The sequence below is a fragment of the Pinus tabuliformis genome, chromosome 2_1 (genome assembly GCF_031772625.1).
Source record: "Pinus tabuliformis cultivar Carrire ecotype Pingquan chromosome 2_1, CPIR1, whole genome shotgun sequence".
Classification (NCBI taxonomy): Eukaryota; Viridiplantae; Streptophyta; class Pinopsida; order Pinales; family Pinaceae; genus Pinus; species Pinus tabuliformis.
The window spans coordinates 987489300-987633478 of record NC_142299.1 but is presented as its reverse complement, the minus strand read 5'-3'; the positions used below and the strand labels follow the sequence as shown (position 1 = coordinate 987633478).

At 37.4% G+C, this 144179-nt stretch overlaps 1 protein-coding gene and 1 pseudogene across 2 annotated transcripts; one reads left to right on the top strand and one right to left on the bottom strand.

The window, feature by feature from the left end:
* Positions 1-49112: 49112 nt before the first annotated feature.
* On the top strand, positions 49113-93299 carry LOC149203940 (uncharacterized; annotated as a pseudogene). The gene is made up of 4 exons (XR_016253986.1): positions 49113-50757; positions 51760-51971; positions 92229-92375; positions 92560-93299. The product of XR_016253986.1 is annotated as an uncharacterized LOC149203940 (transcript).
* A 48293-nt stretch (positions 93300-141592) lies between these two features.
* On the bottom strand, positions 141593-142540 carry LOC149203939 (uncharacterized). Its single transcript, XM_089402031.1, has one exon. The coding sequence runs from the start codon at positions 142538-142540 to the stop codon at positions 141593-141595; it is 948 nt and encodes a 315-aa protein (XP_089258157.1).
* Between the last annotated feature and the right edge of the window lie 1639 nt (positions 142541-144179).

Here is a 144179-nt window from a genome sequence, read left to right as displayed (position 1 = left end):
CTTGGACTAGATGATCTGGAAACACTGAGTAAAGTTTTAGGGGCGAAATTATGGTGGCGTTGGGTAAAAGAACGAGAGGCACAATGGGCTATAATATGGAAAGAAAAATATGCTAGCAATTGGCAAGATATTGATCTAATTAGAATGTCTGGCATCATTAAGGGCTCACATATCTGGAACAAGGCCTGGGGAAATAGAGGTTTAGTACAAAAAGACAGCTTCTGGGAAATCAGAGATGGTGATCTTGCTTTGTTTTGGGAGGACAAATGGAAACAAGAACCTACACTGTTAAGAGAGAACCTTTTGGACCTCAAGAAAGATACAGATACCAAAAGATTAATTAAGGTAAGAGATTTCTGGGATCAAACCAACAGTGAAGGAAAATGGAGAACCTGGAAAAAGTTGGACTACAGGGAAGATAGCCCACTGAAAGCCAAAGTTGAGGCACTTCTGACAATGTTGGAACAAAGGAAAATTTTAGTGATAAGGGGGCAAGACCTACTCAGATGGGGAAACAGTTCTGCTGGCACCTTCAATCTCAAGGAGGCAAAACACATACTCCTTGAGCTGGATTCCAATGAACAGGATAGGGTTTGGCAAAACATATGGAGACATCAAGGCTGGATGAAGATTAAACTCTTCATGTGGTTGGTGCATCATAGGAAAATTTTGACTTGGGATAACATTCAGAAGAGGGGTGTTTTGGGCCCTTCCAGATGCCAACTTTGTGAAGCCCAAGAGGAAACAATGGAGCACCTTCTCAATAATTGTATTTTCACCTCTTGGTTGTGGGATACTTTTGCCATTATCTTCCAGCAGACAGACAGGGACAAAGGAAGCATTATCAATACCCTAATCAATTGGAGACGCAACTTCTCTGATGTGGAACTTCTAAGCTCTACCTGGGCTTTAACGCCAGGTTTCATAATATGGACGATCTGGAAAGAAAGGAACAATAGAATCTTTAAGAATGTAAAAAATTCCTCCCAACGCCTTCTCGAACAAATCTTAAGACAACTTAAGGAGATGGTAAGCACCATTGTGCGAAATGTTCCTAAGAATCCACCTTCTGAAGCTGAATCGCAGATACTTCTTAAGTTAGGTATGTAGGGGCTTATTCCACAAGGACTGGACAGGAAGGTTTTGAGGATGGATTCTAAACAGGATCATTGGCATCCTCCCCCTCAGGGTTTTCTGAAATTCAACATTGATGGGGCTTCCAAAGATAACCCGAGTATAGCTGGTTGTGGCGGGGTGCTAAGGGATGAAAATGGCAGTCTCCTTTTCATTTTTCATTTCCATTTGGGAAGAGCCACTAACAATATGGCGGAACTAATGGCTCTTGAGCAATGTTTAGAGTTTATGAAGCAGGATAATCTCTAGAATGTTATAGTCGAAGCTGAATCTGAGTTAATCATAAACTCGGTCAAAAGAATAAGCTATGGCACGGAGCCAGAAAAAGTCTCTAAACACTGGAGATTGCTCCAGGTCTTTCAGAGAATCCAGCTTCATCTCCCAGGATTATGCATGGTGAGTTTTAACCATGTGAGAAGAGCAGCTAACAAATTGGCAAACATTTTGGAAAATCAAGGAGTACTCAGTGCTAAAAGTAGGGTTGCGCTGAGGTGGCCTGAGATGCCTCTGTCTAGATTGAAGACATAATGTCACGACTAGGCGAGCGAGGACATAATGGTGTTTTGATACGAAGACACGAGGGCGGTGTCTAGTTGAATTGGCTTCTTTATGCAGTATTTTCTCCGAAATAAGAGCATTCTGGGGATGCGAGTTACTGTCAGCCTCCCCAACCCTCGACAGTACATTCACAGAAGAGACAGATGGGAGTGGCTATGTAGTTGCAGTTCCGTGGATGGTAGGCTGACTAGATGGGTTCCCATTATTCACGGGTCTTTTCAACCGCGGAGAAGGGTTGTTGAGAGGGACTGGATTTCTAGCTTTCCCAGCAGCCATATTCCCCCCGTTTTCTGATCAGCGGCTTCAATTCAGCTCGGGAGGTGGTTTGGCGTCCATCGCATGCCCTTAACGCAGGAAGTGGTTTTGTGGAGTTGGGAGTGATTCCATTCACCACGCAACACGTGGCATGGTACGGGGTTGGAATACCACCCTCATCGTGCGCTATTCTTCAATGAGTTAGGCCCGTGTGATATGATCCTCGGCCGTCGGATCATGCAGGACAGATCTACAGTTAGGAGCAAGCGGGCTTGTTTGTGGGTCCAGGTTGGCTTTCATGTGAGTATCCAGCGGGCTACTTGGTAGTGCGATATTATCCTCCGCTGTAGGATCTGGCAGGGAGGATCAACGGTCAAGGATAGTTGAGCGGTTCTGGAAAAATATATATATATATATATATATATATATATAAATCTGGGCAGGTTACGGGGCTGGATGGAAATCGGTGGTGTTCGCGTGCTCCATATGCTCGAGAGTTATCCACCCCTTTCGGACCCGAAATCCATTTAGGGGTTTCCCTATTTCATCATTGGGTCCGTCTCCAAATTTTATGGGGTGATTTGCTTACTTTCTATGGACTTAGCAGTCTTGTGGACTGTGTAGGTTATGTGTTTAGCTCGAGGCCATAGGCTATAAGTGATTGATTGTTCTATGGCCCTCAGTTCCTTTGGGAATGATATACATTATGTAAGTTGTTTTAAGATTAAATGAAATAGAAGGTCCAACTCTTGCTTTAGCAAAAAAAAAATAATGTTGCCATGAATGCCAAAGGGGGAGAATGTTGGTAATGTTGGCATTTTTGTCAACTGACTATGGTGATGATATTGTGCAAAGGCTGATCTATGTTGAATGTTAGATGGCTTGAACTGCAAAAGGTTGAAAGTGATGTGAAGTGCAAAGTCTATGGAAAGCAACGTGAAGGTTGAATATGATCAAAAGGAATGTAAAATATTGAGACACAAGTTAAAAATATATATGTTTTCATTGAACAAAATGTATGATACAAGATAGTAAAAATATGATCTCTCTCTTGTAATCATTGATGATTGTGTTGTTTTATTTTAGCTCTATTTTATATACAAAATTTACAAATTGTTTTCAGAACCGAAAATGAAGAGACAAGATTGTGAACAGTTTTTAGAAGGCCAAGAGACAATGCCTCATTTCACATTCCTGCAAAGAATACAAACAACCAATAATGATTTTTTATAAAATATACAATGTGGTATGTGAAAATGACTTTTTGGAGGTGAAGCAATCTACATAAGAAAGTTGATGAGCAGCAGCAAAAGAGGCATAGAGTTGAAAAGAAGAAGTTGTAAAGACTTACAGTAGACTTGACAACAAAATTTTATATCAAGTAACTAGCATTTGTGACTTGATGTTGTGAATGAGAGATTTTTGTCCCTCTCTATGTTGTAGCACAATAAAGAACAGGTTGTAGCCTACTGAGGTAGGAGCCTCCTATCGGTTGTAGCCTGTAGAAAATTTGTGGGAGTTGGGTCTTCCTTTGAGGTAGGAGCCTCTTGTAGGTTGGAGCCTACAAAAATCTGATCTAATAAGGAATAGTAGCTTGCCTTCACATCACTTGCAGCCTAAAATTTGTGGTTTTCTCCCTTCAGGGTTTCCACTTATATCTGGTGTCTTCATGTGTTGGTTTTTGAATACTATGTGAATGATCGTGAATGCTTGATAAAAATATATGTATATTTCTCTTTCTGACACCTGCAAAAGGAATTCAATAATAATCAAGCACATACATAAACCATTTTCTACATAAGAGGAAAATTAAGTTGAGAAAAAAAAAGTAAAAATATTAAATTATTGATTCACCCCCCCCCCAAGTGATTTCCAATCATAAATATCAATTGGTATCAGAGTCAATTCCTTCAGTAGGAGTCTAACAACTGGAAGGAGGTCCTAAGTCAATAAAATGGCTAGTCAAGAAGGATGCTCAACAAAGAAAGCCCCTCTATTTACCGGTACAAACTATGCCTTTTGGAAAGTAAAAATGAAGACATATTTAATGTCTCTATGAGTATAAGTTTGGGCTATTGTGATGGTAGGGTATGAAGAACCAAAGGAAACAACTAGTGACAAAGATGCCAAACTGAATTTTATAGATAATGCAAAAGTTATGAACACACTTCTAAGTGGTATTAGAGCGTAGGCCACGAGTTCGATACACACTCGACTCGCGTTGGGGAGAGATTGTTGGACATTGGATAAACCAACACTCCCCATGTGTTTCGTGACATGGACTAACCGCCTCACATGGATCCTTATCTTTGGTGATGCGATCATTGACTAACACCTATGGGTTTTGGTCTAACGACAATCATGATTCCCAACAGTAACTCAACCCACATCCTCAAGGGAACCCAAGATATTACAGGGCTCTAGATATCTCCCATCTCAACCCACAACCTTCAGGGAATCCAACTTATTTCAGGGCTCTAGAGAATTTGTCCCAACCCACATCCATAGGAAACCTGAGAACCAATCAGAAAACCAAAAATGGGGAACCCACTACACCACGGTTATCCAGGAAATGAAAACGCAAGGCCGAAACCATTGTCAATACAGGAAAATCTCCATGCCGATGACAACATATAACCAAGGATCCACGTGCATATACCATGCATCAAAAAACCAGCAAGGAGATCACACATGCAACATGTTACCTGGAAAGTAAGCCTGTTGTAGTTGTTGATGCAACTGTCTCCTTGTGCTCCCTTTCTTTCCTTTGATTTCTTTCTCCAATCCAAGGATGCTCCAAGTCTGCAATAGTGTAAGACAGTCAAATGTTGAACTGACCAAAGTTATAATGACCAAAAGCTATCAATTGTTTCTCTGATGCCTTTTTATTATTGATGTCTCTTTTTTCTTCATTTTTTCTCTAATTTCCCTTGCATGCAAATTTGTGTCTCTTCGCCTTCCTTTTCTCCTATTTTCCTTTATCTTCATAACTAAATGCCAATTATTGCCTCTTTTCCTTTACCAATTTCCATGGCCATTATTAAACCACAAGTGATTCCCACTATAATGTTTACCCAACATTCAGCTTGGAATACGTGTCCCATGACCTTGGTCTTATCCTTATTTACATGGAAAATCAACCAAGGGTTGTTACAGTCAATTTGTTTATGCTTATACAACTAACAACTTTGTGTGTATCCATCATATAAGAAGATCCAATTACAACAAGAGATAAAGAGATGGGTAACAACAGGGTATCTCATAACATGGACCAAGTCCATCATGAGTAAGAAAGGTAAATTTACCTTGATAGAACATAATTCATCGGGAGGTTGAAAGTTGAGTTGAAGAGTTGTAAGGAAAAAAATAAAAGGCTCATTAGAAGATGAGAAGAGTAGGAAAGGTTGAATGCAATGTTGCTAGAAAAATTGTCGTACATGCAAGGATTACTGCAATATGCATTAACCTCTCAAGATATAGAAGAATTTCACGTTGACAAGGCTTGAAAGAAACCTCAACAGGTTGTTGAGGAAAGAAATTTAGTTTCCTGTTGGAATGGTGAAGGGGAACATCTAAGAAGAAACTATCCATACTAATAACAAAAGGAGAAAATTCCATTCCAACTCTAGGCACATGAACCAACAACCAACAATACTGAAGGAAGTGACTCGAACAGGAAGAGAGATGAGGTAGCATTACTTTAAGCTCTTTGAAATGTTGAAAGGTCCCTTCTTGAACTATTTAAAGCGGTGTTGAAATCTTGAGGTTGTTATAGACCTCGGGAAAGAATCTAACTAAAATTTTGTGAATATGTTGGAGATGGACACTCTGAACTCCATAACTCAAAGGATTGTGTTGTTGGGAACTATGGATGATGTAAAAAGGAATGTTTTCCATGTCTTTATTATTATAGTTGACCACAATTTTTCTTGTTTCTTTTGGTTGTTGACTTTGAGCATGGCCACGTTGCTTTGTGTTGTTGTCATGTGTTGTTATTGTGTTCTTTCTTTGTTTTTCATTTCTTTATTCTCGCCTTTTTGTGGTTTAGTCTTGGTCGATTGTTAGGTATGGGAAAGGAAAGAAAATAAATTCATGGAAAAGAGATAAATAAAACCCTAAGTGCAAGAACCTAATTAAGCCTTGTACATCAAAATAATGACAATGGAAGGAAGAAGAAGGTGATAGAACAACTAGGTGGACTTGGTTTCATCCACATGAACAAAATAGATAATGTTATGACAACTATGAAAATAGCATACGAAGCAAGTTTTCCTAACCTTAATATTGTATGGCTCATGAATGTGTTAACGATGAAATTAATGTATATGATGCCACTCCATTTAACAAGTCGCTTGATTGAGAATCATCTCAATGGAGGGATGATTAATTAATGTTTTTAAAAAATCTGATGACCATGTGAATGATATGTTTTGGATAACATGATGAGGTTATCCATTAAGATCCCCTATTATGTAAGGGATCCATCAAGCAAGTATCCATAAAGAAACTCTTGTTGTTAATTATCATTATGTTGATGTACTTATGACACTTATGTGCTCATGTACATATTATGTTTATGACAAGGAAATGTTGAACATTGTATCAACGAGTCTACTAGCAACTAACTAGATTAATTGGTCAAATCATGAGGCACATATGCCATTGAGTGTTGGATTGGGGTTGATAAATCACTCAGTGCACACAGTTTAGCTATTAACACCACTAAAGTGCTAGCTAGCCACTTATATACATGCAAAACAATAACACATTCCTTATGGAGGTGTGGTGATATTCGAAGTGTGATGATAATGGAGGTGTGATGATATTGGGGGTGTGATGGTGATGTAGATGTAGTGGTAAATATATTAATGTTGACAAAAGGCTACCTAGATAGTAGTGCTCACACTTGTTGGGAGGCAAGTGGACCTATATAAAAATACTTGTTGGAGCAGTATAACCGCCATTGTGTGCTTGCCTCGACTAACAACCACTCAGTGAGATGGATTTGAAGATAGAGTTGGTTGAAGACTACGTGGAGCATACACAACATTGAGTGCTTGCTTCAGTTGATAAACCACTTAGTGCAAAAGCAAAGAGGAAGCCACAAAGATAAGTATTGATTAGCAATTTAAAGAAATTTCTATTTAAGTTGTGATTTAATATGTTTTAAAGTTTTTATGATTGATCTCATAGCATCATGCACTGTTGATGTAGGTGAACTATTGAATTATCCAAATTAAATATATGAGGTTGACTACAAGCAAATAGTATTAGTGTGATAATATCATAGTACACAACAATAACATAATGGAGCTGAAGATCTCACAAACTAAGCCATTGAAATAATCCCAGAATATATGATATGCATTGATTTCCATATGAGATGTCATGACTAATATGATTGTGTTAATAAAGAAAGGTAGAGAGATGCCTTGGCTAGAAATATTCTTCCTGTACAAGGAAACCTTCCTAAGGGATGAATCATCTAAGGGACGGGGAATCTGAGAAGAGGATTCATGAACTTGGAAGGTGTGGGACTGGAAGGAAGAGAAAACTGAAGCAAATTGATTTCAAACAAAAAAAGGTTATGTGCATAGTCAATGGGATCAAGCATACATTGGGTGTGCCCTCGGAAGTAATGAGTTGAATTTGTTTCCTGAAGGAACCTTTAGCATAGTGAACAACACGGTTTGACATGACATTTTAGGACACGGGGAGTGTTGTTGAGATAAAGATTTGTTAATACAAAGCCCGGTATTGTTAACATCCTCTATTTTCCAGAACACCAAGGATGGTGTTCCTTTAAGGGGGTAGGGTTTGTAACATCCCCTTTTGTTACCCCTACTTATTATGATATGATTATTATTGTAATACCAACATGGAAGGACCATGACTAGCTAGACCTTTGATTAAACATATAATAATAATTATCAATTAATTAACACAACTGAAGGTTGGACAACATTACAGATCCTTTGCCTGAGGGGAAACTTGCTTCTCACATATCTTTATGTAAAGCTAATTTAATGCCTAAAGCATGCCCACTAGCTTGTCTTGCTTGAATAGTCATGACCCGTACCATTCGATAAAACACTGAGATTGTTCAAATACTCAGGGATGAGTTATCTAACAGGTCATTATACAATGTGATTGGGCTTGAACTAAAGCAGGCATAGCTCATCATTGAACATTATAAAGTTAAGGAATGGAGTGGTGCCATCACCTAAAGATGGAGAATGTGGTACAACAGATGAAACTACCTCTTGATAGGTGAAGGGATGTGATCAGTTGGATGACACAAAAAGGGGAAATTGGTGTCCATTCAAGGGGTCGATTAGGGAGCACAAGAGGAAAATGGAAAGAAGAGAAAAGTCAAGGCTTTGGTAGCCATAGGAGAAGAGAACAAGAAGGTGTGCTAAATGCTAAAAGGTTGGGAGTGGTCAACCTAGGTTGGGTCGTATTGACCTGTTCTCATTGCATTTCCATTGAATTGATAACGTGTTATTTGTGATATGGTGAATCACTCATATGATTGTGCTTCATAACTAGTGAGATATTTATCTGAACTTGTGTGGAATATGTGAATTTCAGTGAGTGAATGGACCATTGAGTACTAGTTGTTGAACTAACAGATCACTGGAACAATGGAATCCATCTCTCGAAATTATGCTCAACCATTGGTGTGAACCCATTTCCCTGTGTAAGCATCTCCCTCACCCAATATCTGGCTCAAGGGTGGTCAGTTGCAAGAAAGGGTGCACTGTATTTGGCCTACGGTTTGGTGGAGAGTGGAAGTCCCTCCCTTAGAACATAATTATATAAGTATTCTTAATTAATTGTAGGTTGTTTGGTATATCCTTGATTGTTGACCTACAATCACTAAGGATTAATTGTAATATGTTGAGCATCAATTATCCTTATATATTATAAATTTGGGTAGCTCAATATTGTGACCAGGTTTATGGGTGATCTCTTTAGTAATTCAATTTGTGTGTTATGTATGTGGAATGGATCTAGCCATAAATGTTGTTGAGATCCCTATATGAATATGAGTTGTTTTGGTGAATTTGCATGAATGTTTCATAGGTTTCATCTAACCTATTAAACATTGTTAATGAGGGAATGTGGTATTCTTGTTGTCTATAATGACATGCTTAAATGAATGCTCTCATGGTTTAGAAGGCTAGTGGATACCTGTATTTATTGATTTGTTCATGTATGGTAGAGTTATTTGTAGGAGTATCCATGGTTGCTTAATGTACTCAAATAACTACTATAATGTGTAAATTTCCATTTTTTGGCCTGGTAATGGACATTTGACTGATCAGGACTACTAATTGTCTTCACTGCATGGTATATCAGTCAACTTGATAGAGTGGGTCAGGATTCATATGTTGATGTTATGTTTGAGATTTATTGAGTCGTGTCCAGTACGGCTTGGGCCTATTCAATGCATATTAGTAAGTATGAGTTTGGATTCATCTAAGAATTATGGTCATTTATATGCCTAAAATGTTGGTGTGGGAATGAAGGCTTTTTTCCTAAACGACTTGGCATGTCATTGAAACTCTTAAACCTTCTGAGTCTAAGTATCATAAAGATTCGGGCTTATATATGAGCGTGGGATGGGAATAGTTTCATTACCCGACGTGAAATTTCACATCATGCCATGCCCATATCGGTGTAAGAAAGGGAGGCATGGGGCACAACACGAAATCTTTCTCGTTATCAAACAAGAAAAAGTACATCTCAAGGTACCGGCAAAAAGTATGTCCGGGGAAAAAATAATATCCCCCTTACTTAATGTGAATATTCACATCACACCATGCCTTTCTACCCTTAGCAGGTAGCATGTGATGGCCAAGTGTTGTTGACAAAAGGCGTGTGACAAAGTCTTCCCTCTGTTACTTATCATGGGATTTGTTGTTGCACCCGCACTTTATTGGCTTAATTCCTAACTGTGGTGCAAAGGCAGAATGGCAATATCTTCATCCTGGAGAATGGAGAAATGAATTTGACAACTAATGGGGAAATTGTGTTGCAGACCTCAATTCAATTAAAACGTAAAAATATCATTTTTACACATATGGGTTTGGCCTTGTGGGAACCCCTGGAGATGGTTAAGGTGGCAGGTGCCATGTAGTTGGGGCAAGGCGACATGGATGCCATGGGGTAGGTGACATGGAAGAATGTTAACATGGTGCTTACGAGGTGTGACACATGGCAGATGGAATCGACCCTGTTGGATGGCCAATGGGTACATTTTTAGGTGACATGTGGCAACGTCAAAGGATGCCACATGGTACCATGACGTAATCATGATGTCAGTAAGATGCAGTAGGAGCATGTGATCCATAGGTATCATGTAGTGCCTATTGATCCAATGTTTATAATTGTGTATTGGGTTTGAACACGTGCATGCATTAATTCCCTAACTATCAACCAATATGACCTGATACTTCTGAAGTAATGGGGGCAAGGGTTTTATTTTACATCATGCGCAATACTAATCAAATTTTAAGTTGTCAAGGGTTACATGATGCATCCAATAGATCGTATCATTTTCATCAAATGGATCATATTCAAGTGGTTGTGACATGCAATGGTGGGTTGTGGTGCCGCCTAGTTTGGGTGTGCTACATGGTGCTAATGAGGCGGCACACGTGATTGGTAGCTACATCACGACGGAGCTCAAGACCATGGAGATGTTTGTGGTGCATTTCTATCGCAAGCGTGGGGTAGATAAAATTCATTGGATGGTGATCACTCCTATTAAATGACATGGCTAAAGTGTGGCATGCCACGAAGGTTTGCATCGAGTATCATTCTAAATAAGTGCCATTATGACATGGAGGGTGCCACAGTGGGCTTCATATGAGGAAGTAGTGTCATGTGCATTCCACATGGAAAGTCCTTGCTGATGTTACAAGGTTATAGGGCCTAAACTTCAAATGGGCATAACTTATAATCTAGGGGTTGAATCCAGATAAAGTTTATATTATCAGAAATCTCTCGACAAGTTGAACACGATGGTGTTATCTAAAGTGAGATTTGTGCACTTTGGGTGGAAGAAATTTTGTAACCCTGTCTTCATAATGAGACCATGAAGGTTGGGTAAATTTTGATGTAACACTTTCCACTGCTCAAGAATAACCCAAGGCAGTGGGAGGGGTGATACAACCTTCCCTATCATCAGTTTGTTCTCAATTTATTCACCATAAGTAGTGTTTTATCTTGCTAGTGTGGGAGGACCCATTAATGATTTCTTATTAGCAAGTCTTTTCTATCGGTTATAGTACATTGCTTTACAATATATACTTGTAGTTAGTAGCACCATGGGACTCATTTTTATCATTCATAAGTCACCTTGTTCTTAGAAAATGACATATAATATATAGCTATTGAATGAGTGGATTCCCTTGTGTCTTATTACAATACCTTTATTCACATAATGGGATTCATCTTATACATTGATTTTCGTTTTCATCATCATGGGGAATTCCTTGCATATATCAATAGATTTCATTATTGGTTTTTGCTAGAAGGCCCTTTTCATGCACTACTTTTATATCATGTATGTGCATGGCATAATCGATTGTGTTTCCATTCCATTTTTTTCCAAGATATTCAAATCATATTATGTTCCTAGTACCTACTAATATTGGTTGATGGAGGATGCCTTGATGCCCTCCTTCTAGTGGACATTTTCCTATTGATATTATTTCATTTTCTTTGGGAATGAGATTTAGAGACCTTTATAGTACCTCGAGGCTTGCAGTCATCAATGGAAAGTTCCCTCACTTTTGATAGTGAAAATACATCAACCTCTCCTAATTGATAAATTGTATAAGTGATAGACATAAACTCGTTCACACTTGTTATAATGTATTATCATACCTTGACACCAACTTTCTTTATTGGTGGCCATCCTCATGTTTGTTAATGGTATACTTCAATGATCAATAATCTAATGGTCTCTTTCATGTACGACATTGTGTCATTTATTCACGTCGTGTAGATTCATATATTTGGTAGATTTGGATCAAACACTCTGGGTCATGGTAGCATCTCGTTGTTATGTTGTTGACCAAGTTTCACATATTATACCACCTACCTATGTGGCATTGGTACCATTTTGGAGAACCAAATTGTACTTTCACCTAGTTCTATTTTGTTGTCTTGATATATACTAAGATGTAGATCCATTGTGTATTTGCTTGTGGCTATTGTGGATATTTGACATAGATCTACCATGCAATTTTCATGGCCATGGTTTTGTGGTCTTTATATACTTCATCGACCCATGGTGTAATTGATTTGGTGGTTATGCTTTCCTTTCCACCCAAGCATGGGTATGCTCGCCTTGGAGAAGAGAGTAATCCAATACTTTGCTCCTATTTACAATATCTTCTAATCCAAAATTTGTCATACTTCACCTAGTTCCACTTATCTATTTCATGTACAACGTTATAATGTATTGCAACAATAAACTTCCCTTCATGCCTCTTACCTTGTGGTCAACATGTGAAATCTCATCATTAGCCGTTGATTGAATGGTTTCACTTATGTTCAATGGAAAGACTTGTATTAACATGGTGGGATTCATGTTGTACCCTGGTTTTTATTTTCATCATTGTGGGGAATTCCTCACCTATATTAATAGCTTTCATTATTGGTTATTGCCAAAGGATATTTTTAATGTGCTACTTTCATTTAGCGCATGCAAGAGATGTACTAAAAAATGTGTCCATTCCAGTTTTATCAAAAACCTTCAAATCATATAATGTTCATGATACTTACTTATGTTTGTTGATGGGGGGTATATTGATTCCCTCCTTCCAATGGGTTTCTTTGAATCAACATTAATTCATTTACTATGGGAACTAGATTTAGAGGCATTTACCGTACCTTGGGGCTTGAAGTCATCAATGGCAAGTTCCCTCACTATTGATAGTGGAAATACATACATATCCCCTGATCGATATATTTTATAAGTGGTAGACATAAACTCATCTATTAACACTTGTTATAATTTATTATGTACCTTGACACTGATTTTCATTATTTATGGGTGGTCTAGCATTTGTTAATGTTCTACTTCAATGACCAATAATCAAATGGTTTCTTCCATGTTCAACATCATATCATTTATTCACATGGTGTAGATTCATACATTTGGTGGATTTGGATTGAAGACCTTGGGTCATGGAAGCATCTCATTATCATGTTACGAACTAAGTTACACCTAGTATACCACCTACTATGTGACATTGGTACGATTTTAGAGAACTAGTTTATATTTTCACCTAGTTCTAGTTGTTCACCTAATGTATATAGATATGTATATCCATTATGTATTTGGTTATAACTATTATCTATATTTGACATGGATCCACCATGCATTGATCATGGCCATGATTCTGGATTCTTTACATATTTCACGAATCTGGTGGCCGTACTAGCTTTTCCACCAAACAATGTGTATGCCCACATTAGGGAAGAGATTAATCTAATACTTTGGTCTTGTTTTTAATGCTCCTTTGATCCCAAGTTTGTCAAAATTCAACCAGTTCTACTTATCTTTTTTTTTGAGGTGTTATAATGTATTTCAACTATCAACTTCCATTTGGACATTTTACATTAGAGAGCATCTAATATAGCATTATTCGGTCTTCAATGAACAGTAATGACTCCTTTGGCCAAGATACATCTAATACAATGTCCTTGTTACACTCAAATAAGCTTTAAAGAGACTTTTATTTGTTATATATACTTTCTTTCAAGGAAACATGCATATCACATGTGCTTTTCCTTCATGCAAGGTATGTATACATTCTAAAAGTAAAAAAAATAAAATGATTTGATTGTACACTTTTGAGTGTGAATTGCACGCTTCTTACACCTATACAACCCTAATTTCCATTGCCAACAAACTTAACCAACTTCTAAGAGTATAAGTAAGGTTCATATGTTGGAGAAGGGGCAACAATAATTCTAATATCCTTATGAGCATTGTATTGAGAATCTAGCTTTCGATTTTTATAGTTATTCCCTTATGTAGAAACCCTTGTTTTTTAAGTTAATTCTCTTACTTGGAATTGGGACTTAAACCCTTAGTGATTTTCCCATATTTATATAGTGAGGAGTTTTGGTTGAATTTGAAGCTTGTGAGTGATCCAAGGAAGGAGGAACCTATACTCTAGTAGTGAAGGTCCCAGTAGAAAATAAGGTATTGTCCTGGAATTGTTATTTCCTAATAAATATAGAAGATGTCTCTTCCCCACCCCCTCCCCCTGACCCACCCAAAGAAATTATGTTCTTATGTGTTTGATTTATTGATCACACGATTTGAAGGAGAAATTAATTACCTAATATTATTTAAGATCGATTAGTTACAAGTTTTCTTGTTTTATTGGCATTTATACTTTATGACACAAATGGTTTGAGGAAGGGTGTTCGATGTTTGTATGCAAATATCTGGAGCAGTTTGGAGCATCCCAAACTTTATCTAGACAAGTATAAGATTTAGCCAAGAGACCAATTAGTAAGTCAAATTTATTCTTCCTTGTTTATTTCTTGTATCTTTAACATAATAACTAAATTTGGAAACTTGAACATTTTTTGGTCATTAATCCCAATAGAGGTTCATAGCTTTTCAAAGTCATAACATGGTCATTTGAACTAAACATTAAATTTATGATATATCATTATAAATCTATTTTAGTTCCACATAAATTTATGGTATCATCCATGGATTCTTATCTTAGTGAGTAACATTTATAATGCTCGAAAGTTAGGTAGATTAGCACCATGGGAAACCTATAAAAAATCATTACATCCATAACCCCATAATATGAAAGCAAAAAGAAGTTAGACAAATATTGACTTAAAATCTTCTCAAAGGAGTACTCATTATGGATTCTAAGGTTAATAAGTGAGTTTTATAAATGTGTGAAGTATTGCTTCCTACCCTTGCTCAATAATATTGCATAACTTGTGAGGGTTATAACTTGGAAATATGAATCAAATCTTTGAAATCCTAGTATCATCATAAATATTTCTCTATTATGGTACCATCTTATTATCAACCTATAATGATATATATTTTTTTAATTTAGGAATGTTTAAGCATTCTAGTGCGAACAAAATGGTTTAACATTCTTGAAAAGTCAAATGGAAATAAAGGATAGAGTATGCAGGGTACAAGGAATATATAATCTATCTAAGTGGGGGCTACAAGGAACATATAATCTATCTAAGTGGGGTCATGAATAGAGTATGCAAGCTATAAGGAAGAAGCAATCCATTTAAGTGGGTTCATTTCATGACCAAAGATGATAAAATATTGAAAACTTGATAAACTATAAGCCTCACTTGCTAATTTGATTGCCATGGAGATGCCAAAGAAACCTAGACAATAAACTTTATTATAATGCCTTTAAAAGAAGTAAATAGCTAGTATGTAAGAGGAAATTCACTCCCTGTAAGAAAGAACACAAACACTAGTCCAATAAAAGTCTTTATACAATGTAACAAAGTGGTTTTGAAAAAACTTAGTTTACCAATTTATGACAACCTTGTTGAGTCTATATGTGCACTTTTGGCTTAAGAAACATCTACGCATCTAGTGAAGATACACATATAAATAGTCATACAAGAAAAATGCCTCTAAATAAATATTAATTAAATCAATAAATGATAATAAATCTAATGAAAATAAAGACCACTTTTATTTATACTAATATCCACGCAAACTTAATCTCAAGCCATTAATATATCCTTATTACAGTAATATATATATATATTATATAACTATAATATTATTATCCCTACTCCCTACTGTAGGCAAGGGATATTGCATTGAGTTTTTGGCCAAACTCATATTAGTTTGGGTTTGACAAAAAAAAATTGCAAAATTTCTATAGTTGAACATCACAAATTGGAATTTACTATTTTTAAAAAATAATTTAATTTATTTTTCTTTAATTTGACTGGTTGTTAAATTGAACATGTTATTGTTAATTGCCTCGTTTAATGAACCTTTGAATAATATGATGTACTTATACTCAATTCAAAAAATCTTATTCTATTACATCTTTTTTATGAGAGATTTTTCGGCGTAAATCACATGAAATTTCATTTGTCGACGCGTTTCGAACCCACCAGTGTGGTTCATCGTTAGGACAAGTTGAAGAATCAGATCCAGTATGCATGTTAAATACTTAGAGCAGAACATCCAACAGCTATAATCTTTGACCAGGCAACGGCTATATTGACTAACGACTAACTTTGACTGGGAAACGGCTAGTTAGACACGACCCGGGTATAACTATATTAAATTAAAAATAAAAATAAGTCAATTAAAGGGATGTATGAATTTACATAAAAGTTTTAATAATTTTATAATTAATTTAATTTTTGTTACAAATATATAAATATTAAATTAAATTAAATGGTTATTAAATTAACAGTTAGTTATACAAATAGACGAAACTTATGTTCAATCATAAATTTTCACACTGGATCCAATATCAACACTTATACTCAATCATCACTGTAATACAATCATCAATATCTGACGGAATCAACCAATCATTGATACCCAAACAACTGATACATAATTAAAACTTAACCAATTAACTAAAACAGTGAAATCACTATAACCAGTATACATAACATAACTCACAAGGCTGCATCAAAACACAGAATCAATTTCAACCCTAATCATTCATTTTCCAAAATGTATACGCTACTTTGCTTAAGGAAACCCACGTGCATACTCGATTTTCTAGAGAGAAACCCGTGTACAGATCTTAATATACTAAAAACTAAAAACTTGACTACAACAATTTTTTATTTGTAGAAGTGAACCTGTGTGTATACACACTTTTCCTGAGACCAACCATCGTATAGATCTGCAAATTTTGACCTAAAATTGTGCAGCTCTTCAGAACTTCAAAGAGACCCATATCATAATATTCATAGATAAAAACATGCATCAATACTGAGATCTAGTTGTAGAATTCCTGCAGAAACTCTGATAGATCTAGAATTCTAGTTAAATTAAACACAAGTAATTTGCTGATATTCAAGAGAGGAGAGAAAGAATTTGCTCCATTTAAGTAAATGACTATTAAATTAACAGTTAATTTAATAATCATTAATTTAATTTAATATTTATATATTTGTATATATATTTATAATAAAAAATAAATTAATTATTCAATTATTAAAACTTTTATGTAAATTCATACGTCCCTATAATTGACTTATTTTTATTTTTAATTTAATATAGTTATACCCCGGGTCTTGTCTAACTAGCCGTTTCCCAGTCAAAGTTAGCTGTTAGTTAATATCGTTGTTGTCTGGTAAAATATTATAGCCGTTGGATGTTCTGATCTGAGTATTTAACATGCATATTGGATCTCATTCTTCAACTTGTCCTGACGATGAACCACACTGGTGGGTTCGAGACGCGTCGACAAATAAAATTTCGTATAATTTACATCGAAAAATCTCTCATAAAATTGATATAAATCACAGAAGCCTCAATTCAACAATCTATTACATCTTATAATAACTATTGGTCCTTAAAAAAATTCTCCATGCTTCACCACGAGCCTCACAATGCGCCGTCTTTCATCCTTTGTACCCTATTCAATGTACTGATTTCAAGTCGATCTAAATAAAATTAAATAAAGCGAAGTACATCAAATTGCCAAGATTACTCAGTGAATCAATGGCTCGAGGGAATGGGTGTCAGAGGGTAACTTTTTTCTCTTGAATTATGTTTGTCACAACGCCAACGAAAAGAGGGATAAACTTGCATTGGTAATGTTGGAGAACAATAAACTCAGATTAAAAATCATGGGAGGGTATTTCTCTACTTGCTTCAAGCATCTCACAGATCCATTGCTACTAGAGGAAATTGGTATTGGGGTTTTTATTTTATAATATGACTTCACAATTTTCATCTAGTTTTCCACGATTCTTTTTCTTAGAAATTTCGGAACAAAACACGTACTCTTTCATTTGTAGATGCTCTTCTTAGATACTCGCCATGTTTTGTCACGTCATTCATCATTTTTAATAGTCTATAATATCACTTCACAATTTTCATCTAGTTTTCCACGATTCTTTTTCTTAGAAATTTCGGAACAAAACACGTACTCTTTCATTTCTCATATGCTCTTCTTAGATACTTGTCATGTTTTGTCACGTCATTCATCATTTTTAATTGTCTACACTATACAATCCATCATAAATATTTTGCATACTTTTCTTTTAATGTCCCTCGATTAGAATCAAATTATGTTTGCTTCAACCACACATTTTTGCACATTAGATATAGCTTGTAGGGCTTTTTCCGGTAGGTCGGTTGGTTTGTCTTTAACATCCATGTATCCATTCATGGCTTTCATTCATGGTTTTGTTGGGTATTAAATTTAATTTATCATTTTAAAGGTTTGTCAAGTAATTTTATGATTTTAAGTAATGTATTATTTTATGTGAGATCTAAGACTTTTGTGATCTATAATGTAAATAAATGTTTTTGGATTAATCACATCATTAAGATTTAGTTAGTGTTTCAAACCAACTAATGTGATTCATCCTCAAGACATGGTGAAAAAATCAATCGATCTCCAAGAATAAATAGCATAGATGCATCATTGCCCAGAGTTAATCGTTGAAAACTAGCTGTAAATAAATACTTTATTAAGATAAATAAAATAAAATTCTAAAATTGGTTGTTATGAATTATTTATTAAAATATTATATATTTAATTATAAAGTAGTTGTTAAGAATATATATATATATATATATATATGAAGAGAGAGATTGATTCTTAAATTAATTAAAATAGTATTATATGAGTTAGGAGTTGGTTATAAAATATTATTTATTTATAAAAGAAATAGTTAGGAGTTACTTTATTTTAATTATATTAAATAAATTAATATATAATCTTGCAAAATTTTATAATAATAAAGTTATAGGGTTAAGAATTGGTTCCAAAAATATTATTTATTTATTATAATTATACATGTTGATTCCTAATTCCTAATATAGTAAGAATAATTCATAAATTAATTAAAATATGTTGTAAGCGTTGAGGGCTACAAATTATTATATAGAAGGTAGTGATGAGGAGTTGATATATTTTAATTATATTAAATTAATTAAATATAATACTGCACAAATTAAATAATAATAAAGTTATAAGATTAAGAATTGGTTCCAAAATCTTATATATTTATAAAATAGTTAGGAGTTTATTTATTTATTTTAATTATAATAAATAAATGAATTTATAATATTGCAAAAATTAAATAATAATAAAGATATAGGGTTAAGAAAATGTTACAAAATATTATTTAATTTATAAAGTAGTTGTTAGGAGATTAATTATTTTAAATTATGTTAAACAAATTAAATTATAGTAGAATTTTAAATAGAAATAAAGTTATAGGGGGGCCATAAATGGTAAAAAAATAGAAGGTAAATAATATTACAAATAAATAATATTTAGAAATAAAACTTAATATATTAAAATATTATAAATAAATAAAGAAAGAAAAAAGAAAAAAAAGTGAAAGAGACAGGGGGTGGAATGACAAAGAGAGAGCAAGAATCCAACTCTTACTCAATTTCCAACCATCATCCCTATTAAGATTTCTAGCATGCCTCTCAATCTCAATAGCCTCTCTAAGCTTCCTATGGTGGAAGTGATCAACTCTAGTAATGACTCTGGAGTCCTCAATACAAACATGGTGTTTAGATTTCTCTGCATGTTCAGCAAGAGCCTATGAGCGGGAGTGATTGTGCCTAATGTCTGCTGCGGGTTCATGGATTCTTTGGTTAATGGACCGACCCGTTTCTCCAATATAGGGAATACCACAGGAACAAGGAACACGGTAAACACCTTTCATGTCCTTAGGGTTGACAGTGTCTTTAACAGATCCGAAATAATTTTTAATGGTACTAAGAGGCTTGAACGAAGAGGAAGTATTATTCTTTCTAAGGATATGGGCAATCATGTTCGTGGTCCCTTGGATAAACGGGAGATGAACCTTGGAGATAGGATCAACACGAGTAGTTTTAACTCTTAACCCTTTACAAGCTCTTTGAAAGGCCTTGAGGCCTTGAGTTCTATTATGCCCATTATTTTTAAAAACTTCAAGAAGATGAGATTTCTCCTGATCTAGGTGGTTTTCATCAGAGATTCTCAGAGCACGGGTAGCTAGAGTGTTGAGAACACCAAATTTCTGAGTAGGAAAATGATGAGAACTAGCATGAAGATATGGTTCCGTGTGAGTTTTTTCGCAAAAAAAACTTGGTGAAAAAGAGAACCATCATCCATTCTAGAAAGGAGAATGTCAAGGAAGGGAAGGCACCCATCCACCTCAACTTCCATCGTGAACTTAATGGAGTCTGATTGTGAATTAAGGTGGCTGAGAAACAGATCCAACTTCTCACGACCATGGGACCATATGACGTAAGTATCATCAACAAACCTCTTCCACTTTTTAGGGCAAAATTGAGCTGAGGCTAAGGCCTTGGTCTCAAAATCTTCCATAAATAAGTTAGAAACTATAGGGGAAAGAGGGGAACCCATCGCAACACCGCAAGTTTTCTCATAGAACTCACCTTGGAAACTGAAGAAATTCAAGGTGAGGCAGAGGCCAACTAATTTGGCAGTGTCCTGGTCGGTGATCTGATTTATGACACCAATGGCCTCTTGAATGGGGATTTTGGTGTATAAGGAAACAACGTCAAAACTAACTAACAAATCCCCAGGGTCCAACCTGATATCCTTCCATTCTTTAACAAAGGAAGCCAAGTCCTTAACATAGGAATCAGTGCAACCCACAAGAGGTTTAAGCTTTTGAGCCAAGAACTTAGAAAGAAGATAAGTAGGCCCACCTATTGTGTTAACAATAGGTCTTAAGGGGGGGCCATATTTATGAATCTTTGGAAGGCCATAAATTCTAGGGGTGAGGGGATTTCTCTCGATGAGCTTTCAGGAAAGAGGATTAAGAGACATATTCAATTTAATGGCGATTGCTACTTCCTTAGAAACAAACTTAATGGGATTCTTTTTAAGCTTGATGTAACTCCCACTATTAGAAAGATGGTCAATCATTTTGCTAACATCGTCTGACTTATCCAGAATGACGACAACCCCACCTTTGTCAGCTCTAAGGATGACAATGTCAGGGTTATCCCTTAGGGACTTGAGGGCAAGAAACTCCACTTTGCTAAGGTTTCTTTTGGGAGGCTTAGCCTTCCTAAGAACAATAGCACAATCTTGCCTAATAGCTTCCTTGACATTATCCAAAAGGTCCCTAATACCATACTCGATGTTACAAATAATGTCATCAATGGGAATCTTCTTAGGGGCAAGGGAAAAATTAAGCCCTTTATTAAGGAGACTAAAAACAGAAGAATAAAAATTTTTGCTAGAGAGGTTAATAACATTCTTAAAACTAAGAAGGGAATTATTATTATTATTAGAGAAGATAAGGAAATCAATATTATTATTAATAATAATATAATTATTATTTTATTTATTCATATTAACAATATTAATCATATTACTATTATTAATCAAACCAATTTTATTTAGATTAAAATTACTCAAATCTGAATTAATAGAGGAAGCAAATCTAATTAAATTATGATTAATTAATTTGTGTGTTTTTATTGAAAGCTTGGTGGGACCCCATTCTATTAGTGAGTCTTTTGATTTGAAAGGAAGCAAATCTAGTTAAATTATGATTAATTAATTTGTGTGTTTTTATTGAAAACTTGGTGGGACCCCATTCTATTAGCGAGTCTTTTGATTTGAAATATAATTTGATAATAATTATATATGCTTTAACATTATAATAAATTTAATATAAATTATTTAATATTCATATTTAAAAAAACAAATATAAAATATAATTATTAATTAACAAGTAAATATATATATAACATTATGGAAAGTAAAATAAATATTAAATATCATTATCATTATATTCATATAATTTTAGTAAAAATATCAATTTATTTAATCAATATAATTACCCATTAAATTTAACGTCGTTTTTATAAACAAAATTTAATAATGAAAAAAATCAAAATTCTAGAGATATATCATTATGTATATCAAATATGTGGATAACCTTTTGTAGTCAGTCAAGGAAAGTCTACATTAAATTATAATCACAAAAAGTTTAGAGTTTATGAAAAAAAACCACATACAAATAGAGTTTTTATTATCTTTGTTGAGTGAGAGATAATGTAATCATGAAATATCTTGCTATTTAATAATTTGTATTAATATAAAATTGTTTGTCATTATTGGTTTTCACTGTAATTTAACTATATTTAAATTAATTGAAATTAGCTACTCTATAGCTCTTGTTTATTTAATGTGCGAATTGATCTATACCTTTCAAATTTCAATAATTAAATTAAATGACAAAATTATGATGCTGTGTTAAAAGATCCTGAATATACAAATAAAATAACTTTTCATATATATAAAATTTTATTAATAGTAATAATGTTATACTTAGCTACATGATAACAGGTACATGATAATAAAAACACGAGGAAAACAAATGGAAAACCAATTTAATCAAAGTAAAATCGTATTAAACACCTCTTGAATGTCGTGAACACAAAAGAACAAAAAGTAAATATAAATGTCGTGAATGTCCTGAACGAGGCGATTCAATATAAATATATGTGAGTTTAGTTGATGTGAAGTGGTTTACAAGATCATACAAGACAAAAGAAATGATAAAAAATAATTGTAAAAAATTAAAAATAGACCATAATAAAAATATTCTTTATCTACAACTTTAATGAAGATGAAAAACAACTTTTTGAAAAATGTTAGAATAAGAGAAAGTGAATTGATAAGTAATTGAAGGTTGTGAGGGCCCATTATTGAAATTTTGAAGGTTCTCAGGGTCCATCACTGAGATTTCTATAAAGTTGAAGCTTGTGAGGGTCCAACCTTGAGAGATATAATCTTCTTATAATAATAAAAAATGTGAAGAAAAGACATGAAAAGTTTAGAGGATGCAAGTGGGTCCTTGGATAAGTCCTAAAAGCAAATCAAAGTAGCACTCAATTTTATAAATATAATGGACATAGTGGAAATGATATATAAGCAAATGTATCATGAACCTTGGTATATGAAAGTGATTGAATTTTCTTTTGATACAAGGTATGTTTTTCATTTAAATTTGTATTAATATGATCCATTTATCTATTCTGATTCTGAATATAGAACATGTTTTTCAATGAGATAATAGTAATAAAGGAACAAGAGTAAGATGATTTGTGAGGTAGTTTTAAGAAAATGCATAAGTAGATATGAAATAAATATCCAGAATTAAGATTTACAAAGTGTGTAAAAAAGATAAACCTATTTAGTTTGATATAATTAAATTCATATTAATTTGAAATAAATTAATATTAGATTATTTTAATATATTAATTGGAAATAAATTAAATTAATAAATTAATATTAAATTATTTTAATGTTGTAAGAATCAATTCAAACAGTAATTAGTTTAAGATAGAAGACATGAAAATAAATTTAAAAAGTTGATCATGGTGTGTTTTTTTAAATATTCTAATTTTTATATCATAATTTATAATAAATTTTATTGATGTTTCATAATTGTTTAAGTTTAAGGAAGGGCTATTACAATGTTTCACGACATTTAATTAGATAAATTTTGGTTGATTGAGGATTCGATGGTTAAATGTTATTTTGTGGCTCCCATTTGATTGTGTTCCATCTGAATTCTTATATCTAAACCTCATTGTTTCTAAACATGAGAATTACAGTATAGAGTGGAACTGTGTGAAAAATATGAGTAAAGCATGGCATGGTGATTGAATTTTAATGTATATGATTCACAAAGGAATGGATGCTTTGGTAAGTATACTAATAAAGTCAATTGGGTATAGCTTAGGATGTTGAGGGAGGAGTATTATTCTCCCCACCTAAGTTCAATGCCCAAAAGTGTTATGTTTAGCTATTAATGAGTATTTTTTTAGTAAAATGTTTAGCTTCTACAAAATCTACTTTACCCTGGTTAACATCCTCATAACGAGAAAAAGAGCTTAGTGGGTTTCCTTGGGAAATTCATCGCATAAAAAAGGATAGAGTCAATTGGGTGTTGCTTTAGCGAATGTGAAGAAAATTCGTTACCCTCCCCACTAAACTTCAAATCCCACTTTATGATGTTTGCTATTAGTAATTTAATTATTGATGAGTCTGAGATGATCTATTTGTTATAACCCTATTTGTTGCTCCACCATAATGAGAGAAACCCAAGTTCAACTTACCTCAATTGTTGGCTATAATGCATCCCCTTTCACCTTTGCTTTTACTTATGTGGGAGTTATTCCATGTTAAAAGGGTGAAATTACATAATTGAGTAATTTCTCATAATTATTTTGTCAAAATTTCATAATTATGAAATGATAATTATTTTATAATTAAGAAAAAGGGTTATAGAGTTTGTCATTTCCAGGGAGATCAACATGACCAACTTGTGTATGAGTTGGCTAGGGGTCCATTATTTTAGAAGTTTCCTAACTTGTTAAGCCCCTAGGTGTCTAGATACATTCTCCCGAAGGATAGAATGAACCTATATAATCTCACCCTATCGACAGGAAAGGGACTAGATCTAGTATCTGCATCTCATGGGAAGCTATCCTTTTTAAGAGGAGGAGACTAGGTTGCAAGGTGAAGAGGAGGTTCATCTCATGCTTGAGGTAAACTTTCTATATATGTGCCATGTTATTATAATGCAATATTGATTCCCCTTCTCTTATGTTGTCGATATTCATAGTATCATGTTGTTCATGTTGTTTTAATGTTAGTTTATCAATGCTATTCATGCTAACTTTATCTTGCAAGAAGGATTTTGGATGTTTGTATGTTGGTTTCATATGTGCAGGAGCTTGGAGACAAAGAGGTGAGGCATCCCCCAAGTTGGTTGCATCAATTAATTGTTGGATCTGCATTTGACAAGTGTGACCTTTCATCCTCCTCTTGCATTTATACTAGGGTTTGCATGATATAGAGATTGGCTTGGAATCTCATTGTGCACTTATCACACACATATTGCACATGTTTGTCTAGTAATCCCTGGGCAAGGATCACAGAGCAACAACTCCTTATGGTGGGTAATTCTAACTACAACACTCTTGATTGGTTGTTGACCTAGCATTGTGCCTTGAAGAATTTAGGGCTTGCCCTAGGTACCAACCTCAAAATGAAATGAAGTGCTTAGAAGGTTTCCCATATGATGTATTACACATGGGGAGAGAGGGAGAGAGAGAGAGAGAGAGAGAGAGAGTGTCCTCGCCAAGGCATAAATTTCCATAATCAACAATAAACTATATTGTAGTGTAAATAATATACTTATATTTAACCTTATTGTCTATCTTTGTATGATAATGGAGCAAAGCTTTAAATTCAAGTGCATAGAGCAACCAACATGAAAATGATGTCCCTAGGGGTTAAAATAGAATTATGAAGGAACTAACTCTAATAATCTGTTGTAGCGGCTACAACCACCCTCCAAAATTTTGGGCCTGCACCAATTTCGGAGCCTCCCTTGAGAGTTTCACTTGATGATAGCACACACTCGGGTTCACTCTGTGAGCTCATGTGAGTATTTGCATCCGCCTTGCTTGCTCTTTTCATTCAAGTTCATGTATGCTGGTGTCTAAGTCAAGCTTGCGACCATGTTCTGGTTATGCTTAAAGTCTTCGCTTCATGTGTGCTTGTTGTGTTGACTATGAAAGCATCTGTCGCACTCACACAGAGAGTCACATTCACTGTCGCGCAAGCGTTTTTTCGATCAATGAACCGTCAATCACGAGCGTTGCACTTATCACCTACACCGTCGATCAGTCATGTTGAACATGTGTGTTTAGATGGTTTGGGTCATTTCGAAGTCGAGTCATGTGAGTGTGTGTTTGTATGATCACCTATGCATTTTTCGATCGCTCACACACTTAGTCATTTTTGTTGAAGTTCTGAGGACCAAAATCCCCTCTGACAATCGGACCATCTCCGCACTTTCGACTCGATCGATTGTCAACCAGAACTGCGCAGAAGCACCAAGCTAGTCTTTTCAAGTTGTGATGCCTACAAGCAATCAAATCAACTTCCATGCTGACCACCCAACAGTCCGACCCGACAGTCACCCCAGGACTGACTCCCTTTAAAAAATTGCATGAGGCCATTGACCTCACTCGCTCAATTGATTGAGGAAATTGCACAAACAATTCAAACAAATACCAAGTGCATGTCCTTGTCTCCTTCAAAAAAATTGCGTAGTTTTCCCAACCAATCATCTGGACAGTCGACCGACTGCTCATCCAAGAAATTGCGCAGTTTTCATGAGCAGACCTTTTGCCATCCAACAGTCTGCTCAACTCAGAAATTGCGCAGATATGATCAGCAGGCCGACTTCCCAACTTCAGTGCAATTTCCCCGCTAACAGCTCCTAACAGAAGACTGCTAGTTCCCTCCAGGAATTGCGCAGTTTTTGCTGCGAGTGACTGAGCAGCCAATTGCTAATTCCCTCTTAGAATTGCGCAGTTTTGGCTGCCAGCGACCCCAACTGCCAGTTTCCTTTGGGAATTGCAGTTTTGGCTGCCAGTCTCCTGGGCAGTTCCTCCCAAAAACTGTGCAATTTCTACATGTTGACCCTTCATTTAGCCCGGGCTGTTCATTTGGAAAATTGCGCAAATATAGTTGTCCATCCCCGCAACCCGTTCATCCTCAAAAATGCGCAGAGCATGCCTACCTTGCCTTCCAGCAACCTGGACTATCCCTCCCAAAACTTGCACAATTTTGCCTCCCAGGTGAGCCAGACCTTGCAGACAGACACTATCTCCCAAGTGAGCCAGACCTTGCAGACAGACACTATCGACTCAGATTGCCCGTCTCCATCACTCAGTGGCTCTTGCGCAATTTTCATCAGCAGTGCCTGGAGCCATCACCCCGCTTCACAACCTTGGCGCCTCTCCCGGTCACTTGCATCCGAAATGATCATGTGTCATGGTAGACTAAGAGGTTTTGGATTTGATGTTATCTCGTCATGAGTGACTACAGGTACAAGTACACCAACAAACATGGCAAGACGACGAATGGAGCACATGTAGAAGGATAGGTTCACCAGCGGATGAACGAACGATGCACGCGAAACGGACGAATGCGGCGAACGTGCACCTTCATGAACAGATGATCCTGTCAAGCCTCCAACATGCAATCAAGGAACAACATGCAAAAGCTTCATCAAGCGAACCAAGAGCCATCGAAGATTCTGCACACTTCGCCATGTGGAGGTGAAGATATGATACACCATGAAGACATCCATCACCCAACAACATTGTAACTCGACATGCACTCCAACAGCAACACGAATGTACCAGCACTATCATGTCGAGTCATGTCATGAGTCATGTTGCCCACATCTCCACTATGGGCTATGTTGTCAATCAATGTAATGTAACGTGGAAGTCCAAGAGACCCACTTGTTGTACAAAGAGTCATGTAAATTTGAAAAGTCATGGAAGTCAAACAGTGATGAGGGTAGTCGAACAACCACAAGGGTCAGTTTCACCCTTGGCTATAAATACCCCCTCATTTATACATGCAAAGGGCTTTTTCAACTAAGCTCCTCCCACATAGCCAAGAGAATCTGTAATATTTTCTTTGAGGAGTGAGCAGTGGCTCCAATGCCCCACACTCGGGGTTAGTGATGTATGGTGTAACGATGTGTCTTGGAACTTTCGCTTAATTCAGAAGCTTGCTAACAAGCCAACACGTTTTCACACATGTATTGTATTTGTTGTAAGACTGATCTTTAACACTTGTAATGCATGTTGCTTTAACTTGTTTTCTACATTCGAACTATTTCATTTGTTGTAATGCATAATCTATTAATGGAAATGTGTTGTATATGTTGTTAATGATGTCTCGCCCGTGTAGACTACTCTCCCAGACATCAAACAAACCTTTCACATGAAGCTTGTTGTAGCAACCGTTGCACTCGTTCGAACTGATCCGTTGAGCGTTGTATGTGTTATCTTACCTTGTATGTTGTGAATGTCGCATTCGTGTGGACTGCTCCTCCAGAAGCTGTGCATGTCTTATTGTGTTGTGTGTTCCTAGCCGAGCTGGGACTGCATCCCATCCAACCCAGGACTCACCTTCACCCTCTCCCTTTACAGTGAAAGAACCATTGACACAAGTACACTTACACTCACTAGGCACGCGAAACTCACTTCCCGGAGACAAAGCAAACCACTCTCTTGTGCTGACAAGCAAGAGTTGAGGCAAATCCTTAAGACAATGGCAATAGGGCCATCATACCAGATGGGTCCCACACCAAATGATGCGAGGTCTAGTTGGGACTTCATATAGGGGTGATCCCCTAAATGTTGGCGGGTCCAGCACCGTCAACATAATCAAAATTATGAAGATATAAAATAGATGAAACCAACTCAATTCATGAATAATTTGGGGGAATTTTTTAAAGGTAAACTCATTTTATCCTGGTACATTGAAAGTATGACAAATAATGCACCTATCGTATAAAAGTTAAATTGGAATCTTTTGGTTAATAAGAGGTAAGTGGGGTTTCTATTACCCTAATTAAGTGTTCGAGAAATTCCACTTGGCACCAACCACAACACAAGCATGAGCATTGGCATGGGTAACCAACAAAGGGTAAGTGTATCTTTGGGAAGACTTGAACCTTTGTGGGGCATTAACAACACCCTACTTTCATCAACTAGGTAAGCCCTTGTTGACACCTTGGGGCATTTTAACATTGAATAGTGCCTCCTTTATACTATGTACAAATGTTTGGATCAAAAGCATATTTATGTTTCTAAAACTCTATTTTTTGCATTTTGGTTATTCCCCTTTTTGTGTGATTGGGTCATTAAACACTCTATAATTATTTCAATTGTAATAATATCTCATTATTTAATCCTTCTCCACTTTCTTATTCCTGAGTAATATTCCATAGTATAGGTTAATTCATGTTCCTTACATTCATGAACAACATATTGTAATGATTACCAAATTTTCCAAGGTGACAAGTCCGAAAGGGGTTCCCATTAACCATAGCAATACTACTGAATTTTTCTATGCTTAGAGTCTTGGTGAAGCTTCTAACAATAAAGTAGAAGTGTATGCTCTTATTCAAGGCATAATTTTGGATAACTCCTTAAGGTTTCAAAAACTAATAATCATCGGTGACTAGAAAAACATGATCAAGCTTCTAACAATCAAGCATTCTTATTCAAGCCATAAATTTGGCTAGCTCCATGAGACTTCAAAAACTAATAATTATTGGTCACTTGAAAAACATCGTGAGGGCTCTAGCAATCAAGCAGAAGTGTATGTTCTTATTCAAGGCATCAAATTGGCTAGCTCCACAAGACTTCAAACACTAATAATTATTTGGTGACTTGAAAAACGAGATCAAGCACCTTGAACTTTGCACCACTCCTAAAGAATTCAAACTAAGGACAATATTCCATGGGGTTCGAATGGTCTTAAAATCTATGGCCATTATGGAGTTTTATCATGTTTTTTGAAGCCTCAATACACAAGTAGGTTATTATGCCACTTAGCCATTCAAGGTAAAATAGAGGATTTTGTGATCCAATGCATCATCAATAACCAGTCACCTAATGGTTAATGTGATGATGAAAATGAAATTAATGGCACAATAAGTGGTAGGTCACAAAACCCTAGACATTAACTCATTGACATGATCACCTCCCTCTTGGTTTGATGTGGCACACTTTGATTTATTATATACGACATTCCCATGGAGTATGTAGAGTCGTGGTGGGTATCTCCCTCATAGATGTCACACCCAGTCTATTGAATTAATTGTGGTATAATGATGGAAAAGGTACATTTTCGCAAGTCTATTTTGAGACAACACAGTTTAAGAATGCCCACAAATTTAATGCCACCCATGTGGATTATTTGTAAAATTGCAATTCGATTAGGTTCGAGTTATTTATCTATTGGTTTATTTTGCCACCCTTCAACTATTTTAAGCTCTTATGGGCCATGTGTGGTTCACTTCTTTCAATTGTCTTCATGTCCAATTGAGGATTCTCAGAGTTCTGCTTGATCCTAGTGCACCACGAGGAGACTATCATAGAAGGGAAAAATTCAACATTTACATGTTCAAAAATCCACTTTAGTAGCATAGTTTGAGGCACCAATGAATATCCTTAATTAACAAAGTAGGCTCCCCGATGGGTTTAAGAGGATTGTGGAGTTTGATGGGGGAAAATGATAGTCTCCAATCAGGTCTTTAAATTGAACATAAGAATTCCATTACATCTACACAATCAAGAATGGGAGCCTTAGTTCCAACAATACTTTAACTCCCATATATGAATGAATAGGCTTCTAAGAGGGATTAAATAGTAATTGAGTATAATTGCACCCTCACCCCTGAGTTAATCTTAATGTTTTGTAAAAAAAAAATCTCGCATTTGACATTTGTTATCGAATCTAGTTTGGAAGGGAGAATTATATAAATCTAAACATTTATACTCTAGTATTAGATAGATAGTAATCGAAGTTATATTTTGAAGCAATATTCTCTTAGAATATGCTCCTCTACTTTGTATTTTGGCTAGATTTAACGCAAATTTTACTTAAGATAATTTTCTCAGTTTCTATTTAAAAAAATGATCAGCAAATTCTTTTTTTAAACAAAAGCAAGAACTTTTTGTATTTAAAAGTGGTTGCAACCAAATCATCCAACTAATCAAAACAAAGTTTAGAGTTCCAAACTATCTCATTAAGTTCAAAAAAATTTAAGACGTCAACGAATTGCCTCCCATATGGATTGTTCTCATATTTTTAACTATGGAATGCCCTATTGCCAATATTTGTCTTATGCCCATTTTCTTTAAAATCATCACCCCTCACATTAAAGCCAATGCCTTGTCTTAATTTTTTGTGGTCTAACACAAACCCCACTCATAGCTTGTTTCTCGTAAGGTTAAGAATGCCCCCACTACTCGTTGCCTTTGCATCACCCCCCCACCACCCCACCCACCTCGAGATAGGTATTGTTGGTTGTGAAGCCTGGTTATCTTCCTAATTCAAAGGTTTCATTTTTAGCCACATTTGGATGCTTGCTCGTGATGGGGTATGTAAGGAGGCTTGGCCCCTTACTATTGTCACCAAGGGGGCAATAATGATTCTTTAGAGCCCCCCTAGTGGGGGTTCAAGGGAAATGCTTCTTTTACATGGTTGGTGCAAGTCCAAACCTCATATTTGAGACCCACTAGGAGTCTTCCATTATAAGCTACTCATTAAGACTACTCAAGAAGCCAAAAGCAGAATTCTTATGCCCTTTCAACCATAAATTCTCTTTCAAGAGGCTTACTACTACCATATCATTAAAGGCATCTATTAGTTAAGATTTTTCTGTGAGCAATATACTTATTTCCTATTAAAATTCAAATATACAACCATGCACATACAAATCCAACTTTCAATTTAGCGGTTATAAGATTCTTTACATGTCCACAAGCATCATTTTTAGGACACTCCAAAAATTTGCATTACTATTAAATCACAAGAATACATATTTGATTTTATTTAAATGTTGCATGTAACTGATCAAGGGTGAGCCTTTTCCCATCCAACCATAGAATCAACTATCTATTTAGCTCTTTTCCAGCTTTGCACCCCTTAGTTCTACCATGATGGCATTAGGGGAACATTTTCACTTTGAACTAGAGGAGCATGAAGGCCACTCTCCTTCATAACAAAAAATTGGTAAAGTTTTTTCCTCTGACCTTTTGAGTTATGAGCCCACACAAAGCCACAAGTGGTTTCTCAGCTAGCTTACACAACATAAGGAAGTCCCTTCACTAACCTAACAATCTTTTAGCAACCTCCCCTCTTAGTGCCTTTGTGCTGGCCCAATGAACACCCAGAAACACAACTCTCTTTTACATCTCAAGTTAAGGGCACTTATGTTTGATTTCTTTAGCTAGAAAATGGATCTAAAAATCCTTCACTATTGTGCCACAAACTATAATGTTTTTGGCACATACTTTCCACTCATATTTTTCCTTTAGACCCATTCATGTGCATACCTTTCTCTCTACTTGCCCCTTGGCTTCTTTTTGTCCCTTTCAACATGAGATTTTATGAGTTAGATCAACAATTCTAAGGTAGATAATAAAATTCGAGATGGGTACTTGCCCGTACCATAAAGTGATGGTTTTATACCATTTTCAACTACCCCTCACAGTTATGGAAGGTTAGTTGTTCAACTACCAACTCTCTTGATTAGCTGGTGTAGCAAAAGGATTTCCACAAGGGTTATTTCAACAAGAAACAATTCCCATTATTTCATTCACCAATTTCTACTCACAACATCATGATCAGTATGAATGCTTATCCTTCATTCAACTGTTCAACATCTTTCATAAAGATAAAGTATGAACACATTGTTTCTAGGTCTAACTAGTTCCTCACACCCATGTTAATAAAACATAATCAACATAATTAATTACATCATCACCAACGAATCAAAATGGGGCATTACAAGTTATAAATCATGGTAGACATAATCAATATCGTTCTTATTTGATACGAGATTTAGTTCATTATTTAAATCCATTAAAAAATCATCTTTTCTTTTGTCAAGATTCAAGGTCTTTTGGTTATCATAATTCTTTTCAATTTGGTTTTTGTGCATGATAATGTTTAGAGTTAGGATTATAGGTCTATGATCAAAGTTAGGCTCATGGATATTCAAGTGGTCAAAAATTACTATTTGGTTGTATATGAGGATATTGGATATCACATAATCTATGACATTACTATGAAGCCTATGAACACAAGTCATTTGGTTGGATTTCAACCACTTCATTAGACCATTACAAATTATTACACTTGGGTAATTATATAGCTTGATTAACTTAGTGCCGAACAAATTATTGACCAAATCTTTAGAGTTTCTTTTATATCTACTAGTTAAACAAGGTCTTCATCTAGCCCTGATATTAGGGGTCGAAATCATTGCTTAAAATGATAGATTGATTTAGTTGTTGTTCTAACATCAAAGTCCCGTAGCAAGAGGATATTGCCATCATTTATTAGATAGTAAAAATATATTTCCAAGTCATTGCAAGGAAAATTTTATCTATATTGTTTTTCTTATAAAAGGTGGAGATAATAGGCACAAGATAACAAATTGGTATAGAAATATTCTTAGCATTAATACTTAGGATCTCCATCCATATGTATTGATTGAAGAGGTCTTTCTCGTGAAGTTTAATGTGAGGAAAAAGGTGTTATTTTTCATGTAACAAGCTATGCTTTTGATCCCTCTACAGTAGGATCCCTTATTACACACCAAACATAATTCAAATTCTTTTATGTTAGGGACCTTAGATTCTTCATGCTCCCCAGTTTCCACAAATATTATAATGTCAATTTCACTATAGATCCAACTTAATAGAGGCTCTTTACTCTATGGAAAGCCACAACAGTTCTGGAGAGTATTTGAAGTGTCCCAAATTCCTATTTATTATTATCCCAAATTCCTATTTTTATTATTCCATATATATATATATATATATATATATATATATATATATATATCTCAATTTTCCTTCATTCTTGGCCTTCTTTACCTTTTGAAGTTCGTTTCTTAATTCAAATTGGTAATTTGTAATAGTATTTTCATTTATAAATATTATTTAACCCTTTAAACTTGAAGTTTTATTAAGTCATATTGATGGTCATCAAAGCTCACCTTAACATGGATTAACCTTTCTTTGTGCTCAATTATTTTGCTCAAACTATTTGCTTATGTGAAACAAGTTGCTCTTTATTTACAATGTGTTTGTAGTTTTTCTTTTGTTATTCTTAATGTGTCCTCATCTTTCTTTTCTTGAAACCAAAGATTATGAGGCTCAAGGATCTTTTGTTATGCTCATGGTATAATTTTATGAGCTTGTTCATTTCATCTTTGATAGGTTTGACATCACTAACCAAATCTCTTGTGTATGACTTCCTTGGTGTCCATTTCATTTATCACACTTATAGTTGGAGATGGTAATTGAGTTTGTTTAGTAGAGCATATTTGATAGGATTCAAGTATATTTGAGTACGTTATAATCTTGCTTGAGCTCCATGTTGTTTCTTCTCATGTATCAATACAAGTAGCTCTCTTCTTTCTCTTTATTGTACTCCTTTAATCTCACATTTAATTAAGGGATTTGCTTGCATAGGTAATTAATATAACACATGTTCTCCTTTTATGGATTGGTTGGCTTATGCTTTTCACTTCAACTTCCCTATCCCATTGATGGAGTCACATAGAACCATGATTGTTATGCATCAAGATCTTCTCTCATTGTTGTTGCTAAAGCCACAAACTTGCATGAAACATCAAATAGAATCCTCACATAACTCTAACACCTCATAGTGATCATAAGGTCTGATGCTTGTTCATAATGGGTATTGAGTAGTTGATGCTTATAGTTGTGAGAGAATAGCTTGCATATAACCATGGAATGATCGCTCATAACAATTGTCAGTGGATTGTTATTTCCTCAAGCAATGGTCAACAATTTACTAATATGGGCAAGGCCACATATAATAGCAAACAAGGGTTCCATCCTTGACGTAAAAAACAATGCCTTAGAATTTTTAGGATCCACTTGGATTTTTTTTCTAAGTAACATATATCGGGGGAAACTTCCTAGACACTTATTTTCATTCTAGAGGTGGTACCTAGGTAAACCCTAAATTATTCGTTACTCAAGGCCAAGTCAAAAACTCATAATTAGATCATATATAATTCATCGACAATTAACTCACTAAGAGCAAACATGTCATAAGTGACAATTGAATTTGAGTGGGGAGGGTAACAACTTTTATTCCCAACCATTCAAGTGACACAATTAACAAGATCCACTTGAATTGTTATTTGAAAAAAAAATATATATTATTATTATTATGATTATTATTATTTTAATGTAACAACCTTTTTATGGTCATAGATGGGGACTTATTTGCCCTAATATCGCTATTGAAATCTATTTGTATCCATTGGGATTGGGTCAAAGTTAACAAAATCTCTCCCTGAACATGCCATTTTAAGGATTTCCCCATTTGTATTGAATTGAACATGGGCTAGTGTAGGAAAACTCTCACTTTTTTATGCTATACCATAACTCAATCGAAAAGATCTAACTGGATCATATATGTGAAAAGTTCCATTGGTGTATTTGTCTGCATACATTGCTAGAAATGCTTATATGTGTGATCATCCATTGTTGCATATGAGTGTATACATTGCAATGAATGTTAAATGCTCTACAATTTAATGCTTATTGTTTGTGTTATGCCATCAAGAAAGTTATTTATATACATGTATACATTGCTATAGATGTTTTGATTTTGATGCTTAATAGAGAATCATCTCTTAATAATCAATCTAGATCCACATTAACCTCTAATCTATCAAGCATTGAGAGGGATCAAATCTTTAGAGGTGCAAATATCTTTTTGAGTGAAAAACATGAGGAAAAGTTTTCACCTTAGAGATTTGAGCCCTCTTGGTGCTTAATAGATTTGGGGTTAAAATGGATCTAGGCTCGTAGGAATCAATAACTAAGTCAGGCTCGTATTTTGAAAAGGGGTTGATTTTGACCTTTATCACTATAACCTCTAGCTACACCACACAACCCCCAATCACAGTACATAGGATAAACAAGGTTCAAACCAACAATGTGGCAAGAAGTATCTTAACAGTGCACTCTATCATCAATTCATCTACGTACTCGGGGGCTCTTGAAAGGAGGACATAGAGGTGGGATTTGATCCGCTTATGTGTGCATAATCACTGGACCATTTTTGTCTCTTTAGGTGCAACTACATGTTTGACCACTACCTCAAGGTACCCTCGTGGCTCCAAAGCTAGGCCCTTATAGGAATTGAACCTTACCTAATGGTGAAAAACTCCTCACTTTCCACTAATGGATCCACCACCTTTTGGCTTTTAGAAAAGGAGGACATGGGTGTAGGATTTGATCCACTTGTGTGCATGGGTCACGAGATCATTTAATAAAATTTTCACATGAGAGATTTAAACCCTCTTGACGCTTGATAGATTTGGGGTTAAAATGGATCGAGGTGGAATCAACAATTATGTTAGGCCCGTATTTGCATGACATGAGGTTGATTCTAACTACTACCACAATAACCTCTAGGTGCACCACACACCCCCCAAGCACAACAAATGGGATAATCAAGGTTTGAACCAACAAAATCAACAACGTGGAAAGGAGTGTCTTAAAAGTACACTCTATCACCAATTGATCTACACACACGGGGGCTCTTGAAACAAGGACATGGGGGTGGGCTTTGATCCACTTATGCATGCACGGGTCACGACACCATTTTTATTATTGTCTCTGTTGGTGTAACTACATGTTCGACCACTACCTCAATGTGCCCCCATCACTTCAAACCTAGGCCTTCACGGGGATTAAACATTGCCCAATGGTGAAAAATTCCTCCCTTTCCACCATTGGATCCACCCCCTCCGGGCTTTTTAAGAAGGAGAACATGGGTGTTGTAACCCGTCACCCCGCATTTGCCTTCTTTTACAAGCTCTCCAGGGTAAATGTGAGTTGAGTGCTACTATGACATGACCCGACCTCCAAGTTGTAATGATGAAAGTGGGGCCTACAAACTGTTCCCTCAAGGACTGTAGATCACTCAGGAGTCAGATAACCACCCCAAGTGATGAATCCTTGATCTAGAACCCTTTTTCATTGACTTAGCTCCATAAGCGCACCCTTGACGCACTGTGCATGTGATTATGAGGCTATAACTGCACTCATAAGCTCGCTTCCATGCAATTATGACCTAAATTCCCTAGTTTTGTGTAACACCGTCCTCCCACATTTACCAAGCTAATCGGTCCACCAAGGTAAACATGTGATGAAGAGTTAATATGATATGATTCAACTGCCCAAGTATAGTTAAGGAAGTGGAACTGACATGACAAGACCAAACTAACCTTCGCTAGAAGCTACAGGACCTTTAAGAGCCAACCAACCCCTAAGAGAACTTGCTTTTTCCCTGCCCTAGAGCCTCAGTCACTCCCATGACAAGGAATGCATGCGACTAGGCCCTCCAATCTCTCCCACAGCAAAGCATTCATGCGACTGTGGCCTTTTTCAGGCAGTTCCATGCCAACGACCCTGAATTTTGTGCCACTTTTTAAGGGTCATGACTCAGGCCATTGCCCAGAACTTCATGAAACTTCCAGAAATGACAATTAACATCGAAACAAGGATACTAGTGCAAACACTTGAACAAGAAATTGATCTGACCCCTACTAATCATGACAAACATTTCGTTAAACATATCACAAACATGTAGTCTACATGTCACAACAACATATCTGAGCATAGGGGTCTCATACTTATCTAAGAGTCGACAAAGAGGACTGATATCTCCTCAAAATCACTGCATTGTTATCTATTAGGTCATTCATTCACTAACATTTCATATACTAACCAAAACATGATGAGAGCCATACGTCATATCTATTATAAAACATACTTATAACCAACAAATAACTAGAGATATATCAATGAGGAAACAACCATTAAAGCCACATAATATCAAGCACATTTACTCATGAAAATACTAAGGAAAAGAAGCTCTTATTAACATATGCAAATCGAACCAAGTCAGGGACTTCCACGTACCACCCGACCATATATTAGCTCGAACCAAATCTCTCTTTCAGCCAATCACCCTCGCGCCATATTCCAAGCATGAATGTGGGATCTCATGAAACAAATCAAATAAAACCAAACCAGGGCTTCCAAAGGTCAAACCACCTTAACCCTCAACCAATGATTCACCTCACAGTCAAACATCACTAACCATCACTAGATTAGTCTCTACCCAAGTTTTCCAGGGATCTAGAGTGTTTGTTCCAACCAAGGCTTCCAGGACTAGTAACTCAACCCACAAATGTTTCTAGGCTCTAGAGCGTTTGTCCAACCAGGGCTTCTAGGACTAGTAACTCAACCCAATAAGGGCTCTAAAGCATTTTTCCAACCAAGGCTTCTAGGACTAATAATTGAACCCAAGTTGTTACAGAGCTTCCAAAGCAATTGTCCAACCAAGGCTCCAAGAAGTACTAACTCAACCCACAACCAAAGGAACATGAGAACCAACCAGAAAACAAAAGGAAAGAAACCCACAACACCATGGTTATCCAGGAAATGGCAAGGCTAGGAAAAACCATTATCAATCCAGGCAATCCTCCATGCCAATGAAAAATCATAACCAAGAAACCACGTGCATGTGACATGAATGCCAAAACTAGCAAGGAAATAATACATGCAACTCGGTACCTGCAAGCAAAACCTGTAGAAATTGCTGATCTTGATGTCCTCTTGCGCTTTCCTACTCTTCCTTTGCCTTCTTGCTCCAATGCCCAAGTACACCACACTCCTCCAAGAGTGCTCCAAGAAAACTCTAAGTGTCCAAGAGTATGAGAGAGAGAGTACAAAATAAGAGCTCCAAAACTGAACTAACAAAAAGCTACAAACTGATCCTCGTAATCCTTTTAATTACTGAGGCCTATATTTTCTTCATTTTCCATTATTTTCCTTCATTTTCCTCCTCACATGCAACTTCTGACCTTTCACCTTCCTTTTCTCCTAGTTTCCATTGTTTTTATAAATAAAATGCTAATAAATGCTTTATGCCTTTCTAAAGTATTTGCCATTGCCTTTACCAATTTCCATAGCCATTAATTAATCACAAGTGATCCCCATCACTATGTTTTTGCCCAACATTCAGCTTGGAATACGTATCCCATGACCTTGATTATTATTTTGCCTTTATTGACTTTATTACATGGATTTTTGACTAGGGTTGTTACAGAACCCTCCCCCTTGGGGGAACACTGTCCTTGGTGTTCAATGACACCTACAACTAGCAAGACCGTTGAAAAGCAAACCATACTGCCCATGGAGCTTTATAACTTAGCTCATTGCAATATTTACAATAATCATCCTACTGAGAAGCAACCAACATGACCAACATGACAATCATAATGACATAACAACCATATCACTTATTAGAGCTTTATAACACAACTCATGGTAGTATTTACATCCATATACATATATACCAAAACATCACACCAAAACATACGCCAAAAACATTCGCTCAACCAGCGAATAGGGAAGGATACATAGTCCACATCTAATCAACCATCTCCCATGTAGCTTCATCGGGCCTAAAGTTCTTCCATTGCACTTTAACCTACTCAATTGCTCAGTTCTGAAGCATGGGCATCTTTCTTTGCAAAATGAACTAAGGTTCTGGATGTAATTATCCTTCTAGTTCCAATTGCAATACAAACCATCCAATCACATGATCAACATCTTTAACATACTTCTTAAGCAATGACACATGGAAAACATCACAGACTTTCATTGTCAAAGATAGTGCAAGTCGGTAGGCTATTGGTCCAATCCTCTCAAGGATCTTGAAAGGTCCACAATACCAAGGTGCAAGCTTGACACGTGATCCAATCCTAAAGGAGCTCTTCTTGGGCTTGATGCACAAATACACTTGTTCCCCGACCTAAAACTCCTTAAACAACATGTTGTAATTTACATAACTTTTATGTTTGTCCTGTGTTTCCTTTCGATTCTTCTTGATTACCTGCATTTCTTGTTCCATCTCTACCAACGTGTCTGGTCCTATCAACACCCTGTTAACTAGATCACTCCAACTGATGGGAGTATTACAACTCTGCCCATAAAGTGCCTCAAACTGAATCATCCTCAAAGATTCCTGGTACCCATTGTTGTAAGCAAACTCAACCGGTGGAAGATACTCTTCCCACCTTCATTGTTGAACATCCTCAACATGTCCTCCAATATCCTATTGGCCCTCTTTGTTTGTCCATTTCTCTACATATGATAAGTTGTGTTGAAGGCCAACTCTATCCCCAACCCTGCAAATAACTCTTTCCAGAATCTAGAAGTGAACTTGGCATCCCTGTCTGACATAATCTTCTTCGAAACACCATGCAACCTCACTACATATCTGATGAAGACTTGTGCTACATCATTAGCTGAATATGTAGACTTCACTTGAATGAAGTGCACTACCTTTGTCAACCTTTCAACCATAACCATAACAGAGTCATGATGTCTAGATGTCCTTGAAAAACCTATAATGAAGTCCATGGAAATGACCTCCCATTTCCACTATGAAATTGGACTCAGTTGCGGTAGACCACCTAGATGCTTACACTTTGCTTTTACCTGTTGACAATCTAAGCACCTAGCCACAAAACCTGCCACTTCTTTCTTCAAGTTCAGCCAATATTAGAACTTATTCACTGTTGTCGATGTCTTCTGATATCCTGGGTGACTTGAATATGGCTTAGCATGAAATTATCTAAAGATATGCTTCTTGAGATCACTATTGTCTCGTACATATATCATGTCCCTAAATCTGACCAAGCCATCTGCTGTGAGATGATAGTTGACATCCTGATCACTTGTACCTTGTTGTAACATGTGCATAAGCTCCCTATACCTGTCATCATGTTGACTTGCCTGCAAGATCCGATCCTGCAAATATGTCCCATGGGAGCTCATAACTGCCATACAATTTTCCTGTATCCTCCTACTAAGAGCACCTACAACCCTATTCTGTTTACCTTTAATGTACATGATCTCGAAGCCAAACTCACTAATCGTGGCCAACCACCTAGATTTCCTGGCATTTAGATTCAGTTGGTCAAACAAGTATCTCAGTCCACTGTGATCACTCATCAGTACAAACCTCCTACCAAGAAGATAATGTCTCCACATCTTCAATGCATGGATGATTGCTGCCAACTCAAGATCATGTGTCAGATAATTTTGTCCGTGCTCATTTAGTTTCCTTGATTCATAGCATATCACTCGTCCTTCATGCATAAGGACTCCACCAAGCCCTCTCTTGCAAGCATTTGTACATACCACAAGCTCCTTGTCCGAATTTGAAATCTTTAAAACTGGAGATTTTGTCAACAACTACTTGAACTGCTCAAAACTGGCCACACATTCCTTTGTCCATTCAAATTCCTTACATTTCCTTTGCAACTATGTAATAGGATAAGCAATTTGTGACAAGTTCCTGATGAACTTCCTGTAATAACCTGCTAATCCCATGAATGATCTTACCTTATCCATATTCCTAGGAGCTGCCCACTCCATGATAACCCTTATATTTTCTATATCCATTGCTATGTCTTCCTTGGAAACCACATGTCCCAAGTAATGTACCTCTGTCTAAAAGAAATTGCATTTGCTAAGCTTGGCATACAACTGATGCCCTCGTTGCAATCTCAATATTGCTGCTAAATGTTCGACATGTTCTTCCTCATTCTTAGAATATACCAATATATCATCAATGAATACAATAACAAACTTATACATATAAGGATGGAATACATTATTCATAAAGCACCTAAAAGTAGTTGGAGCATTAGTTAAACCAAATGGAACTACAACAAACTCATAATGCCCACACTTGGTCCAGAAAGCATTCTTATAGATGTCCTCTTCTTTTATGCGTACCTAATGGTATCCTAATCTCATATCAATCTTTGAGAACATTATTTCTCCCTTCAACAGAACAAACAAGTCATCAATCCTCGACGATGGATACATGTTCTTGATGGCCACTTTGTTCAATTGCCTATAATCAATGCATAACCTGAGAGTTCCATCCTTCTTCTTTACAAACAACACTAGCGCACCCCAAGGTGACACACTTGGCTTGATGTATCCCTTGTCAAGCATTTCCTTCAACTGCAACTTCAGTTCCACTAACTCTGGTGTGCTCATCTTTTTTGGTGCCTTTGATGGTGGTGCTGCCCCTATTACCAACTCAATAGAAGAGTCCACTTCTGTGTGAGGTGGAAACTCTGAAATCTTTACCGGAAACACATCCTAAAACTACTGTAAAATTGGTACCTACTTAAGACATCTACATCCTCAACTTCCTTACCTTTGTCACTAGAAATATGCACTGGGAATAACACACACCCTTTCCTACTACTGCGCTTGGCCTGCATAGATGTCACCATTCTCACTGATGTTGCCTTTTTCTTACCCTACAAGATCCTTTGTTCTCCATTGTCATCCAAGCACTAAATAGCTTTGTCATAAAAATCCACTTTGATCCTATGAAGATATGATCTTAATGGTAGTACATTTAAATGTGTTGATGTAGACATACCACTTAACTCGAATGCATAAGCTCTTACCTAATGATGAACTGTCTTCTTTGTATTTGTAGCCAACTGCACTAACCAAGACTCTGCATGCACTTCTTTATTCAAACCACACTTATCCACCAAGCCAGGATTAACATAACTATAATTAGATCTAGGGTCAATCAAAATAGAAACAACTTGATCACAAAGCTTACTGTCCATCTCGATAATAGACGCTTAGTGATCTGCCTGCCTATTATCTAGTGCCACATAGACCCGTGGAATATTCTGTCCAACATCCCCCACTATTTGCGCTTCCTGTGCACTGTAGATATGAGGTCTACCACCCTGTTTTGATGGACAATCTTTCCTGCAATGCTCTCTGCCACAAGTCCAACATTGTAAAGGTTTCTTGTCATCACCCTTGTTCTGCTCCTCAGACCGAAATCCCTGTCCTCTATCAGATGCATTGAACTTCTTAGGTGGTGTTGCATTCTCTTTGTTACATGTGTCCCGAGGTCTTGTTCGCTTCTTATCCCATTTTCCTTTATTCTTCTCATTACCTTTCCAGTCCTGCTTAGTCTCAGATTTGTGCTTCGATTGTTCATAACAATGCTTTAACTTTCAGATGGTCTCCTCTAATGATCTAGGCTCATCAAACTCAATCATGTCTTTGAATGCTACCGACAACCCATTGATGAATCTCTGAATCTTCGCTTTCTCCTCCTTCAGATAAGGCACATACCTCAATAACTCCAAGAATATGCTAGTGTACTCCTCATCGGTCATAGATCCCATCTTCAACTCATAGAATTATTTTGCCATGTCATCGTAGTATCCCTCTGATAGATACTTCTTCTTGAATAGTCTCTCGAATTCACTCCAAGTCAAATCCTCTTCCCAAGTGCCTTTGACATTCTTTACATCTTCCCACTAGATATTTTCTTTACCTTTAAGACTAAATGTAGCTATTATGGCCTTCATGTTCGCTGAGTAATCATGCAACCTGAAGAACTTATTCATCCCAAGCAACCATGCTTCGACATCTTATGACTTCTTCATTCTCCATCGAATATAGGGGGCTTTGCTTTCTTGAACTCATCTGACAAATATCCATGTCACTCCTCCTATAAGGATGATAACGATGATGACCATGATACCTGCCTAAACCAGAACTAGAGTAAAGCCCATATCCACTGCCTCGTCTATCAGGTGTATCCAAGAATCTTCCATCTCTGACTGTGTCATCTCTATCCAACTTGTGCCCATTATGTGACCTGCTAACATATTCTCCATTAGTCCTATCCTCCTGTCCATGACTGATTCTAAGTGGTTCCTACCTTTGCAAGTCTGACAAGTTCTGAAGAATCACCACATTGACCTCTACTTGTTTCTCCTATGCCTTAACAAGTCTCTCTTGTGATTGAATGATTCAATCATTATCTTCTTTGCAACTCCTTATTTTGCCTTCAAACTTATCAAAGTGTCTGCTATGTCAGGAGAATATCCCTCACCATGCAGCTCGTTTGATCTAGGGAGAATCTCGTGAGTTGTAGTCTACCATCTTGCTAGTCATATTTGATCTTCTCTTCCTGCAAGGTATATCATGTCAGCTAAACCAAATCATAAACAAGCCAACGTACCTTAGTGTAGTTCAGGGGAGGATATATTGTCTCCAAGGTAAACCAAATTAGCACAATACAAGTATAATCATAATCATCACAATATATAGACATTATCCAATTCATCATCCAGTTACCATGCATGATGCCACAACTCAACACCAACGAGACACAATGCATGCATAACAACATATGTATGACACACATGCATACATATTACATACAAACTTTGACATGCATTCATGACGAACACATTTCAACAACAACATGATCAACTTCTGCATGACATCACAACGAAAACCATGACCACCACTATGCACACATGACGAGCACATAGAACACAAGCATAAGGATACATATCCAACCAACATGTACACATGACAACACATTCATCCAAGGATAACAGAAACCAAACATCACCTAAGGAGAATGAAACCATGCTCTGGTACCACTCCATAACACCCTCCTCCCACATTTACCCAAGCTAATGGTCCACTGGGGTAAACATGTGACGAAGAGTTACTTGATATGATTCAATTCCCAAAGTACAGTTAAGGAAGTGGAACTGACATGAGAAGACCAAACTGACCTTCCTCAAAAGCTACAGGACCTTCAGGAGCCAACCAACAACTTTAGGTGCGCAACCCCTGAGAAAACTTGCCTTTTCCCTACCTTAAAGCCTCAGTCGCTCCCATGACAAGGCATGCATGCGAATGGGACCCTCCAATTGCTCCCACAACAAGGAATCCATGCAAATGTGGCCTTTTTCAGGCAGTTCTGTGCCAACAACCCTAGATTTTGTGCCATTTTTCAGGGCTAGGACTTAGGCAATTGCCCAAAACTTCATGAAACTTCCAAAAATGACAATTAACATCAAAACAAGGATACTATTGCAAACACTTGAATAAGGACTTGATCTGACCCCTACTAGTCATGACAAGCATTTCGTCAAACATATCACAAACATGTAATATACAAGTCACAACAACAGATCTGAGCATAGGGGTCTCATACTTATCTGAGAATTGTCAAAGAGGACTGATATCTCCTCACAATAGCTGCATTGTTATCTATTAGGTCATTCATTCACTAACATTTCATATACTAGCCAAAACATGATGAGAGCCATACATCATAACTGTCATAAAACATACTTATAACCAACAAATAACCAAATATATATCAATGAGGAAACAACCATTAAAGCCACATAATATCAAGCACATTTACTCATGAAAATACCAAGGAAAAGAAGCTCTTATTAAATATGCAAATCCAACCAAGTCAGGGACTTCTACATACCACCGGACCATAGATTAGGCAAAACCAAATCTCTCTTTCATCCAATCATCCCCGCGCCATATTCCAAGCATGAATGTGGGATCTCATGAAACAAATCAAACAAAACCAAACTAGGGCTTCCAAAGGTCAAACCACCTTAACCCTCAACTAGTGATTCCACCTCACGACCGAACATCACTAACCATCACCAGATCAGTCTCTACCCAAGCTGTCCAGGGCTCTAGAGCGTTTGTTCCAACCAAGGCTTCCAGGACTAGTAACTCAACCCACCACTGCTGTAGGGCTCCAGAGCATTTGTCCAACCAGGGCTTCGAGGACTCGTAACTCAACCCACCAAGGGCTCTAGAGTGTTTGTCCAACCAAGGCTTATAGGACTAGTAACTCAACCCAAGATGTTATAGGGCTTCTAGAGCATTTGTTCAACCAAGGCTCTAGGAACTAGTAACTCAAACCATAACTAAAGGAACATGAGAACCAACCAGAAAACAAAAGGAAAGAAACCCACAACACTATGGCTATCTAGGAAATGGAAAGGCTAGGCAAAACCATTATTAATCCAGACAATCTTCAATGCAAATGTCAAATCATAACCAAGAAACCACATGCATGTGCCATGCATGCCAAAACTAGCAAGGAAATCATACATGCAACTTAGTAGCTGCAAGCAAAACCCACTGTAGTTGCTGATCCTGATGTCCTCTTGCACTTTCCTGCTCTTCCTTTGGCTTCTTTCTTCAAATCCCAAGTATGCCACATTCCTCCAAGAGTGCTCCAAGAAAACTCTAAGTGTCCAAGAATACAAGAGAGACAGAGTCGAAAATGAGAGCTCCAAAACTGAATTGAGAAAAAGCTACAAACTGATCCTCAGAAGCCATTTTATTAATGAGGCCTCTATTTTCTTAATTTTCCATTATTTTCCTTCATTTTCCTCCTCACATGCAACCTTTGACCTTCCTTCATTTTCTCTTAATTTCCATTATTTTCATAAATAAAATGCCAATAAATGCCTCATGCCTTGCCCCAGTGTTTGCTATTGTTTTTTCCAATTTCCATAACCATTCATTAATCACAAGTGATCCCCATCACTATGTTTTTGCCCAACATTCAGCTTGGAATACGTGTCCCATGACCTTGGTTATTATTTTGCCTTTAGTAACTTTATTACATGGATTTTTGACCAGGCTGTTACATTTTGTGCCAGCGGTTCAGATATTTGAGCCACTTTTCTAGGTTAGCCTCCAGACCATTACCAAAAATTTCCTTTAACTTTCCAGAATCACGATAAAAGTGATAACAAAGCCAAACATTCAAAATTGAAGCAAGAACTTGACCTACATTGCCTAGTACACATTAGACATTTCGTCAAACATATGGTAAACATATAAGTTATAGGTCATGAATGCATATATGATCTTAAATCTTTGAACTTCATTTGAGAATCACTAAGAAGGTCTAATGCCCTCTCAAGTAGCTGCAACAACACTTGTTAGCCCATGCATTCATCAACCATTCAAATACTTATCAAATCATGAACAAGAGCCATAACTAGAGCACATCATAGAACCATGCTTATAACCAACATATAACCAAAATATTAACCATGAAAAATCAGCCATAGAATCCACATAATAACAAGTACAAGTGTTCATAGATCACAATAAGAAAATAATTGTTATTAACTTGTGTAAAAGCCAACCAATTCAAGGACTTCCACGTACCACTCGACCATAGATTGGGCTGAACCAAATATTTCTTTCAGCCAATCACCCTCGTGCCATATTCCAAGCATGAATGTGGGATCTCATGGGATAAACCAAGACATAATCAACCAGGGACTCCAGAGGTTAAACCACCTCCACCCTCAAGCTATTGTGATCTCACCTAAACCGGTCTCAAGATCACAAAACCAAACCGAGCTTGGATGCCTCAAAATTTCTTCACCATACCTTGAGGAATTTTCCTGTCTCCACCCACTTGTCGAGGGCTTCCTGGAGAAAACCATCTCCATCCCCAACCCTTGGGAATTTTCCTAAGACCACCTCACCCGATTCCAAAACCTTCTGACAATCCAAAGCTCAACCAAGAATGAATCCCATCACACCATGGCTATCTATGAAATGACAAGGCAAGGTTGAAACCAATGTCAAACCATGCAAAACCCATGCCAATGACAATAAATGAACCAAATAAATAAATGCATGTACCATGCATTCACACCTTAGCTAGGAAATCACACATGCAACCTGTTACCTACAAAATCCTCCTGCTGAAGCTGCTGATTCAACCTTCTCCTTGCGCTCCCTTGCTTTCCTTTGCTTGCCCTTTTCCTTCCTTTGCTTGCCTGCTTGCGCTCTCCTATTGGATCTCTCTCTCTCTCTCTCTCAATTTATCCAAGCTAGATGAACAAAAAGGTTATGCCAAAAGTTGTGAATTATTTCTGTGATGCCATTTTATCATTGAGGTCTCTTTTTCTTCATTTTCCTTTAATTTCCTTAACATGCAAATTTGTGTCTCTTCACCTTTATTTTTTCCTTTATTTTCATAATTAAATGTCAATTATTGCCTCTTTGCCTTTGGCGATTTCCATAGCGATAAATAAACCAAAAGTGATGCCCACTATAGTGTTTGCCCAACCTTTAGTTTGAAATACGTGTCCCATGACCTTGGTCTTATTTTGCCTTTATTATCCTGTATTACATGAAACTTTAACCCAAGGTTGTTACAAGTGTGGCCTTTGATCCACTTATGTGTGCACAGGTCATAAGATCATCCAATAAAGTTTTCACTTGAGAGATTTAAACACTCTTGACACTTGATAGGTATGGGGTTAAAATGGAGTTGGGCTCGTAGAAAATGATAACTATGTCAAGATCATATTCACATGACATAGGGTTGAATTTGATTGCTACGACAATAACCTCTAGGTGCACTAGACACCCCCAAGCACAACAGATGAGATAAGCAAGGTTTGAATCAACAATGTGGCAAGGAGTATCTCAATAATACATTATATCACCAATTGATCTACACACCTAGGGGCTCTTGAAAGAAGGAGATGGGGGTGGGCTTTGATCCACTTATGTGTGCCCATGTATGAGACCATTTTTAATATAGTCTTTTTTTGGCTATTGGTGAAAAGCTCATTGCTTTACACATTTGAATCCACCCCCTTTGGGCTTTTTGAAAAGGATGACATGGGTGTGGGCTTTGAACCAATTATGTATGCAAGGATCACAAGGTCACTTAATATAATCTCTTTAGGTGCCCCCATCTCAAAGTGCCCCATGGCTCCAAGCTAAGCCTTCATGGAAATTGAACTTTACCCAATGGTGAAAAACTTCTTACTTTACACTATTAGATCCAACTCATTTGGACATAATTTATAGTATTTAACATTTTCATCTTGAAATTAAATTTACTACTTTCAATTCAATAAATGATTCCTAAAAATAAATAAATTTTTATTTTTTTTATCTACATAAAAATAAATTATTTGGAAAAAAATAATAAGACTTCAACATTTTCATTAATATTTTTGTATGTAGCTTTGTAATTTTAATTAAATCTATTTATAATTATTTTTAATATAATATTATTTAATACTAATACTACAGTTAACACTATTTAACTTCACAACATCTCTCGTATTAAATTTTAAAATACTTCTTCATATAATAAAATATAATTAAAAACACAACCTACTCACACACTGTAATAATGTATAAGATTTAAAAAAAAAAAAACCCGCTGCACAGCAAATTTATTATTACTTAATTTTATTTCGAAAATGAAAAGGTGCTTCGCCAATATTTAAATAAATAAAGAGATAGGACAGGCGCTCCATAAAAACGTAAAGGAATATTTATTTATATTTATAATAAAGTGGAGGCAAAACGGAAATAGAGTCGAATCGAGCAGAGCGCGCTATCAGGGGAGGAGTAGGAGACGAAGAAATTACGACATAACAGTGATAACAGTGATAGTAGGTAGGTGATTCTTGGTATGGTTTGAACACTTGCATGTCTGCCTAGCATCACGTTGCTGTTAAAATCTGCATGCGCGGCACTGGATTTTCTCATTATCATTGACCCAAATTCAATCGTACAGCAACCCTGTTTGAAGTATTTTTTTCTTATCCTTTTTCTGCTTTTAGAAAGCTCTGGGATGAGACCATATTCAGTGTATGCCGGGCAGATTTACGGGTAGTTATTGAACTCAAAACCCTCGTATATGTTTCGAGTTTCTTCTCTGCTTTTTATGTCTCGGGGTTTGTTTTGAAGGGTTCTGGGGTTCAAAATTTGTTTTTCTATAGTTCACCGTTGAGGTTTAGAGCCGAGACCTGTAAAGTAGGTTTTGAGGTTGAAAATCTTGAACGGGTCTCGGTGATTCGCCGTGTTTTGGTCATTTTTCTTTTAAAGGGTTCCGGGGCTTTGGGTTCTTCACGGAGTCTGAAATAGAAGTCTAGAACTGCGGCTGGAGTTAGGATTTGAGCTTTAAACCCCCCGGAGTGAATTTCTGGCTCTTGTAGCATACTTTGGGGATTCTGCGGCTATTTGGGGGTTGTGTGAACAACGAATGAGCGTGTTTAAAGTGTCTGCCATGAAAGTTTAGGTCGCCCCGCTGTTTGAGGTAGGGCTTCAGCTTAAGATACTAAAACCCTCGCGTTACGCTGTATTTTTCAACATAAGTTGCACTTTTAGACGACTGCAATGGCCGGCTCAGAGGTAGCAACTCCTGCATCCCCCAATGGCTCCACCGTTCCTTCCAGGTCTTTCCTTGTTAAGGACGGTCCTGTTCTGTCCATGATGAACAAGCGTCTCAGGGCCCTAAAAAAAGAAATATAACCGGATATTACAGATCGAGGACAGTAAAGCCCAGGGTAAAGTTATAAACAAAGAGCAGGACGATGTGTTGAGGTCAAAGGCCAGTGTTGCCGTATTGATCGATGAGTACGAGAAACTTAGGCAGCCTCTTGCTGCTGCTGTGAAGGAAGAGATTGCCGAGAAAGAAAAAGAGTTACTAGAAGAAAATGCCGCCAGCAAGGAGCCTACAGCTGAAGATGGTGTGGTCACAGAGGGTTCCAGTATCCCGGAGAATGGAACCCAAGACACACAGGATAGTGACGAGGTGAAGACTAGTGAAGCAACTCCTCCAGCAGAGGGAGATGTTGCCAAGGATGGCGTGGTGCTTTCTAATGAGGCCATTGCAGAGCTTTTGAAGATCTTGTACTTTGCTCATTTGTTCGATGTGACTTCGCAGAATGATTTTGCCTCGATGATGTGGACAAAAATGCATGAGCGAAGCTCCTGCTTATCTTATGATTATGTGACCGATGATGCCACGAAACCCCTGGCAGAAGAGGATCTCGATGCATTGTCTCTGTTTGGTTCGCTCATGACTTCAAGGCCGCCCAATGCAACTCTTTCTCATAAGAGTGCTCTTCAGAGCTGCGTTCATCATGCAAGGCAGTGGCTGGTTAACTCGGACAATCCTATTCATCCAGATAACGCAGTATCTTGTATCCTACTGATGTGAATAATATCGTACTGAGTTCCCGGCCTTCATCTTGCATTTATTCTTTGTATTGATCTCACTGCATAGATGATGGATTTATTTTTGTTTCCTTTGAAAAGTGTAATTTTTTTCTCTAAATCACACAATTGATACTCATTGGATGCCTATGGTGTCTTTATATCATACGAAGATACTCTAATGCAGTTTAATGTGAATGAGTTTCTTGGTGCTAGTTGAGCCAAGGTCCATCCAACCTCAAGCTATAACCTTTGCTCACTACTGCCCATTTTTCATGAGCGACTGAAAGCTTCATATTTAATGCCCTCTGGCATCATTACATATTTGTGCACGAACTAGATTTGCCGAAATGCTTTTTAAAATAAGCTTTGTGGCCTATTTCCCAATGTAGCAGTTATGTAGAAAAGTGTATCTAAGCGAGAGTTGACAGTGACTCACGTTACGATCACATACCCCGATTTACTGGTTTTTATGGTAACATGTATGATCATGATGTTTGGTTTTAGCCAATTACCAAATTGTTTTAGGGTCCCGAACGTGCCATTAATTCATTCCTTGTGCATATGAAATTCTCATTACTTGTCTCGGATCTCAATCACCAAGGGAATCTCAATTCTCTTGGTTCCTTTCTTTAGTTAGTGTTGAGTCACGTATTGATTATTTTCCCTTGGCCTTAACCACGTGGAGTTTAATCCATTGAAGTTGCCTTTACTATTTATTTAAATTTGAGAATTACATATTTGTATTTATTTTGTTCTTTAGATCGCTTTTGGGTGGGCTAAGTGTATGCTTCGTCACATGTTTCCCTTTTAATCAGATGTCCATTAATTTTTCGCGCATCTTTGAATTATTCCTTATTTTTTAATTATATTACTTATGTTTCGTTGTTAATGGCTTTGACATATGATGTTATGTAAGTGTGACATAAAGAGGGAATAGAGTAATGGGAGAATTTTCCTTGGTTCTAATCCTTAACCAGGGATTAAAGACTCTGATTTGAGGGAGAGGCTGAACAGAATTTTATCGTCAGAGTACTTTACCATGACCCCTGAGTTACAAACTGTCACTCAGCAAACTGCAGCTGCAGCAGCTACAGCTGCTGGACAATTTGTTACACAAGTCTATGTGCACGAGAAATCTGCAGAAGGGCATGTCTTCCATCCTGAAGCTGAAGCTGCAACAATTTATTATCCACCACAGGTATGATACATCCTGTTTATAGCTATGATGAATCTGGTCAAATTCTTGTTGACAATTCAGTAGTCTTCGATAAAATCATTTGGTATGATACATGCTGTTTACAGCAATGATGAATTTGGTCAAATTCTTGTTGGTATTGCAGTAGTCTTCAATAAAATCATTTTGACTCTGGATTTAGATGGCTTTTATCTGAGAAATGCTTATGTTTGGAGGTAGACAATATATGCAGTGAATTATTTACCCCCTTCTCCTGTTGAGAATGAATCCTTTTAGGCATTTAGGGCTTCTGATATTGAAATTTCTATTGGGCTTGGCATGGCTTTGTTGTTGTTCTTAGATTTCGATGAAAAAGAATTACCAGCTTTTTGGCTATAAATTTTGTTCTCTTGTTTCATATCGCAGATGCCCATTTTTCTCCAACAGTCAAGTCAGGTCAAAATTGATAAGTGCTTTTGAAAGCTTTTGTGGGGACTTGCTTTTCAGTGGATTTGTTTAATTCTGAATGTAATGCATGTTATTGTTGGAAGTTTCATATATTGTTGGTTTCTTAGGAGATATCTGTTTTCCATCTTTATGTTTCCATATTTCATTATGCAACTCTGTTGAATATTCTTATTTGTTGTCATGGCTGCCTTTATTTCATAGCCTTTGTTGCTGGTGACGCTTTTATTACAAATCATCCATTGGCGATGTTTTTGGATATCAATGGCACTTAGTTGAAAAAGAATCTGAATGATACATGCAACATTTTTGCTATGCTGCAAAAAGTATCAGCTTCTTTATGGGTGAGGTGTAATTAAATATTTGGGATGGAGTTTTCTAAAAATGATGCTTTGTAATAGGGATATGCATTTGTAATTTCACACTTTTAATGCCAACTATAAGCATGAGATACATTTTTTAGGGGCTGTGTTTTTTGTTATTGTTAAAATTGACAACTAGGGCTAAACTCCATGTGGGTCATCTTATTTATGGCAGCTGATATTTTTCTTGGCTCCCTCTCATCGAGGGGTGTAGGATTCATCTTAAGATCATCCAATTCCGATAAGTATTCATGGAGTTATGAATTTATTTGTGATATAAGACAATTTGTCAAGGTCGGCCAGCAACCAAATTACCCCCACATGTGCTCAATGTTTTAGTATAAAGGGAGATGACTTGAGAGTCATTTCACACACACTTCACTCTTGATTTCTCTCCACTTGTTCTAGGTTTTTAGTGGAAGAGAAATCTAGGAGAGGAAGCCCTAATGGAGATCAGATCTCAGCCATGGAAGGAACCTCTACGCTGCCCTAATGCTGTCTTAAAGAAGCCCTAGACGCAGTCCTAAGGAAGCCCTAAACGCAGTCCTAAGGAAGCCTTAAGGAAGCCTTAGCTGCTGTCCTAGCAAGCCCTAGTTTTGGGTTTATTATAGGGTCAACGCTGCTGTTAGGAGGGCTGAGGAGCTGGGCTAGAAGGTCGCAATACAGAGTCTACTTCAGCAAAGGAGAGGGGACGTTAAGGTCACCCTTGTGACTGTTGGAGAGCGAAGTTACCTTGTTGTTGGCCACAAAGGAAAGGAGCTCAGATTTTCTCCTTGAGGATTGTTTGAAGAGGCAGCAAGGTCTGTGTGAAGGCTGCCCTCATAGAAGGCTGTTCTGGGCAAGAAAACCAAGGAGAATCCTCCCTGAGATAGGCCGAGTAAGGGATCTTGCTGGGATGATTAAGCCGTAGGTCTGTAAGTGTTGTTTTGAGGGTCAAACAACCCTATACATGGAGTTGTAGGTGCCTCCTCAAACAATGAGGTCACTTACCTTGTAAAGAAAGGGAGGCTGCATAATTTAAGGTGGGTTTTGGCATGATCGTTGGGCTGCTGTAGGTTACAGGAGGATGCCCTAACTAGTGACCAAAACTCTGCCCATGGACAACAATATGGCAAACATGGAATAACAATAATAGTGGGATAGCAGTGCTAACAGCAATGACATAGTGCAGTGATGGCACAACGAGACAACAACAACAAGAAGGTGACCCATGAAGTTTGAATGCATACTAATGTGCTAAGTCACATGACACGAGGACACGAGACACGGGGGACACGTAAATACGAGGTATTCAATACGAAACGCAGCGACCTGGAAATAGGACACGGGGGACACGTTTTATATATATTTAATAATATATATATATATATATATATATATATATATATATATATATATATATATATATATATATACCGAAATATAGTTTTTTATCCATATTAAATTGCAGGTTGCAGCTTATCTAATCAAATTAAAATATAATTACTTCTCAAAGTTCATAGTTCACTTTAAAAAAATAAATAGAATCAAAATTTACAACTTACAAGCACATAAGAAACTAAGTAGTAACTTAGTAAGTACTTACTACTAATTATAAATTTAGAACTTAGATATTAAAACCATAAAATGCAGATTTTCCATTAAGTCATCAAAATCAAAATGTATCACTGTTCAGTGTTTAAGGCTAAAACTTATTTTGACATTAGAAAGGGAACAAAGATTAACACATTTACAGGTCTTCAGTGATTCCCTCCTAATTATAATATGGATGAGGAAGGAGTATGTACTATGTAACAAGAAACTTCACTTTGCAAACTCTCTTTGATAAGACACGGACATTAGAAGCAACTTTTTCATATATCACATTCAAGCACGTCTACAGGGAGTGAAATTAGGAAGCTGATGGTGGACTATCAAAGGATGGACTGAACCTCGCCAGAGGAGAACGGATTATAATGGACAGACAAGATCATCATATCTCTGTTTACTCCTGTGCAACTTTTTTAAAGCCTTTTTATATTTTCATACTGCGGAACTTAATGTAATATTCTGACTTTTAGATGTATAAGGACACTGTCGTTTTTGCTTTTGAGGGCCAGCGGTCTATGCTCGGACCAGATACTTATCTCTGATAATATCCTTTTCTGTCAATGTCATTGGATGATATACTCCTGATCAGCATGAAGGAACATTACCATGTAAAAATGTAGAATATAAAACCATGTTTTTTTTTCAATACGTATTCAAAACATCGAAATACGTTAGGGCAACGTATTCTATGTACAAAATACGCGTATTCAAAATTTATGACACGAATGGAAAACGTCGAATACGTATTCGATTTTTATGACACGTTAAAAATCGTATTGGACACGTATTAGGGCCGTTTTCGTGTCCAATACGTAAAATACGGGACACGGGACCCTAGGGGACGTGTCCTGTGACTTAGCTAATGTGATAATGCAACAAGATGCATGAGCAACATAATAGCAACAATGACATGTGGCAACAAAAGCACATTGGGACAACAATAGCAATGCTAAACAGTGGGACAACAGCATGGTAAGCGGTACAACAGGACACGGTGCTTGCATAGGACAACAAGCAATCATGGCGCAATAGTATGATGTGTACAACATGGTATTGAGGTCCAACATAGTGATGATGGGTGCAACACGATGCTACACAATGAGGTGCAACATGATGACGAGGTGCAACATTATGATAGGTGATAGAGTCACCTGGGAGAATCAGTTGAAGCAACATGTCTTCAACTGAGTTCAACTACCTCATGTATCATCTACTTACAGATGATCCATGCTCTTATTTAAGATAAGTCAAAGTGTTGACCTCTGTTGTAAATGTAACTATCTCTCTCTCTCTCTCTCTGCTGAACTGTTGAAGAACATATGAGAAGAATTGATCAAGGGTTTCCCCACATTGAGGTTTGTCCCTGGCTAAGTGCCACATCTTGTGTCCTCTTGTCTTGGCTTGTCTTCTGTGATCTATGTTTATGTTCTATCTGCAATTTACTTTAATGCTAATTTGATTGCTAATCTCGAAAAGGTAATGAGCTAACTGTGAAAATTGAAATAAATTGCTCTATAAGCATAGAACATACCTAAAATTAACGGTTACATGCAAATATATAGTTACAATATCTCCATCTTTAGTTTTTTTATTATTTTATTGTTTTTTGGTTTCCTAAGAAAAAAGTATGCCCCTTTTATACCATTATAGTAAAATGATCACATTTACAGTGGCTCAAGGGTTCATTTGTATACACTTCAATTAAAATATCTTAACTGTCAAATAATGGCACCACCTTATCTCGTGAGCCTTTTCACTATTTCCATAAACAATCTTGTTTGAAAGAGATTTATCTATTTGTAGAGTCGGCTCTACCATATTCGTTATTGCTTTTGTTAACCTATCAGCATTTGAATGTTGTTCTTTGTAAAAATCAGTGAACGAAATTGAGTTGGACTTGGTTGTTATATGCCTTGTTGATGTCACATTCACTTAGAGATGGACACTTTTACCATGGAAGCATCCAATTATGACCGAATCACCAAATGCCTCCAAATTTGTGATACCATTCTCTAAAGTAATTTTGAGAAGACTAAAAAAGGTCGACAATTTGGTCTTGTTGTTTGTGATCGTTTGGAGGCCTAATATGAAGGAGATTTTAAAGTTGTCTTAGAGGGGTGTTCCCTAAGCCCCACTTGGACCCAGGTTATTTTTTGCTACTCCATTAAATCCTTGGCTCGTATTTGGAGCTTTCCATGTCAGGAGAGATGCCTTAACATCTCTCCCTAACTTGAGTTTTTGATGGTTGCTTCCTTGTGAAAAGAGTTGTGTTACATGATAGCCATATGGGCCAAAGCACCAAGATAAAAAGTGCTAATGCTTGATCACACTCTTTTTAGCCAAGTCTTCCTTTTCTTAAAGAGCTTGCCCCAAATTGATTCATTTCCAAGTTGTTGTATGCTTAATAAATCCTTGTGAACAATTTTGAATTGGCAATAAATAAGTATGTGAGAAATTGGTTTTGAGTTCTCTTCATCCAAGGGACACCTCCCAAGACCTTCTTGGCTCTTTTTCCAAGGGTTGTCTAATGATAATTTTGTTGCTTGAGGACAACCCTTGTGAAACCCCTAGTTTTCACAAGGCCTTATGATTTTATATCCACAATTGCCACCACTATACTTTGTCCATGGTCTAATCGTCATTGTCAATGTAAGTGCAATCCATGGAATGGATGGGCAAATGGGACTCAACAATTGTGGTTGAGCTCAAGTTTGACCCTTCTAGGCATTTAGTGGTTTGAATCTTTCCTAAATCGCTCACATCGTCTCAATTTTACCTTCATTTATCTCCCAACCTTTCTAGCAAAAGAAAATTTCCAACAAGCTGAAAGGAAGTGATGATGAATTTCCAAAAAATTGTTCCTCTATTGTAAGAGTTTGTTGGAGTTGAGATCCATTCCTCTAAAGACAAGTGGCTAGAACCATTGTTTTGGCAAGGTTTTCCAACCCTTCTTTGTTGTAAGAGCCTTGGAGAACAAACTTAAGAGTTTTATAACCACCCCCCCCGGTCCTTTGGTTTTGACAATGAATCTCGATTGGCTAATGCTGATCCCCCCTCTTTGTTTCCCTTCCAAACGTAGTTGAAGCAAACCTTCTTCAATTTGTTTACATTTTATCTAGGGATAGATGCCAAGGATGATTGATACATACACATTAGGAATGGCATGGAGTACATTTTAAGTAGAACTAATATCCTTGCAAATGAGATCCAATAGTGAACCCAAAGGTTGATCATACTCTTCAATTTCTTAATCATTTTATGTCAATCTCCCACTCCTGTGTTGTTAGTGTGTCTTCAAAGGGTTGGGGTGTGAGAGTGACAAATTGCTTGATTATTTCAATTTTTCTTTGAGTGAAAAGGTTCAATTTGAAAGCATACTATGCTTGATTCAATTCCATTTCCATTTTGTTACAAAAAGTCTTGAGAACTATTGTAAGTTTTAGCTATTTTGATGGGTCGATAATCTAATAGTAAGGTTTCATTTTGCATTGACCTAATGTCCTTGATCATTTTGATGCGTTCTAGATTCCCCACTTTAAGTCAAGCTTGGATCAAATGATTGAGACGTTTTGCTACAATTAGGAAGAGGGGAGAAAAGGGGGCACTCTTGCTCGAATCCCCATTTTGTTACAAAAAATGTCTTGAGAACTATCATAAGTTTTAACTTTTATGATGGGTCCATAACCTTATAGTAAGGCTTCATTGTGCATTGACCTAATGTCCTTGATTATCTTGATGCATTCTAGATTCCCCACTTTAAGTTAGGCTTGGATCAAATGATTGAGACATTTTGCTATGATTGGGAAGAGGGGAGAAAAGCAGTCACTCCTACTTGAATACCCTTTGAACGCTAGGAGAACGTAGATATAGGTCCATCTACCAACAATTCATAGTTTGTTGACAAAGAACATGCTTCTATACAACAATTTTATTATTGTCCATCAAATGACAAGAAAGGTATATCAATGGGACTAAAATGTGCAACTAGTCTATAAACAATGTGGGAGTGTGAAAGCAACTCTTACATTAATGCTCCAATCAATATGACAAGAATTAAGTGATCAACAAAATACCATATACTAATAGTCTTTCATTTGTAAAAGAAAATTGTAAGTACATAGATATAAGAACAATGCTAGAGCAGTGTTTAAAAAACCGTTTTTGAAAATCGGTTACTGGTCTAACCGGCCGGTTAGCAAGCCCGCTGGTCTAAACCGGCCAAAAAACCCGGTTTAAATGCTGATTTCTCCATTTTTTTGCCCTAACCGGTGAAAACCGGCCGGTTTGTAAACTGGCCGGTTTTAGGCACACCCACCATAAAGTTAAAAAACCATGTTTTTTACTGTGTTTGAGGGGTTTTGGGGGGGAACTAAGGGTGTTTCAACCCTAACAATGTTGGCAATTAATGGTAATGTTAAATTCTTAAAGTAAAAGTGACATTTCCTTTAATTTTCATTTTCATCCTTTTACTTAAATTTTTAAAATTACCATGAAATGACTCAGGATGTTTGAGAGTGGTTTCGACCTCATTGGATTTCATATGGAGAAACTAGAATTTTAGATTTCACTCAAAATTCGGCACACTTAATGGTTTTCAGGATTTCATGGTTTGGGGGTAAACAATAAATGCAATTAGAGCTCCAAATGATGAGAAAAACTCCTGATCTAGATCCCATTGTGTTGGACGATATTGATCCAACATCAAAATGGGTGGAGGAGACTGAAGAACCTGTGTTTGAGGCTGATTTTGATATTGACATGGCTTTGGCAAGGGATGAAGCAGATTATGTGGTGGCATTAGAACCAGGATCAATAGCGGCATCAATGAAAGGCAAAGAACCAATGAAAGGCACTAGTCATGCAGGTCGACAAACTCGTGCTTCCATTAGGTCCACTTATATTGTCATTGGTGGCATTGATACTGAGGTTGCAGATCAGGCTGAAGCATCCGCAGACTCTGAACCAGATGATATCTATGTAGCTCCTAATGATGATCTTGTGTCTAGTAGCGGTGATGAACTTGATGATTGATCATGTGTACACTGTAGACTTGTAGTAGGCCAATGGCCTCATAGCTTACAACATTGTTTTTGGACTTTATAGGCCATTTAGAGCCTCATTTCTTATGTATTTTGCTATTTTGTTGATGATATGTATTGCACTCGGTGCCATTTTGATATATTCACCTTTACATGGTATATAAATGAGCAAACTTTGCATATTTTGTCTCTATTGGCTTGGAATCATGGTTTTACATATTAAAAATAGTCTTTGTTTCATTAAAAATTAATTATTTAATGTATTTTTTTAAAACCGGTTCGTTTAGACCAAACCAGTCCTGGTTAGACCGGTTTTGGTTGGTAAACCAATTCATTAGGTGGACCGGTCCGGTCACCGGTTCCGGTTTTAAAAACATTGTGCTAGAGACTAGTGATCTTAGTGATAGAGCATGACAAAGATTGGTTGTCAAGGCTTGGTGGGCTCTATGGTTGAAACATTTAAGTGGGGTTTGAGACAAAAGATTATAGTGGGAGATGTAAATTAGTGTGAAAGGTCATAATGAGTGCATGCTTCTAGTGTTGTTGCATATATGAAGGATAGAAAATAATAGTCTCACAACTTAAATAATTCTCTACATAAAAGGTCATCTTGAGGTTTTTTGAAGGTGCAATTAAATTGACTTGTTTGTGTTGTCCATATATATATTATCTCAAATGGTTTGGGTTCATGTTTAGTTTAGTTGGCAAGAGGAGGGCTAGATTTAAATGGTATTTGAAAGGGGTAGGAGGTTTGGAGAGATGGCCATTGATTGGAGAAGTTTAAATACATTCGAATACCAAATGCAAGCACATGCCTTGTGAGGAAAACCTAGGGGGTGGCCTTCAGAAATTGTAGGGGCCTTGTTATTTGCAAGGAAAAAATGATGGGCTTTAAACTTTGTTTGAACAATGGGCCATGGTATCATTGGCCTGAATCATATGATGTTTTTTCCTTGGTATACAACTCCTTTTGCCTTAATTAAACAACTATGCTTCTAGAATCAATTTTTGGTCATCTCTTCCAAAATCCCCCCAACCTCCCATATATAATCATCAAGCACATAGTCCTCCATGGTTTGGAGATCTAGGGATCAAGTTTTTTTGCTAGCTCATTAAGCCAAGATCAAGATGATATCCCTTATTGAGCTTTGGTTGGAAACTTTGCAACAACTAGAAATTATTCTCCTAACTTTTAATTTAATTTAACAATTTATTTATTGTTTGCTACAACAAATATTGAATAAATCACATTGCAACCTACACAAATAAAACTGTAGAAGAATAAATGCTAGAAATGCGTGCACACATAAAAATAACATAGTTATTTTTGAACAAAAGTCCCCGAAAAAACCCAACTTGGGAAAATTGGTGCAACAGTTGAGGGTTTTATTATTAAGCAGCAGTGAAATAATCTGAGTACTGTTTGGGTGCTGAATACTGGCAATCCCATGGAGAAAATACTGGCAAAAATCTAGTGAGGAAATTTCCTCACTCCACATGCAAATCTCTCGACACAACTTGCCTTTAGAATTTTGGGCTTCTCAGCCTCTGCGTTGCTGTGTGGTTGGTTGGACGTCTAGCCTCGGATTGGACTCTAATGAAGTCATTCTGCCTTTTGCTGGCTAGAAAGATGCTTCTCCGACACTTTGGGACTCCTTCCCGACCTCTGGAGCTGAAAACATCAATCTCTCTCAGTAAATTGACTTTGCCTCTAGAGGCTACTGCGCTAGTGTCGACCTCTTTGTGGTTCTCTTGCCCCTTTGCAAATGTACCCATCAGATTCGGAATCCTTCCTCTGGTTTCACTCTCTTTGCCCCTCTCTCACTGCTTCGATCTTGGGCCCTCTCTTCGGCAACTGACTGCTGCTACTCAGGAAATCAATCTGCTCAAATGTCTTCTCCAAGTGCCCATCGACTTCTTTATAATCCTTTGTTGGGACTCCAACAACCAAGAGTAAATCTTAATCGATGGCTAGGATCATCTTGAAGTCGATCAGTGTGAGTTTCTAGATCATTCACATCTTGACTTAATTAATACTGATTAATTAACTATATTCCCTAAGTTTAGACTTAGGAAATATTTAAAAATTGGTTAATAATCTAATTAAGTCATTTCCAGGCATAATTTCCAGAAAAGATTTCCGGGTTTTGGAGATCTTATGCACACCCTGTCTCTGTGTCATCTCTTGTCACATTGCCGATGTCTGGGCATACTGCCCACCAATCGCTGCGCAACTCTGATGTATGCTGGATTTGTGCTACTGCTAACACTGCCATACTGCTGCCAACACTACAACTCCCTCTCATCTGTCGCTGCTGCGATTGAAAAGCATCCAAAATATTGAATCTACTGTGATCAATATAATGCATCTATCACCCAAGTCTCTCACTGTTGCTAGTATCTGCACTGTCACTGAAGCATCTGTGCTGTTGCTGACTCCGCACTGTGCCAACTGCATAGCGCTCCCTAGCATTGACTACTACTAGCCTCTGCAACTCACTTTGACATCTGGATGCATCCACTGTCACTGATCCATCCTGCTATTGAAAATTGTGGGCCCCGTAGTAAGGTATTGATCCATGAGGTGGACTCAAGGATCCTGCCCATCTGTAGTGCTCTGGGGCTACAACACCAAGTCACCCCACCTCGCTCCTGGAGGTATATCATCAAACATGACAAAGTCTTCCTCTAGCCTGGAGGAAAACCTATCGATCTCCGCGAAAGTTGCTTGCAGGTCCTGCTTCTCCTCGTTCTTCTTCTTGAGAGGACATTGGGTACTGTACTGATCGATCTCACCACATCTGAAGCACTTGACCTTCAACTTGTCCTTATTCTTCTTTCGTTGCTCCCCCTGTCCTTGACTGGGACCCTTAGATGCGAGGGCCACATTCTCCTCCTCCTTCACCTGCTTCGATCCACTGTTGTTGCCAGTGATGGGAGCTCTTCAATAGAGCTAGTCTTAATTCCTCTTGCTAAAAATCGACCCACATCTTGTCCCATCTTGGCAAGGTGTCTCTGCCCAAAATACTTTGGATGAATACCTGCCACTTGTCGGAGACATTGTTTAATGCCAATCACACTAGCTCCGTGGGTTGAGGTGCTACCCCAACAATTGATAACTGGTCTCTAAGTACATCTTTCGCTGCTCGGAAGTACCTTGGTATAGAACGGAGAGGGTTCCAACATCTCTTTGGTAGTATCATTACTAGCTATGTGTGTAACAATATGATCCTAGACTCTGTTGAGGATCAACCTCTTTGCTTGTGCCATCTTCTTTTTGTACTCTTTTCGCTGATCTGCGTCCCGGGGAAATGCTACCACTGCATCTATATCCAGTTACAGGCCAAACTCATCTACAAGGAAGGACATTCTTGCCTTCTAGATGACATAGTTGGAAGCTCCATCCAACTTGTCCTGATCACGAAGCCCAACAGTGGCCATCTCAACAAATGTAGAAAATCTCCTCTTTTCCTTTTGCTCAGCTATTCGCACTCCCTTTTAGAGTGAGAAAAACTTGTTGAGATTAGAAGTTCCCTGAGGAAAATTTTCCCTCAGTGTGTGCTCTTCTTCATTCCACCTGACGTTGGCTTTGCCCTAGCAAACTGCTGCAAAACCACTGCATCCAGCTAGAAATTTACCAACGAAAAATATGAGCTGCTCCCTCTACCTTTGGAATCACTTGATTTTGAGAGACCGATTTTTTTGCCACTCACTCAGAAAAATCGAATCTCCTCAAGTAACTCGGCCTTTTGACAAAGTCACTGTGCTACCCCTAGGAATTTCGATTTGCTGCCCACACTGAACAACATAATTCCTTTTCTTTTCACCTTTGAGCTCTCCGGCTCATCAACTGCGCTCTGATACCATGTGAATATTTTGAAACTAAAATCCTATTGCAGCAACTTGAAATTATTCTCCTAATTGTTAATTTAATTTAACAATTTATTTACTGTTTGCTATAACAAATACTAAATAAATAACACTGCAACCTACACAAATAAAATTGTGGAAGAATAAATGCTGGAAGAAATGCTAGCACACACATAAAAATAACACAATAATTTTTGGATAAAAGTCCCTGGAAAAACACAACTTGGAAAAACCAGTAAAGCAGTTGAGGGTTTTATTATTAAGCAACAATGAAATAATCAGAGTACAATCTGGATGTCAAAAACTGGCAATCATGCAGAGAAAATACTAGCAAAAATCTAATGAGGAAATTTCCTCAGTCCACAAGGAAATCTCTCGGCACAACCTGCCTTCAGAATTTCGGCCTTCTGAGCCTCTGCGTCAGCCTTTGCGCTGCTTTGCATAGTTGGATGAACGTCTAGCATCAAATTGGACTTTGATGAAGTTGTTATGCCTTTTGTTGACTAGAAAGACGCTTCTTTGGCACTCCAGGACTCCTTCTCGGCCTCTGGAACTCCTTCTCGGCCTCTGGAACTGAAAACATCAATCTCTCTCAGTAAATTGACTTTGCCTCTAGAGGCTATTGCGCTGCCCCAACGTCAGCCTCTCTGTGGTTCTCTTGCCCCTCTGCAAATGCACTCATCGGATTTGAAATTTGTCCTCCAACTTCACTGTCTTTGCCCCTTCACTAATTCGATCTTAGGCTCTCTCTCTGGCAACTGACTGTTGCTACTCAGGAAATCAATCTGCTCATGAAATTGAACTGCTCAAGTGTCTTCTCCAAGTGCCCATCGACTTCTTCTTATAATCCTCTGTTGGGACTCCAACAACCAAGATTAAATCTTAATTGATGGCTAGGATCATCTTGAAGTCTATCCGTCTGAGTTTCTAGATCATTCACACCTTGACTTGATTAATACGGATTAATTAACCATGTTTCCTAAGTTTAGAAATAGGAAATCTTTAAAAACTGATTAATAATCTAATAAAGTCATTTCTAGGCGGAATTTCTAGAAACGATTTTTGGGTTTTGGAGATCTTATGCATTCTAGCCTCTCCACAAAATTTCAAGGCTATAACACATGCTAAAAAAACTAACAGCTTTGACACGTGTTGTAGTGATATCCCACAAATTGGACTCCCAAATAGGTGTAGGTGGTCGTTATCTCTATCTCCTCCTATGGATGTAGGAATTTAAGTTGGAAAAAGCACTTTATGCTGTGTTGAAAATCATAACATTTGTTTTATCTATGTTGATCATCAATTATTAGAGGTCATATAAGTTGGTCTAGGAATCAATGTGTCTCTATATGCCCTTTAATAAAGAGACTAATAAGATCGATTCATCGATGAATAGGACTAGAGAAATCAACACATGGAGGAGGCAATTGCCATTGTCTTCATGAAGGAAGCGTTTTGAGTCTTGACTCATCAATGTATATTCCCAATTAGAGTTGGCTAACGAGGCCTTAGCTAGCATCAAAGGAGGCCGAGTAAGGGAACAAAGGTCTGTAGAAGGCAAAAAAGTTAGCAGCAATGTTCCACCGAGTTTTTGGGATGGAGAAGCGCGAGAGCGGGTATAAGCACAAGGGGGACGTACATAAGCAACCCCAAAATTAGGGAAATTTTGGGGAAACAAGGGGTGGTTAGAGTAAAATTTTTTTAAATTATAAAAAATTTAATATATAAAAATAAAAAATACACTCCCAACAATATGTCAATAACTAAATAGTAAATTTTAATAATAGGAAATGTACATCTAAATTGAAATCCATCTTTTTGTATTAGACTATTATGAATTATCATTTCTGCAATGTAGATCTAAAATTAAATTGAATCCATTATTTGACATTATGCAATGTTTCATCTAAATGCATCATTTGGCTTATGCAAGGTACATATAAATTAAATTCATCATTTGGAAATTGAAATTATGTAGTGCACATCTAAAAGTAAATTCATCATATGACAATGACATTATGTTGAAGTCTAAAACAATGTTATTAGAATTGGACCGATCATTGATTTGGTAGACCCCCTAAACCGAGAACTAGTTAGAGCTGGATTGGTACCAGTGAAAAAATGTGACCAAAAAATCAATCAACCAAAAACACACAAAATATTCAAATATTAATGAAAAACAGATATATTCATGTGCATCCATATGAATCCAAACCATTTGTACACAAATAAGCAAAAGTTCTCATCTATATGGCATGTAACGGTGCACATGACCAAGAAAGCACTGGGTGCAATCCATCTCTAAACCAAAAATCCATTAACAAACAAACTCCACACGATATCTAACATAAAAAAAATCATGCTACAACAAATACCTAGATATCATCAAAATCATTGCCTATATTGGGATCTTTGTCATCAATATCATGGCATGTCAAGTCAAGAATTTGTTTGAGTGATGGGTATTTTTTTTTTCGTTGGCTTATGATAGAGGAGTTTGACAACCAAGGCCACTAACATCAAGGTACATAGAGGGCTTGGTGCTCTTGATTAAATACTAGTTCCACACCCTTGTACATGATAAAATTCGATGGAATGATGCAATCCCCGCAATCTTGAAATCCTATAAAATTGTCAAGTTTGCTGGATTTTGAGTGAGATCTAAAATTCTATTTTCTCCATATGAATTGTTGCTTTTTTGAAAAAAAAAATTGTGTTCAAAGAGTTCTTGGCACCAATGTACAAAACTCACATCCCCCCTTCCTACCCCCCCCCGCCTTGTCTATCCCCCGAAACATGTTCCCTCACTGGGGAAACGTTTCCCCTGATGTTTCCCCGTGTTTCCCCAAAAAGGGATGTGGGGAAATGTTTCCTCAGGAGTTTCCTCATCCCAGGAGTGTGGGGGAGCGAGGGGCCGTGCTCCCCACCCTGGGGGATGCGTCCCCATGGGAACATTGGGTAGCAGAGGTCTAGACAAGTGGGCCGAGATTTGTTGGAGGGTTTATTAGGGCTGGTTGCGGGCATCTGCGGGCCCTGGAAGTAGGGCCATAGACAGGCCACAGGGCCTGTGATTTCTGAACAAGGAAGGCCAAGGCTTGGTTTGGACAGGTTGCTACAAAAATGTTAAGAGGTTGACAGGAGTAGTACTTATAGCAATAAGGCAGAGGACTGTAAAGTGCCAAGGAGGCCTACACAATGCTAAGAAGGCCTATCAAAGGACAACAAGTGGTACACAAGTCAAAGGAGGCTACAACAACAAGGAAGTTTGCTGTAGGCCCTAGGGTATCTAAGGGAGCTGGTTGCAAGGGACAGCAGCAACTGTGGATAACTTTAGGCTAAAGGAACAAGCACAGGTGAGTAAATTGCCTTGCTGGTTGTGTTTCTGTAGGCAAAGGACAACACCTTATTATATGTTGGGCAGATGAGAGCCTAAAGGAAGAGGCCTCAGCCCTAAGGTTCCTCGTCAAAAGATTGACCTTATGATAAAGACATTGTATAGGGATTGTAAAAGGCCATGATCCTTGGTACATGAGCCCTATGTGAATTTTTAGTAATGGACTTGTAAGAATCTGGTTTGGGCATTAATTACTGTATACTATTATTGATCTAATTGCTGGTGTATATTTTTGACGGCCAAAGTTGTTACTGAGACCAAAGAAAGAAGGTTTTTGAGACCCAGAGGGAGTCAAGTTCCAAAGAGAGTCTGTAGATTCAGAGGGAGAGTCGGCAACCCCAAAAGAGTGCATCAAAGGAAACTTCCATATCTGAGGAGTCATGGAATGGCTTAAAGGCCTATCGGGAAAAGAAAAGGCAGGAGGCTTCTAGTAGCAAGGACACTTCCAGGAAGGGTTTTATTCTTACAGCAGGTTATGCTTCCGTGGTGAGCGATGAAGCATAAGATGAATGCTGGAGAGCATCCGTGGAAGAGGATTATGTTACAATATGGAAGAGGATTATGAGACTTCCAAGGAATAGATGTACCTCCCTCACTAAGAGGGAGTGTTGAGATTGAGTAGCATTGGGAGGTACTCCAAGAAGCACTTGGTGCTAGGCTTGTTAGAGAGAAACACTTGTGGGCTTTGCACCCAATGTTGGGCTTTGGGACCCAAAGGAGTGGGCTTGTAACCCAACGAAAGACCTTTATTAATCTAACTTAATGTTGAGGCTGAGTTGGATGTTCTTAGAAGGATCTAAGGGGTTTCCCAAGTAAACCTAACAACAACTATATATTGCAAGCAAATGAAGAGGATTAAGCACAAGTGTGAACATGTTTTCTTGAGTGGAAAAGGAAGGGAGCCACAGCCAGAACCAAAGGAGGCCGAGTAAGGGAACAGAGGTCTGTAGAAGGTAGAAAAGGTAGCAGAGGTCTAGACAAGAGGGCTGAGATCTGCTGGAGGGTTGATTAGGGCTGGCCACAGCCCTAGAAGTAGGGCCGCAGGGTCTGTAATGGCTGAGCAGGGAGGGCTGAGGGTTGGTTTAGACAGGCTGCTACAGAAATGCTAAGAGGCTGACAGGAGTACTGCCAGCAAAAAGGCAGAGGACTGTGAAGTGCCTAGGAGGCCTACACAGTCCTGAGAGGGCCTATTAAAGGACTGGTAGGGATGACAGCAAGGACAGCAAGTGGAACAAAAGCCAAAGGAGGCTACAGCAGCAAGGAAGTTTTCCGTAGGGTATCTAACGGATCTGGTTGCAAGGGACAGCAGCAGCTGTGGACAACTTTTGGGCTAAAGGAACAAGCCCAGGTGAGTAAATTGCCTTGCTGGTTGTGTTTTTGTAGGCAAAGGACAGCCACCTTATTATATTTTGTGCAGATGATCGCCTAAAGGAATAGGCCTCCACACTAAGGTTTTTGGTCACAGGACCGACCTTGTGATAAAGTCATTGTACAGGGATTGTAAAGGGCCATGATCCCTGGTATGGGAGCCCTGTGTGAAATCATATTAATGGACTTGTAAGAACTTGTTTGGGCATTGATTACTGTGTACTATTACTGATCTAATTGCTGGTGTATATTTCCACTGTGCAAAATTGTTTAAACTTAGGCACTGCTAATATGCTTATGTTTCTAGATAAGACCTAGACCAGGCTTGGGTTGCGTGGATTTCTAACAATTTTCATATAAAAAAGGGTTTTGCACTATATTACTTGGCCTTTGGAGCACTAGATTGCAACTGTACGTATAAAATTGCAATCCCAAATTGACTTATGGAAGCTTTGTAAGAGGCCTATTTAACAGTAGTACCTTGAACAAAAATGATGTTCACTTTGTGGTTTTTTTGTTAAGCATGTCGCAGGATGGTGTTTTGAGTTGTTCCCAGGCCTCTTGTGCTGTTCTAGAGCAATATTATTGAGAAGTTAGCTAGGGTTTTCCATGGCTCTAAGCACCACATATACAGTCAATCGTGGAACTTCTTGTCCCCCCACTTCTGCTTGAAAAATTGCTTTTTGTTGTGGGACTTATTCCGCATTTTGTTTTTTTCCTTAAAATTTGGACTAGGACCTTGTTTTGTACTCGAGATGACCTCGAAGGATCTAATGAGTCATATGAGGTCATGGGTGTTTTACAATAGGGGAATAGCTTACCTGACCTTGAAATCAACTAGTAAAGTTTCCTTTTGCCTTTCATGAACTTTAATTCTTCTTTCTTGTATTAACATTGTCCTGTGATGTGCTTGGATAGTTCTGTGAAATACCTTCCTTAGTATTATTAAGTGAAATGGAAGGGGTCTTGATAATATTTCATGGGGCTTGTGCTTGGTGTATCTGCTATTGTTGGTTCCTTGTGTGAGGCCCATCGTTTCTGGAGAGATGCCCATATTCCTTACAATTATGGCAGTGGTATGAGACATTAATGTAATTGAGCACTTCTCAATGTTCTTTTGACGAAGCTCATATGCCCCTCAATGATGGGAGTGGCATGGAACATTAATCTAATTGAGCACTTGTCAATGCTCTTTAAACAAGTGTTAATATTGATACCCTCTGTGAGTCCATCTGCGAAGTTCATTTCCTAACACAGCTTGGCCACTGAAATTTTCTCCTTAGAGTTTATCCGGATCATCTTTAATATATATGGCTTCCATAGCCCCAGTGGTTAGCTCGACATTGGTAGAAGAGATTTTTTAATGGACCAGAGAAAAACTCTGAGCCCATCTCCTGATATAGAGGCCTGTAGGTCCCAATGAGTAGAAGCTTCCTTTGATGATCTCCTCTATCCTTTATATAAAGAGGAGGGTTAAAAACCTTCTTCCACCTAAGTGGAAATTCAGTGAGTATCTAAAATCATTACTCCATTTTGCAGAGATCCAGCCCTGTAGGGATTTCAATGAGAAGTTCGGAGTCCAGAGAAGAAATCTTCCAATGAAAGCCAGTTCGGAGAGTACACAAGCACTGTATCACAGCTTGGCCACTGAAATTTTCTCCTTAGAGTTTATCCCTGATCATATATATGGCTTCCATAGCTCCAGTGTTTAGCTCTACATTGGTAGACGAGATATTTTTTAATGGACCAGAGCAAAACTCGAGCCCATTTCCTGATATAATGAGTAGGAGCTTCCTTTGATGATTTTCTTTATTCTTTATATTCCTAAAGAGGAAAGTTATAAACCTTCTTCCACCTAAGTGGAAATTCAGTGAGTATCTAAAATCATTACTCCACTTTGCAGAGATCCAGACCTGTAGGGATTTCATTGAGAAGTTGAGAGTCCAGATTACAAATCTTCCAATGAAAGCCAGTTGGGAATATACACAAGCACTGTATCACAGATCATACCTTCTTCCACTTCCAAGATCATTTTCTCTTTGCCATTTTTGATGCGGACTGCTGACTTTATTTTACAACACTTAGCTGTATTCTTCCTATCAACCTGATTTGTCTCCCTGCTCAATTGCTTCTACATCTTTACCTCTGATTGTTGCATCAGTTGGAAGTATCCTCACAACTTCTCCTTTGCACATCCTCTTCTCTTTGAAAGTCCTCCAAGAGTTTGGATGGAAGGCACCCATGAAGCTCAATGATGGTCAAGACATCTTTGTTGTCTCTCAGCTCTACCACACTGGTTATGGCCATTGTTTTGCCTTGATTTACTATCCCTGATGGTACTGTTCTACTCTGACTTGTGACAATTTCATCTACCACCAATCCCTGCAGGATACCCACTGATTGCCTTGGTGTTGTCCCACTCTGATTCTGACAGAATTTTCTTTATCTTTTCAGGCTGCAGGTGTATTGTTCCAGTCTGTAGTGCTGAATTTCAAGCTACAATTTTTCATGGAGGAATAAGCTGTTATCTCCATGGATCCTAATCTCTGAAGGCCATCCCTATGAAACCCTAACTCAGAGTCTTGGTTCCTCAGAGAAGGTTTATCCTGGTCTCTAGTAATGATATATAGGGTCCCTTTTTCTGTATTCTAAGCTTTATTTTTTTGGGAATTTTGTTCGGCTGTATTTTGCAAACGCCTTGCAGTTTTCCATAGTTTGGGTCTAAGTCACACGGTTGGGCTCGGCAATGATTAGAGTTTGGTTCAAATTTGAATTTTCCAATGAAGTTCAGATAAGGGTTGCCACTGAGTTTGTCTATAATAGCTTTGAAATGAAATGTATAATAAAATAGTAAGAAATCAACATCAATAAACATAAATATTGCTATGATGGACTTGGAAACTACAAGGATATATTATAATTTTAATCTGTCACACTATGTTACTATCTTGAATTGTGTACGTGGTCAGCAGCCATGAGGTTCAATAAGGTTCATAGGTTCGTCGAATTTTGAACCTCAATGTTGAAGTTTGACGAACCTTGTGATATTGGTTTGGGTATTATACTTACGAAGTTGAAGGGACTAAAGTCTAAAACACATTTTAAATACCATCCTTTGGATATTTGTCTTTTAAAGAGGGAAATATCAACATTTGCAAAAAATGAGTGTCAGAGGGAATGGCTTCCTGAATCAATTGGATGACAGAATTTGAAGAACAATTATTGAACACAAACTAAATCAAAGGGAGTGACAGGATGTCCTAAATCATCAGACTATTTCAAAGTGAAAGCAAATGCCTGGCACTATTAGAGAATCCTGGCTGTAGTGAATCTAAGTGTGCTTTATATCTTCCACGAAAGTCTCTTCCACAAAAGTCATAGGCTTTTGTTCCTGTAAGCACATCTCAAATATTCTGCTTGCCTTTGTTATGATGTATGTGTCAGAACAATATGTGTGTTCGTTGAACAGGAAATCTGACTTGGCTATGTCTTGTGTATCAACTTTGACTGGGTGTGCAATTGCAGTGATTGCCTCTATGTTGCATTGGTATGTCTAAGAAACTTTTGTAAGCTTTTGTAGAAATTCAACAGGAGAATAAAAAATCTATCTCTTGTGCGCCAGTTGAGGTGAATGCTTCCACATTTTAGTGTATGGACTGGTAGTTACTGTTAATACAACTATTGGTTTGAGAGTTCAAGTGTGGTTGTTGAACGGGACTCCAAAATCTGAATTGACAATCTGAAGTCCAATAAAAAGCACAATTCAAAGTTGATTTAGGAACTTCGAAACAGGATTGAGGAGGAAGATTCTGGCAAAGCAACTGCAGAATGAAATATATGTGCATTGCAAAATGAGTGACCTCATAAACTCAAAGTGCAGGAAAGAGCATATATATATATATATATATATGTTGTGGAAGAGGCTGGGGGCTCGCTGAACTAAAGTGTGGGAGGTGGTAGCCTGCAAAATCCAATGGTGTGAAGTATCTAAGGCATGAATGGAGAATGACCTCAAGCACTAAATTGAATTAAAAATAAACAAGAAATCTCAAATTATAAATGTCCATAGAAAAAGTCAGACTCTATGATTCATTTACAGTTTGGAAAATAAATTGCAGATCTTAGAGGAGAGGATTAAATGGTGTAAATCTAGGATGATATACTTTCTGAAACTGAAAGGTCTAAGCTGTTCAAGTGCTTGCAAGTTGTAATGAATGGGTAAGATAAATGAGAAGAATTAACAGTATTACTTCTCCTTACATGCAAGCTTGAATCTAGTGATAGACATACAAAGTATAAATCTGGCCTTATATGTAATAATTCTGTATTCAAGTCATAGAAGGGCCATGCAATGGTTCCCCTGTGATCTCTAAAACTGCTTTAGTCTGGTAAGGCAGGTTACAATTTTGTCCGTCACATAAAAACACCTAGAATACAAAAAAATGTCGAGTTATAACATATGAAATTACATAAAATGATGTAGACAAAGCACATTGGACATAATGCAAAACAGTTTAAGGGACAACATATGAAATTACATAAAATGATGTAGACAAAGCACATTGGACATAATGCAAAACAGTTTAAGGGACGTGTCTGGAACATCTTCAAGATGAAACTGCAATCAAATATCCATAATAACCAAAGTTCAATTGTTATACTACCTACAAGTTGATTTTGATGCGATTACAACAAAATTGAGTGATTGTGAAGTGAATTAGTGGCTTTTCTAACAGCCAAGGTCAATTCCAACTTTGCAGAAAAAGTAAAGTGAGTTATCTGTCTCAGAGTGAGATCTAATATTTAGACTACCAAATTGCTAAATGGGTATACCTATGAATGCTGCCTAATGGCTTGTAACAAGGAAAATTATCTTTTGGATCTGAGGTTATCTTCTTTAAAGTCTACATTTTATTTAGAACTTCATCTCAAGAAGGGGTGCTATGTATCAAACTTTTTCTGAAGGTCATATTACTGGCTTGCTTTCATTGCTTTAATACGGTAGAGCATAATAATTTCGTCGAACCTGAATGCATGCCTTCTGAACATGGCCAAGAGTAGTAATTGATTTCTAATTTTCTAGAGCTACAAATTATATTATCTTTAACATAGCGGAAAATAATTGCATCCTGACCATATTGTCCTAAAGCAGAGTTGAAAACACTTCTACATTATCATAATAAAAAGCTGAGGTAGGAATGCTCGATGCTTACTCAAGGTAGGTCCTATGAGTTGATCACCTAAATAAATACAGGTGGTGGAAGCTTGCAGAACCGATCTTGGAAAGCTACTCAGGATTTGTTGGATTTCTACCAAATATTTTAATATTCTTTTGAAGCAGACAAATATTCAGTGAAGCTGGGGTATTTATTTTGGTATGTATGCTCAACAGCTTTGTCCACCTATGATTAAGTAAGACTCAACTTAATCCAAATCCAGACACTAGTTCCAGTGACTCTTTAGGAAAAAAATAAAATGCGGTTTTGGATAAACAAGCCATTTTTTGGACAGATCTTTGCATAAACTGGATCTGTTTCTATTTTTGCGCTGAGAGGCGCTCTACAGCCCAGTGTGGGGGTAGATCTCACGTAAACATGTAAACATAAACGTAAATGTAAACGTAAACATTTAACATGTAATGTTTAACATTTAACATTCATAATCTAATGTCGGCCCTATCTAGAAATCAATCTAATTATTATTATGTATAAACACAATATAAATTTAAAATATAAAGAGAGGCTTATGAACACTCAAAAAATAGGTATGGTAAATAAATAAAAATATAAATAAATTGGATGTATGGTATGGTAAATAAAACCTCTTTTTATACTTATTCCAAAGGTATGGAAAATAAATAAAAATATAAATAAACTAGAGGTATGGCAAATAAATAAAACCTCTTTTAATATTTACTCCATAAACCTCTTTATATTTATGAATACTCAAAAAAGAGGTTTTATTTAGGTGAATCCTATGCACCAAATACCATTTTAATACAATGGGCTAACAACTATGGGCCAAATATTATATTTATGAAAGATGTATGGTAAAATAAAAATATAAATAAACCAGAAGTATGGTAAATAAATAAAACATTTTTTTTATATTTACTCCATAATTCACTTTATATTTACGAACACTCAAAAAAATAGGTTTTATTTAGGCCAAATACCATGGGCCAAATTATTATTAATACCATGCAAAAAATATTAACCCTAATATTAATATTAAAAAAAATAAAGATGGCACATGGTATTGACCCATGGTATTCAAGTGGAATGTAGCTTATTTAAAGAGGGAAATTAAACCATCATAGATCCATTTTTTACTCTAGATCTACTAGGCGCTAGGAGGGATCAAATATCTTGATATGCCAACTTGCATAGAGTGAAAAAAGATTTGATCCCTCTCGGCGCTTGGTAGATCTGGAGTAAAGATGGATCTATGATGGAAGAGATGTTTCCATGAATTGGAAAAGCAAACTAATCAAAATGTTTGCTATAGATAACAAATATGCCAACTTGCATAGAGTGAAAAAAGATTTGATCCCTCTCGGCGCTTGATAGATCTGGAGTAAAGATGGATCTATGATGGTTGGTATCTATAGCAAACATTTTGATTAGTTTGCTTTTCCAATTCATGGAAACATGTCTTCCACTTATAAGCTGCTCCTCTTTTGGATGTTTGTTTCTGTTGCCTCTGGGTTTAGATAGTCAAATGGAATTGTAGTTGTTGTTTAGTCTTTAATAGTTTGCAGAATTTTGCCCAGAGAGATCATTATTGGTAGCCGCCATTATCATTTGATTTGACCAATTCTTGTATTTAGCACTGTGTTTGGTGTTGCAGTTATCACGATAATATTGCCAAAATAAACCTTGGTGATAATATCAGCAGTAATTATCGTGGTATTCTACTTTTTTGAAATTATTGAGCTAATTTAGGTACTTATCACCATAAATTCAAAATTATCGCCCTTTCTCTATCAATTTCAACTTATTAGCATTTTTTCCTTTTTAACCCAGTTTTTTTTAAAATTGAGTGAGGGGATTGAGATGCGAGTATAGTTTGACAATTTCCATTGAGTAAACAAGGGGAAAGCTATTGTTTATAATGAAGATCTTTTGGTAAAAATCACAGGAGAAATATTGTGTTGATGTGTTTCAAACCACCTAGTGTGGTTCATCGTGAAAATAATGACAGCGATGCAGAAAAAATATTTCCAATTGTTGGAATATAACAGTAAATTCTGAATAATAAAATATCTTTTATTAATAAAGATTAATCAAAGAATATTTTGACTAATGTCAAAAGCATATTAATTTATAAATTAAATAATGAATGCAAATATTCAAAGAAAAAATATAAAAATAAATTAAATTATGAAGAGACAAGGACCATTCTATTAAAAGTCCAACAAAATATGTTAAAAAATAAAGAGTAATATATAATAATGAATAAAAGAATAAATTAAGGTCAAGATTAATAAGGAGATTAATACATTAAAAACTAATTCACAATGAACTAAAAACCTAAACATCTAAGTCACAGGACACGTCCCCTAGGGTCCCGTGTCCCGTATTTTACGTATTGGACACGAAAACGGCCCTAATACGTGTCCAATACGATTTTTAACGTGTCATAAAAATCGAATACGTATTCGACGTTTTCCATTCGTGTCATAAATTTTGAATACGCGTATTTTGTACATAGAATACGTTGCCCTAACATATTTCGATGTTTTGAATACGTATTGAAAAAAAACATGGTTTTATATTCTACATTTTTACATGGTAATGTTCCTTCATGCTGATCAGGAGTATATCATCCAATGACATTGACAGAAAAGGATATTATCAGAGATAAGTATCTGGTCCGAGCATAGGCCGTTGGCCCTCAAAAGCAAAAACGACAGTGTCCTTATACATCTAAAAGTCAGAATATTACATTAAGTTCCGCAGTATGAAAATATAAAAAGGCTTTAAAAAAGTTGCACAGGAGTAAACAGAGATATGATGATCTTGTCTGTCCATTATAATCCGTTCTCCTTTGGCGAGGTTCAGTCCATCCTTTGATAGTCCACCATCAGCTTCCTAATTTCACTCCCTGTAGACGTGCTTGAATGTGATATATGAAAAAGTTGCTTCTAATGTCCGTGTCTTATCAAAGAGAGTTTGCAAAGTGAAGTTTCTTGTTACATAGTACATACTCCTTCCTCATCCATATTATAATTAGGAGGGAATCACTGAAGACCTGTAAATGTGTTAATCTTTGTTCCCTTTCTAATGTCAGAATAAGTTTTAGCCTTAAACACTGAACAGTGATACATTTTGATTTTGATGACTTAATGGAAAATCTGCATTTTATGGTTTTAATATCTAAGTTCTAAATTTATAATTAGTAGTACGTACTTACTAAGTTACTACTTAGTTTCTTATGTGCTTGTAAGTTGTAAATTTGATTCTATTTATTTTTTTAAAGTGAACTATGAACTTTGAGAAGTAATTATATTTTAATTTGATTAGATAAGCTGCAACCTGCAATTTAATATGGATAAAAAACTATATTTCGGTATATATATATATATATATATATATTTTATTAAATATATATAAAACGTGTCCCCCGTGTCCTGTTTCCAGGTCGCTGCGTTTCGTATTGAATACCTCGTATTTACGTGTCCTCTGTGTCCTCGTGTCATGTGACTTAGCTAAACATATATAAAAACAAAAAAATAAATCATTTAAATGAAAAGACTAGATTAATAAACAATGATGGGAATAAACAAATGAAATTTTATATATATATATATATATATATATATATATATATATATATATATATATATATATAATGTTCAAAAAGCATATTAATTGATAATTTAAAAATGAATCCAAATAATCAAAGAAAAATTATTAAAAATCGAGTAAATTAAATTAAGAAAATGACCATGCTATAAAAAGTCGAAACCAAAAATTATGGTAAAAATCGAAGAACAAAATATATAATAGAAATATCATGGTTAAGAATAATAAATTACCTAATATCTTAAAAGTCTATTGTTTTCATTTCCCATGATTCATCTCATAAGGATACATACCCTAGTAGTTAATTGGTTTAGGATGCTTGAGAGTGGTTTTGACCTCATTGGATTTCATATAGAAAAAACAGAATTTTAAATCCCACTCAAACTCTAGGAGACTTAACAGTTTTTAGGATATTATGATTGGCAGGATTGCAACATTTCTACTAGATTTTATGATGTATGAAGGTATGGAGCTAACATTATTCAAGATCTTTGAGCACTCTATGTACCTCGATGTCAATGACATTGATTGTTGAGCTACTCCTTCATGACTCTAGTAAAAATGTACACTTCACTCGAGCAAAATCAATGATTAGGATGCGAAGCCTTTTCTATCTTATTTTAATGCTTTGGGGGGGGGTCTTGATGAGATGGATCCCAATATAGGCAGTGATTTTGATGTTATGTAGCTATTTGTTGTAGCATGATTTTTTGTCTTTCAGAGGCCATGCAAACCCTCTATTGATCTATTTTGATTCAAAGATGGGTTGCACTCAATGATATTTTGGCTATATGCACCTTCGCTATATACATGAGAATTTTTGCATATTTGTGTATAATAATTTCGACTCATATGCACATGAATATGTTCATTTCAAAGATTGAATATTATATGTATTTTTTGATCAACCAATCTTTTGGTCTCGCTGTGATAACATTGTTGAGGATGTTCTCACCGTTTTCCATCAAGTAAACAAGGGGAAATATGGTATTCTCATTGCCATGCCTCATCTTATGAGATACATTTATTTTTGTTTTGCTATGATTTTTTGTCCCATTCTATGAGATCTTATGACTCGAGACAAATATCATATTTCAATATTGATATTTGACTTGAAATCTTATACATCAATTTAATTTTCATATTTATGTAGCGATGTGTTTGTTTGATGCTGATGTCATTTTAGAAGTTTAAACTTTAAAAATTAAAAAAAATGATTATTTTTGTATTTTTTAAGTTTCCTGATAATTTCCGTGATATTGTTGATAATTTAAATTTCCCTGCGATAATTGCCCATAATGATAAATGTAATTTTGATTCTTACAACTCACTTGCATGGCGTTTTGTGACATTTTGAAATGATATACAAGGTATTTATAAAGTGATGGAGCTTAACATTGTTTAACTACTCTTAAAGGTCATATTAGACTCTATTGCTTGGATAGGCTAACACTATGCTCATGGAATTCAGACTGAGACGAACAAGGCTGGAACTTGTAAATGGCTTGTTGAACAAGTTTATAAATCTGTAGTCAAAATGTGATGAGAGGTGCATGGGAAAAACTTGGGATAGGGACTCGGTTTGGGACATGATTTTACATCCAAATTTTGAGGATTTTAATTTGGCATGGTGACATCCTAATTATGAGTTTACTTTCAGATGGACCTGTCTATCAATGCTTTAAAGACACCCCTTCTCTAGGAAAGGGTTAAACAATTATTTGTTTTGAGGAGGCATTATTTCTCTTTAAAAGTTGTTTAGGCATGGAGTGGAACAATGGTGTGGTTAGTTTTTTCTTTTGGGGAAGAAGTTTGTTGTTTTCATCAAACAACTTTTTATCCATGGGAACAATGGTCTGTGGTGGAATAGTACATTTGCCCTTTTTGGAGGGAGGGAAGGCTACATGGTGGTTGTTGTGTGCGAATGGAGCCCCCTTCGTTGGACAAAATACAATTGTGATTATGATAGAAGGTATCTGTCATCAGAGTCTCATCTCATCATTGTGTAGTCTTGAGGGAGATCGAAGGCTAGATGGTGGTCAATTGTGTGTGCGAAGGGTGTCATTCCAAAACTTTTGATTTTTGTTGTTATAGTTGCATTTGTTATCATAGTCATAAAATTTCTCTCTTCATTTATCCCATATTGAATAATATCTTTGTCAATGATGGTGACTTGTTCTACCGTTCAGCTCTCAAAATGCAAGACGAGTATAAAGAACTTTTGGACTATTGTTCTGTTGATTTTAGATAACAATGGTATGTTCTATGTATGCTCTAACACAATTTACTTCAATGTTCCTTTAGCGGCCCAATGATGTTTTCCAATTATTTCCAGTAGCAATCACATTAACTTAATCACATTGACAGTAAATGTAGATAGAACATAAAAACATGTATAAAGGACAAGCCAAGACAAGAGGACACAAGATTTGGCGGATACCAGGGAAAAACCCTAATGTGGGGAAAACCCTTTGACCAAATCTTCTTCTTATTATTATTCAATAGTTCAACAGAGAGGGAGAGTACATAGATCAAATTTACTTGCCCAATACATAATCAAAACAACCCTGTCAAAATCAGTAGTCAATAGTAGTCAACTGCCGCCCTAACTAGAAAGTCAACGCTGGTCAAATCAACAACAAAACTTCCTTCAAGCAGCTTGGTCAACAATAGTCCAATTCGACCTTAAAGAAGGGTCAAGTGAACTTTAAATAGTCCACCAACCTTAGTCAAACTCAGTCAAACTTCAGTGAATGCGGTCAAACAATCTTGCGGTCAATGCAAGTCAAACTACCCCAAATGCCTTTGTTTCTGTGCTAGAGAATGCGGCCTTAAGAGATTGGAATTCTGCCTAGAAAAACGTCGTCAAACAATCCTTGGTCAACACTGGTCTGAACTACGAAATTTCGGCTTGTACTTGTCTTTGAAATTTTTGGCCTCTTGCCACACGTGCGAGAGAGAGAGAAGAACCCAAGCTGTACAAACCAATATGATGTGAGAAGAGAGAAGCATGTGTGAGTGAGTGACGCCTAATGAGGAGAGAGGGTGAGGACACACATCCATTGGGCTCCTTGAGCCTACATTTCACTGAGGCCGACCTTGACAATTTATGCATGAGAGAATAAATTCAAAATTCCATTTCTGCTTGTCAGAATGAGATGATATTTATATCAAAATTGGACCTTTTGAAAAGAGGAACCCAATGCAATGACCATCTCCATCATATGAGCTGTCTCAAGGTGGAATTTGGCTCTAGTTGCCAATTTTAACGCTCCCTCTCAACTAGGGAGAATTCCACTTAATCCATCTGTCATCATCATGCCATCCTGTCATCATGTACCATCTTTGTCATCACTGTTATGCTTTGCTCCGTTGAACCATGAAGTAATAATGAAGAAGTGATCAAGAGTGAGTCACAAGACCTTACGACTCTCCACTGACAAAAGTCAGCCCTTGATCCCAGACCAAGTTGTTGAACACCATGCATCTTAGTCATAGGGAGTACCACAGTTCACGATGCGCCCATTGGTAGTGTTATGGTCTTCAACCACTTTTCCCAACTCATTGGCCAGATGAGAAGTACTTCCCATGCGTCTCAGACTCATGGGTAGGATGTGTGGTAGAGCATCGACAAGAGAAGGTGAACCACTCATATTGCTCATATGCCATAGGAGAAGGTGAACCACTCATCTTATGGTTGCTCATAGCTCCAAGAAGTACCCCAAGCCCCTAGGAGCTCTTAGTGCTCAGTGTCCAACTCATACGAGACCCTCATAGGTCTTTCCACGACTCCAAGTCTCTTAGAAGGTTTAGAATTTGACCTTCCCCAATGTTTGTGACGCGCTCATTTGTCCTAATGTGTTGAATCCTTATTGCTCCCTGTTGTATTGTATCCCAGATAAAGTGGTACTTGATATCAATGTGCTTGGAGTAGTCGTGGAATATGAGATTCTTTGAAAGGCGAACCCCACTTTGGTTGTCGCAGAAGATCACGGTGGTATCCAACACGTGCTCATTTTTATCTCACTGAAGAGCTTCCTCAACCAAACAACTTCACAACAGGGATACTCGTAGCAATGTATTCAGCGTTGACAATGCTTAAAGCAGCTGATTTCTAATTCCCGCTCTTCCAAGATATTGAAGCAGACCCCAATGAGAAGCAACGCCCAGATTTGCTCTTAATATCCACCACACTGCCAACCCAATCAACATTTGTAGCCTCAAATTCCCGACAGTGTATCTCAGACCATAGTGGATTGTGCCTCAGAGATATCTCACGAGATTCTTAGCAGCAATCCAATGAATGTGATGAGGCTCGACCAGAAATTCGACTCAACGTGTTCACAATGAAGCATATGTCAAGACGAGAGTTGACCAGGAACATCAGGGCCCCCACAAGTTGTCGATACTTAGAAGGGTTAGCTAATTCGGGCCCCAACAATGCCTCCACTTAGCTTCTTGAAGTTGAGGTCCATTGGAGTAGATACAAACTTGCAATCCACCACCCCACATCTCTCAAGCAACTTCACAATGTATTTTCCTTGAGAAAGGAAAATCTCATTTGGCTTTTGCTAGGCCTCTAGTCCTAGGAAATAGTGCATCAGTCCTAAGTCCTTCATCTCGAATTTGGAAGCCAACTCCCTCTTGCATTAATGAATGAGAGGGTCATCACCTGTCAGAAAGAGATCATCCACATAAGGGACCATAAAGAGAGGCCCATGCTTTTCAACCTTGAAGTATATGTTTGGGTCAACATCGTTTCTTGTAAATCCCAGCTTCATAAGATAGCTATCAATCCTCTCATATCAAGCTTTGAGGGCTTGCTTCAACCCATAGAGGGCTTTCTTCAACTTGCACACGTGTCTTACGATCTTGAACTTCAAATCCCTTGGCTTGTTTGACATAGACTTCCTCTTTAAGCGAGCCATGCAAGAATGCAGTTTTGACATCCATTTGGTGTAGGCTCTATCCTTGCGAGGCAGCGAGGGTTATGATCGAAAGAATGGTGGTATATCAGGCAACTGGTGCAAATATCTCATCATAGTCTACTCCTTCCTTTTGAGAGAAGCAACGAGCAACGAATCTGGCCTTGAACTTCCCATCAACTCCATGTTTGATCTTGTAGAGCATTTTGAAGTGACCACTGACTTGTCCTTGAGTCTAGGAACCACATCCCAGACATCATTCTTCATGATCGACTCATATTCCTTGTTCATTGCATCCTTCCAGACTTGGTGTTTCACGACTTCTTCGAATGTACAAGGTTCAGATTGTACAATGGTACTCATGGCAGCTAAGTACCCTTGGTACCTATTCGGCTTCTTAGTTTCACGAAATTTCCTCCTCGGTGCAATTTGTTTCTCAGCGTCTTCAAGAGTATCTTTGAGCCACAGGTTTTTTTCTTGAAGTAGAGGGCTCACTAGAAGGTGGATCAATGGGATCCATCGGACCTTAAACATTGGGCATCAGATCATCCGTCGAATATTCATCTTGCTTTCCTGCATCAACATCATTGTCCTTCTTAGGGATAGGAAGATTTCAGACTTTTCTAAGGGCAAAATCTTCATCGAAAGTGATATCATGACTTATTTCCACTTCTCTTTGACCAAGCACATAAATTCTATATGCCTTCGAAGTTTAACTGTAGCCCACAAACGTTCCTTTCTTCCCAGATGCATCTGGTTTGTTTCTTTTCTCTTTTGGCACATGAAAATATACGGCACAACCAAAAATTCTAAAACGAGAAACATCAAGTTTCTTACTAGTGAAAACTTCTTTGGGGGTTTTGAAGTCCAATGCTTGATGTGGGCATCTATTTTGAACATACACAACAATGTTGGCAGCTTCTCCCCATAAGAACTTTGGTAGGCCGTGGTCATGAAGCATGGCACGAGTGGCTTCTATGATAGTTCAATTCTTCCTTTTGACAACTCCATTTTGCTCAGGAGTATATATAATAGTGGTCTCCCTCTTAATGCCAACTTCTCTACAATAGTCATTGAATTCATTTGACTCATATTTGGTCCCATTATCGATCCTCAATATTTTGATCTTTTTCCCTGTTTGATTCTTGACCAAGGCTTTGAAAGAACCGTTTGGATGTTTCATCCTTCTTCTTCAAGAAATAGATCCATGTTTTGCGAGAGAAGTCATCCACAAAAATTGCATAGTACAAATATCCACCCAAAGATGTATTGCATAGTACGAATATCCACCCAAAGATGTTACATGCAACATAACTGATAGATCAGAATGGATGAATTGAAGAATATCAGTAGTTTGACTTTGACTTGAGGGGAATGGTCCCCTTGTATGTTTTCTAGCGGCACAACCCTGACACACTCCTTCATGATCTAAGTTGAATTCGGGCATACCTGTGACCATCTTCCTTACATCAGGTAAGACTTTATAATGAACTTGAGCAAATCTTCGGTGCCATAATTCGGATCGAAGAGAATTATCACAAGTCATAGCTCCCAATGGACTTCCTCCAACTTGATAGAGACCTTCAACCCTAAATCCAAGTGTAAATGCATCTTTGGGGTTCCTTTGCCAAACACGAACCTTCCCATCAATGAATGTTACCTTGAAACTTTTATCTTCCATTGTAGAAAAAGAGACTAGGTTTTTTTTCAGATCAGGTACATACAACACTTCTTGTAAATGAAGGGTTTGACCTTGATTTAAGTGAAGAGTAACAATCCCAATTCCTTTTACGGGATAAGTGGCATTATCCCCAAGTATAATCTCCATATTAGTCTTCTTTTCAATCAAGTTTGAGAGGGCCTCCTTGTACCCAGTGAAGTGCCTTGAGGCACCACTATCAATCAACCAATGATCCCTGTATTCGGAGGAGAGTTAGTGGTGAGGGACAAAATAAGGTAAAATTCTATTTTATTTTTACAACATTAACTTCTTCGTACTTGGAGTTTCTTGACTTCTTAGGAGGACAACCATTTCCATTTCGAGCAGTGGGAGCATTCCTCTTTCCTTTGTTGTTGAATCTGTTGTTCCTTTGATTGCCATTGCCCTTGTAGTTGTTGTTACCATCTCTTGGAGTATCCTTCCTGTGAGGACACTCTCTAGCAAAGTGGCCAAGCTTGTTACAATTGAAGCATCTCCCTTGTCTCCCTTCTTTGAATCCCGAATTGAACCCTTGAGTGGAGAAGGCGATAGGATTGTTTTCATTTGAGGGCTTGTCTCTTTCCATCATCTTTATTTCTTCTTGAGTGCATCTAACCAATATTCCATCAAATCCCTGAATCTTGTCATTGTTGAGGATGCCAATGTTAAACACATCCCATTCTCTTGTAAGGCCTTCGAGTGCAATAAGAGTGAGCTCCCTGCACCAATAAATTCTCCAATAGATAGGAGATCATTCTTGATTTCGATAATCCTCATGAAGTAGGATTGAATGAATTCTCCTCTATCCATCTTGATGTCTTTCAACTTGTTCTTGAGAAAGAGAACTTGATTTGCATTATTTACTTTGAACATCCCAATCAGATCGTCGTACATCTTCCTTAGATGTTTCCAAATCTGAAATATAGGCAACTAAAGGCTTGTGAATAGAATCAACAATAATTTTCATAGCTTTAACCTCACCTTTCTTGTACTTTGTTTTTGCAGAAGTGGGTGCACTTGAAGGAGGCTCCTCCAGTCTTCCTTTGACATAGTCCATAACATCATTTTCTTCTAAAGTCAAATCTAGAGACATCTTCCATGCATGATAGTCGGATTTGTCCTTAAGCTTGGCCTCCGATTTGAAGATGTAGTCGTCATTGGGACTAGTTCCAAGTTCTTGTCTAACAACTTCCCTTAGTGATTGCTTTCCCTCACTCTTGCTTGGGCTTTGTCCTCACCCAAGCTCTGAAATCATGTTAATTTTAGATAACAATGACATGTTCTATGTATGCTTTAGCACAATTTACTTCAATGTTCCTTTAGCAACCCAATGACAATTTCCAATTATTTCCAATAGTAATCACATTAACTTAATCACATTGATAGTAAATGCAGATAGAACATAAAAATGTGTCCACAAGACAAGTCGAGACAAGAAGACACAAGATTTGGCAGATGCCAAGGAAAAACCCCAATGTGGGTAAAACTCATTGATCAAATCTTCTTATTATTATTCAATAGTTCAATAGAGAGGGAGAATACATGGATCAAATTTACTTGCCCAATACACAGTCAAAACAACCATGTCAAAATCAGCAGTCAATCGTAGTCAATTGCAACCTTAATCAAGAAGTCAACGATGGTCAAATCAACAACAAAACTTCCTCCAAGCAGCTCGGTCAATAGCAGTCCAATTCGGCCTTCAAGAAGGGTCAAAGTCAACTCTAAACAGTCCAACCAACCGTGGTCAAACTTGGTCAAACTTCAATCAATGCTGCGGTCAAACAATCCTGTGTTCAACACAAGTCAAATTGCCCCAAATGCTTCTGTTTCTATGCCAGAGAATGCGTCCTCAAGAGATAGGAATTTTGCCCAGAAAAATGCAGTCAAAGACAATCAAACAACCCCTGGTGAATGCTGGTCTACCCTCTGAAATTTTTGGCTTCCTACCACATGTGTGAGAGAGAAATAAGATAAGATAATTATATTTATGCCAAGTTACCGGATTCGCAGGGGTCAAGAGAAGGAAACACAGAGCCTTGCATCCAAACTGGATCCGGATCCGGATCTGCGTGGATTGACGTATGATCCACCAATGTGGCGTTTCAATGTCAAATAAAACCTGGCCTTGTATTTAGGAGACGATTTATAACTAGTTTGGTGGTAGATTTGATGGTTTTGGAGATGGAATGGGTGTTGATAGTGTACTGTGGGAGGTTGCCTAGTCGAGCGCCATAAGACCAGCAACTACCACTGGTGTACACTACTATGGCGACTACGTAAACAAGCTGCTAACCACTATCTCGCTTGGCAAAGTTGTTGCCAAAGCACAGATTGGATTGGTTAGGCACGCCGCCTTCTGAGGATTTTATAAGCTTGCCTTCGAACCTATCAGAAGTCTTATGCTAAGAATCCTACCCACCCTCTTGGTTTGCGGTAGATCAGGCAAGCTCTGATTAAGGCAATGCGTGTAAGCAAAAATCGTCCCGTGGTTGGGGCGGCAACACATTGCAAGAGGTAGTGTGGTCGGGGTGTCAATATCTTGGTCGGGGCCGTGGGCAAGACAGCAACGGTGACGCCGGCTAGAGGGGGCCTTGTAGGCATTGGCGACAAGTTGTGTTATTATTTTTTTTTCTAGTAATTTATATTAATATTTATGCATGCAATTTTAATTAATTTTTTATTATATTCAATATATAGTATTATTAATATTTCATACGGCAAGTTGTTTTATTAAGTTTTGTTAATTTATAATTTTATATTAATATTTGTGCATGCAATTTTAACTAATTTTTTATTATAATCAATATATAGTATTATTAATATTTCATTTAAATTAATTTATAATGTATTTTTTTGGTAAGTTTAGGTAGATCCTTTTCTATTTATAAAACACAAGTTGAGTACACTTACTAACCATAGGTGACCTCAACTTGCCCAGTGGGAAACCAAGCTTTTTGGCCACCTATATATAACATAAGCCATCCAAAATTGGTATGTCTGAAGTCTTTCTAACCATGCTATGTAAACCGAACTATTGAAAATAGAGTTTTTATCTACTGTTCCTATGACCATGCATAAATATAAAGAAACCTTCTGCTAAAAAAGACACAGTACTGATCTGAGAACAAAAAACTCAGTCTACTTTTCCTGTTCGTCCTGGTCTGGGTCTACCATTGTTGGGTCCGCTGCTGATCCTCCATGCACTGGTCTCCTGTTCGCTATACTGGGGATGTGTCTCTCTATTCGGTCCATTCTCATGTCTTGTTTGCAGAGTTGGAATTGAATGGTCTGCAAGTTTTTTTTGTAGTCAGGCATGTCCCTGGTTATTAGAGCCATGCCCATTGATACTTGCTCAACTGCCTTGCAGAGCAGCCTCTTCATGAGCCAATATAGGTGCAACGTTTGCTTGAATTGAGACATTCTGCCTCTTGTGTTGCTCGGGTCTGATACCATATCCCTCCACTCTTCCATCTCCTCCTCGGACTCTTCTTCCTTCACGTTCTCTTCCATTTCGTCAATTATTTCTCTGATACCTTCGTCTGTGTTTCTCATATAAGCGCTGGCCGCTTCTTGTATGGTCTTGTCCATTGGGCATCGACCTCTCCGTTTGCTAGGGGTGTTATTGCTCTGAGGCCCTAGGCGAATGTTTGACCGTCCCCGACGGCCTCGACCACGACCTCGAACACGATCACGTCTTGCCCGTGCCATCTCCCTGCTACCCTCTATCTGTTCACAGGACGAACAGTAGTGGGTTAGGATAAAATCATCTTCAGTCCAAATACCCATCCACTCAGGATTTCGCTGTTTGTGGTTGCATTTTCCTATACCCAGGTCTCCCGGGGAATTATCCTCTCCTCTCTCCCTATTCCCTTCTACTTTTTCCTCGCTCAAATTTTTGGTACCAGGCTCTCCTTTACCTGCACGATCCCCCGCTATGGTTCTGCGTTCCCCGGTTCGAGAGTTCCTCAGCATGGTAAAGCCATTTACCATAGTCTCAGAACTGTCTCCCCTCCTCCCATGCAAATTGGTTTCCTTCTCTGACCCGTCAGAGATCTCCTCCTGGGATGGCTTTAGCATCTTGCCAGGGTTCTCTTTTGGGTCGCCCTCCCATTCCTGCTTTCTTGCTCGCCCCAGGTTTACTTCCCCTACCCGGCCTCCCTGCCTGGTAACTCTTTCCCGACTCGCCACCTGCACATCCTCTCTGCCCCTCTCACTGGCTCTCTTTGTTTCACAGGCTATTAGCTCCTCCTTCCTCTTATTGTCAATGACTATGCCCTTACCCTTCGCCTGCTTCGAAGCCCAACTCTCAGGCTCTTCCATTCCCTGAGGCCCGGACTTGTTACTCATCTGAATTCCCTCGGCAGGACCTTCTTTCTCCCCCCTGCCCCTGGTTCTAACACCCCCCAACATTCTACATAAGGCAAAATCAATTATGGAGAGACGACAATTTACATATCCGGTGAAACGATCCCTGCGCGTTGGTATATTGCTAGGCTCCCTCGTCCCGCTCCTTCCTCTCCCTCTCCTTCTACCCTTCCCCTCTGCCTTACTACTCCTTACATACTCTCGCTTGCCACCACCCTACTGTCTCGTCGTGCCGTCGTCACTGTCCTTCCCACCTCTTGTCGGCCGGACATTCCCTTTGCCACCTCTCTTAACCGATCGACGGTAGCTCTCCACGTACATGTTTGCTCTCATGCGGACTGCAATGGCTCGTCCTCGCTCCTTACTTTTGACATCGCCATTATGGCGCATTACATCCTCTGTCACCCCGATCGTGGGAATTAATTTATAATGTTGATTATAAATCAAATATAATATTAAATATTAACAATATTATTTAGTATAATATTAAATATTAATATATTTAATTTATATTATAAATTGAATATTATTAATATTTAATTTATACACGTTTAATTTATTAATGTGTAGTAAGTCTGCCTGGGGTAGCTCAAGTGGCAGTGACTATGGAAATGAAGTCTCACTGAATTAGAAGTCTTGGGTTCAAATCTTGGGCTACCCTCCTCCCGTAGCGAGGTGAATAATGGACATGTAAACTCGAAAATCAGAGAGTCCTACCAAGCTTACAATTTTTCTTTCTTTTATTAATGTGTAATTTATAATTTTAAAAACATATATTTAATTTATATATAGTTTTAATTATAGTTCTATTAATATTTGGGATGGTCCATACAAATGGAGATGTAGTGAATGCAATAGTATTCCAAATGGATCATAAATTAGGATGAAGGCACATGCGAATTAAAATAGGTGTGTTGGTATGCACCTACTTTATATTATCATATTAGTAGAGTGACCACTCAGACACTCATTTTTGTGTTACTACTATCATTTTTGTATGAGGCAACATGCATCATTTCAGTGTTTAGATTCATAAATTATCTAATGATTTAATTCTAATGTTGTGACTTAGTAATGGCTTTGATTTAGAACCATGTTTTATAAAATATAAAAAATATTATTATATTTTTTTGTACTTGCCATATCCTCTCCGTATCCGGATCTTGGCTTTTCAAAAAACCAATGGATCCGTATCCAGATTTGTATCCATATCTTGGTAACTTAGTATTTATGTCCAACTAATGACCACAAAGTAGGTCACAGGGATTGTTGAGAACAATGATGTCCATACAATGTGGGAAAACCAAATGGTCTCCTATAAAAAAAAATACAATGCGTGGATATAAAAGGCACAATGCAGGGACATAAAAGATACAATGTATGGAATGCCTTGACGGAGAAGATCCAGGGGCTAATGGGTCTGAGGGTCAAACCCATCTCTCCTAACATCTAAGGTTGACTGAAGAACACTGAAAAGAAAAACTCCGCAAAGTTTGTTGGCTCGATGAAGGGCCAGTGGGAGGTGCAGAGTGTCCACTAAATTGTTGTCCATAGGAGTTCGTGCACTGCTAAGGTTCGGAGGACCTAGTCTGTCTCCCAGGGATGGATTCGAGAAGAATTTGTTGCTGAGATCTCCTGTGGTGGGGTGAGGTCCCACTGATCTAGAGTCTGGATATGAAACAGTGTCAATCAGTCCCTTTGTGCCCCTGTATGAAGGTACCCTGAAAATATCGTGATCCTCTGTGTGGGGGTTGGTCTGATGGGAGGCTGAAGAATATGCGCTCGGAACTTGAGATACTCGTGCATATATAGGGCCAAACATATCTGATTGGGATCCCTGAAAAAGTCTGCAAGGTTCTGAGAGTCTCTGAACAAGCAATGGAACCTTCCTCTGATCTCGTAGTAGATAGGGCAACCAAAAATGAAGTGCACCTCGGTCTCTACTTCTTGTAAATGACATACTTGGCAAAGTTTGTTTGGTCTATCAATTTGGTGGTTCATCTCTACTCGAAGTCTATGAGAACCTACTCTGAACTGGCCTAGAGGAATGCGAAGAGCATGCATCCAGTGGTGAAACGTATACTGGAGTTGAATAATGAGCCCGTCGCTCAACTCCAAGAAGTGTTCAGCGTAGAAGGCCATCTTTGGGCGCAACCCTCCCAAAGGGTTGCCCCAGGTGACATGGACGAATTGTCTATAGATGTCCTCCTTGATGATCTTGTTCAACCTCTGTCTAGTAGGTAGAAGGTGACTAGGAGCATCCAAGAAATATCGGAAAGTAGGGAGACGATCCAACTGAATGCCCACTGACTCTAAAAGATCTGAAACCCCTGTAAACCAACATCTCGCTCGGCCCGAGGGAGTAGAAGGGTCAATAGTCTCAGAAGAGCAATTTGCCAAGTAGGGTAACGGTCCCTACTCGAGTGTGCAAATCCTTGGACACGATGCAAGAATGAGACCAAACTGAAGACTGTCTCAAGCTGAAAGGGCTGAGCTCCAAAATCTGCAAGGATGATGTGCTGAGGTACTGTCTGTTTGCATTAATGATGTGGCGGAGAAGAAGAATCTGGACTCTCTCAACTGAAGTCCAATCCAACTCAAGTAAAGATGGTCCCCAAATCTCTGAGCCATATAGAACAGTGGGACGGATCAAGGTGTCCATGAGGACATCTTGGACGAGATGTTTTGGAACCCAAGCTGTAAGAACCAATCTGATGTGAGGAGAGAAGGATGTGTGAGCGAGTGATGTCCAAATGAGGAGAGAGGTCACTCCTATTTATACAATTCACAATTTGTTGAGGGTGAGGAGACATGTCCATTGGGCTCCTTGAGCCTTCATTTGAGTGGGGCCGACCTTGACAATTTGTGCATGAGAGAGAATAAATTCAAAATTCCATTTCTGCTTTGTCAGAATGAGATGATCTTTATATCAAAATTGGACCTCTCGAAAAGAGGAATCCAATGCAATAATCATCTCCATCATATGAGCTGTCCCATGGTGGAATTTGGCCCTAGTTGCCAATTTTAACATGTTCACTGCAAGACGAGTATAAAGAACTTCTCGATTTTTGTTGACTTCAGTTTCTCTATAATTTCTTAACTCTTTATGAATCACTGTAACTTTGTCGGTATTGAATCTGCTGCACATTCTTAATCATTACAACTGGATTTACTTTGAATCTGTTTCTACTTTCCCAGCTTTCATACAAGCATTAAGAAAATCTCAATAACTTCTGACCTGACAAATGAAGAGATTTAATAGAATAATTGTCGTTTGTTTTGGGTTAGTAAAATATTACTTGCTGACATATTCATTAAGATATTATAATCAGAGGTTCAAGATAAAGTCATAGCTTTCATGGCAAGATTAGCAGGCTCAGATACATTTCTTGATGCATTTTGATTCTTCCCAAGACATATTTTGCCAATATCCATATGTTGATGTTTTTATTGTTCATTTTCTGCGTACTTATCTAACTTAACGTGTTCTTGCTAGTACAGGATTTGTATGCACGTAGATGTGGTCTTGGTTCTTTAACACTGTTTTTGTTCTGGAGGGTTTTGTACATTGCATACATGCCCATTTCTGAGTTGGCCAATAGAAATGAATTTCCAGTTTGAATTTATTTATTGCAGTTCAATATGTTAAAAAGTGACAATTATCTGCTACCATTGCTGTATATAATAAAGAACTTGGATTTAGAGTCAAATTCTGTGAGTGAAATTGGATTTTGAGGGTTTTGTTCTGTAAGGCAGCCAAGTTGTGGTAGTTGGAAAGACACCAAAAAAATTCAGCAATTTTAAGGGTTGGTGTGGCCTGGGCTGGGTGTGATCCCCAGTTGATTTTGATGGCGTAGATGCCTCTAGGTCACAGTTTCGTAGACCACAGGCTAGTCCTGCAAGTCATGGACGTGCTAGCAAACAAATAAAAGGTTGGATTTGGCTGGTTTTATTTATACTTAAATTTTCTTGTTTTAATTGTTTTTATTCTATAGATATGCTTTGTGAAATATACGCTCCTTGAGGATGAATTGGTTTCTCTTTTACTGCTTGTGAAACATAGTCTGATCATTACAGTAACAATATGTGCTGGCCATGAGGAGGGATACAAACTACTGTTAAACTTTTAATTTGGTTGTTTCCCGTTTTTCTTTTTATTTTTCCTTATTTATATACACACTTGATTCATAATAAGTTATATTGCTCTGTTTTCTCGTTGAAGTCAAATTTTGTATTATCCGAAAGCCTAATCTGTCTACTCTGTTGTATTAATTATCACTTCCAGTGAAATTGCTATCCATTATGGTTACGGTCAAGTATTCATCATGTGAGATTTTACCTAATAGGTGAAAAACATTGGCTACTTTGTTATTGAAATTGACCAACTTGTGCAGGACCATAGTGGCACAGAGCAGAACTTGTACCAAGCAGAAGCATACTCTGGTACATCAGCTGGCGGTGGGGATCAATTGAGTTCTGTTGGGGAAGACAACTTATCACAATATGTTGCAGAAAACGGCTCTTCCTTTGAAGTTTCACAGGTAAATTTAAGGGATTTGGATTGTTACAGGTTAAACATTTCTCCATATACACACACATCTAAACACACAAACATGTTTTATTTACCTGGGTAACTTGTCTTTTGTGGGAGTATATCAAGAATTGAGTGACGTTCCTACCTAGCATAATGAAGCTCATCTTGTTACCTTTTTCTGCATTATGTAGAGTGATATCAGTCAGAGTCCCAAGAACCCTAGTCCTACATTAGATCACGAGTCTCATGCAAGTGCTGAGCAGTTGCCTTCTCATCCTCAAGTGCCACATCAAAAACAACAGCAGCCTGCACCTGAGGGCCATCAAGAGCTGGACCTGGAACCTGAGGTGCATCAACGTCAGCCAGAATACCAGCGTAGGGATCAGCAGCAGTACTATTCCCAGAATGGTGGAACGTCAAGGGGTTATCAGGGGCAGAGAGGTGGACGTGGAATGGGATATGGAAGTGGCAGAGGGAGAGGTTACATGAATGTGCGGGGAGGCCGCACTGGCAGGGGTGGTAGTTATTCTGGTGGTCGTGGACAATACTATGACCAAGGCAATTACTACCCTAGAAACTATAACAGTGGAAGAGGACGTGGTAGAAGAAGTGATGAAATGGTTTACAACCATGGAACTGGTCCGTCACAGAAATCTGCTATAGCAGCAACAAATTGAAATTAGTCCCACCAATTCCAATAGCAGGGGTATTAGATTACCCTATCTCATCTTTTGTTATAAAATGGGAACGTTGTTACTAGCTTCTGGGAAGTATATTGAAGGTAGAATACTGTTAGGTTCTACCGGTAGTCCCATGTTGAAAGGTGATGTAGAACTTTGGTCTCGGACGTGTTTTGAGTACTATTGCCTTTGTAGAAGACAGCTTGTGGTATACCATGGTATAATCAATCAAGTTCCAATTTTTGCATAGATACACTGAGATGCCTTTCTTTTATAATGGATTAGTGAAGTTATTTTGTTTTTGTGATCCCCCCAACTCTTTTCCCACCGCACCCTCCTAATAAACAGCAGTTTCATGTATAAGATTTGGGGACTTGGGGGTACCTCTGAGCATTTTAGATGCAATATGGGACATCATAGTAACTTCGTTAGATGAATCCATTACTAATGTAAGGGTTAGAAATTCGGACTAACGATAATTGTTTGGAGACTTACGCGCTTAACTTAAAATAACTTATTTTTGTGTTTATTTTGCAATTAAGGAGTATGATCTGCCTATGACATCATTGATGATTATCAAGTTGTGCTTATAAAATGGAAAGTTTTAATGTGGACACTGGCCTACGCCCTTACAATATCGGTTACTGAACTACTGGACTGAAGTCTGCGATGATCAGTTCTTTATCCAATGCCTTTGATTTTATGCTTTGTATAACTTCCACTAGTATTCAATGAAAGGTCTAATTTTATGAATTTGTAGGACCCCCGGGGGTGTGTCGGTGGTGGTGGTTGGGGCTTGTTTTACTTTGTGGATGGAGTTTGTGGCCTTGTCATACTTTTATTCTAACGTCATTTGTGTTTACATTTAAGAGAACTCTCTATATCAATAATCTCTTCATTCACCTATTGCAGTGTATACTGGATCATTGCACGCCTTCCAAATAGCAAAGACGTTATCTATCATCAATCTGCCTTGGGTTAACGATGGCGGTTATGTTCCAGTGACACAGGGCAGCAAATGCTCAACTATGTGACACATCTATCTAACTGCTAAAAGGAGGTGATTACGCTGCATTAACATTGCAATGCCATATCGTTCTATTAAACCGCGAAAGTGAACTTGAGAGACCGAAGTTGATAATGTAGTAGTATTCTATACGAGCTTCGCTGATCTCAGAAAGGTTGGAAACTGCTATATTTTGTAGAAAAAACAGGTCCTACTTTTGAGATGAGGTAGACAAAAAGGGAATACATGAATTAAAGGCACTCCATTATTCTTTGAGACAAGTTCAACTCTAGAAGAACAAACTCCTGAAAAAGCTAGGAATGTGATTAGTATCTATGCGAGTTCGGAAGAAACATGCTATGTAGATCATCACGCAGTTTTGGCAGAAGTTTACAAAAAAAATACTAATGTTTAGAACTGTCAACCTCTTTCCAAGGGAATAATCAGAATGGTTGGCTTTTGCCTGCGCCAGCCTACCTCGTCTTCGATTATAAACACAAACGACCACACAAACTAATGTAATGAATTTTAAACACAAACGACGACACAAACTAATATAACAATTCAAAATTTCATTTTGATATTTAATTTCAGTAAAAATTTTGTCTTCCGCAAAAATCCTAAACAGTTCTAAACATTAGTATTTTTTTTGTGAATTGTACCCACGTTGAATCAAAAATTGAATTGGCATCTACCCTTTGAGCATTAAGGGGACCAACGTGTCTATTGAAATTGAAACCAGATGAATGGGAGAACAAAAGATACTCCCAGCTACTCAAGCCACCAACCCAGAACAAAATTGGACCAATTTTATTGAATACTGGGAGTGTTATTTAAGGGGCACCTTGGTGCTCACACTGCAGTTGACTTTTGCAGTGTCTGTAAGACTCAATTTTTTATTTTTATTTTCTGAAATTGATAAACTAATAAATGCGATTTTTTTGGGAAATTAAGACCTAATCAATTAATATAATTGATTCTTAGAACAAAGTCTTAACTTTGGTAATAATCGATCCGTTTAAATTGTATTCAAAGTATTCATGCACTTTCACCGCATAACGAAGGTTTAATTTAGGGATGCACAGTCGATGAAGGTTTGTATGATTGCTTGTGATATTTTTTCATTGTCAGATGAGTTAGTACATATAAATGAGTTACAGGTGAGAGTGTGAATTTTAAGAAAAAAAGAGTATTTTAGATCGATTGCAGTCCAAATCCATAAACGAAGGTTTAATTGGGGGATGCAGAGTCTATGAAGGATTTGTATGATTGCTTGTCTTGTGATATTTTTTCTTTTCCATCGCCAAGAGTTGCAGTAGATATAAATGAGTTACATGTGAGGGTTTGAATTTTAAGAAAACAAGTCTTTTAGATCGAATTTGCAGGCTATGTTAGAAAAATATAATTTCGAGAAGTATTGATGTTTTTGTTTAAGAAAATATGTAATATATTTATGTTATTGTATTTGATTACTAGAGTTATGCAGAGAAAAATTTACATTCAAAACCTTGAAAAGGAAGAATATTGGACATTTAGGGTAGCTATTTTTCCTTTAAAATTTCAAGTAGGAAATATTGAATATTTAGGGTAGTGATTCTTTTGGGATGTTGAAGTGAATTTTAAATCTTTGACCATTGAGTGGGTAAAGGATCTTAAAGTGTTTAGTTATAAGTTTTATTTTTCTTTCTATCTAATGGTCTTATATTTTAAAAAATAATGAGTAATTCAATTTATATATAAATATTTATTGAATATAATAAGTAATTCAATTTATATATACATATATAAATATTTATTGAATTATTGTTGTGCTTAGAGGCGCTCTCCAGTCTAGTATGATAAATGCTCCAGTCTAGTGTGATAAATGTTTTAATGTAATGTTTAACATTTTGACCAAGTCAAATTACATAAAAGTAAAAATAAAATAAAAATAAAAAATTTAAATTAAATAAAAAGATAAATATAATGTAATGTAAACATTTTAGCGTAGTCAAAATAAAATAAAAATAAAAATAACCCCATAAAAATAATATAATAATAAAAATAAAAATGGCCCATGGTATTGAGAATCTATGGTATTCATGTGGAATATAGCTTATTTAAAGAGGGAAATTAAAGTGACATCAGAAAGTGATATTAGATCCATTTAACTTTGGATCTACCAAGGACGGAGAAAGATCAAATCTCTTGATATGCAAATCTGTTGATGGAGAAAGATCAAATCTCTTGATATGCAAATCTCTTTTAGAGTGAAAAGAGATTTGATCACACCTGCATAGTAGATCTAGAGTTAAGATGGATCTAGGCTGTAATAATGCAATTGTAAATGATATAGACATGAATTGATCTGTTCAAATGGTAAGACATTGCAGTAAGTGCATTTTTATGAGAATTATGATTTTATTTTATGTTTCATATTTCATATATATTATTTTTTAAGTTATATTATTGGTAATGTGATTTTTTATTCATGTTTTTGTTTTTTAATATATATTTTACAATATATTTAAAATATTTTATATGTATATTATTAAATGTGTCATTCAGTTTTGTTAAGCCAACGTCACATATTTTTGGAGAGACATTTAGAGAAATTTAGTATTTTTAAAAAAGGAGAATTACAAAGAGAGTTTTATGATTTGGATATTTATTTTTGGGCAATTATCATTGGAATCTGGTTATAAAAAATTTGTTGGAATGAGAGTTGAATTTGTTTTTTTTCATTAGCAGAATTGGATTCAAATACCCTAAAAAACCCTTATTGTACTTGGGTTGTTCAATCTCAACAATTGATAATCTGTTATTCCAACAATTAATCTAAATTTTTAGTTAGATTTAAGACAAAAATGATTGGGAGAAAATGACTAGAAAAAGTCAAAATCATAGCATGTTCAAACCACTCTATTACAAATAGACACTTAAAAAGATTTGAGACATTCATAGTGGTGTGATAGAGGGAGAATTTATATTGGATTTTTTTTCAAGAAAATAAAAACAAATGCAGGTCTTCGACCCCAGCTCAATTGCCAAAGGTTGGAGATGTGGTAGTTTCCTCAAGGCTTCAATGGATAAGGAGGCTTAGCTGCTTAAGGTGATAACATATCAATTAGAAAATTGACCTATATGTAGAAGTCTAAAGCCATGTAAAATGAAATTTGTGGATGTATAGATGGATTTTTAAGGCAAGACATAGAAATGTGTAGCAACATATCTGTTGGCAGAAATTGACATGCCATTTGTTCTTTGGTACACTACTTATTGGCTATAAATTTTTTCTTTAAAAAATAATGAGTGGTCATTGTAGTATTAACATATTTTATTTGCAGATATAAGTAGTTGAATACCAAAATTTTAGGATTATATTGAACGTCTTGTATCATGTGGAATACAGTCTCTCACGTTTTAGGTTTTATCAATATTATTGAAGTGTAAGTTAAAAAAGGTCAAGATGGGGCATTTATATGGTCTCAATTTGTAAGAGCTAAGCACTTTGTTATGTTAATGGGTAATTTTCAGGGAACATTTGGGTTTATTCTTAAAATATAAATAATGTCTTTGAAATATGTAAGAAAAATCAAAACACGAGTTGAAATTGAAAGTGGTCAAGACTTCAAGGTGTTAAAGAGATAACCAAACATTCCATGCTATTAGCAATTTGCATGAAATTCAAACACTAACCTCTGCAACAAACACATAGTAGGAAAAATGGTGTCATGGAAGGAAGCATTGCTTGACAATGATAATGACTAGTTGACAATGAAATGATGTATAATTAATTATTGAGCTACAATAGTTCCAATGGTGTTTTTGTTAAATCAAGGTCTAACAAAGGTAAGTCACTGGTAAGAATCATTGTGAAGCTTTATTAGGAAGGAAGTTCCAAGTAAGAAATTTCACAATTTTGGTTTTTTGGCACATGCATATGTTCCCAATAAAGATTTGACATAAAATAAAAACTATTAAGTAGGAAGTGTATCTTCATTGGATACAACATTGAATTGAATACGTGCAATCTATATGTTCTAGTAAATAAGAAGATTTTTAGAAGTTTATAGGTGGTCTTGATGATAAAATATCGCATGTGCAAACATCTAAATTTTAAAATGATTTTTTTAAGATAGACACCTAAACACCAAAAATCCTCTTACATATAGGAGGAGCCAAACAAGAGGAGGAAGAAAAAGTAGAGTTGGACTCTGGAGAAAATCAGTGGTCAATTAGTTAGAAAATGTCAAAATAGTTCTATAAGAGACCTTCAAGATGGAAGCTACATGAGATACACGGAGGAGATAGAGAACAAGCTATTAAATGAACCTTATTTTGATAAATGAGGTGAATTTATCTGATCTAGTTCCCCTCTAATGAAGTAAACAAAAAAACAAGAAGGGAGGAACACAATGCAAGTAGAGTAACACCTTAATGGAAACCAAGATTGGGAAGTTAGTTGGGTTGCCTCCAAATATGACACCAATAGGTTGCTAATGGGTATATTGAACTAAATTCAGCGTTGATGGTTTGATTGATAATTCTGAAGTCACATTTGTTGCAAATCGGTACATACAATAAGAAGGGATATATTTTGTTTAGAGATAAAATTTCTTTCTATTATGGAAAAGAAAGTACATATATCCGTGAGAGTAAATTTCAATCGCCATAGATGTGTTTAGACCAGTGTTCATCTATCTACTTACACAAATTGCCACTGAGAAAAAACATAATAAATACATTTAGTCGAACCATAACATTTGCGAGTCTACTGACATGATAGAATCACCTGATATCAAAGGACACAGTAAAAAACTGTCATAAGGCCAACACAGTATAAAAACAAAATTCGCTCTAGAGAGAGAGCCCTAACAAAGAACCCTGTAGTCGAAGACCCATGTTATAATGGGATGGAACCTTCCCCTGTCAAAGAGCCAGAGCAAAACTGCTGGAAGATGATGTGATCCGTAACAGAGCAACGACTCAATTTGGATAGTCGATTTGCTTCGGTGTTTTGAGATCGGTAGATGTGCAAAATGGGAAGATGAAGAAAAATCACTAACAAATTTCTGATTCGAAATTTCCAAGTCTCGAGAGCAGGAGAATTTAGGGAACCCCTGTGGTTAGCCTAGTCGATAACAAATTTAGTGTCACCCACAACAAACTTTCAATAGATTACAAGGAAACTTTCAATCCCACAACAAAGTTGATCATAATTGGAATACAAGTTGGATGGTATGTTAATAACACATTCTTTGATGCGGGAGCATCCAGCCAAGGCACCATGACCGGGTGTTGGTCTTTGCAGGGTGGAAAGTTGAATTAGCATATTGGTTTTCTTTATGTTCAGTTTGTCAAGGGTAGTTTGGTCAGTTAGGGTCATTTATTTGTTGTCTTTAATTAATAGTAGATTAATAATTGTCTTAGCATTTTAAAAGGAAAAAGACAAATGTGTCTAATGTAAAATCTTGCCATGTAGGCAGAACCGAATACCTAAATAGTTATGTAACTATAAGGTCTACAACTGAAAAAGTAACTACACAGTTCAATTAACTGTAGACAGAGAACATAAATGTAACATCGAAAATCATTGACAAGGTTCAGCACTTTTGGATACAAGAAATAAAAGAAGACAGAGAACAAATTTAACATTCATCCATCTGTACTATCATCTACATACTGTGTAATTTCATTTCTCAATTATTAATGCTTCAACAATGACAGACAAACGTACAGTTTTGTGTTTTTCCTCTCTTAATGAACAAAGTACTGTCGAATGCATACAAGTTTCCAGGACTAGAACGGATGAATAAGTAAACAAGCTCGTGGCCAGGAGAATGTCAACACAACAAAACAATTGAATGAAGAAATCAGAGTCCGAGTATCGATTGGACAAACCAAACAGAGGTAATTCATTACAATCTGTTATACACCATTTCTTTTCCTTTCCAAACGAAACAAAGACAAAGAAAATATATAACTGTTATTACATAAGAGTCCAGCGTTACATTGTCAAAGCAAATAGAGTAAACAGTGACCGCGAGATAGGGCAGACCCTAGTCAAGGGTTTGTCATCGTGTAACCCTCGTGCCTAACCGAAGAGTTTAACCAGTACGAATTACAAACTGGGATTGTAAATAGAGGTGTGCCCAGGTCGTGTAACGAACGCCGAGGCGCGGCCCCAAAAAACTATAAGCCCTAGCTACAGTCTAACAAGTCTATGGTGACAGAGCCTACCAGAAAGGCACCGAAGGGTTTGCAAACTGAAGCGTTGAAGCCATCCACTCCCGAGGTCTAACTTTGCTCTGTACAGTCAGAACAGGCCACTGTTAATCAAACCACACATAACAGTGAAACGAGCAGAGTTATAATACAAGTAAGGGAAGAACATAATCTTACATGGGAGTGTGTTGACCAAGAAATCGCATGCCACAGAGACACAAAACATAGGAATGACCTGAGACAAAAGGAGTGGACATTGTTAGCTTTTAAACCAGGAGAAGGCAGAGATAAATCAAGGAAAGACGAATTCCCTGAAAGACAAGCCAAGCGAGCCATTGTGCTTGTAACTTGAGCACACGGGAACAATAACAAAACGATTTTAGCAGCAGAGCAGTAGCAAAATAACCAACAACAAGAAGGAATGGTTGGAAAAAAGATAGAGCCAACCAACAATTGATTCTATGTTCGAAAAAAAGAAATAACTAGTTGTGCCAAGGAAAATGAACATACCAACCTCCAGAATGCATAATGGGACCATACAACAAGGAATAGAGTTGCCAACAGCATAGGCGAGCCCGTGGAACCACATTCATTCGCAGAGAAAACCAAAACAGAGTATCACCATAGAAACCCTTGCGGAGCTCTCATAGCAGAACGAAAATGTTAAATGACCAAAATGCCAAAGGGTTTTGCGTAATGACCAAGCGGGAAACGAGGACCGAGGCAGGAGTATAGGTCAGTTTCGCATTTACAATCCTTAATAAATGATTGCAACCACTACCAAAAATATCCACTGATCATAACAATAATTAAAAGCCAAATCATCAACCAAATCCGAGTTCATCAATAGCACCGGACAAACACTGTGTCAAGTTATACGTTGGAGTGTGGGCTGGGTCCCATCATAGTGGTATCAGAGCCAAGTTTTCTTTTTTTAAGGTCAGTTAGAGAAATGGAGGTAGGAAGGCGAGGTCGTGGCAGAGGTGTTCGAAGGATAGCAGAGGAAGGACTGAGAGAGGAGATTAGGATTCTTATTGCCCGGTTGGAGGCAGTCGAAGCAGGGAGAAGAAGGGATCCAGAGGTAGGCGATGACAGTGAAGAGGAAGTTGAAGCAACAATAGATGGATTAGATGGAGAGAGCCCAAAAATGAGACTGTTGAGATCGGTCTTAGTGGCAAGTAGTAAACCCAAACCAGAACTCCCAAATTATGATGGTAGCATGTCCATAAAGTTTCTATTAGACTGGATCAACGAGCTAGATAAGTATTTCGAGTGTGAGGAGGTCAGTGAAGACCACAGAGTTAAGTTCGTTGCGGCAAAGTTGAAGGGACACGCAGCCCTGTGGTGGGACAGTGTCCAAACAGAGAGAAGGAGATTGAACAAGTTGCCGATCAAACCCTGGTCAAGGATGGTGGCCAAGTTGAAGGGCAGATTTCTGTCGAAAGACTATCAGATTTCACTACACAGACAAGTGCAGAATCTGAAACATAAAGGAATGACAGTAAGGGAGTACACTGAAGAGTTTTATTGTGTGAACCTAAGGGCTGGATATACAGAGGATACCACAGAAAAGATAGCCAGGTATGTAAATGGTTTAAGGCTAGAAATTTTAGATGAAATTAGTATTCTGTCTCCAAAGAACATTGAAGAAGCATATCAGAGTGCTATGAAAGCTGAAGAGAAAATTACTAGAAAGCAAAATGCCCAAAGAGGATGAGGAACTGGCAGAGGAAGAGGCCAGTCATATGGTAGAGGGCAGACTGCTAGTAGTAATGAGGAAGGCAACAGTTCTAGAGCTTCCAGATCAGCAGATAAAGGTGATAATGCGAAAGGTGGTAGGCCATATCAGCGAGGCAGGGGAAATGGCCGAGGTAGAGGAGCTGGTTATCAATGTTACAGGTGTCATAAGTGGGGACACAGATCATTTGAGTGTCCTGAGGCAGACCAAGCTGGATAGAGGGGTGCGTATGTCGCACAACCAGAAGAAGCAAAGGCACCTCCCCAAGAAGCAGAGAATGCTCCAGAAATAGGGGAAGCCTTGGTGTTGAACAAGGTATTGTTAAAACCAACCAAGGAAACCACCGAACAAACACAACAGAAGGCTTTGTTTCGAACAGTTTGTAAGTCACACGGTAAGTGCTGTAAGTTAATTATTGACAGCGGTAGTACAGATAACTTAGTGGCCACAGAGATGGTGGAAAAGTTGGAATTGAAGCGATTGAAACATCCCACCCCTTACAAAGTTTCATGGCTGCAAAAAGGCCATCAGTTGCTGGTGGATGAACAATGCGAGGTGGAGTTTCAAATAGGCAGATATAAGGACAAGGTCATTTGTGACATCATGCCGATGGATGTATGTCACATACTGCTAGGCAGGCCATGGCAGTACGACAGAAAGGTGGTACATGACGGAATGACGAACTGCTATAAGTTTGTCAAGGATGGAATCAAGCACACGCTTGTGCCCATCAAGGAGGAAGGGACAGCAGGAACAAGTGAGCCAAGAGCATTGTTGGTCAGCGGAAAACAGTTTCTGAAACAAGTTGAGGATAGCGAGGTGAGTTATGCAGTTGTAAGAAGAGAAAAAATGGTACTGTTGCATACAGAGGCATCAGATTTACCCCCAGAAATTCAGCAGATGTTGTAGGAATTTACAGACATAGTGGTGGATGACTTGCCAGATAAACTGCCCCCCAAAAGAAGCATAAGTCACCATATTGACTTCATACCCAAAGCAAGTTTGCCGAATAAGGCAACATATTGGATGAGCCCCAAGGACAATGAAGAGATTAGGAAGCAGGTGCAGGAATTACTAGACAAAGGATTGATAAGGGAGAGTTTGAGCCCTTGCGCAGTTCCAACAGTTCTTGCTCCCAAGAAAGGAGGAGAATGGTAGATGTGCATAGACTTGAGGGCCATCAACAAAATCACCATCCGGTACAGGTTTCCACTACCACGGCTGGACGACATGATGGATTGTCTAAGCAGGGCAGCATATTTTTCTAAGATAGACTTGAAGAGTGGGTATCACCAGATCCGAATTCGAGAGGGGGATGAGTGGAAGACAACCTTTAAGACGAATGAAGGATTGTATGAGTGGCTGGTTATGCCATTCGGACTGAGCAATGCGCCCAATACATTTATGCGATTAATGAATGAAATGCTGAAAGAATACATTGGAAAATTTGTGATAGTATACCTGGACGACATACTAATTTTCAGCAGGACAAGGGAGGAGCACCTTCGACATGTTTGGAAAGTGCTGGAAAAATTGCAGCAAAACAAGCTGCTAATAAATCTGAAAAAGTGCACTTTTCTGCAAAAAGAGTTTATTTATTTGGGCTTCGTAATAGCAAAAAATGAGCAAAAGATGGATTCAGAAAAGATTGCAGCGATAGTCAATTGGCCATCCTCGAAAAGCTTATTTGAGGTACGTAGTTTTCATGGGCTGGCGAGTTTTTACCAGAAATTCATAAGAAATTTTAGCGAAATTTGTGCACCTATGTTGGACACTATTAAAAAGTCCAGTCAGCCTTTTCGATGGACTGATGCAGCGGAAAGGAGTTTTTAGCTACTAAAGAAGAAAATCATAGAGAGACCTATCCTGAGATTGCCAGATTTTAAAAAGCTCTTTCAGGTCCGCTGTGATGCTAATGATATGACTATTGGAGCTGTACTCAGCCAAGAGGATAAACCTGTTGCATTTTTCAGCGAGAAGCTAAATGAAAGCAGACATAAATATTCGTCCTATGACAAGGAGTTCTATGCTGTTGTACAGGCATTAAAGCACTGGAGACACTATTTGCTGGGAAACAAATTTGTGTTGTTTTCAGATAATTCTGCACTACAGTATGTGATGCAACAACACAAGCTGAATAAAAAAAATGCCAAGTGGGTGGAATATTTGCAGAGTTTCACCTTTGTGTTGAAACACATCAACGGGCAGGCCAACAAGGTGGAAGATGCAGTGAGTAGGAGAGCTTTACTTTTGCAGGAGAGTACTGTTCAAGTGATGGGTTTTGAGCACTTAAAAGATTTATACCAGACTGATACAGATTTTAAGGAGGCCTATGAGGCATGTCAGAATCCCTTGGTGAGAGATAACAGTCCACGTTTGGACTACAACTTGCAAGAGAAACCGCTGTTTAGAGGAGGACAACGATGCATTCTTGACTACTCGATGAGAGAGAACATTATTCGGGAGAATCACAGTGGAGGTCTAGCCAGACATTTTGGCATAGACAAGACACTCGAGCAGCTCAGTGATTTCTACTTTTGGCCAAAGATGCGAAGGGATGTACAACGATTTGTGACTAGATGTAAAGTGTGGTAGTTGGCGAAGGGTCACAATCAAAACACGGGATTGTATACACCATTGCCTGTTCCAAGAAGACCATGGGATTCAGTGAGCTTGGACTTTGTCTTGGGTCTACCTAGGACACATCGAGGTTACGAATCGGTGATGGTAGTAGTGGATAGATTCTCGAAGATGGCACATTTTATCCCTTGCAGGAAAACCAGTGATGCCACTCACGTGGCCCACTTGTTTTTCACTGAGATTGTCAGGCTACATGGTTTGCCTAAGTCTATTCTTTCTAACCGGGATGTGAAGTTCACAGGGCACTTTTGGCGCACCCTGTGGAAGAAGGTGGACACATAGTTGAGTTACAGTTCTGCTTATCACCCGCAAACCGACAAACAAATAGAGGTGGTAAACAGGGGATTGGGAACCCTGCTACGAAGCTTGATTGGAGAGAATTCGCGAATGTGGGATAGAGTGCTTGCCCAGGTAGAGTTCGCTTATAACGACTCGCCTAATCGCAGCACAGGTTACAGTCCATTTCAAATCTTGTACGACATGCATCCTCGTGGAGTGCATGAGTTGCGAGATCTCGGACTGCAAGAAAGGCGAAGCGCAGATGGAGAAGATTTCGCTAACGCGATGAGAGATTTGCATGAGCAGGTGAAAATTAAATTGCAGGACAGTAGCCAAAAGTATAAATAGCAAGTAGATTTGAAGAGAAGGGAAGTATAGTTCAATGTAGGAGATGAAGTCCTCGCGCATTTGCGTAAGGAACGCTTCCCCAGAGGTGCATACAATAAGTTGAAGTATAAGAAGATAAGTCCCTGAAAAGTCCTCCGGAAATTTTCAGCGAATGCCTATGAGATACAGTTGCCACCAGAGATAGGCATTTCACCCATCTTTAATGTAGCAGACCTATTTCCTTACACTGCTGACCCAGAAGAAGAAGACAGAGCACACAGCCTACACAGAATACTTAGGATGGAGGAGAAACTTGGATGAGACAGATGCCTTACATTCAGCCTCCCGAGATTGAGAGCATCCTCGACACTCAGGTGGCCAAACGAACTCAGCGGAAGGAGTATCTGCAATACCTGGTCAAGTGGAAGAACCGTCCTATTGAGGATAGTTCGTGGCTTGATGCCAGGAATATTGAGCAGACGGGTTCTTCAGTCGAGAAGCTCATGGACCGGAGTCATGATTTCTTTTTGCCCCGAGTGCCTGATGCAGGAGCATCCAGCTAAAGTACCATGACCGGGTGTTGGTCTCTGCCAGGGTGGAAAGTTGAATTAGCATATTGGTTTTATTTATGTTCAGTTTGTCAAAGTAGGATGTAGGATTTTGTTTTTATTTTTAATTTTAGTATTAGTCAAGGGTAGTTTGGTCGGTTAGGGTCATTTATTTATTGTCTTTAATTAACAATGGATTAATAATTGTCCTGTCATTTTAAAAGGAAAAAGACAAATATGTCTAATGTAAAATCTTGCCATATAGGCAGAACCAAATACCTAAATAGTTATGTAACTATAAGGTCTACAACTGAAAAAGTAACTACACAGTTCAATTAACTGTTGATAGAGAACATAAATGTAACATCGAAAATCATTGACAAGGTTCAACACTTTCGGATGCAAGAAATAAAAGAAGACAGAGAACAAATTTAACATTCATCCATCTGTACTATCATCTTCATACTGTGTAATTTCATTTCTCAATTATTAAATGCTACAACAATGACAAACAAAGTGCAGACATACAGTTTTGTGTTTTTCCTCTCTTAATGAACAAAGTGTTGTCGAATGCATACAAGTTTCCAGGACCAGAACGGATGAACAAGTAAACAAGCTCATGGCTAGGAGAATGTCAACACAGAAAAACAATTGAACGAAGAAATCAGAGTCTGAGTATCGATTGGACAAACCAAACAGAGGTAATTCAATTACAATATGTTATACGCCATTTCTTTTCCTTTCCAAACGAAACAGAGACAAAGAAAATATATAATTGTTATTACATAAGAGTCCAGCGTTACATTGTCAAAACAAATAGAGTAAACAACGACCGTGAGACAGGGCGGACCCTAGTGAAGGGTTTGTCATTGTGTAACCCTCGTGCCTAACCGAAGAGTTCAACCAGTACGAATTACAAATTGGAATTGTAAACAAAGGTGTGCCCAGGTTGTGTAACGACTCAAACAAGAGACAACAAACGAACGCCGAGGCGCGGCCCCAGAAAACTATAAACCCTAGCTACAGTCTAACAAGTCTGTGGTGACAGAGCCTACCAGAAAGGCACCGAAGGGTTTGCAAACTGAAGCGTTGAAGCCATCCATGCCCGAGGTCAAACTTTGACCTGTGCAGCCAGAACAGGCCACTGTTAATCAAACCACGCATAACAGTGAAACGAGCAAAGTTATAATACAAGCAAGGGAAGAACATAATCTTACCTGGGAGTGTGTTGACCAAGAAATCGCATGCCACAGAGACACAGAACATAGGAATGACTTGAGACAAAAGGAGCGGACATTGTTAGCTTTTAAACCAGGAGAAGGCAGAAATAAATCAAGGAAAGATGAATTACCTGAAAGACAAGCCAAGCGAGCCATTGTGCCTGTAACCTGAGCACACGGGAACAATAACAAAACGATTTTAGCAGCAGAGCAGTAGCAAAATAACCAACAGCAAGAAGGAACGGTTGGAAACCAGACAGAGCCAACCAACAATCGATTCTATGTTCGAACAAAAGAAATAACCAGTTGTGCCAAGGAAAACGAACATACCAACCTCCAGAACGCATAACAGGACCATACAACAAGGAATAGAGTTGCCAACAGCATAGGCGAGCTCGTGGAACCACATTCATTCGCAGACAGAACCAAAACAGAGTATCACCATAGAAACCCTCACAGAGCTCTCACAGTAGAACGAAAATGTCAAAATGACCAAAATGCCAAAGGGTTTTGCGTAATGACCAAGCAGGAAACAAGGACCGAGGCAGGAGTACAGGTCAGTTTCGCATTTACAATCCTTAATAAATGATTGCCACCACTACCAAAAATATCCACTGATCATAACAATAATTAAAAGCCAAATCATCAACCAAATCCGAGTTCATCAATAGTGCCGGACAAACTCTGTGTCAAGTTATACATTGGAGTGTGGGCTGTGTCCCATCATTCCTAAATGGGGATTTTGATGGAAATTTATATGGAGTAGCCAAAAGGAGTTTTACTATTGAAGGAGAGGAAAATTTGGCATGTATGTTGGCAAGGGTCTTGTATGGATTAAAGCAAGCACTTAGAACTTGGTATGAAAAGATTGATTAATATCTCAATTTAAGGTACAATTTTGAGCCTACATTTTATCTCAAAGTAAAATGAGAAGAAATTACCATTATGGTTATATATGGTGATGATTTAATAATTGAAGGTATTAGTACCAATTCAATGAATGAAAATATACAATTCTTGCAAAGTACTAGATATGATAAACTTGGGATTATCACATTACTTTTATGGAATCAGAGTTTGTAACAAAAGGACAAGATTTTCATCTCACAAGTAAATTATGCATTGAAGTTGTTGAGAAAGTTAACAATGGAGGCCTTCAATTCTAGCTTAAATATTTCAAAGGATGATAATTTAGAGATTGTTAGTAAAACATCATATCATCACTTGTAGTTAGTTTAATATATCTCGCTACAACCAAGGCATACCTAAACTTTGTAGTTGGTATGTTCTCAAGGTACGTAGGTTATCCTAGTGAGACACATTGTATTGCTTAGGTATTTCAAAGGTACATTACAATTTGGTACTATACTCAAGAAGTTGAAAATTTTAGGTTAAAATGATTTTTCAAATGTAGGTTGGTTATGTGATGCAGATGGAAGAAATTTCATAATTTGTTATGCCTTAATATTGGTAGTGGAGTGATTTCATGGGCGTAAAATGGTAAATTTTGATGGCCTTTCATTAACAAAAGTGGCCTTATAGAGTAACAATCAAAGCACCCTGTGAGACAATGTGGTTATGCGGGTTTTATGTGATTTGAAACTAAAACAAATACAACAAACAATTTTATAGCGCGTTAATTAAAGTGCAATCAATATGGCAAATAATCTAGTTTTCATTCAAATTCAAAACATGTAGAAGTTTATTATCACTACAATAGGGAACATGTTAAGAAAACAAAGACATAATTGGTCTTTTGCAAGTCATAGTATTAGGAAGCATGCGTTTTCATCAAGGCAGTCAAAAATAATAAGTTTGAGAAATTTCAAGCATTGTTGAGAGTCGTGGAAAACATAATAAATATAAAGGGGATGAATATTACACATTTTAATGGTTATCTAATAAAGAGATAATCTAATGTTATGAAGTTATGATAAGAAGTTATTGGAAAAGTTAACAATGGAGGGTTGCAATTCTAGCTTAAATATTTTAGAGGATGATAATTTAGAGGTTAGTAAAACATCATACGATCACTTGTAGTTAGTTTGATATATCTCACAACAAACAAGACATACATAAATTTTGTAGTTGGTATGTTCTCAAGGTATTTAAGTTATCCTAAGGAGACACATTGTATTGCTTAGGTATATCAAAGGTATATTATACTCAAGGAGTTGAAAATTTTAGGTTAAAATGATCTTTCAAATGTAGGTTAGTTATGTGATATAGATCGAAGAAATTTCATAATGTGTTATGCCTTAATCTTGGTAGCGGAGTGATTCCATGGGCAAGTAAAAAAGTAGATTTTGATGGTCGTTTCATTAACAAAAGTGGCCTTACACAGTAACGGTCAAAGCAACTTGTGAGACAATGTGGTTATGTGGGATTTATGCAATTTGAAATTTCAACAAATACAACAAACAATTTTATAGTGCATTAATCAAAGTGCAATCAAGATGGGAAATAATACATTTTTCATTCAAATGCAAAACATGTTGAAGTTTATTATCAGTACATTAGGGAACATGTTAAGAAACTAGAGACATAATCGGTCTTTTTCTGGTCACAATATTAGGTAGGATGTGTTTTCATCTAGGCGGTCAACAAGGACAAGTTTGAGAAATTTCAAGCATTGTTAAGAGTCATTGAAAACATAATAAATATAAATGGGAGGAGTGTTACACATTGTAATGGTCATTTAATAAAGAGGTAATTTAATGTTATAAGTTACGATATGAATTTGTTGAGAAAGTTAAGGATGGAGGGTTGCAATTCTAGCTTATATATTTCAAAGGATGATAATATAGAGGTTGTTAGTAAACATCATATCATCACTTGTAGTTAGTTTGATATATCTCACAACAACCAAGGCATACCTAAACTTTGTAGTTGGTATGTTCTTAAGGTATTTAAGTTCCCCTAAGGAGACATATTGTATTGCTTAGGTATATCAAAGGTATATTAAAATTTGATAATGTACTCAAGAAGTTGAAAAATTTAGGTTAAAATGGTTTTCAAATGTAGGTTGGTTATGTGATGTAGATGGAAAAAAAATCATAATGTGTTATGCCCTAATCTTGGTAGTGGAGTGATTTCATGGTCAAGTAAAGAAGTAAATTTAGCTGGTCCTTTCATTAGCAAAGGCGACATTACAAAGTAATGGTCAAAGCAACCTATGAGACAAAGTGGTTAATATGTGGGATTTGTGTGTTTTGAATCTTTAACAAATACAACAAACAATTTTATAGTGTGTTAATAAAAGTGCAATCAAGATGACATATTCTAGTTTCCATTCAAATGCAAAACATGTATAAGTTTATTATCACTACATTATGGAACACATTTGAAAAAAAAGATATAATTGGTATTTTGCAAGCCACTATATTATTTAGCATGTGTTTTCATCAAGGTGGTCATCAAGGACAAGTTTGAGAAATTTCAAGCGTTGTTAAGAGTTATGGAAAACATAATAAATATAACGGGGAGGAGTGTTACACATTATAATGGTTATTTAATAAAAAGAGAATGTAACATTATGAAGTTACTATATGAAGTTACATATAGAGTTATGTTACACGTTAGAGATAACACAATGTTGAGACAAGATATGCCAAGGTGTCATTGTAATAAGAGATTACATGAGTGGATCCTAAAAAGAATATTAGAACTTATTAGATATATATACAATACATATACATAATATGATCTCTTATTTGTGTCTCTTTGTCTCATATATTTTCCATATTTTGTTGTATAAAAATGCACTGTTGATTTTATTAAACCTGAGTTTCTCTCTTCATTATAGAAATATATAGGGAAGTTAACTCCTATAATTTCTAATAACAATTTCTATATTGCTATCCTACTTTAAGCCGCTCTATTTATCTTTGCGAATCCCAACTCCTTGTTTTCCTTTAGGTGCCCTTTAAATTTCCTTAGATGCATCACTATTACAACTTAGTATAAAAGGATAAGATAATTATAAAATATCATAAATTTGAATAAAAGGCTAAAATATATGAATTTTCCCATATAAATACTTAATAATGATTTATGGTCAAGCTTCATGAGTGTGTAGCCCCATAAAAATTACCCTCAAGACATGATATAAACAAGTAGATAAAATTTCAAAACATAATAATTTTGTTAATTTTAAATGCATATACATGGTTGCATTTGTTTCTAATAATACAAGATAAGGATTAGGTAAATAGGCTAGTAGATCCTTCATATATTACTTAATTTGGGCCTATCTTGCCGGTTAGGCTATTCTTTTGTAAGATACTACTGGACTCTCTTGATCCTTTACCATGTCATGCAATGAGGGATGGAACTAATACCCATACTGATACACATAGACTCTTATCCTACAACCCTTATTGATCCTCCGATGCTTCGTACTTTGGTTAGTGATTGTCTACCATTCTCACCCCCCCCGCCCCCACCCCACACTCTCTCTCTCACACACACACACACATAATGAAACGGTTATAAAATAACATTCAAGATATATAATAGAGTTAATGCCATTATTTTATTTAAATGATCATATTCAAAAGTGTCGTAAGGTACTTTCCATTAATGCTTTTTCCATTGATAAAAATAATATTTCTCCCCTCCTTAACGCTCGACACACCTCCCACTTTAGGCTTTGCCATTGTGGCCATTAGGTTGAGTCCATTTCTATGCAATTGGGTCAATCATGAACTATCATAACAATTTATGATTTAATGAGTTATATTTTCCAAGGGAAAGAACCAAACGATATGTTGAAGAAAATAGAACTTACCACCTCATTACCACATTCCTTGAGTCGAACTTTTCTCTTGCTCTGCATCTGCGGACTTTTAGTCTAAACTTCTTGCACCACGAGAAGAGCTCAAGTCCTTAGGAGAATTGAGAAGCCTGCGCATTGGTGCTTGACGCCAGTGTGAACCTAAAGTGGCCGGTTCATAGGTTGTCTTATGAGTCTGTAAGTCAGTTTGAATCTTGAGACTTAGTCTGCTTGCATGCCAGGTAGCCTATAGATTTGTTACGCTTCGGCTAACTCATATCTACTAAATGCTGCAGCAGTCCATCTGAGGAAGAGATTTTCCCTCTGTAATATCTGCATCCATAAATAATATAAATCTTGTTTCCGCAACCTTGCTGTTTTTATCATATCATATCTGTGTTAAAGGTCCTGTAAAAGTGGTATCAGAGCCAAGTATTGTTTGAGTGGATTTTGTTTGTGAGATATTGTTTGAGTGGATCAGGAATTCGCTTGAGTCCTGAATAGCGTTTGTAGCCCGTTGTTTCCGGAGTGGGCATGGGCGTTGAAGACGTTGGACGAGAATTCGTACCTCGGTACGCGACGAAGCCGCAATTTCTCCTACAGAAGAAAGCCACAATTCTTCTTGGTATCATTTCTGCAAGTCTTTGGACGGGTATTTATCTTTCCTAAATCTTTCAACATGGATGCCTCCAGTAGTTCTGAGTCAATGGGAAAATTTGGTTCAAAATATTTTGATGCAATGCAAAATGAACATGAATTAAGATCAGGAATGTATGATGTATGTCATAATGAAGAAAGTTCTGGAAATGAAGCTTGCATTAATGAAGAAGAAGATAGTCCCACAGTAGATTGGAAACTTCCTTCTGTTTCACCTACTGATGTATATAAAAATCTTGGTCCTTTTAATTTTCGAGCTCTTAGTCAAATCAAAATAAAAGAGAAATCAGTCAAAACAGAGTTAAGCCTTAATGTCATGATGACTATTCCTCTGTTAGAACAAAAACATATCCAAGCTACTTTGAAATCAGGATATCAGTATGCCCATCTCGGGATGGTGAGAGTCGGTCTGAATGCCTTACACAGAAAAGGCCAGAAAGCTTTTGTCTTTTCAACCCTGTTTGATAATCGATGGTCAACCTTTGTTCAGGCCATGATAGGAGGTATTGAAACCAGTCTCTCTGATGGTCCAATACAATATGATGTGTTCCCAGATTTCTCTGTAGCCCTTGATGATCCAAACATTTTAAAATGTCTAACCCTTGGGATCCAGACTAAGGGATATGAAAATTTTCATGGAAAATCAAAAAATTTGACAGTTTTTTATATTACCTGTGTCCGATTCTATAACACTACTATACCTGCAGTCTTACATTCTCCTGGCAAAGATTCTGGAAGAGTTACCCTTGTACAGTACGACTCTTCTTGCAATCCAGTGGCCCCTGTGTACGTTTCTCGGAAAGATTTGTGTCCTCCAGATGATTGGGTTACCAATTGGGGAAAACCTATGAGAAGATCCGTTGCTATTGCCCAGTCTATTATCACAAAAACCGATGGTAAAGTCATTACCAGGTTTCCCAGAGTTAACATAGACCAGCATGGTGGATCCTCTTCCACAATAACTTTAGTTCCAACAACAGTCAACCAATTACATCCTGCCCAAGCCCAAGCTCCTCCGCAGTTTGTAATTGACCAAGCAGTGTATGATTCCATTAGAAGGTTATTCACACAGCCAGGCCCTTCTCAGCCTTTCAGTTCAGTCTGTGACCATCCACACTGCTCTAAAATATTTTTACAGCTTTCTTCAGAACCACCTATCCCGCATGGTGAGTCTTCAGATCGTCACGGAATCAATATGATCAGATTCATCCCTTCATCTGACTCCACTGAAGAAAGTTACAAAAAGTTGTGTTTTTTAATCCTCAGGAAGAACTGCTTGTACATACAGTCTCTGGTTCTTCTACTTCTGGTTTAGGATATGTTGATTCGGCACCTATCCCTGCATATAGAAGGAATCCCATTGATAAAATTCCAAAACATGTAGAAATTCCTTCTGATTCAAAGATAATTGCCTTTTTGAAAATCTCTAAAGGAATTAGTCCATATGATCCAGATGATCAGTGGAAAAAGAAAATGTTCAATTGGGATATGTTCACACATGAAAAGGAACATTTGTACCTCAAAGAAGTGAGACTTCTTCCAAAAGATGATCGTCCTGCTTTCAATAGACAAAATGTTGAAAAATGGAAAGAATGGATGAAGGCAGAAAACTAATGGATATCATTCTATGAATGGTATTATCCTTCTGCAAATATAATAGAACAATCCTTGATAAAGCAGTTTAGAAACCAAGCCAAGCAAAAGAGAATTAAGGACTCAGAAAAATTTGTAGAAGAAAAAATGAAAGAAAACCCTGTAGTAATTCCTCCACCTCTAAAAGCTCATGTTTTCCAACCAAAAATTTAGAGTATGATGAGTAAGCCAAATATCCCCAGAACTCTGATTTCTGTCCAAACAGAAGGTGAGAAATTACTAAGAAGAATTTGTTCCTAGCTCCATGTAAATATGATGCGGACTGGAACTCCAAATAAACACAAGTGGGAACTCCTTGATGGAAATCTCTTAGAAACAGATACAAAATTTCCCCCTTGGAAGAATTTTGTCCTGAGAAGCCAAGATGGAAAATTGTATAAATTATTTCCATCTCACACAGATGATTCGACTTTAGTAGCAAGAGATTCAATTGCTGCTACCAACTGGACTAATCTGGCTCTGTCCAGTCTTGAAAAATTTGTCAGATCTAAGTTTGAGAAAGTAGAAACTGCTAATTCAGAGATGAAGCTTATGCTTGAAAGAATCTTGCAAAAACAAGATTATAATACAGTTTGTTTGAATAGCAGTGTAACTACTTTAGCAGAAAATGATAAGACTCTTGCTCAGAGTCTTGTATAGCTATCTATACAGACAAAAAAGAAGATCCAAGAAGCCGCCTATGCTCATGGAAAAGAAATAGTTAAAATCAGTACTTCTTTGGATATTGTTAAAAAACAAGTTTGGGAGGTATCTCAAGGAGTAGAATCTCTGAAAAAGAAGCCTCGGGTAGAAGCCTACAAATCTGCAACTTTGTTTTCAGAACCCAAGACTTCTGTTCCTTACTCCATCACCCCTTCTGTGGAAAGTCTCATCAGAACTCCCAGTTCCATAAACTTTCCACCTCCTAATTCTACTCACCCATATTCTTTGTTTGCCAATCCCAGTTTCTTCAGTCCTAGTCAGGTAATCCCAAAACCTAAGGAACATGAAGAAACCAACAAAGATTCCTCTGATTTTATATTTGGTTCATCTTCCAGAGATGAAGAGGAAAAAGAGGATTTTGATACAAGCATTCATAAGATTGATATTGAGCCAGAAATTGAAGACCTTGAGGCTTGTATCAATAATTTCTCTATCTCAGACAGAGAGCAGTCTGATAATGATGAAGACCAGGTAAATGCTACCTCTTCCAGATCCCGATGGGAAACTACTTGGAATCCTGCTCCCGATCGCAGAGATCTTATGAAATCTGAGTACCATAAAGACTGGTCTGCAAATGCTACCTACTCATGGAATATAGACAACTGCACTGAAGCTGAAATCATTTCTGTTATGCATTACATGCTTGTTTGTTACAGGACTTATCTTGCAGATGATATAGGTCCTATTAATGCCACAAGGAGAATTATTGGAGGATTTGAGGGTACTTTAGATTCTTGGCTAAAAGCAGAGACCCTTAAAGACCCAAGACTTTTGCCTACATGGGAACAAGCTGTTGTTCTAAATGAAGACGGGTCTACACACATAGATCCTGTTACCCATGTGCCTGTCAATAACATGATAGGAAAACTCCTCTATGGCATTACAGTCAATTTCATTGGTTTTCCTCAGATAACCAATGACATCACAACTATTACCTTGCTTGCCATGAAGTTGCATAATATGCAACATTTTGAAGAATATTTTAATGAATTCCTTCACAGGTTACACACTTTGACTCCAGATCTTATCCTTGAGCCAAAATGGAAGGAAATCTTTGTAGCATCACTTCCCCAGTGGGTCTCTTCAGCTATTGTTAATAAGTTACCAGGGAAGGTTGGTGATTACAAATTTGGTATCATCAGACAAGCTGTTAAAGCCATTATTGTTGAATTGTGCTCACAGATGAAGATTGCTAGAGCAGCCACAAATCCTAAAAAGCTGCATGGCTATCAACAGCTCTGTAAGCAATGGCACCTTGGCAAGGCTGGCAATTCTGAGGGGCATAGAAGAAAGAAAAAACATTTCAGAAAGAAGAATTCCCAGTCCTCCCAAGAAAAACCAAAGAGAAAACATAGTAAAACAAAGCCATATAAACATATGAAGATGTTTTCTAAAGACAAAGAAATTGTTTGTTACAATTGTAACCAGAAAGGCCACACAGCTCCAAATTGCCCAGAAAAGAAGAAAGATAAATCAAAGAAGAAAGTGCAGTACAGAAACAAAAAAGGAAAAGTTATTTCTTTGATTTACCAAGTAGCTGTGATGAACTTATATCCTCTGATTCAGAATCAGAATATGATTTGAATTTTGTTGATTCTGAAGAAACTTCTGAAGATGAATTTTGCAGGGATCCTCACTGTACAGAATGTAAGGATTGTGATTGTAGTGACCCTGACGTCTGTAAATGCAATGTAGTCAGAATGATGAAATCTGACTATGATGAGACCAGTAGAAATATTTTTGCACAGATGATGAATGCTACTGATCCTCAAATAAAGAATATGTACAAATCTTTATTAACAGAACATTTGAAGCAGGCACCTTCTGAATCAAAGAGATCTCCTAATAAAGGGTATGTACCTCCAGCTACCCTATTCTCAGTTGAAGCTTTAACACGACAGTTCAGAAATGAGGATTTTGGCGAAGATCTGCCACAAACATTGCCAAAGATCTAAGAAAGATGATAAAAGAAAACAAACGATTATGTATAGAAAGACACAATGAATTAGAGATAAGATTGATGACAGCCCAAGCTGCCTCTGCCTCATCTTCGCAAGGACCTGAACTATCAGGAAAAACAGAAAACTGGACCTATCATGCAAAACCAGTTCAACAGCAAGACAGTCCAGAAGAAGAAGAAGAAAAAGACAGAACAGATTTTGGATGCAATACTATGAATCGTGATGTTATGTATTGTGTCAAAATGAAAGTGAAGATCGGAGGAAAGTTTGAGTATTGGAAAGTATTATTAGATATTGGCTCTAGGTTGAACATTGTCAGCAACACTGTGGTCAACATGCATTTGCGAAGACCAACAACCTGCCCCAGAGTCATTACTGCAAGTGGTGAGATTGCCACTAGGCATGAAGCAGAGGTAGATGTCTTCCTGACTGATAAAGTGGGAGTACATCTAGTCTGTCTAGTAGTTCCAGGTATAGACTGTGCTATGTACCTAGGAACTCCTTTTTTCCAGAATTTCAAAAAGCATGGAGCCAAACTTGATGAAGATAGCCAAAGGTATGGTTATTTTTTCAATTTAGAAAATAAAGAAATCTTCTTTCCATTCATAAACTCCAATTCGCCTAATAGAATAAAAAGAATTGAAAGATTGGAGAACCTTTTAGCAAAAATGGAAGTAAAGAAGGAGATATTGAAGATAGAAGAACATCTGGACAATGGAAAATATGCTACAGAAATAGCAGACCTCACTGCTAAATTTAAGGAATGTTGTTCAGACGACCCGAATGCCTTTTGGCATGTCAAAAAACAGGAAGTAGAACTTCCTCTCAAAAAGGATTTCAGCGGTAAGCTAAGGAGATCTAAAGCAGTGGCGATGAATGAAGACCAGATGAGAATGTGCAAAGCAGAGATCAAGGATCTCCTAAAGAAGGGACTCATCAGGAAAAGTAAGAGCCCAATAGCATGTTTTGCATTTTATGTCAACAAACATGCTGAGATCGCCAGAGGTAAGCCAAGGTTGGTTGTTAACTACAAGCCTCTTAATAGTATTCTGGATTATGACGCTTATCCTCTGCCTAAACCTTCTTCAATACTTGCCCAAATATCAAAATCAAAAATATTCTCCAAATTTGATTTAAAATCTGGTTTCTGGCAAGTAGGAATTAAAGAAGAAGATAAATGGAAAACAACATTCTCTGTGCCTGAAGGACATTATGAATGGAACATCATGCCATTCGGTCTGATCAACGCTCCTTCAGCCTTCCAGAGAATAATGGATGAAACTTTTGAAGGAATGGAAGAATTCCTAAAAAAGTATATTGATGATTTATTGATTCATTCTGATAATATTGCTGACCATATCAAACATCTAAAGATTTTTCTGCTCAGAGTCAAAGAAATGGGCATAGTATTATCAGAATAAAAAATGAAGTTGTTTCGGTCTATGATAGACTTTTTGGGTTACAACATACAGTATGGATCTTATACTGTAATCCAGAGAAGTCTGAATTTTGTTGATCACTTCCCTGATGAAATTAAAGATAAAACTCAGTTGCAAAGATTTTTGGGAAGCCTGAATTATGTTTCTAAATTTCTGAAGCACTGTGCACAAGAAAGAAAGTTACTAAACAAAAGGCTTCAGAAAGATCCAATTCCATGGAATAACGACTGCACCCAGGAAGTCAGGGAAATAAAAGAAAAGGTCCGAAGTATACAGCCACTCTCCCCTATCAGAGAAGAATGGGAAAAGATCATCATGACAGATGCTAGCAATGAAGGTTGGGGTGCTATTCTGTGCCAAAAGAATCCCAACAGTAAGCCTGATATAGAAATCTGCCAGTATGCATCTGGTCTTTGGGCAAAAAATCAAATGAATTGGTCCAGCCTTAAGAAGGAACTAAGAGCCGTTTGTTTGGGTATAGCTAAGTTTAGAGATTTTGTTATTTATACCCATTTTACTGTTAAAACAGATTGTCAAGCCTTGAAACATGCAATCCACAAGTGTGAATTTGAAGACGCCGCCATGGTAAGATGGATTATGCAGCTCAGCCAATATGATTTTGATGTTGAATTTGTAAAAGGAAACAAAAATAGCTTTGCTGACATGTTGAGCAGGGAATTTTTGTCTGAACATTCAATTTTTCAATGCAATTATCTCAGGAGAAGAGAGGGCACTATTGAGATTGAAACCTCCTCAGGATGGGTTTCATATGATCTGAGCAAAAGACTCCTAGATCATGATGATAATTGGATTCCTATCAAAGAAGTCAGGTACAGAATAGGTTTTGAATATCTACTAACAGATCCACATCAAGATCAAATGAATGATGAAGCTCTGGAAGCCCTTGATTACCTAAGGCAAATTGGAAGCATTGCTTATAGGCTTGAGAGAGATGATGAAGATAGTAGCAGAATCACCAGCTGTCATATAACATTCATAAGATTTGACAATCATCTAAACAGAGAAAATTATGATCCAGGACGACAGCAGGAAGCTTTCTACACAGCAATGAATTTACAAAATTTCTCAACTAACATGTTTTATTCTTTGCAGTTTTCATTCTTGTTTGAAGATGTTCCAGTTGAAGACATGGAAGAAGATGATCCACTTCCTGAATGGTTTATGGATTGGTGGAAAAGATTTGGACTATCACCACTCATCCTAAAACCATATTCATTCACAATGTTGAAGATTCCAAATTTCAGTCCTTCAAGCATGCTCGTGACTCAAGTATTGTACAAAACAATTGGAGATTTGGTAAATCTAAGCGATGAAGATTTTCTAAATGGAGTCCGTAGATGCGGTCATGTCCGATGGTTCGTAATGAATCATTACAAATGCAGAAAGATTATTCCAAGTACCAATTATGAAGAATTCCATCGACAAATTGACCCAGACTTGAACCCATTCATGAACCTGAATTATTTAGACTTACCTGACCCACATGACAATGCAACTTGGGAAACTGAGAAAGAAGTATGGGTACAATACTATTCAAATTACATGATCGAGAGATGGAATTTTCAGCACTACACCTATCCACAAGTGGATTATTATACTATGTACTAAGTGTTGTCTTTCCAACCGACGTTGGTGTTGGATGAGCTTTCGGGGATTCCCTCGTCCTGGAAATATCCCCAGTGTAATCTTTGTACAGCTTTTGAGATTTGCATATCTCGCCTTTTGAGTCATTCACATGGTTTCGTGGGTTCCTTTACATCGGAATCTCCACTTTGTAAATGAGTCTAGTACGATTCGGTCCCCACATGCCTCTGGCTATCCGTAAAAGGAGAAGGGATGAGATAACATGGGACAATCCTCCCATGCCCGAATCTAGCTTTCGTTGATTTGGTCAGATCTGATTTTAACATGGGACAGTCCTCCCATGCTCGAATCTAGCTTTCGGTGATTTGGTCAGATCTGATCAGCATCTTCCTTTTGAGTCATCGGTCTGTACATAGCCCAATCACGAATGTTTGTTCCCTCCAAGTTCTATAAAGACGAAAGAACTTCGGAGTAAGACTCATTCGGTTTTGCAGAGAGTTTAGAGGTCTGAGTTGAACTTTTCTCCTGCTTTGCATCTGCAGACTTTTAGTCTGAACTGCTTGCACCACGAGAAGAGCTCAAGTCCTTAGGAGAATTGAGAATATCCCTACTAATATTTTGTTTGCATACTGTAGGCAATATTTCTTTAGAAGTAAACAATAGTTCTTAATTGGTGGGGATTTGTTGCAAGTTATTAGTGTAATAAGACTAATTATGATCTGGAAATGGGAGAAATACTCGATTGTCCTCTGACTCTTTGCAAGTTATAACGAAATGGTCTTGAAGGTAAAGTTAGTTTCACAACCTCTTCAAGGATAATGAGTTAGATTTTCACATGAAATTAAAAGAGAAAAAAATTCACATGCAACTCAATATGATAAACGCAAAAAGAAGAAACGAACAAGTGATAACAAATTTCACCCCTCCTAGGCTACGTCCCCGGGCCCTGCTCCAATGGCTAGGCCGCTATATTGATTTCAGTATCAAATGAGCACATTACAACTTGTTGACTCTAGAGTGGCTTGTTTCTCCTACAAAGAATTATCACTCAAAATATGACTCCCTACAACAAGTCATGATTGTCAACAGAAAAATGACTCTCTCACATTAGGTCCTTGTACTCCACCTGAAATCAAAATGCATAAACATAAAACTAATTCACAATGAAGTGTTGAAAAGGGCTTCTCTCATAAACACATTGATAAAAGACTGAAAATAACTACTTTATTGAAATAATAGCTGCTGTAGATGAAACTGAAAGGCTGAAAAACCTTTGACTTGGCTCTTTTGATGCTCAAATATGCCTCCATCTTGCTTCAAAACTCTCTCTGTATTTAACAATAAAGGACTTGTCTATGCAAAAAGTCCATCATATAGTGCTCAAATCATAAAATTGAGGCTTCCATTGAGTCCAAGACACTCAAAAACCCTTATCTAGGCTCTTCTTGAGCTCAAAAAGGTTAAAAAATGAGCAAGATATGCCTCTTGGAGCCAAGCTCTGCTATATGTCCTGCAAATTGGCAAAACCTGCTAATTGTGCGACAAATTCGCCCTTTACACACTTCGTCGAGCGACAATTTTTCCCGGGATAGGTGAGATTCCTACCAAAAATGGTGCAGTTGGTTGCTTAGTTAAAATGTGTCATTACCCCTTAAGTGTTGGGTCATGGTCATGTAGTGCGCCATGTGGCCAGGGGGCTAGGGCTAACTGTTCGCTCTTGCCGGCTAAGCCCTCTGCCTCAGTCAACATGGTAATATGGTGTCTATATAGCTGGGGCCAGGGCTAACTACCCGCCATCATTGATTTTGGCTTCGTTGCGTGGTTACATGGGCTCCGAGAAGTGGGGGCCAGGGCTAACCACCTGCCCCCATTGATTTTGGCTTCGTTGCGTGGTTACATGGGCTCTGAGAAGTGGGGGCCAGGGCTTATCCACTCGAACCCTCTGCCCATGCCTTCGTTTCGGTCACGGGGGTGATGCAATAAGACCAGGGATGGGGTCATGTCCCTGCCCTCTCTGCCAAAACTCTCCACTAGTGGTCCTGTGGTGAATAATGTGACTTGGGTCTGGGGCTAACTGCCCGACCCCTCCCAATCCGCCAAAAATGTTAATGTAAATTTAACCCGCGGTCTATGATTATTAAAAACCATTGCAATGGATTGGCGGTAAGAAGTTGCTGTGCGCTGTGGGAGGCCTAGGGGTTGAAACCCATCGAGGCCCTTTGGCCCTTATAAAATTTTTGTGCAACCATAGAGGACCATGTGGCACCTCTTATAGGGCCACCTCAAACCAAATTGACCAATCAAAAACTGACATTTCAACCTGTACGGTGATGCCACACGTCGATATGAGATTAGTCCACTATCATACGTACCTTTCACAGTCAACTGATGACATTAGCTGTACGGAATGCCCATTCAAGAGCCTAGTCAACCTTGCTGCTTGATTTTTTAGGTGTTGGTCAAAAACTTCAAAACGTCATAACTTCTTCAAAAGACATCAGATTGAGGCGATTTAAGCGTCATTGGAATAAGGACAACAAACAATACAATTTGATGCATGTTTAAGGAGATTCCATGCACTTTCATTTTTTTGCCCATTTTTGATCTCCAGATCAGTCCTCCCCACTAGGAACTTTTGGACCTCCAAAGGTCTATCTTCACTCAACAAATATGTAAGGAAAAAGCCAATTTACTTTCACTATCTCAATCCTTCTTGCTCTGCTTGAATTTGTGCCTTTGAGCCTCATTTAAGGTACTCGACCTTGCCTTTGCGTGAAATCCTTATCCTCCTGTCAAGAATTGTGGCTTGCTACAATTATTTTAAACATGCAGGAGAAAAATCTTTGATGGATGGAATTTGAACATTCTCTCCAAGACCATCTTTCTTTGGCTCAAACAAGCTTCGCTTTGAAGTCTCTCTTTGCTGAAAACAAACTAGATCTTCCACATGGAAATCATAAGCAACTCGATGCTTGCCATGCATTGCTTTAAACATAGTTACCGATCAAACGAGAAAATTACCGATTACCCGTTTTTTTGAGGTAGCAAAAAAAACACCCGATTTTGAGAAGTGGTTATTCAGAATAACCTTTTTTTTGAGCATATTTTCGATACTCTAAATTTTCTTATGTAACATTTTTTTTTAGATGTTACTTATTTTCATGCTGATTTTGAAAAATGTTGATGCAACATCAACCCATTTTTTTAGAGTACTTATTTTTAACACTTCAAATTTTTTTATTTATCAAGTATGAACATTTGTTTTAAATTGTTAGTGATTTTCGTGCTAATTTTAAAAAGTGCTCATGCAACATCAACATTTTTTTGTTTAAAGGGCTTATTTTTTACACTTTAGATTTTCTAATGTATTAATTGTGGATATTTTTTTTAAATGTTGGTGATTTTCATGTTGGTAATAAAACATTAAAAAAATAAAAAAACATGACAAAAAAATCAAATATAAAAAAATTATATAAAAAAAAACAACCATAAAAATTTAAAAGAAAAATTAACTTTAAAAATAACAAATTAAAAAAAAATATCAAAAAATAAATAAGAAAAGGGGAAAGAATTAAAAAAACACATAATTTTTAGGGAAAAAACATCAAAATCAAAATCAATATATATATGTTAAAAAAAACAAAAAAATTAACATAATTAAAAAATTATAATAAAAAAAATTATTAAAAAAAACAAAAATTTAAAAAGAAAATTAAAATAATTAATTTTAAAAATTTAAAAATAATTAAAATATAAAAAAAATTAAATTAAAAAAAATTAGGTCGGTCCTACAATTACTTGGCGGCGAGGTCAATTCCGGGCAGCTCCCTGCCCACCCAAGTGGCTGCAGGGCAGGCCCAATTTTATTATATATATATATATATATATATATATATAATTTTCTTTTTTAAATGAATTTGTTTTTTAACCTTTTTTAATAGATTTTAATTTGTTTTTTTCTTCTTCTATATTTGTTTGTTTGTTTGTTTTTTCTTAAATTTTATCTCTTTAATATTATTTATTTATTTTTTATGTTTTTTTTGTATGTTTGGTTTTTTTGTCTTTTTATATATTTTTTATATTGTATTTTTTTGGTCATGATTTTTAATATATATATATATATATATATATATATGTACGAGACTTGTTATTAATTATTATTATTATTTTGTTTTTGTGTTTTTCGCTTTCGTTTTTGTTTTTATTTTTTCAATGTTTTTATATTCTCAATATATTTGATTGGATATATATGTCAAAATAAAAATTCCAATTCCCATCCTCCAAGCACAAACCCATGCATCTCATCGGTCAAAGGTTGAACAAAATGCTCCATATAAACAAAAGGTGCTAAGTTAAGACCAAAAACATACCAGTGAACGTTGCAAGAACCTGGGGACGACGACCACCAACTACCTAGAATCACCCTCTCAGACCAAATCCACAGGAACATAAGTTCACAGACTACCTTGCTCAACAAGCCGAAGGGAATTCTCATTGTTCTAACTGTCCTTATACCTCTGCAACCTTCAAGCTAGGGCATTAAACATCGCATGTACACCCACCACCTCTCCAAGTGCTGCATGCACGCGAATGGTGGCCGGAACGATCTTCTAGATTCACATTAATCATTGGGCCAGGACAAGCCCAATTGGGCTGACTCACACCCCGATCAAAGATTTTTTACATGATCTTTAATATGTTTATTAGTTTCGATTTATTAAATTCAAAAGAAATATTATTTCAATATTATAATATATGAAAATAATATATATATATATATATATATATATATATTTCTCAATAATGAAATATAGTTTTTAAAAAACAATTTGCAAATTTCAAATTCTTAAAATTATTCAAAAATAAAATAATGGCACAAATTAAAAAAAACAAATGCTTTAATGCCGAGAGTATCAAAAACACCAAAATCACATATAATATATTTGTTTTGTAAAGTTGTTCATTCATGATAAGTGAAGTGTTTCCTATCTAGTGACTTCAATACAATATATAAAAAAGACATTATATTTAATTTATTATTAATATTATAAACTTAAAATAAAAATAAATTAATATAAATTAAATTGTACTAATTTTTTAAAATAATAATAACACCATGGCTAAAAATTGTTGGAATTTTAAGGATTTTCATAGAGGTGATATTTTATATTTAATGCTATCCTTGGAATTTTAAGACTTTTCAGAGACCTAATATTTTATCTTTAATACCATGCCTAAAAATCGTTGAAATTGTAAGACTTTTGATATTTTATCTTTAATGTCATGTCTATTGTTGGAATTTTAAGGTTTTTCAGAGTCATGATATTTTATATTTAACATCATTATTAAATATGACAATTTACCCCGAAAAAAAGGACGTTATTCCAGCATCAACACTTTTCGTTTTCAGGGTGCTTTTTTGCAAAAAAAAATTGGTTTTTACTTCCATTTTTAAAAAATGTTGAAAATTTACCCCGAAAAAAAGGCTATTCCAACATCAACATTTTTTGTTTTTAGGCTGTTTTTTCATGTTTTTTTGGTATTTTTTGGTTAGAGTTCTTGTTTGATTGATAAATTTGTTTTTACACTTTTCTTTGTTGTCCTCAAGATGCACTTGTACTCCTTGATGTTCTGGCTGCATTTGTTCAAAGACATGCTTAACTTTGTCCACATTGCTATGGTCATCTTCTACACAATCTTTACTAAAGATCAAATTCACAAAAAATATTCACATAGAAATACTGTATAAGTGAGTGGTTGACACAATTGTAGACATGCTGGATGAAATGAAAATGCTCATCCCAAAAGTCCCATACAAATTGACTTATCATTAAGCTGAAATAACATAACAATTCCAAAGAAAACACTGTTGCATATAAGTGATTTCACAAACATCACTTTTTACAAAATGCCCAACTGTGGGGACATGCAATGTGTGCAATACAAAATAAACGCAGTCTTTAATTAGACAAATAGTCCAACCATTTCTTACCTAACCATGCTAGGGATTTTTCTTTCTGCACTTTACTTCCTTCTGGAATGGGTATGGCATGCCTTGCACATTCCTCTACCATCTCCTTCTTAGGTGTTTCCATTACCTGTTTATCCTTCATTGGATGGAGATGTGGATGCAACTTCCAACACTTTTCAATCCAATTCCCACTTATGTTGCAATGAGTGCAATTTTTTTTGTGAGCATCCTTGGCACAAATGTCTTTAAACTTGGATGAGAATTTACATTCTTGGTGTCACTTCCAATTAACATATTCATCTTCTTGATTAATGCTTTCCTTTTGTGGCACTTAGCTACACAATGGTTAGGTGTTTGACAAAAAGTGCAAGGAAAAACATTCCACAACATGTTATTCAAATCATCATGCTGTTTGTAATCATAGAAAGCCTTTGAATAATTAGGATGCTTATACCTCTTATGGTTGTCCTTTGGCTTATGAGTTTGGTGAGGAGAACTTGATTGTCAAGGAGAACTTGACTTCATTCTTCCTTTGAAGTACTCATCTCTCTTTGGAGATGTCTTGCCTTCAACATCATCATCATGACATGATTCTCCTTCAACCTGCAAGGGTTCTTTCTTCACAAATTTCACACTTGGAGAATTCTTTGACCTTACATCTTTGGAACATTTTCCAACTTCATCTTTGACATAACCTAATCCTTCATGCCGAGGTTGTGCTCTCACCTCAATAGGATTAACAATTCCATGACTATGGATTCCAAGGCCCTTACCTTTGTACCCCATTTTAGTCAATAATTTCATACCAACCCCATTGGTATGCTTCTCAAAGGTTGCAAAAGAAGCATGATCATTATCAAGAGAATGAAATGAACAATAGGCTCTAGTGCCTCCTTCCTTCTCCTATTGTGTCATATTTGTACATCCTTCAATCCTATCCCAAGTTGTTCTTAAGGGGGGATGTTAGGATATTTCGACACATAGGAAGTAATTAAGTATAACTTGGTCTAGTATAGAGTTAGGTAAAGTGTGTTTCTTTACTATGTACTTTTTGTAACTTACAATCCAACGGTCACGATATGTAGTGATCCGACGGTTCATTCTCTCCTCGGTATTACTCACACTTGATTCGTGGCTTAACACCTGATTGGTCCATGATCTCTATTTAAAGAGCATGGAGGGTCATTTGTAGGGTAATCGTTCATGAAGAAGCTTATGTAAATTTTCATTCTTTTATTAATATATTGCCTGAAGTGGCCGCGTTGGCTCAGGCCGTGGACTGTTTCCCTCTTTGAGGGTTTTAACCACGTCAAAATATTGGTGTATTGATCTGTGATCTGTTTGTGAGCGGTGTCCTTTGGTGTTCTGTTTGAGGAACTTACCCTGTAAATTCCTACATGGTATCAGAGCTATTTGAGGGCCGCGTCCGTTGGTGATCCAAATCTGAAGCTGGTAGAACTGCATCCGACTGTCGTTTCCTAGATCTACTATTTCTGACTACTTTCGGGCCGAGAGGACTGCTCTATTGTGTTAAGAGCATCTGTTCTAGTGAGGAACCCCTTTCGTTTCACGCGAGAAGGTTTCTGGTAGCCCTAGCTACGACATTTTTAAGATCTGGAGGTATACAGTGTTTATTTGCAGTTTACATTTATTTTCTCTCTGTTTATTTCAGTTTCGGTTTATTTAGATTTTTTTTTTTTTTTATTACCGGATCTGTACCTTTCATTTCTGCATATGCTCTTTGCCCTGTGACTCTGTGCGATCTGGGCAAATCAGAAACAGAAAGGAAGTATTTTTCTCATGCGTATGCTCTTTTCCGCCACGCCTTAGTGTGATCTCGGAAAATCAGAAACATTGAGGAAAATATTTAGTTTCCGGCTAAAGCTAACTTCGAGCTGTAAGGTTTGTTTTTTTTTTGTATGTCCGTGTTGGGTTTTTGTGTTTTTTGTTTTGTAGGGAAAAGAGCTTTCTCAAGTAAGCACGTAGCCCAAAGCTTCAACGACCAAAAAAAAAAAAACCCTTCCTCTTTTCCAAAAATTACTAAACTTTTAGTTTAGCTCACTTGGTCCAAAGCTACTTTATGAGAGTAGAGGTCTTGAGTTCAAGTCTTCTTTTTGTTGAGCTAATTAGATTAAGTTTGGAAAGGGGGTGGATTTTTTTTTAACATTATCATTCATTTCTGCACATTCCTGCACTTTGTCGGCATCTTCATCAACTTTTCTTCAAAAAGCCATAACTTCTTCATCCGGAAGCCGTTTTCAGAGCCGTTTTTTTGAACCAGCCTAATTTTTTGAGATCTTTCCATTGGAACACTTAGTTTCAGCATATATATAGCTTCAGTTTCTGTTAAAATGGAAAGTCCATGCCAAGTTATTCTTGACAGCACCAACTACTTCCAATGGTGGTCCTACATTGTGGATTTACTTAGTAGTAAAGGTCTCTACAGAATAGCCTCAGGCCAAGAAACCAAACCGAAATATGAAGATAAGAGAGCTAAATGGGAAAATAGGCAAGATCAAGCACAAGGGTTGATAGGGATGTCTATTTCTCCAGATCTTAGATTCCATATTGCAGAACTTGATACTCCTGATGAAGCAGTGAAACAGATTACTAAAGTTTTTGGAATTAAAAATGAACTTAAAGCCCATCAACTCGAAAATGAGTTGCTTACATTGGACCCCAATAATTTTTATTGCATTGAAGATTTTTTGTCCAAGTTCAAGACCCTTAGACTTCTCTTGGAAGGTGTTAAGGTTAAGAAAGAAGATAGTAACCTTATCTATTCCATTCCTACTAAGTTGGGACCAACCTACTCTGTGTTTGTTTCCACCTTCCATTCTACCAGAGAAGCCTTCATTTCTCAAGGACAAGCCTACAAGTCCCCTTCCTTTGATTCCTTTTGTGATTCTTTAATAAGAGAACAAGAAAAACTCTTACACCTTGTTCTTCTTAATCTTGGAAACTCTTCTAAGAAAGCGTTAGCCGCCCAGCAGCAACCAAATTCAAAGAATCCTAAGAAGTTGTATCCTAAAAGGAATGGTCCTAAACCAAACAAGGGTCCTAAGCAATTTCAGCCTCAAAATGAAAAATCATTTCAACAAAATGATAAGACAAATAAAAACAAAGGGAAGAAGACTGATAGACATTGCAACTTTTGTAATCGAGATGGCCACTTAGAATCCAAATGCTTTAAGAAGATGGAAGCCTTGGAAGCAGTAATGAAGAAGAATAACATCCATTTGGAGCACTCTTCAACTTCAACTTCATCTTCAGGAATAACACTTTCTGCATGTGGTTGTCAAGCATCTCGGTCTGGCTATGCACTAAATGTATCTTCTTCTTCTTATTCTCATGAGTGTCTCATTGATTCTGGAGCTTCTTATCACATGGCCAAAAACAAAGCCATGTTTTCTTCTTTAAATGATTGTAACACCAAAAATATATATGTTGGTGATGATAGATCTCTTAGTGTTGCAGGGACTGGAACTATTCATATAGACAATGGTCAATTTAATGATGTATTATGTGTTCCAACCTTATCTTGCAACCTTCTATCTGTATATCAGATAACTCATTCAGGTGAAGGTAAAATCGTTGAATTTTCACCTCACGATGTTGTAATTAAGGGCCTAAGAGATCCTAGACAGATTTTAGCTACTGGCATTGCTGATGATTCTACAAGGTTGTATAAGTTTCACAACTTTGGGTCATCAAATCTTCCCTCGGTATTTGTTGCTCATAACGATGAAGTGAGCAAACTTTGGCATGAGTGATTTGGTCACTTAAACTATCGCTCCCTTCAGAATCTATGTAAAGAAAATATGGTGACAAGTCTTCCAATGGTATCTTGCAGAGATGGTGTTTGTTCCGGATGTGTACTTGGAAAACATCATCGGGATAGTTTTGAAAAACATGCCTCTTGGCACGCCTTAGCCCCTTTACAGCTTGTGCATAGTGATTTATGTGGTCCACTTCCAGTTGTTTCATTCTCTGGCTACAATTATTTCTTAACTTTCATTGATGATTTCTCGAGACGCACTTGGGTATACTTCTTAAAACTCAAGAGTGAAGTATTTAACATGTTCTTGGCCTTTAAGGCCTTTGCTAAAAAACAATCTGGACATCAAATTCTTAAGCTAAGATCTGATAAGAGCGGAGAATATGTTAACAAAAAATTCATCAACTTTTGCACTGAGAATGGAATTCAAATGCAACATATTGTTCCATATACTCCACAACAAAATGGTGTAGCAGAAAGGAAGAATTGCACCTTAAAGGAAATGGCTAATTGTATGCTTCAATCTAAAGGACTTGGTCTTAATTTTTGGGCAAAAGCAATTAACTGTGCAAATTACATAATAAATCGCACTCCTACTAAGGTTTTAAAGAATATCATTCCAGAAGAAGCATGGAGCTCAATTAAACCAGATATAAGTCACTTTCGTGTTTTTGGAAGTGAAGCATGGGTCCATATTCCAGATGAGAAACATAAAGCTTTAGAACCTAAGAGTGAAAATGGTATTTTTGTTGGATATTCTAAAGATGTCAAAGGTTATAGACTTATTCCACTTAAGTCCAAGAATGTTATCATTAGAAGAGATGTAAATTTTGCTGAAAATATATCGGCCTACGAGCCTAGTTCGCCGGATGTGCCACCTCTCCCTATCTCTTCTACTTTCGAAAATATTTCTTCTTCAGATGATGAAAGCGAGGATGAAAATCCTCCCCCACCTTCTCAAAATCCTCCTTCAGCTCCTCAGCTTCCAAAATGGGTCCGTGCTACTCGGGATGCAGCAGGTTATCTTGCCGGTGATCCTACAGATCAGCGACGTACACGTTCTCAGTTCGATAGAGCCTCTTCTTTACTGGCTCAAGCTTCAGCATATTATGATCCTGACACCTTTGCAGAAGCTTCAGGCCATCCAGATTGGGACGCAGCTATGAATGAAGAATATTGTTCGTTATTGGCAAATGATACATGGGATCTTGTTCCTCTACCAAAGGGACGAAAACTTGTTAGATGCAAATGGGTTTACAGAACCAAGTATGGACCAGATGGGAACGTTGATAAACATAAAGCTCGTCTTGTTGCTAAGGGTTTTTCACAAGTTGAAGGCATTGACTATACTGAAACCTTCTCTCGTGTTGCCAAAATGAACTCTATCCGCCTTGTTCTTTCCCTTGCTGCCTCTTTCAAATGGGAAGTCCATTAGATGGATGTTAAATCTGCCTTCTTGCATGGGGACTTGCATGAAGAAATCTATATGGAAAAATCTATTCGCTTTATACAAACAGACTCCATCCTTGTATGTCGGCTTAAGAAATCCCTTTATGGTCTCAAGCAAGCTCCTCGGGCTTGGTATGCCAAAATGGATAGCTTTCTTTTAGAATCTGGCTTTTCTAGGTGTCATTTTGACAATACCGTCTACACCAAGAAAGTGGGAAAATCTCTTATCATTCTTGTTCTTTATGTTGATGATCTTATCCTCATTGGTAGTGATCCCAACCTTATCAACCATGTGAAGTCCAGCCTTAAAAATAAGTTTGAAATGACAGACTTAGGACACTTGCATTATTTTCTTGGTCTTCAAGTCTCACAATCCAAGGAAGGTATTTCCCTTTCCCAGTCCAAGTATGCCTGTGATCTTCTACGTCATTTTCACATGGAAAACTGTAAGCCAGCCCCTTCTCCCTTTCAATCTGGAGCCAAACTTTCAGTCACTTGTACTTCCCCTGAAGTTGATGCTACCTTATACCGTGAACTTGTAGGAAAAATTTTGTATCTAACCCATACTCGTCCTGACCTTTCCTTTGCTGTTGGCCTTGTTGCTCAGTTTATGCAAAACCCACATGAAAGTCATTGGAAAGCAGCTAAAAGAATACTTCGTTATGTTCGAGGTACAGTTCAGTTTGGGATTCATTACAATGCCGAATCATCTCCTCTATTGGTTGGTTTCACTGATTCCGATTGGGTTGGTGACCCTGATGATCGGAAGTCTACTGCAGGTTATGTGTTCACTCTTGGTTCAGGACCTATTACATGGGCTTGCAAGAAACACGGTGCCATTTCTCTTTCTTCAGAAGAAGCAGAGTATTGTGGTGCCGTAGAAGCTAGTAAGGAAGCCTTTTGGCTTCGTCAGATCCTGTCAGAGTTTGGCTTTTAGCAGCAGCATCCGACTACACTTTGGTGTGATAATCAAAGTGCCATTCAACTATGCAAAGATCTAGTCCAACATCAACGCAACAAACACATTGAACTGCACATGCACTTCATCAGAAAGCTCATTCACGACCATGTTCTTGAAGTGCAATATTGTTCAACAGATGATCAAGTTGCAGACATCTTTACAAAGGTTCTCACAGAGGCGAAGTTTACTAAACGTCAATTTATGGTTGGAGTTCAGGAAGTCGTCACTAAGGGGGGATAGGCTATAATGCCTCCTTCCTTCTCCTATTGTGTCATATTTGTACATCCTTCAATCCTATCCCAAGATGTTCTTAAGGGGGGATGTTAGGATATTCTGACACATAAGAAGTACTTAAGTATAACTTGGTCTAATATAGAGTTAGGTAAAGTGTGTTTCTTTACTATGTACTTTTTGTAACTTACAATCCGATGGTCATGATATTTAGTGATCCGACGGTTCATTCTCTCCTCAGTATTACCGACACTTGATCCGTGGCTTAACACCCGATTGGTCCATGATCTCTATTTAAAGAGCATGGAGGGTCATTTGTAGGGTAACCGTTCATGAGAGAAGCTTATGTAAATTTTCATTCTTTTATTAATATATTGCATGAAGTGGCCGCGTTGGCTCAGGCCGTGGAATGTTTCCCTCTTTGAAGGTTTTAACCATGTCAAAATATTGGTGTATTGATTTGTGATTTGTTTGTGAGCGGTGTCCTTTGGTGTTCTGTCTGAGGAACTTACCCTGTAAATTCCTACAAAGAAGTATCCTTTACCTCCATTTTTTCTTGCAACTGTTGGTCCTCTTCTTGAAGTTTAGTCATCTCCTCCTTCTCTTTTGTAGATGAAGTGGTAGATGCGGACTCAAGAAAACCACTCTTGTGATTTAACATGTAAGAAGTGTTATTCATATGGAAAAGGGTAAAATCCACAGTCATTCCATGACAACAAACTTGTTGAGTCTTGGGATAAGCTTCTAAAGTTGATCATTCCCCAGTTTGCTCTTCAAGGACATTTTGCAACATAAGGTGCAATTTCTTATTTTCATCCTCTACTGCTTCAAGCAATCTTCTCAGTTCCATGTTCTCCACTTGGAGAGAAGAATACAATTCCTCTAGTTATAGGAGCCTTGTATGTTGCAAACTTTCACCCATGCTTGAAATCTAGTCAGAACCCACTCTGATACCACGTGATCTGGAAATGGGAGAAAAACTCGATTGTCCTTTGACACTTTGAAAGTTATAACGATATGGGTCTTAAAGTTAAAATTAGTTTCAAAACCTCTTCAAGGACAATGAGTTAAGTTTTCACATGAACTTAAAAGAGAAGATAATTCATATGCAACTCAATATGATAAACATGAAGAGAAGAAACCAACAAGTGGTAACGAAGTTCACCCCTCTTGGGCTACGTCTCCGAGCCCTGCTCCAATGGATAGGATGCTTTATTGATTTCAACAACAAATGAGCACATTACAACTTGTTGACTCTAGAGTGGCTTGTTTCTCCTACAAAAAAACATTCTCCTACAAAGAATTCTCACTCAAAAATATAACTCCCTACAGTAAGTCATGATTGTCAACATAAAAAAGGACTCTCTCACATTAGGTCCTTATACTCCACCTGAATTTAAAATTCTTAAACATACAACTACTTCACAATGAAGTGTTAAAAATGGCTTCTCTCATAAGAAGATTGATAAAAGACTGAAAATAACTGCTTTACTGAAGTAACAACTGCTGTAGATGAAACTGGAAGGCTGGAAAACCTCTGACTAGGCTCTTTCCATGCTCAAATATGCCTCCATCTTGCTTCAAAACTCTCGCTGTCTCTAGCACTAAAGGACTTGACTCTCTAAAAAATCCATCATACAGTGCTCAAATTAGAAAATTGAGGCTACCATTGAGTCCAGGACACTCAAAAACCCCTATCTAGGCCCTTCCTAAACTCAACAAGGTTAAAATCTGAGCGCGATATGCCTCTTGGAGGCAAGCTCTGCTATCTGTCCTGCAAATTGGAAAAACCTGTTAACTGTGCGATGAATTCGCCCTTTACACAGTTTGTCGAGTGACAATTTCTCCCCATACCAGCGAGATTCCTGCCGAAAAAGGTGCAATTTGTCGCTCAATTAAGATGCACCATTACCCCTTAAGCGTCAGGTCAGGATCACATGGCATTTCGTGTGGCCGAGGGCTGGGGCTAACTGTCCGCTACTGCTAGCTAAGCCCTTCGTTCAGGTCAACATGGTCATATGGTGTCGATATGGCAAGGGGCGTCAGGTCAGGGTCACATGGCGCTCCATGTGGCCGGGGGCTGGGGCTAACTGTCCGCTACCACTAGCTAAACCCTTCGCTCCGGTCAACATGGTCATATGGTATCGATATGGCAAGGGGCTGAGGCTAACTGCTCGCCCCTGTCGGCTTTGGCTCTGTCGTGTGGTTACACGGGCTTCGAGAACTGGGGTCCAAGGCTTATCCGACTGACTCCTCCGCCCACGCCTCTTCTCTACTCACGTGGGTGATGCAATAGCCATGTCCATGCCCTCTCTGCAAAAATATCTCTACCAATGGTCCTGTGGTGAATAATGTGACTTGGGGCTAGGGTTAATCGCCTAACTCCTCATCCCAATCCACCAACAATGTCAATTTAAATTTAACCTGTGACCTATGGTTATTAAGAACCATTGTAATGACTTGGCGGAAAGACATTGTTGTGCATTGTGGGAGGTCTAGGGGTTGCACCCCGTCGAGGCCCTTCGGCCCTTATAAAATTTTTGTCCAACCACAGAGGGCCATGTGGCACCCTCCGATTGGACCACGTGGTGCCCTCTTACTGGGCCACCTCAAACCAAACCGACCAATAAAAAACTGCCATTTCAACCTGTATGGTGATGCCATGTGTCGAGACGGGATTGGTCCATCATCATTTGTACCCTACATAGTCAGATGATGACATCTGTTGTACGGACTGCCCAATCAACCCTGCTGCTTGACCTTTTAGTTGTTGGTTAAAAAATCCAGAACATCATAACTTCTTCGTACGATGCCATATTGAGGTGATTCAAGCGTCGTTAGAATTAGGACGACGAACACTATGATTTGATGTCGGTTTTGGGAGATTCCGAGCAATTTCATTTTTGAGCCTATTTTTGATCTCCAGTTTTTTTATTTATTTATTTTCCTCAGGAAAATTATATACCTACAACTTTTGCTTATGTCTCAAATAACCTAGCTTATGTGTCCTAAAGTTCCAAATACACATGAAAATTATCGTCCACTTATCTTTCAATTGTGTATGCTTGAGACCAGTGTGTGAGTTTCTTTTAGTATGTGGAGATGTTGAGAATGTGACATGTTTTTGTTTTAAAGATTTAGTGAAATAGAATATTTTAATTTCACATGAAAACATAAAACATTTAATTAAAAAAAAACAAAATTACAAATTAAATAAAAAATAATAAAATATAATTAAAAATTACAAAAAAAAACACCATTTAAAAAACATAAAAACATTATGATGTGTTGCATAGGCAACCATCTATGCTATTGGCTCTTAAAAATGAAATAAAATAAAATTTATAAAATTTATATTTTTTCTTTTTAAAAAAAAAAATATTAAAAAAACAAGAATTAAAAAAACAAGAATTAAAAAAACAAGAATTAAGCAACATTATGATGTGTTGTGGGGGAGGGCAATGCCCCCTCTGCCCATGTGGCCAACTACAACTACCATATAGCTCGAGTACGAGTTGTGCAATGGCTGCAACCAACTACATAGATAGAGGAGCGATGACCGAGATTCCCCTCCCCACGCAACCCATCATAATGTTGTTTATTTTTTGTTTTATTTTTAATGTTTATTATTATTATTATCTTTTGTAAGTTTAAATTGTATTACCTCAAAATATCATGTCAAACCATACACATCCATACATCATCATCCAAAGAGTCACTATGTAGGTAGTCTCAATCTGCTTAGTGGGAAACCTGATGTTTTTGAACACCTAATAATATAGTAGTTTGGCCAAATTTCATGATGTTTCAAAAACTCAATCAGAACTAGAGTATTTATGTTTGTAATATAATACCAAAAATAAAAAATAAGCATACAAACTCAAGTGTTGGATGAAGTAACATGACCTGGACCTTTAGCAATGGAACCCGAAGGGTCAGAAGCAGGTCCACATTTGAAATGGAGTTCAATGTGAGCTAGTCTCTCGTCCATCCTCTCTAGAAAGAACCTCTGGTTTCACTGGCCCTGTTTCACATCCTCTAGACTGACAAAGACATTATATTTTTTTTCCTGCTTGTCCATAAAGATCCTATTTAGCAGGGTTTTCATCAACGATTAAATTATTATTATTTTAATTTTTAAAATTTTAAATTAAACATTTTTTTTAGTAAGTTATTTAAAAAAAATTATTTATTTATTTTATAATTTTTGAAATTAAAATTTCATTTTTATTTTTAGTTTTTTAAAAATTATAATTATTTTATTGTTTTAAGTGTTTTGTCCCATATATATATATATATATATATATATATATATATATATATATATATATATATCAATGTTTTAAAACTCCGACTCGGCCGAGGGTCAACTCCGACTTGGTATCGACTCAATTTCAATGAGTCGGTTGTTGTAAAAAATACATTAAATATTGAAAAAAAAAACATAATTTTAAAGATTTTCATTCATGTTTCCAAACACACAACATTAGAATATAGATAGAAGACAACATATGATCAAAGTAGGCTCATGAATATATCCGTTATATTAAAATGGCACCCAGTGCACTATCCAATACATACATGATCATGAATCATGATATAGAGATCAAAACAAAAACACATAACCAAGGAGGCTAGAAATGGCCTCTACAACAAAAGTAAACTGTGACCAGTACTACTGGCTACTGCCAGAGGAGCCAAGATCATGTGGATCAATCTCTGGATCATCATCAGAGTCAGACAGGGGGCCCCATGGCTCCTCATCATCATCATCTCCAACTGCAACTGTAGAAGTGGTAGCACTAGCAGGCTGTGCAACAGATGCAAGCTGAGATAGACGAGATATGCGCTTCTGTCGTGGATGAGTAGAGGAAGCGCCTGCAACTGGAGGACTTGTTGGCTGTGAGGTTGAGGCTGGTACAAGTGGATCAAGATCTGCATTCAACTGAACATTATGTTCGAGTGATGCTATCTTCTGTAATTCATAATCCATATCCTCATTAGAAGAAAACTTTGTTGGATGACTCTCCATTACCCAATCTAATGTTGGATCAATGTCTTCCAACACAATGGGATCTGAATCAGGTCTTTTGTTCAATAATTGGTTGCACCTGAGTCGGAGGTTGTATTGGACATAGACTAGATCATTTAACCGTTTTTGATCCAAACAGTTTCTCTTCTTTGTGTGAATCCTCTCAAAGATAGACCAATTGCGCTCACACCCAGTAGCACTCCAAGTTTGACTCAAAATATGAATTGCAAACTTTTGTAGTTCAGGACAATGGCTACCAAAAGCCTCCCACCATTGTGCTGCAAAAAACATAGGAGTGTAATGAGTTAGCTCAACAAAATTACAAATTATATCCAACTTTCAAATTATAAACGATTTAACAAAATAAGTATTAAGAATTTGAAAATTGAAATTTTTGTTTACCTGGTTCATCTGCTTCCCTTGCAATCTTTGCTAGGTTCTTCCCAAAGGTACCTGAGGCATTGGTGAAGGTTGTGACCTGTCGGTGTATCTCCAGCTGATCACACTCCAATGGGATCATGCGATCAATGTAGTCAATCAGTCCATCTCTAACCTCCCCCTCAAAGCTCTTGTCGCCTTAGCTTTATAATCATACTGTGGGTTCAAAAAATACCTAGCTGCATGTATAGGGCGATGGAGTTGATTGTTCCATATTTCATCAATGATTGCCCAAATGGGCCCACACTTAGCCACTTTATCCTTGTATGCCCTCTTTATTTTCTCCTTTGCTTGATCCATAGCCTCATAAATGAAGCCCATAGCCAATCTTTCCCCATCCACCAACCGCAACACCTTAACCAGTGGCTTAGCAAGCTTCACAATCTCTGCTGCCTTTCTCCAAAATATTTCTTCATTAACTTTCTTTTTCAATTCTTTGCCTTCCAGTTTGTGAGATCATTGGCTTAGATTCCATTCTTCATTGGAAAAAATCTTTTGCAAGTTTCTATGTTGTGAAAGCATAGATTGCAATGTCAAAAAATGAGTAGCAAATCTAGTGATGACAAGCCTAATAATATCCCTGCCCCCTGTGTGTTTCCTCATGAGGCTTAAAATCCATGAATGGTTGTAGATAAATTTTGTTATGCTTTTGGCATGATCTACAATGTTTTTGACCCAACCTAATTTTCCAATATCCTTAAGCATGAGGTCTATGCAATGTGCAGCACATGGGGTCCAAAATATGGTCTTGTGTTTTTGCTCTAATAGTTTACCAACAAGAACATAGTTAGAGGCGTTATCTGTGATGACTTGAACAACATTAGCCACCCCCACCTCCTCAACAACCTCATCCAATAGCTGAAACAACACTTGCCCATATTTTGCCTTATCAGATGCATCAACTGATTTTAGAAACATGGTTCCATGTGGGCAGAAGATAATAAAGTTTATGATGGTACGGTTTCTTTGATTAGTCCATCCATATGACATGATGGTACATCCTGTTCTTGCCCATGAATCCTTGAAATCTTTCAAATAGTCATTAATGGATAAAATTTCTTTCTGCAGACGATACCCCCTTAGCTCATGCATAGTAGGGCCTTTGAAGCCTTTTCCAACATCATGTATGGCATCAAACATAGGCTCATAGTATGGTGAACGAGAAGCATTGAAGGGGATATCAGCATCATGCCACCATCTAGCTCTGTAATCACAAGCAGTATCCCTCCATTCTTTCTTCCAATGGTCATCTAAAGTGGATTGCATTTGACTTCTACTAGCTTGAGGACCATGTGCATCTGATGGAGGAGTGAAATAACTTTTGATATTCATATCATCCTTTTTCATTCTACCCTTTCCCTTTTCTTGAATAGACTCAAAAGAGGGAGGAACATATCGGAAGGGGTTGGATGCATCAGTACAAGGGATAGAGGAAGAACCCTCAAAATCAAAATGGGGGTTGGTAGCCAACATTTTTTGTATATTCCTCTTCCTCCCAATTTCAGCCTCTAACTCTTTTTGCCTAGCCTTATCTTCTTTAAACTTATAAAAGCTGGCTAACAAATCCTTCCTAATCTCCCCAATTTTTGGTGAGGTACATGAAGTAATTTGGCTTCTAATCCCCGTCAAGTGTTGTTTCAGCCTATTAATGCCCCTAGGACCTTCCTTAATTTTCCTATGGCAAAATTTGCAATGCATTTGACTATCAACCATTTCAACATATGCCCAAGCAACATCTTTCACTCTAGGTGCCATTTTTTGACTTGGAAATGAAAGAAAAAAATCTAAAAATGAAAACATAAAAAAAACATTGATTCAATGTTCATTTCTTTTATAAAAAACACTCTTTAGGATTTCAAGATTTGCACATAAAATTTAATAAGCAAAAATAGATCTCTACAAGTGAAAAAAATACCTCTAGGCACAAACTGCCTCCTCAAGCTTGCTCCAACAAACCAACTCCTCAATGCTGAGACAAATGGCTACCCAAGAAGCTCCTCACTCCAGCTACAATGCTTGCCCAAGACTCCTCATTGCTGCTCCAAAAACAAACTCAACAACTCACAAACTCTCACTGAAATTCTCACTCAAATGCATGAGATGGCTGTGAGGAAATGAGAGGGGTTGGGTGAGTTAAATAGGGTTTAGGAGAGGGGAATGGATCCCAAAGACCAAATAAACAAAAAATAAATTGCTTTGGAGTCCCCCACACTTAACATTTAAAAAAAAATCGCAGTTTTTTTAGGTTGTTGGGCCGCTGTACGCAACCCAGCCGAGTTAATATAGACTCGGCTGAGCCGACCAAACCGTTTCCTAGGCCGGGTCAGTGTTGGGAGGTCTGGCTCGGATCAACTCGATCGAGTCGGTTCTGAGCCACCCGTTTTTAAAAACATGATATATATATATTAAAATTTTGGATTTTTTTTTTTTGATTTTTTAAAGATATATATATTTTTAAAATTTTAATCTCTTTTTTCTTTTCTTTAAACAATGTTTTTTCTCTTATTTTTTTAAAATAAAATTTTCTAGTTTATTTTAGATAAATTTTTTTATTTGTTTATTCTTATTGTTTTTTCTCCCTTAAAAACATTTACAATTTTTTAATATAATTATTAAAAAAATTTAATAATTGAACAAAAACTATGTAATGCAAAATTTAGATTTTTAATGACTTTATGTTTTTTCTGTTTTTGATGTTACCAATGATTGCAGTGTTAATTGATTGGTAATTTTAATTCTGAAAATAAAATAAAAGGTAGACAAATATGAAAAACACTTTAAAAACAAACATTTAAGAAACAAAAAGAAAGATGGACAAACATGAAGTGTTGATTTTTGGGTTTTTCATATTCATGATATTTGGTCATTAGTGCCATGGTTTAAAATGTTTGAATTTTAACCTTAGAAAATTGGTGATGTTGCATCACCACTTTTGCATTTCAACGTGTTTTTTCATGCCTTTTGTAGTCAAGATATTTGGTTTATATCCATGATTGAAAAATATTTGAATTCTAACCCTAAAAAAAGAGATAGTGATGTTTTTTTTTTCCAAGGAAAAAAACGAAACTTTTTATTAACTTGATAAAAAGTTTACATTGCAAATGCTGTAGCATCACTTGTCATCCTGAGAGACTAACAAGACTGTTTTACAAAAAAATACAGCCTTAAACCAGAGCATATTCCTTTAGAATGCTAAGACTGTCTCTGTTTCCCCTGCAATTTGTTCCTTTACGGCTGTAAACTTAAACAAAAAACCAAAAACACTTGTCAAAAATGGATACCGTCAAACCACGGGTCTCCTCATCATAGAGGAAAACAACCCGTCACCATAGCCGAGAGCTTGTACAAGCCGAAAAAGCAAAGCTGTAGAGTTTTAATATGTATATGATAAATAGAAAACAAAATTTTCTGTCATAGAATCAGAGCATTTGATTGTAGGGCGGCTGATCCGATCTTCTGATTTGGCATTGATCATCTTCTTCTATTTTCCAGCTGCCCAAAATTTGTTGTAGACCGTCTTTAGAAAGTTTATCCGCTGTGTCATTCCTTTCCCTGAAAATATGACATAGTGAGAAAACATTAAAAAAGGATTTTAGTCTCTGTATTTCTCCCAAGATTTGTTTTAAGACCTGGTTTCTGCATGAACTTTGACTGTTTACCCATCTGATCACATTTTGGGAATCCCCGAAAATTTGAATTGTGAGGGTGTGCCTTTGGATGAGCCAGCAAATAAGGAGCTTTAGTGCAAGCAGTTCTGCAAGGTTATTGGAGCCTGTTCCTAGTCCCACAGAGGCTTTGAGAATGTGCGTTGGAGTTTCTTGGATGACAAGGCTAGCTCCTGCTATGTTGTTTTGGGATGCCCCGTCGAAAAAAGCCCGAGGGATTCCTTCATCATACTACACTTCTGGAGCATTCCTTTGGGAGTGAACTACCTTGGGTTCGGGGATACTGGAAAAGATGGCAGAGCTCTGAATGGCTGTGATAACAACGGGGTTTCCTTGTCCTGGAAGATGCTCTTGTTCCTGGCTATCCAAACTCCCCAGTTGATGATGAGAGGAAGGTTGCGCATGTTCCCATGTGGATGTGAATGCCACCACTTCTGCCAAGCTTCTTGCATACTATTTCCTTCCCATTCGAGCTTTTTGTTCAGAATATTTCCTGCCTCGCTCCATATCTTAAGAGTTTCTGGGCACTTTAGGAAAAGATGTGTTATGTATTCTGCTTCTGATTTACATAAGGTGCATCTCCCAGGCCCATGCATGAATCTGGACTGCAGGATGTCCCAAGTAGGAATTTTACTTAATAAAATGCACCAGAACAGGATTTTTGACTTTGGAGGGCTCTTGAGTTTCCAAAGCTGTTTCGACCACCATTCTGGCTCTCCCCAACCTTTCCTTGACATAAGGAAGTTATAGCCGTTCTTTGGAGCATAAAACCCAGAATCTGCATGTGCCCAAATTAATTCATCATGTCTGTCACTCAGCCTGACATTGGATTTGAAGAGCTCTTGGGTATAAACTCTCCATTCGTTCCACCATCTTTGCTCCAATTCCAAGTCTTCTCCATTCTTCCAAGCTTGGGCCCAGATGGATGAAGAGCCTGGTTTCTCCACTTGGCTTAAGAAAAGGAGTCCTTTTTCTTCTAACTGCTGAATCAAGCCCGGGGAGAGGGCATAGTCTCCATTGCAACCGACCCAGGGATCCTTCCCGATCTTTACCTTTTCACCGCTCCCAATCTTCCAAGCTAGACCTTGCTCGATCACCTTGAAGGACTCCAAAGTAGCTTTCCATATAGCAGAAATGTTCTTTTGGGTCTTGACTGGGTTCCTGATCCATTCTTCCAGAGGGGTTGGATCTATGTATTTCCTTTTAACCATTTTTGTCCAGAGGTTTTCCATCTTAATGAGACGCCACCCGGAAAAGAGATAGTGATGTTGCATCACCACTTTTTCATTTTGTAATCATAATAATTGGTTTTTAATTACATGGATATTTTTTTTTTTTTTTTTTGAAATTTTAACCCTAAAATTAAAAAAGGTGATGTTGCCTCATCACTTTTCAAAACCAACATGAAAATCAAGATTTGATGCAACCTCCAAAAAAAGAGAACTTAGTAAAGTTCTCGTGAAGTTGATAACATTATTGCGATGTGTATTCTTTTTTGAGAGAGAGAGATTATAATACATTTAGAAATATGCTGGAAGCTAATATTAGATTAACTTAAAACTTCCCATACTAGCAACATAACCACTATGTTACTCATGATATGCTAATATGACTTGCAAAATACATAGAGTCCACCGCGCCACTTTTCTACTTTACCTTTTTCAAAAGAAAAAAAATCTTTATATGCAAAAACTTGAATATACATTAGAAATAGAGCATCGTATTTCCTAGCAAATTGGGGCTGTTCACATCGAAATGAACCTTTGGAGATGACTTGGCCTACTCAATCCCCGGAAGGTAGGTTTAACTCCATGGAAGAGATCCTAAAACAAGACAAGAGACACAATTTATAGAGCCTCCAGATCTCTGAATAGATCCCCCAATCAGGGTACGAGTTAGATGACATTTCCAATATGACAAATTAATGAAGATGGCCTTGGGGTACAAACCCACTACCCTCCACATGCTTGAGGTATTTGGTGCAGTGGCTCAATGCATGCATGTTGTTAATACTCCTATAGGAGGTGACAATGGTATTGATTTTTGTTTCTGGCATTTTGTTAGGCGCTTTGAGAGAGAAGTTGGTAAGTGTTTGGTTAATGGTAGAGGAGAGTGGAAGGGTGGTGCCAAGCTCTGTGGAACGACGCGAATTCAGGTGAGGTGGCAGGCTAGTCTTCTCCCTGCTAGGGTAAATTGGTATGTGATTCACCATTATTTTCTCTCTTCCATGCAATGACTTATCTGCTTAATGGAATTGGGATTGTATGGTTTTGAATTACCGGGGTTTCTGAGAAATATAGGCTCCATGCCTCTGCATGCATGTGGCTTTCCCATTGCAACACGTCCATCTGCCCGACATGGTCTTTGTGTCTGTTCTGTTTGGGATTCTTTTATCCAGGATGGGATTATATGGGGCTTTTGTCTCTACGGTCAACCCCTGGGATTTCCTGCTGGCTCGAACCGACATTGATGGGACTTCAGGATGGGTAGTTTATAGTTCCGCCCCTAGGTTTTGTCTTTCCAAATTTTCTAGCGATGGGTAGGGGATTTTTCTCTATTTATTCTGGAGCTAAATTGTTACCACATTGTTCCATGGCCTCTGCCCCTGTGGGAGTCTTCTTCCGTATATCTGTGGCTCTACGATGGTGTGGGTACTATGTTTATTCTTATGGTATAATCTTTAGTGTTTTCTCCATACCCTTTTTTGACTGTTATGTTAACGGGCTCTAGGTTGCGGTGGTTGTATCTCTATTTGGATTGGTCGGTAAGGATGGTATGAAATGGAAGAGAAGGGAGGATGTCTCTCAGGCTCTTTATTTGAAATTATGGTTTCATGCTTCTCCCTTGGCA

Bases quoted from the DNA above. Each gene is read 5' to 3' on its own strand.
- LOC149203939 (XM_089402031.1), bottom strand. From the start codon at position 142,540: ATGGTTAAAAGGAAATACATAGATCCAACCCCTCTGGAAGAATGGATC.